At 41.8% G+C, this 144,179-nt stretch overlaps 2 protein-coding genes across 4 annotated transcripts in view; both read left to right on the top strand.

Annotated features, from left to right (window-relative positions):
* PGGT1B (protein geranylgeranyltransferase type I subunit beta) overlaps positions 1 to 47,872 on the top strand; it is a 67,003-nt gene extending 19,131 nt beyond the window's left edge. The window contains exons 3-9 of the mRNA XM_084629050.1: positions 8,026 to 8,093; positions 16,871 to 17,022; positions 25,241 to 25,373; positions 34,167 to 34,212; positions 39,390 to 39,574; positions 40,083 to 40,191; positions 47,205 to 47,872. Of these exons, the coding sequence (XP_084485176.1) occupies positions 8,026 to 8,093; positions 16,871 to 17,022; positions 25,241 to 25,373; positions 34,167 to 34,212; positions 39,390 to 39,574; positions 40,083 to 40,191; positions 47,205 to 47,386 (875 nt within the window). The 3' untranslated portion in view covers positions 47,387 to 47,872. The remainder of the gene's footprint in view (positions 1 to 8,025; positions 8,094 to 16,870; positions 17,023 to 25,240; positions 25,374 to 34,166; positions 34,213 to 39,389; positions 39,575 to 40,082; positions 40,192 to 47,204) is intronic.
* A 23,773-nt stretch (positions 47,873 to 71,645) lies between these two features.
* Positions 71,646 to 123,067, top strand: TRIM36 (tripartite motif containing 36; the record flags this gene model as incomplete). 3 transcript variants are annotated; one of them, XM_084627854.1, is made up of 11 exons in its annotated part: positions 71,646 to 72,577; positions 94,825 to 95,062; positions 100,502 to 100,531; positions 108,020 to 108,345; positions 111,341 to 111,487; positions 113,052 to 113,147; positions 115,289 to 115,542; positions 117,061 to 117,185; positions 119,106 to 119,399; positions 119,738 to 120,035; positions 121,457 to 121,811. In XM_084627854.1, the coding sequence occupies exons 1-11, from the start codon at positions 72,515 to 72,517 to the stop codon at positions 121,809 to 121,811; spliced, it is 2,226 nt and encodes a 741-aa protein (XP_084483980.1). In that variant the 5' UTR covers positions 71,646 to 72,514. The 3 variants fall into 3 exon arrangements, with proteins under 3 accessions (XP_084483980.1, XP_084483978.1, XP_084483979.1); XM_084627852.1 differs by lacking the exon at positions 100,502 to 100,531 and having other exon boundaries at positions 121,457 to 123,067; XM_084627853.1 differs by lacking the exons at positions 71,646 to 72,577; positions 100,502 to 100,531 and adding an exon at positions 93,063 to 93,334 and having other exon boundaries at positions 121,457 to 123,067.
* Positions 123,068 to 144,179: the final 21,112 nt, after the last annotated feature.

Genomic DNA, 144,179 nt, shown 5'->3' with positions numbered 1-144,179 from the left:
CTGGAATTTTGGGAAGGGTACAACTGCTTCAGACATTCACAACTGCTTCTTCTATCTTGATCTGTTTTTTCCAGGAACAAAACATTCACAACACATCCCCCTCCCCCCTCCTTCTCTCCAAAAAGTCCCTTTAACACTTTAGAGTGGCAGCCGTGTTAGCCTGTATCAGCAAAAACAACGAGGAGTCCTTGTGGCACCTTAGAGACTCACAAATTTATTTGGGCATAAGCTTTCATGGGCTAAGACCCACTTCATCAGATGCATAGAATGAAAAATACAGTAATCAGTATAAATATTACAGCACATGAAAAGATGGGAGTTGCCTTACCAAGTGAGGGGTCAGTGCTAACAAGGACAATTCAATTAAGGTGGAAGTGGCCTATTCTCAACAGTTGACAAGGTGTGAATATCAAAGGAGGAAAATTTATACCTTCAAGTCAGCAGGACTGCTCTGGGTACCCACATGGCCCCACAGTATGCCAACATTTTTTATGGCTGACTTAGAACAACACTTCCTTAGCTCTCCTCCCCTAGTGCTCTTACTTGCACTACATTGATGACTTCATCATATGGACCCAGGGGAACGAGGCCCTTGAGGAATTCCTCCAGGATTTCAACGATTTCCATCCCACCATCAACCTCAGCCTGGACCAGTCCACGCAAGAGATCTACTTCCTGGACACTACAGTGCTAATAAGCGATGGTCACATAATCACCACCCTACACGGAAAACCTACTGACCGCTATTCCTACCTACATGCCTCCAGCTTTCGTCCAGACCACATCACACGATCTATTGTCTACAGCGAAGCTCTAAGATACAACCGCATTTGCTCCGATCTCTCAGACAGAGACAAATACCTACAGGATCTCTATCAAGTGTTCTTAAAACTACAGTACCCACTTGGTGAAGTGAAGAAACAGACTGACAGATCCAGAAGGGTACCCAGAAGTCACCTACTACAGGAGAGGCCCAACGAAGAAAGTAACAGAGCGCCACTAGCTGTCACCTACAGCCCCCAACTAAAACCTCTCCAGTACATCATCAAGGATCTACAACCTATCCTGAAGGATGGTCCCTCACTCTCACAGACCTTGGGAGACAGGCCAGTCCTCGCTTACAAACAGTCCCCCAACCTGAAGCAAATACTCACTGTGACGGGTTGGGTCACAGAAACCCCCTTTGGGACTGCTACTTGATGTGTGTAGACTACCTCTGAGCCTGGTTTCCCTGCCACCATGGGATTTCAGTGCCCTGCCTGGTTTGAGCCAGACACGCTTGCCTGCTGCAAACACAGATCCAGGTCTGAACCACATCCCCCACAAGCTGCAGGCTTAACTGAAAGCAGCTTAAGATGTGCTTCTGTCTCCAGCACTCAGATACCCAACTCCCATTGGGGTCCAAAGCCCAGTAAATCCGTTTTACCCTGTGTAAGCTTTATACAGGGTAAACTCATAAATTGTTTGCCTTCTATAACACTGATAGAGAGAAATGCATAGCTGTTTGACACCCCTCCCCCCCCCCCCCGATGTTAATACATACTCTGGGTTAATAAGTAAAAAATGATTTATATTAAACACAAAAAGTAGGATTTAAGTGGTTCCAAGTAATAACAGAACAAAGTGAATTACCAAGCAAAATAAAATAAAACACGCAAGTCTAAGCCTAATACAGTAAGAAAACTGAATAGAGGCATAGGGGCACCAGTTTAATAATACTGCGTAGGGCCCCATAAATCCTAAGGACAACCCTGCAAGAGGCATTAGACATCCTTCTCATCCCTTGAAGACCTGGACTTCGCAGATCTCCCTCTCCTATCACATATCCAACACCACATACAAGAAAAAACAACTCTACTCAACTGACAGTTTCTCCTCTGCCTCGGTGGATCCTGCGCTTATTGGCGGATTTGCTCACTTCAGAGGTTCATGGCAGCCCTCAGTTTGGCCACTTTTGCTGGTGGCTCAAACCTGCCATTCGCTCAGCTAACTTCATCACTGGCCAGCATGGGGAAAAGGAGAACAATCCCTGCAGTCTCTGCTGGCCTACCTAGTGGGTTGGGGGACAGTCCAGAGACCTTCCCCTCTGGTGGGACTCCCAGTCCAGATCAACTCCTCTTATATAAAATAGGGAGTTGGGGAAGATGGGGGGAACCCGGGCCCACCCTCTACTCCGGGTTCTAGGCCAGGGCCCTGTGGATTGTAGCTGTCTACAGTGTCTTCTGTAACAACTGCGTGACAGCTACAACTCCCTGGGCTACTTCCCCATGGCCTCCCCCAAGCACCTTCTTTATCCTCACAGCAGGATCTTCCTCCTGAAGCCTGATAACACTTGTATTCCTCAGTCCTCCAGCAGCACTCACTCCCTGCTCCTTGTATACCCTCCACTAACTGATCAGAGGTCCTTTTTTAAACCAGGTGTCCTCATTAGTCTGCCTGCCATAATTGATTCTAGTATGTTCTTAATTGGCTCCAGGTGTCTGAATTAGCTTGCCTGTCTTAATTGGTTCTAGCAGGTTCCTGATTGCTCTAGCATAGCCCCTGTTCTGGTCACTCAGGGAACAGAAAACTGCTTATCCAGTGGCCAGTATGTCCACCTTCTACTACTCTGCTGTACCCAACTGGCCTAGGTCTATCACACAATGCATTCAGCCAGCAAATTAGTCTGAAAAATCAACCATAATAAGACATATATCATGACCTTTACTATTGCCTCACCATCACCAGTATGGATAGAGGATTATGTTCTCACCAATGTAGAAACATTCACATACTTGGGCAGCACCATCAGCCAGTACAGTGGAACAAGCCAGGACACCCGGAACAAAATCAGTAAAGCCAGGAACACCTTCAGGAGGTTAAATACAGTCTGGAAATCATCAACATACAAAACCGAACTCAAGATATATCAGAGCTGTGTAATTTCAACATTATTGTATAGTGCAGAATGCTGGGGAATGAGCAAGTATGACCTGTCCAAACTATCTTCGTTCCAGACAACCTTTCTCAGAAAAATCCGTATCTTTTGGCCCAGAACAATCTCAAACCAAGACCCATTGAAACAGTTCAGCCAAGAGGATCTGAGCATCATCATTTCCAGGAGGTGCTGGAGATGGATTGGCCATCTGCTTCAGATGGAAACTGATTCCATCACCAGAGTACCAACAAGATGGACACCTGAAGGCAAGCAAAAACGAGGCCACCTGAAAAGAACATAGCGAAGAGCTGTGGAAGCCGAGCTGAAAAACCTGGGGCACAGCTGTGGAGCCATTGAAAGACTTGCCAGAAACAGTCAGGAGTGGAGGAGCTTTGTCGCTGCCTAAATGCCAGAGGCATAATGGGAACACGAAGATGATGATGATGAAGAATTTCTTTAGCCATATGACCTTATGTCATTAACCATGTCCTCATTCTCCTCTTCCCTCATTGTGTTTCACACTTGTTGCATCAGGTCTAAAATTGAATTATAAAACTTGTTGGGCAGGGGACTCTTGCTATGTGCTTATACGGGGCCCAGCACAATGGGGCCTTCACTGCACCGCTGAGTAACAGAAAACTCCCTAGATCGAGTTTGAGAAACTTGCATCAGTGTAGTTACTGGTGCAAGTTTCTGCTGTAGACATGAGACGCAGATATAAAGTGGGGCATCAACTGGTAAATCACACCAGTGTAAGATGCCTCTGTATCTGTGCACAGTTCATCTGTATTAGGAGCTTACCGTGTAACTACATTGTCTAGTTAGGTTCTCTAATGTAGACAGGGGCTAGGACTTTTAGGTCAGAGCAAAGGATGTAACAGCAAAATTAAGGGCGCTTAAGAACATCTAGTTGAGGGGAATTAGAACACTAACTAGCCTGTTATCTCTAGAGGCCCTTTGAGTCAATCCAGCTATGCTAATACAGCTCAGAGAGGCATATTTGAGCTGTGTAGAGCAATGCTATTCAAAGTGGTGGTCTGCAGACCGGAGCAATCAGCTGCCGGTCCACGGCGAGTTTCCAGGAAAGAAAGAGAAAAATAATTTAAAAATCTCACTGGAATTTCACCAAGAATAATTATCAGTCGATAAAGTCGACAATATTAAATAATATTTTCAGAAGCACATATTATAATATTGATAATTATGCCATAGCGCTACAGCATGTTTTGCATGAGATGCACGAGCGCATGCTTACCCCACTCCTTCACATATAAAGACCCTGCCCCACGGAAGTTACTATCGAGTTGAACAAAGAGCATCATATGGATGTCTGCGTGCTTGTCATTTGGGACCCCGTCCGAGCCCACTGATCTGAGAATGTAAGTACTAATATTATAAATTTTAATAATTTTCTATCCTATCCCGCCGTATCCCTTACGAGGTAGATAGAGACGATTGAGCACCACACACCTATAGCCAAATAAACAGTCCTCACTTCCACTATATCCATATATCATTTCATACACTCTCTTTGTTCTTACTTATCGCCTTCCCCTCTTCTAGAATCAAACCTACATGTTTCTGCCAGGAAGTTCTCTAAATTCCTTGCTTTCTCCATATCCTTCAGACAGGTAAATCTTATTTTTGACATTCATTATTCATTCTTTCCATATGTTCAAACCATCTTAACTTTCCAATTATTACCCTGTTTGCAATTTAATTTTAAAATGTATATTATCTTCTTATCCTAATATTACTTACCCTATTAATCAATGTTCTCCCGCACATATTTCTCAGTAAAAGCATTCCCACTGCATTTATTTGGCTTTCATCCTAATATCATAAATTAAGTATATACCCAGGGTAATGGAATTTATATTCATTATTTTTATGCCTAATTTACAGATGGCGAAGCAAGGTCCAATCGACATATTTATCAAGCAGGCATCCGATTGCTGAACACGCAAGTAATTCTGAATCAGATGACGACAATGTAAATGAAACCGAAGTATTGTCAACAAAAAGAATTCATACTAGCTTTACTCGGAAATATGACTCCTCATACATTCAGTTTGGTTTTGTAGCCACGAATGATGAGGGAGTGCCAAAACCACAGCTCATTATTTGTGGCTATGCGTTGGCTAACGACACAAAGAAGCTGTCAAAACTCAAGAGGCATTTAAATACAAAACATAATGAAATTAGTTCAAAGCCGAAAGAGTTCTTTGAAAGAAAGTATGTTGATTTAAAAGGCTGTCAGAAACAGATCCTTGAAGTGTCACGCATAAATACTTGTGCTTTGCGTTGCTAAGGCTAAAAAGCCATACACAATCGGTGAAACGCTAGTGATAGGGCTGTATTAAAGATGTCTGCATGGAAATGGTGGGCGAGCCGGCAAAGAAAGTGGCTCAGGTGCAACTTTCAAATGACAGTATAGCTCAACGAATTCACAATCTGTCTCACTATATGGAAGATCAGCTCATAGGACAGATTAAATTAGCAATGTACTCTTCTTTGCAACTTGATGAAAGTACAGATGTTGCTAAAATGGCAGTTCTGATGGTGTATGTGCGTTTTGAACATGAGGGTTGTTTGAAGGAAGAGTTTTTTTGTTTTCTGCTTTACTGCCAACAAAAACAGCTAGTTCTGAAGTGCTCAAGACTGTGAGTGACTACTTTGTTAACATGTGGGTTGGATTTCAAGTTTTGTGTAGGCGTATGGTCTGATGGTGCTGCCGCAATGACAGGACGGCATTCCGGAGTGGTTACCCAGATTAAGGCACTTGCAACTGAATGCAAGTCGATGCACTGCTTCCTTCACCGAGAAAGTTTTGCAACAACAAAAATGTCAACAGAACTAAATAGTGCTCAGCGAAGTCGTAAAAATTGTGAGCCATGTAAAGGCAAATGCTTTAAATTTGAGACTATTCGTTGCATTATGTGATGATATTGGAGCTGATCATAAACAGCTCCTATTGCATGCCGATGTACGTTGGTTATCGAGGGGAAAAGTCCTGTCAAGAGTATTTGAGCTCTGAAACAAGCTTGCCGAGTTTCTTCAGGACAAAAAACCAAATTGGTCACAATTGTTCCGAGATGTGGATTCGATAGCCAAGCTCGCTTATTTGGCTGATATCTTTGCCATCTTTAATGATCTCCACACCTCCATGCAGGGAAGGATGGCTTTGTGTCTTACAATGGCAGACAAGGTGGATGGACGGACAGAAACGAAAGCTAGAAACATGGAAGAGTTGAGTGTCAAGAGATTGTTATGACATGTTTCACAAATTAGCGACAATAATCGCCGATGCAGGCGAAGACCTTAATGTTACATCTCTACAAAATGTCATCAGTGAACACTTGACGAATTGGCAGAACGTTTAGAGTTTTACTTTCTAACAGAAGAAGATCCACGGAAAGGGACTGGATGGATCCAAAATCAGTTTATTCCATTGAAAGATGACTTAACTGTTACTGTGGAGGATAAATTGTTGGAGCTGGCTGCTGACGAAGGATTGAAGATGAAGTTTTGAAACTACAACATCACTAACTTCCTTTTGGATAAAAGTAAAAGCAGAATATCCTGAGCTTACTAAAATTGCTCTGAAAACTCTTCTCCCATTTCCTTCAACATACCTCTGCGAGACTGGCTTCTCAACCATGAGTGTCATTAAGATAAAGTACAGGAATAGTATGGATATTCTCCATTGTGCGTGTCACTGTCCTCAATTGAACCACGACTGGATAAGCTGACGAAGAATCAGGCTCACCTTCCCCATTAGTAAAGGTTAAGGTTTAACATGCCTATTGTGTTAATAAAATAGCTTATCAATTTGATATTTTAGTATTGACATATTTTCAAAATTATGTCTTCAATTTAATGTTCCTTTCCATCTTATTTTTTTAACCTTTATTCATTATTTTTGATTTTATTACTTATATATAATGTTTTTTATAATATCTTTGAGACTGCTGGTTTGATTTAATATTTTTTTATTTGTATTGTAATATTTGTTTACAAAATAAACAAAATAATGTCTGCCAGCTTTTATTTTATTCATTATATTGTTTCCGATATAAATTAATATTACGAATGTTCAAATATTTGCTTGGATCATAAACTAATAGTAGTCATTTTATACCATCCACACAGATGCACAGCCTTTCAGTCAGTCTTCAGTGTATTTAAATGGGAACATCTCCACGAGTACGCTACACGTGGTATGCACACTCCCATTCCAATTAATACAGTGAAGAATGTTAGTTTTTCTGATCTGATGTGCTACATGCCTATGCGAGTGCGATAATAATATGGCACAAATATGGTACCGGTGCCTGGCACACTGGGAAAAAAATTGCCAGTCCGCCACATCAGATAGTTTGAGAAGCACTGGTGTAGAGGACCTGGGCTGTACTTGACTTTTGATGGTGTGTGGTATGCATTAGTACTGTACGTCCTAAGTACTCAGATACCATGAAGATCAACACAATATAAAACCTGTAAATAAGAGTTTCACATTTGAATAATCGCTAAGTGAGCAATTTTCCCTCTTATAAAAGCTTCTCATGCTTCTAGATTTTGGAGGAGAGAAATAAGCAATGCTGCTGTTAAATCTTGTGACCTTTCAGGCTATTTTAGTTTGTGTTAAACCACACAAGATATGATCTAACAATGAGCCTATTTACCATCTTTATTAAATGGCTAAAAAATCAGTGCCAACTTAAAACCATAGTAGTTGACTCTGTGCTTTGCAGCTGATCTTAAACAGTCTTGGTGGATGGAAATCCAGAGGAAAATAACCTGTTTATGCTATGCATTTTTCCAACTAGGCAATCTCCTCTTTCAAAACAATGGAGGAAATTTCAATTAGCACAAAATATATTTCAGCCAGGTGAAGCCTCTTTTACGCTTGGCACTAAGATCATTCTGAAAAAACTTTCTGTTCCCTGAAATAATATGCTGAGATTGCCAATGTACTGAAAAGATAAAATATTACTATAGCTTTCTTTTGAATTATGTTGAATTAACATGTCTGGATCCTCTCCAAAGAGTTATAATTTTAAATGGCTGTTTCAACAGAGTAAATGAGGTGTTTTTTCCCCTCCTAGGATCAAATTTAAATCGCTGTGGATTCCGAGGATCTTCATATTTGGGGGTGCCATTCAATCCATCCAAGGTTAGTAGGCTCTGTGTGTGTGTGTGCAAGAGAGAGAGAGAAGACCCCTGTAATAACTAGTAAATGATCTTGTGGCTTCTTCAGAGAATAACTACATGAAGTGAATATAGAACCAGGAACCCTTTAAAGAAATTAATATTTGTTTGCATTTGCATAGTTTTTTTTTTTTAAATCCCCACTGCACCCCCACACAGTACTGTTTCTCTGTTTACAAATGGTTATGGAGAAATTGATGTACAGGTTGTGGATTGCCAAAACTACACAGCAAATTGTCAGTGCTTGGTTTAGAAAATGGGAGTTCCTAATTGCAATCTACTGGGTAAAAATATTCTCTGGTCCAAGAACTACATGTGAATCCTGTCCAGAAAAAGCAGAATTCCGCATGGCAGAGGAGGTGCGCGGTGTTCTCAACATTTCTCTTTCTGTGTTCAACCTCAGGACAGCTGAATCTTTCTCAAATATGGTTGAGATCCTACTCGCATCTGTTGTGGGGGGTACGTGAATCCATGGGATTTTGAGGATCAAGGGGATGGGAAACGTGGGAAATAGCAGAGGCATTGCTTTTAATGGTGGGAAACTGGAAGTGAACAGAGGCTGCTGAAGACGATGGGGAGGATTTGGTAGGCTCCGAAGATCTGAATAGACTGGTAAGCTGGACAGGGAGAGGCAGTAGAAGGCAAGGGATCCGTGCAGCATGTGGGAGGGTGGTGAAGACAGGTCAGCTGCTGCTAATATGTGGGAAAGGGAATGTAGTTTCAGGTAGGGGACAGATTCCAGCCAAGTATTTGAATGGGGAAAGAAGGGTGGAAGTAAGATCAGAGGATTTTTATGGGGGTTTGAAACTGGGAGGAGAGGGTGGGCATCTATGCACAGGAGGATATATAAAATTGACACTGGAGCAACAACTTACCTGCTCCTTTTGCATAGCAAATCAGCCAAGGCAGCAGCGCAGTTTCCTGCTTGGGTGCACAGAGTGGCACCCTTTGTTTTCATAATTTACATCCACAGTCTTCCTTCCACATTCAGCAAGGCTAAAGAATTGTGAAGGGGAGTTAATGCATCTCTGCACTAGGCACTGCATTAGCAGCGTAATCTTTGTGCCTTGATTTGCTGTGGATCTGCCCTCTTTTTTTACACCATAGCTTGTGTCTGCATCATTTTACTCCTAACATTGCAATAATCAGATGAATTTGTCACCTGTTATGATTGGCATTCGCCTCAGTCATAATCCACTACACACTGAACTGTTATGCAGTCTCATGGAAAAAAATCTGTCTCTGTAACAGACTCTTACAGAAATAAGCATAGTCGAGGGTCTGTAATTTTTAAGAGTTCTTGTTAAAATCTTATTAACCTTTAAATATGTAAATGACAATCCAAAACCTGAATAAGGTTGTAAACATATCTTCAGTCTGGTACTGTAAGCCAGTCCTCTTCTTCAAATCACCATATAATCAGAACCTGATGTCTATCCCACAGCACTAGTGCAACAGTGAGTGAGGGGACTCCTCCACCATAGGGGTAGCTAATAAATCACTGTATCATTCATAATATTTAAATAAAACTTTAAACAATTTAATGCAGTACATTAAATCAGCACATGCGTCATTGGGAGACTCATTTATGCCCAAATCCTCTCTCCTGCACAAAGCTTGAGGAACTGGGCTTAGCAAAAAGGGGTTTGGCTGAGGTCTTGTAACGCACCTTGAAAATGAAGAGTGCGATATAATGTGCTAAATATTGTTACAGGGTGTCAGCATTTCACTGGTGCTTTTTCATTTTGACACGTCTGTTCAAACAGCACACAATTTAAGACGTGAATCTCCTCTTGTCAGGAAATGTGTTGCTGCCCTATACGCTGTCCTATGCTCTTGTAATTTAGCCTGTAGAAAGAAGCCAGGGGATAATCTGTGAAAGTCAATGTACATTCCTTTGTTTAAAAACTATTCATATATCAGCACACTTTTTTACATTCATGCATCAATGCATTGTCTACTGCCTTTGGTGAAAAGGAATTGGATCTGTCTTTGTTATAATTGATATTAAAAAAGGGCTTAAAATATTGCCAATGCTACCTTCTTTCCTTTTTCAAATAAATTAGTGGTTTACTGAAAGGAACAAAAACTATGGAAGCCTTGCCAGGATAAAGCTGGCTTTAAATGATATAGAAATGTAGGGTTGGTAGGGGACCTCAAGAGGTTTGTCTAGTCCCATTCTGCTGTGCTGAGGCAGGACTGGGCATGCAAAGTGGTAGCTCCATAAATTTGTTAGTCTCTAGGGTGCCACAAGTACTCCTTTTTCTTTTTTCCTCACTTCTGACACGGGCAATGGTAGCTCCTGTGTCCCACTGAACTAGGCCGAGGCTCCTGTTCTGGATGATGTGATCTGGTATGCTGGGTTGCCATGTGGCTCAGGTTTGGCCCCCCGGCTTGTGGTGATGGCTGAGAGGCAGCTGGGTCAAACCTGAATGGTGCTACAATCTTATGGGCCTGGCTGCAGTGCCCAGAGAGGGGATCTGGGACAGGAGGAGCTGCTGCTGCTTTAGGGTCAGTTGTAGACACAAAAAAGTTACAGACAGATGGGAGAATTACACTATCTGACTTTTTCCTGCTTTAACATACCTGTAGCCATACTTACAGTCTTCAAAATTTAAACTGTTAGACCGTAAAGTGGACTGAGGGGACCCCTAATCAATGACACTTTGGGTATGTCTACACAGCGCTTTAACGTGACTGTATAGTCGCAGCTCCAGTGCTGGGAGAGAGCTCTCCCAGCACTGTAATAAAACCACCTTGGTGAGAGGAATAGCTACCAGCGCTGCGCTGTAGCACTTTACAGCGCTGAAACTTGCATCACTTGGGGGTGTTTTTTCACATCCCTGAGCGAAGAATGTTTCAGCGCTGTAAGTGGCAGCGTAGACAAGGCCTTTGTCTTGTAAAACTTCTTGAAACAGGTCATGGTTGCTAAATGAACTTAAAAGCAAAAGGTTTCGTGTCACCACAGGCTGGGTCACCTTTCAGGCTTGCATCCGATGAAGTGAGCTGTAGCTCACGAAAGCTCATGCTCAAATAAATTGGTTAGTCTCTAAGGTGCCACAAGTACTCCTTTTCTTTCAGGCTGGGACTCCTCCCTCTTGTTCAGTTCTTTGGGAGTCATTGATGTCATGAGGAGAGAGGTGAATTGGAGGCCACTGTCTCATTCTTATACCACTCCCTTCTGAGGATTACCCAAGTGAGAGTTGAACTGTCTTTGTGATGAAATGTAAATTTCTTGTTCACACCTTCCCACTGCTGGAGAATGGCTGCTTAAGTAGGTGATAGCCCACTTAATTTTGATACTTGTCTGGGGGCTGAAAGGCCTGCTTTTCTTAACCTTGGAGCGTGTTATAACAATGATACACACAGAGTAGAATCTTATAACTTCACATACAATGTTGATACACCTATTACCAGGACAGTAATGTTCATCAGGTTATGACGTTTCAAATAATATCTCACAAGGCATCCTTTTTTTTTTTAAACAACAAAATTTATCATAGTCTTGTAAAAATGGTGAACATAATAGTACAGACAGTCTCACTATAATTCTTCCAGAACAAAACTTTACCAAACTTTTCAAAATGTACCTTTGGAAAGTCTAAAGGATAATATTTTTGAGAATTACAAATGCCTAAGAATATTAACTTACAATGAAATCTCCTTCTTAACCGTACCATTGCTACTGTGACATTAATTTCAAATGGAATTTCTATAATCTCACTTTATATTTTGTCTTGACTTATTTTATATTGTACTAAATCTGATCTGCCTGATAAGCATAATCTTTCTCTCCAGGAGAATTAAACACTGTGAAGTAAAATTTTAACATTGTTTCACTCCAACTTTTACTAATCTTCCATTTCAGATCTCCATATTTATTGGAGATTGATTTAACCCTAGTGAGATGCATGTATACACAAAACTCTGAAATGCAATCAATATTTATTGCAGACTACAGCTTTTTCAGTGTCGTTGTATATCGTTAGTGCTGGCATCTTTCCTCCTCTTCCTGGACATATGAAGTAAAACAATTTAAGATTTTGGCTATTCCTGTTTGTATAATCCCATTGCATTAAAAGCTTTGGAAATTCAATTTACTCTTCAGTGTAGATTGACCTACTTGCATGTTATATAAGCAATTGTTTCAAAGTATCATGGAACTTTTCCAAACTCTTTTCACCTTACTTTAATCTATTTGACCAAGTTAGATTGTAAAACACTCCGAAGGAAATCGGGTCACCCTCCTAGGTTACAGAGGACACTATCAGGGCAATGTTAGCTCCAAATGTAGGTTTTGTGAAAAAAAGACTTAAACAGTCATTTATGAACTGAATATTTATTGTGATGGAGCTTGATTCTATGGTCCTAGACATCAGGAATTTGTGATAACTCCCCTGGGTGCTTATATTTGGGATCAGAATTCTAAAATTCAAAAAATGTAGAAGAGCATCTTGGGCACTGGGCTACTGAGAATAAAAGTAATTGAGGGGAAGGTCTGTTGGAGGTAAGGACATAGTGTTGTAACCTTCAGAGCTGAAGTGCCTAGAATCCTTGAAACCATGTTCCAATCCCAGCAGGGGCAACTCAGTCTCGAAGTTAGATAAATAAAGTACTATATAGTTTGCTGATTGGTGGATGTGCCAGAGGAGATGGCAAAACAACATCCCGTCTACTCTGCCTGGGCTTTGGACCCCTCTTCCTTTACCAGTCGTCTGAGCCATGGGAGGAAGAGCAACATGGTCCTAGGTGTAGAATTAATGGCAGGACTGGAGACTTGTCCCTCCGCAGACTGTATCTGGGAGCAGTTGTTGACAGGAGGACATAATGTGAGGCCCACTATGACTTCCCATTCTGCACCTCTGTTATCCCTCAATGGAGGGATAACCCCAATAAGGAGGTCTCAGTAGCACCCACCTCTCCTTGTCATATGAGCTAATCGTGGAAATCACACATGTTGAGGGCAGTCTATCCACTGACCTAGAGATTAGTCACCCTGCCACCATCTACAGCTGCTGAGCAGGAGGTAAGATGTAGGTGGGTACAGACTCTAGACCTGGATTCTGTTGGTGTTATCCCCTCTGAGAGCAAGTCCATAAGGGCTCCAGGGAGCACCCCACTTCCTCCATGTACTCTGGAGGAAAAAGAGCATCATGCTGTGAGTGGAGAGTACCCAGCAGCAGAGACCTGCCCAAATCCAGGTTTTTGGTGTGACAGTAGACTCTGTATTCTGCAATTTAAGCTCTTGACATCTTTTACTCTGGTGTGCCTACCTCCCTTCCTTTCTCCTTCACAGTCTCTCCATTGCCAGTCTCATTTCCCATCTTCTGTGCCCCTCTTCATCCTTTCCTCAGTGTCCCTCCTTTTCCCTTCCTCCTTTTTAACTTTCTGCCTTCTACCATTGGCCTTCAGCCCACCTTTGCCCTCGTATTACTTCACAGAAAGTGAAGCTTTGTATATTGTATCCCTTTCCACCACTTGGATCTTTTTTCTGTTTGGCTCTGTAAATGCTCAAGAGCAAGGACTGTCTCCCTTTATGGATGCTCAGTGCCTACAGTTTGAGTAATACCATAATTTAAATTCATGGTGGTGTTTTTGTAAGAGTAGGGATTTGTCCTGCCAGAGTTTTTTCTTTTCCTCCTCTCCTCTTGTTGCACAGCATTCTCTGTGCCTATTGTGTGCTTGGCTATCATGCAGTCTCCATGTCGTCAATGAACTCTATGCCGCAGCTGTGGAATTTGGTGCAGAATTGAAGCTTTCATTTCATTTCACAAGGGTTTGGCCTTTTATGGTTGTGAAGGTAACAGCGTTTTATATTGAAGTCGTGTTTAGATTGTCTTTGAAGTCTGCAGTCCGAGAGTCTGATTTGTCCCCATTCATGAAATGCAGTGGTTATGCTGAAGTATAACAATGTAAATCTCAACATGGATTATTTCATTACTGATCATTCAGCAGAAGCTTATATCTCGGCACCTTCCTAGTGCCAAAAGCCCTAACTGTCAAAACCACTAGCTTCCCTTTTGATGCAGTTATGAATTATGAATACAAAATTTCTCTAGCACATTGAGGTAGTAAAAAAATGAATTTATAATAAATACAAATAAATGGAATATTGCACTGAAAAATGTCAGTTCTTGAGTTTAACATGAATCTGCCACAGAAACTGGGGGCCTTACAGCAGAGTTAGTCCAGCCTCTTAAAGTCTGCAGGGGACTTTGCATATACAGTGGATTCTGCTTATTAGCAGTCTGTTTCCAGCAAAAAATTGCTATTACCTGGAAATTGCCAATAACGTTGAAAGTATGTTTGCAGTGCTGCAGCCAGAGAAGGAAGCCCTGGGATGTACTTGCTCTAGCTGCAGCCCCCCAAACTTGCCTACAGGGCTGCTGTCAGAGAAGGAAGTGCTGGGATTTGCTGAGCCCGGGTCCTGCGTGCCAGGTCAGGAAGCAACGCAGAGAGCGCAAAGAGAGACACTGTGGAGCTCCATGGGTCCCCCGTGCCCTCACTCTATGTGGAAAGACCCAGCATCTGGGCTGCAGCCCTGCTGCTGCCCTGCCTGCTGCCTCCTCTCAGAGCCCACAGCACTGGGATTCTGGGGTGCGTGTGTGTGTGTGGGGGGGTGTCTCCCACTGGGCAAGGAGGCAGGTGACACAGCCTGTTACCTCCTTCTATGGACTGTGGGTTCTTGACCACAAGCAGGTTTGCTGCAGCCATGGAAGGAAGCACTGGGACAATGCCAAGCCTGTGCCCCCAGCACCGGGGTAGATCAGAGCACAGGGAGAGCTACTGTGCAGCCCCAGCGCTTTTTTGCTTGATTGCAGCCCCATAAACCTCCTCTTCCCCACCCCTCAAAGTTGTTAATAAATGGCATGCCTGTTGGCAAAGTTCAAATCCCTTTAACATTAAAGTAATTGGAGTGGCATTGTTTCACAGTAAAATGTTGGTATTAAGCAAAAGTTGTTGATACTGGGATTGCTATTAAGCAGCATCCACTGTAGCTTATAAAATGCTTGGGGGATCCATCTGAATGAAATGTATCATCATCATAATAATAATACCTAGCTTTTATGTAGTGCTTTTTGTCAGTAGATCTCACAGCACTTTATAATGGAGGTTAGACCATTATCTCCATTTTACAGACAGAGGAACAATTCATGAACTTATCTAATTCTGTTTTGAACCCAGTTACACTTTAGGCCTTCACCTCATCCCCTGGCAATGAGTTCCACAGGTTGACTGTGCGTTATGTGAAGAAGTGCATATTTACATTTGTTTTAAACCTGCTGCCTGATTGGGTGACCCTTGGTCCTTTTGTTAAGTGAAAGGATAAATAACACTTCCCTATTCACTTTTCCCATATCACTCATGATTGTATAGACCCCTATCATCCCTCCTCCCCTCCCCCGACATCACTTTTCTAAGATAATCAGTCCCAGTCTTTTTAATCTCTCCTTGTATGGAAGCTTTTCCATATCCCTAATAAATTTTATTGCCTTCTTTGTACTTTTTCCAATTCTAATACCTTTTTTCAGATGGGGTGATCAGACCTGCATGCTGTATGCCAGGCATGGGCATATCATGGATTTATGTAGTGGCATTTTGATATTATCTGTCATCTTATCTATTCGTTTCCTAGCAGTTACTAACGTTAGCTTTTTTTGACTGCCAATGTGTTCTGAGTGGATGTTTTCAGAGAACTATCCACAATGACTCCAAGATCTTTCCTGAGTGGTAACAGCTACTTTAGTCCCCATCATTTTGTGTGTATAGCTGAGATTGTTTTCCAATGTGCGTTACTTGAAATACAATTTGTAAATGTGATCTGCCATCTGTTTACCCAATTTAGTGAAATCCCTTTGTAACTCTTCGCAGTCAGCTTTGGACTTACCTATCTTGAGTAATTTTGTATTATCTGCAAACTTTGCTACCTCACCCACTTTTCCAGGTCATTTATGAATATGATGAACAGTATAGATCCATAGGGGACACCACTAATTACCTCTTTTGTGAAAATTGATCATTTCTTCCTACCCTTTGTTTCCTATCTTTTAGCCAGTTACTGATCCATGAGAGGACCTTCCCTCTTAAGCAAACTCAGCAGTCATGGGATAAGTGCCTTAGGTGAGGGACCTTGTCAAAGGCTTTGAAAGTCCAATTCACTACACTGATTGATTGCATCACTCTTGTCCACATGTTTGTTGATCCCCCTCAAAGAATTTTAATAGACTGGTGAGGAGTGCTACAAAAGCCATGCTGACGATTCCGCCAACATATCGTGATTGTCTGTGTCTGATAAGTACTGTAGTTTCAACCAGTTGCCTGGTACTGAAGTTACATTTACCAGTCTGTAATTTCCAGGATTGCCTCTAGAGCCTTTTTTAAACATGGGTGTTACATTAGCAATACTCCACTCATCTGATACAGTGGCTGATTTTAAGCAATAAGATTCATATCACAGTTGGTAGTTCTGCAATTTCATGTTTAAGTTTTTTTTGAAGTATTTGTAAACTTCTAACTCCTCAGCAAGTGTGTCAGATGAAGCTGTGCAGTTATATAGTTTCCTTCAGGCATGTCTAGTCAGATAAATTCCACTTGACCAAAATTAATGCAAAGATTAACATTATTTACCTTTAAAACATTGTCAAAGCTTTGACTACTTAATTGTAATTCATTGAATACTTAATTGTAATTCAAGAGCTTATGAAATCAAAATAAGTTAAATGTATTTTCTTTTAATTTTAGGGTCCTGGTATATCTCATCCCTATGACAGTGGTCACATAGCAATGACATACACTGGCCTATCATGCTTGGTTATTCTTGGAGATGACTTGAGTCGAGTAAATAAAGATGCCTGCTTGGCAGGACTGAGAGCTCTCCAACTGGAAGATGGAAGGTACAGGACATTCTTTATTACAGGGCACTCTGGGAAATTTTGAGGAAAACCTAACCATGGAACAAAATATACACTTCACCTGCATAACATATCTGTTGTGTCTTCTCCACCTTCCAGAAGTTTGTTTGCTGTGGCTGGTGTGAAAACTAGAAGATAGGCAAGTTACCAGGTAGTCTGTTGGAGTCTTGAAATTGATTTCTTAGCCCAGTGCACATTCGCTATTGGAAAGTTACTGGCTGGCCTGGTAACATGATGGTAGCGGTGCCTTTCAGGAGAGCTGAAGTGAACTCTGACACGCCCTCACATTCTCTGGTTGTGTAACTCTGTGGAGCACTGTCAAAGCAGCTTTCTATGCCTTCTGGGAAGAGAGATTTGCTTAGGTCTGATGACTACTTCTGGCTGACTTAAGAGCGGATGAAAAGTTAGAAGTTGAGATTCAGGGGTATAATTGGGTGGAGAAAGAGGATACTAGGGATCCCCTACCATATCTGGATTCTTTTTCTGCAGTCAATAAAGATGAACTCTACTGCATAAACTAGCATTATTGTATTCCTCAGATCCAATAATAGATACTGAGTGATTCTGCTTGTAGTCAGTGAAAGGCAATTGGTCAGGTTGGGGGGGGGGAAAACAAATCTTTATTTCTCCATACTCATTTCCTCCAAGCAGCATAAACTTTTTCAGTCTGCCTCCAACACAGTGAGCGAGTGGCATGTGGAGCATGGGTATCTCTCTGTGGTGCTGGAAACACTAGGGCTTGCTAGGAAAAAGATCGCAGAAGTGCAATATGTGCAGTACTATGCTACAGCAAAGTTTGACTTTCTGCACAGTCTCTTCAGAATACCTTATAGTCTCTAGAGATGGAATGTGTCTTCTTCAGTGGTAGCTAATTCTGAAGTCAAATGTCAAAAGATTGAAATGTCCTTAGGAAATATGCTTATCTGGGTGCTAATGCCAGTTATTCAGAGCTCTATCCGTGCTAGGCACCTTTGATCCAATTTGCAGCCTCTACTGCTGGCTTTATGCCCTGGTGTCATATCCTATTTAGAAGGATACAGATGTCATTGGGACCAAAATCTTTGTGCGTGTCTGTTTTAAAAAAATCCCCGCAGGTAGTTTTTATTTTAAAACATAAGACCGTTAAAGACCTATTCTGCTGCAGTATGTGTAACCCAAAGTTGCAGCTTAGTACAGAATTATGTGTAATCAGCTAGTTGTCCCGTCTGAATGAGGAACATCAACATGAATATAGCAGAGTAAATCAGACTTTTGTTTTTAATGAAATCAGACTTCCTTACCTAATAGCTTCCCGTCAAAATGACTCTAGTTTTAAATCAGAATGCTGTAGCTTAGTTACTATATTAAGTGTGTATATGATATAAAAAGGGTATGTGTGCATTTTTCTAAAAACACCTTTCTGATTTTTTTTAAAGCAATATTTGTTTCAGTACTAAAAACAGTGTTTCAACATCACCCATCCAGTGGGGTGGTTGTCTCAAGACTGATCTGCAAACAGTTCTTGTACTGGTTCAAAACCTGTTCAGTTAGTGTTGTGATTTTTTTTTTTTTTTTAAATAGAAATAGTTAACCAGCACAGCCCTAGTGTGGACCATTATAAGTATAAGGCACCTGGACACTGATATTTATCTTATTTCCCCTTCCTGTACAGGAATCACTACATTGATAAAACACCTCTGTAGCAATATAACTTCATCTAAGCTAAGGGGATTGTACTGCTTTAAATTACACTGATGTAATTAAAGCTGTGCAAGTTTTTGTGTGTAAACAAACCCTTAGTGAAAAGAAAAGGAGTACTTGTGGCACCTTAGAGACTAACCAATTTATTTGAACATAAGCTTTCATGAGCTACATGCTCAAATAAATTGGTTAGTCTCTAAGGTGCCACAATTACTCCTTTTCTTTTTGCGAATACAGACTAACACGGCTACTACTCTGAAACCCTTAGTGGTTGCTGTTGTTTCAGTGATATTTTCTAGCTGAGAACATAAGTCCTACACACTGCTGGACTGAAAATATTGGCTTTCCTATTAGAAAGCACTACATATCTGTGTAAAACTTGTTTTTAAAGTAAGCACTATATTTTAAACCGTTTGTCTATTTTTGAGTTAAGAATAGTTCAAGTTAAGACTGTTTGTTTGTATTTGTTCTATGTTTTGTGATTTCCAGTTGGTCTTTAGTGGGAATGTAGATTGATTCCTTCTTTGCATGGTAAATTGTTATGGTAGGTTTTTAAGTGATTGATTTTAAAGACAGTAAAAAGCATAATTAATGTGTTTTAGTGATCTCTTTTCTTTGTAATTAGACGAGAGAGGCAAGAATCATAGAATATCAGGGTTGGAAGGGACCTCAGGAGGTCATCTAGTCCAACCCCCTGCTCAAAGCAGGACCAATCCCCAATTAAATCATCCCAGCCAGGGCTTTGTCAAGCCTGACCTTAAAAATTTCTAAGGAAGGAGATTCTACCACCTCCTTAGGTAACGCATTCCAGTGTTTCACCACCCTCCTAGTGAAAAAGTTTTTCCTAATATCCAACCTAAACCTCCCCCACTGCGACTTGAGACCATTACTCCTTGTCCTGTCCTCTTCTACCACTGAGAATAGTCTAGAACCATCCTCTCTGGAACCACCTCTCAGGTAGTTGAAAGCAGCTATGAAATCCCCCCTCATTCTTCTCTTCTGCAGACTAAACAATCCCAGTTCCCTCAGCCTCTCCTCATAAGTCATGTGTTCCAGACCCCTAATCATTTTTGTTGCCCTTCGCTGGACTCTCTCCAATTTATCCACATCCTTCTTGTAGTGTGGGGCACAAAACTGGACACAGTACTCCAGATGAGGCCTCACCAATGTCGAATAGAGGGGGACGATCACATCCCTCGATCTGCTTGCTATGCCCCTACTTATACATCCCAAAATGCCATTGGCCTTCTTGGCAACAAGGGCACACTGCTGACTCATATCCAGCTTCTTGTCCACTGTCACCCCTAGATCCTTTTCCGCAGAACTGCTGCCTAGCCATTCGGTCCCTAGTCTGTAGCTGTGCATTGGGTTCTCCTGTCCTAAGTGCAAGACCCTGCACTTATCCTTATTGAACCTCATCAGATTTCTTTTGGCCCTATCCTCCAATTTGTCTAGATCCCTCTGTATCCTATCCCTGCCCTCCAGCGTATCTACCACTCCTCCCAGTTTAGTATCATCCGCAAAGAGACCCAGTGTACAAACTCAAGTTTTTCTAATAAAACTCTTCAACAGACGGAGATTTTTGAACAGTATGTGGGGCTCTCAGGCTCTTAAATTATTTATTAGGTTGTCTGGAGAACTAACCATACTTAGGCACTGTTAAGTCAACCAATCACTAGCTTTTTTTTTTTTTTCCCCTGCTTCCAGAAAAGATGGAGCAGAAAAAATTAATCCTGTTACAGAAAGCATAACCTTCAGTTTCTGTCCAGCACTCCCAAGCTGCTAAATTCTAAAAATTAATGCAAGGCATTAACTGAATTCCCTCTCTGTGGATCCAGTTGTGTTGATCCACAGTAATATATATCAGCCAAAAAGACTGTGACCCCCAGAAATACCAACTGTAAGATTGAATGAAGCCAACAATTTGTTTATGAAAACAGAACACTCTCTTCTGAGCCTTTTTTTTATGACAGGTATTTGGGAGTCCTTGACCCAACTTTTAAAGATAAAGCAAAAATCCAAGTATTGTACTACATTAGTACATGAAACTTAAGCTGTTTTCTTCTACAAACCAGAAGAACGCTTTAGATTTTTTTTCTGAAGACATCATAATGTTGGTAGGTCTTCATGAGCCTGAGTTTTTTGTCCCAGATTCAGTCAGGATAGCTTACTGAAAGCTCACATGGTGAAATAACTCTAAAATGTATTTGAAATTCAATACAGTCTTAGTTAAGTATGATACTAATTGAAGAAATGTAAGAGGTAATAGGAAAGCTCACTCTGTCTTTAAGGTAGCCCCCATTCTGCTTTAAGACTGACTTAATAATCCATGTTAATATGTTATTTAATATGTTAAACTAATTGTTTATCTAAAAAGAAAAGGAGGACTTGTGGCACCTTAGAGACTAACCAATTTATTTGAGCATAAGCTTTCGTGAGCTACAGCTCACAGTATGCATCCGATGAAGTGAGCTGTAGCTCACGAAAGCTCATGCTCAAATAAATTGGTTAGCCTCTAAGGTGCCACAAGTACTCCCCTTTCTTTTTACGAATACAGACTAACACGGCTGCTACTCTGAAACCTGTTTATCTAAAAAGGTTTTTTTTTTTTAATTTAAGCCAGAATAGAAAGGCGTGGGGGGGTGCACAAGGAAATGTTGGGTAGAAGACTATATAGAAAAAAATACAGATCTGGTTACATGTAGAGATCTGGTCTGTGATTTTTATTACATTCTGTCTGTGAATCCATCGTTAGACCTTGTAGAAATTTGTGTTTAACACTTCGCTAGAGGTCCTGCTGTCATTCTTTGAAGAGAGTATGTTCCTTCATGAATGAACTGCCCAGGCATCTTAACTGTAAAAACATCCCTTCCATTTCTGAATCCTCTGTTTGTCCATGGTTTTTGCATTAGTTACCACAGCAAACCTGACTGTAAGTAGAATCTGTTTTGACTGCAGTGTAAGGGAAGTTAGCAAATGACCTTTAAATCACTTGGCAATTGAGTGAGAATGTTTCTTATCTGATCAGTTTTGGAGGAGAGAATTGCCCCAGTTTGACAGTTGAATACTAGCCAAAGGAGCCTATCTATACTATGTTTCAGAGTATCAGCCAGTTAGTCTGTATTCGCAAAAAGAAAAGGAGTACTTGTGGCACCTTAGAGACTAACCAATTTATTTGAGCATAAGCTTTCATGAGCTACAGCTCACTTCATCGGATGCATAAAGTGGAAAATGCAGTGAGTATTTGAATATGAAGGTCACTATCTTACAACAAAAAAACTTCAAATCCAGACTCCAGCGAGAAACTACTGAATTGAAATTCATTTGCAAATTGGATACTATTAACTTAGGCTTAAATAGAGACTGGGAGTAGTCATTATGCAAGGTAGCCTATTTCCCCTTGTTTTTTCCTATTTCCCCCCCCCCCCCCCCCCGACGTTCTGGTTAAACTTGGATTTATGCTGGAAATGGCCCACCTTGATTATCATACACATTGTAAGGAGAGTGGTCACTTTGGATGGGCTATTACCAGCAGGAGAGTGGGGTGGGAGGAGGTATTGTTTCATGGTCTCTGTGTATATAATGTTTTCTGCAGTTTCCACAGTATGCATCCGATGAAGAGAGCTGTAGCTCACGAAAGCTTATGCTCAAATAAATTGGTTAGTCTCTAAGGTGCCACAAGTACTCCTTTTTAAGGGGAAATAGGTTACCTTGCATAACGACTTAGCCACTCCCAGTCTCTATTCAAGCCTAAGTTAATTGTATCCAATTTGCAAATGAATTCCAATTCAGCAATCTCTTGCCGGAGTCTGGTTTTGAAGTTTTTCTGTTGTAATATCACAACTTTCCTGTTTGTAATCGCGTGACCAGAGAGATTGAAGTGTTCTCCGACTGGTTTATGAATGTTATAATTCTTGACATCTGATTTGTGTCCATTTATTCTTTTACGTAGAGACTGTCCAATGTACATCGCAGAGGGGCATTGCTTGCACATGATGGCATATATCACATTTGTAGATGTGCAGGTGAACGAGCCTCTGATAGTGTGGCTGATGTTATTAGGCCCTGTGATGGTGTCCCCTGAATAGATATGTGGATACAGTTGGCAACGGGCTTTGTTGCAAGGATAGGTTCCTGGGTTAGTGGTTCTGTTGTGTGGTATGTGATTGCTGGTGAGTATTTGTTCAGGTTGGGGGGCTGTCTGTAGGCAAGGACTGGCCTGTCTCCCAAGATCTGTGAGAGTGATGGGTCGTCCTTCAGGATAGGTTGTAGATCCTTGATAATGTGTTGGAGAGGTTTTAGTTGGGGGCTGAAGGTGACGGCTATAAAATATAGTAAGAGGCAAATAACATATTGCCTAACTGACACTCCCGGTTCTTTGGAGCTGGAACCATTAAATATAGCAGCTCCTTAAGGGAAGTAGAGCTGGTCTAATGCAGAGGGATTAAAACTTAACATTCAGCTCAACTCCCAAATTTCTCTGTAAAATCAGCATTAGAAATGAAAACTTAACCTGAATGGTCTTTAAAAAGTGTACAATAACAAGAGAGATGCATGTAATTTGTTAGAAACTGGTAGGTTCTAACTGCTTGTGCTGTTATGATTCCCATTCATAGTATTAAAATCCAGTTTCTAAGTACTTAGTCATTTGTAAAGCCCTATCTATACTAAACTGTGTGAATAATTGCTGCTCAGCGGTGAATATTATACATCTACCCTCTCGAATTAACTGTTTTACACAATTCAACTTTGTGTGTGTGTGCATAACATGGATAGATCAGGATTATGTAAATGCTTATTGCCCATTTTAATAGTCTACGGATAAAATTCTAGTTCTTATCCCTCTCTTAGTAAGGAAATTGGATTGACAGAATAATGGGCTGTTAGCGTAAAGACATTAATTAGCCTACATTTTACTTATTAAAATAAATTGCACTGCTATTATAAATGTCTCAGATCCACACATCTGATAGACATTTGTAAAACATGGATCCCTTGACTTAGAAAAAATTAAGTTAAAAAATGTCTAGCAATTTAGGTTGGGTTTATAGCTAATGAAAAGTCCTTGTTTTAGGTCACACATTCTGTGTGGGTAGTTAAATTTTTAACAGATAACATCTTATAGCATATAATGAAGAGTAGGGTGTAATGGTGTTATTTCTGAAGGGATTATGATCCATTTAATTATTAAACTGAGACAGCAGTGCTAATTAAACTAGAAGTGTTGGCTTAATTTATTTTTAACTTACGAGTCAGGTGAGACTTGCATGGCTATCACATGATAGGGCTCTACAAAGTTAAATCATTTTCAAGAACTCAAAATTATTAGAACACAACGCTAAATTTCTTTCATAAACTGAAAATTCCAAATTTAAGGGGGTGTATGCAACAGTATGTGATATTTCCAGAATTGGACCTATTATCTAGAGCAACTGACTGATATTTAATGAACCAAATTCTCGGACGTTTGTGTCAAGAAATTGCAAGTGTGCATTTGTTAGGCACGTGAATAGCCCAGTGTGCATGCAGACGTTGATTTGCACCTCAGCTGGACACAGTCCTCTTGTAGTATGGCCCAATGCAAACAAAGCGTTGCAATAATCTTGTTTTGAGGTTTTTTGAGGTTGTGAAAGCACAAAATCCAAGGCTAGAGCCTGATCAGAGCAAGCTAACTAATAGTCTTAAAATATTCTCAGATTGTAAAAAGACTAATGAAAAATTTAATAAAAACAAGAACACTGGAACATGAATGACAACACCACCACAATATATACAGTCCTAATACCAATTAAATATGTTCATTCTTGGAATCTGTTCCATGATGTAATTAAAAAGGAGTTAAATAACCAGGGCCATGCCTTACCAAAATGAGCACCAAGATTGCTAGGGAGGAATTAAGAGGCAAAGAGAAATGGGGGGTGTAACGATGGTAACTCATCAGTAACAGTGGAATATAACAGAGCGAAGAATGCAGATACTAAAATATTAATACATATACCCTGACGCTGTCTAAATAAAATTGCCTGAGCCACTAAATGTCAATGGTTCATATCACCTTACTTCACTTGTTAACACACCACCAAAAAAGAATATTCAGTAAACTTAAATACATGGTTGACTTAGTTGCCCTTCCAAGTAGGGGCATAGTATTGTCCTTCTGAAGAGTACAGTTTGAAATATTTAAGGAACTTCCTCTTGAGAGGAGAAGTATATGATAAAGAAGCCTAGGTATGGGGTTTTTTATGTTCATAAAAAGAAAAGGAGTACTTGTGGCACCTTTAGAGATTAACCAATTTATTTGAGCATAAGCTTTCGTGAGCTACAGCTCACTTCATCGGATGCAGTGAGCTGTAGCTCACGAAGGCTTATGCTCAAATTGGTTAGTGTCTAAGGTGCCACAAGTACTCCTTTTCTTTTTGCAAATACAGACTAACACGGCTGTTACTCTGAAACCTGTCTTTATGTTCATAATGTGATAGCCCTTGCAATGCATAATGAGAGAAATCTGTATTTCTTTTAGTTTCTGTGCTGTGCTTGAAGGTAGTGAGAATGACATGAGATTTGTATACTGTGCTTCCTGTATCTGCTACATGCTGAACAACTGGTCAGGCATGGATCTGAAGAAAGCGATAGAATATATAAGAAGAAGTATGGTGAGTTTTTATAAGTGTTTTTTGAAAAAATGATATTCTTCAAATCTTAAGACTGTAGGTTTTCTGCGTGCTGCAGCATGTGGCTAAAGCAGTCACCAGCACTACTAAATTTCAGCCATAACCTTTCATATAGTCCTTTGTTTTTCCTGGTATACTGAGTTGAAAGAGGAGTGGTACAGTAGTATTATAAATGTGTAAAAAGCACAAACTTTGGAGGATCCAGTGTAGTTTCCCTGATGCAGTTAACATGTGGTTTGATCTTCCTGAATAGACTGGACAGAATAACATGTAACCATGTTTCTAGACTGCAACAGCCTTGGAGCAGGGCTGTTCCAAAGTCTAAGATCATAGTTAAAACATCATTCCATGTCTCCTGTACTGCAAGACAGACTTCAGTTCTCTGTTGCTCTCTGTTGCCATGTTGCAATCAGTAGGTCCCTCAGCATGGTAGGATTTATAGTATAGACACTGAAGATGAACGTTCCCAGCTCGTAACATTCACTCAGATGAAAAATAAGCAGTCCTCCATTTCCTATTTTCTTTTTATAAATAGTATAAAACTAGTAGCTGAAAGCCTATGCTGTCACATAGGTGTGGCCGTTGGGCCAGGTAAGCCACCGTCTGTGCATTCTACCACATTCCATCAGTGAAACTGTTGCATGCAAATTAGCTGTAGAGTAATGGTGATTGCTTGAGTTGCTTCTCTCAGAATGGTCTAGGACAGGGGTCGGCAACCTATGGCACACGTGCCAAAGACGGCATGCGAGCCAATTTTTAATGGCATGCTGCTGTCTGCCGGACCTAGGCAGACAGCAGCGTGCCACTAAAAATCCAGCCCAGCACAGCCCGCTCTTTTCCGCCCCCAGCCACTGCTCTCTCCTTGCAGGGCAGGCAAACTTTCCGCTTCCCTCTTCCCCCAGCGTTCTGGGTTCCTGCCCCTCCTTCTCTACCTCCCTGCGGCCAATCAGCTGACAGCCCTTGCTAGAGATGGGGAGAGGTAAAAGCAGAGCTGCAGCGCGCTCTCTGCTCCGGGGACCTTGGGGAAGTGGATGGAATCAGGGCATGTCCCCTCCAGCCCCCTGCCGTGAGCCACTCAGGGCAGGGGGCTGGGACCACCCCCATGACCCCAGCCACACCCTCAGCCCTCTGCCCTGACCCCTGCAACCTCCCACAACCCCAGCCCTGACTCCAGCACCCCCCGACACATACCCAGCCCCCCAAGCCACCTGCCCTGACTCTTGCACCCTCCACATCCCCACTCCCACCCTGAGCACCAAATGGGAGTTCCTGCACCCCCTTCTCACACGCCCACCTGCCTTACTTATAATACATATAAGGCTTACATATAAGCCTTACTGTAGCTATACACTGCTCAGTGTAATTTGTAAATGACTGAGAACTTAGAACCAGTACTCCAGCCTCATCCTCCTGGACTTGTCAGTTGCTTTTGTCACAGTTGTCCATACCCGTCTTGAAATCTTGTCTTCTCTGGGCTTCCGTGACTCTCCTCTCCTTGTCTTCTACTGCTGTCATTGCTTCTTCAGCATGACCTTTGGAGGATTCTCCTCGTCCCTCTCCCCCCCCACGCACACACACACCTCCTGCTTTCTGAAGAGTTTCCACAGGCCTCTGTCCTTGGTCCCGTTCCCTCTCTGCACCTAACCTCTGGATTATTTTAGTCTGCAAACTCCCGTTCAGCTATTGTCTGTATTTTCTCTTCCTCCAGACCTGTCTCCTTCCGTCCAAACTGAAATCTTGGTTGGTCTGTCTATCTCCTTGTGGATGTCTGTCAGCTCAAACTCAACATGGCTAAAACAGAGCTCTTAATCTCCTCACCACCACTACTACCCTCCCCCCACTACTCCTTTGTCAATAACTGTGGGCAACAGCACCAGCCTGCTTGTCACTTAGGCCCATAACCTGGGTGTCATCTTCAGCTTGGACCTCTTTCAAAGCCCTCACATCTGGGCTATGTCTGAATTATGTAGATTCTTTCTGCACAACATCTCTAAGATACAGCTTTTCCTATCCATCCACACAGCTACAGCTCTGATCCAGGTTCCCATCTCAATTTACTGCAGTATCCTTCTCGCTGGCTTTAACTATGCAGTCTTACCTCACTTATCCATTCAGAACGGAGCTGCAAATATGATTTTCCTAGCCTGTCGCTTTAACCATGTCATTCCTCTTTACATCCCTCCACTATCACCTCAAACATAAGCTATTTGTCTTCATTTGAAGGCCCTTCATGTTTTATCCACGTCTTGTCTTGTCATCCTCAATGAAGATATTGACTCCTGCCTCTGATCAGCCTGTGATACAAGCCTCAATTGCCCACTTGTTAAATTTTCAAATGCATAGCTTTGTGCTTTCTCCCAGGCTGCCCCTCACACTTGGGAGGAGCTCCCAGTAAACATCTGCAAAATTACGCATTCTCTTCTTTAAAACTCTCCTTTTCCCTCTATAAAAAGCTTGGCAGTGGTTAGGCCACTGGTGTGCTGAGACCACTGCCTGTCATGCTGATCAATATTGTCTCATTGTTTCCTTGTATTTCCCCCATCTGCCTGCATACGCATCTGTTGTCATTTGTCTTCGATTGTGAGCTTTTTTGGGGCAGGGACCATCTTTGTTCTGTGTTTGTAAAGCACCTTGCACAATGGGATCCTATTTGATAACTAAGGCTCCTTGGCTTTATGGTAATACAAATAATAACAAGGAGTCTGGTGGCACCTTAAAGTCTAACAGATGTATTTGGGCATAAGCTTTTGTGGGTAAAAAACCCACTTCAGATGCATGGAGTGAAAATGACAGATGCAGGCATTATTATACTGACACATGAAGAGAAGGGTGTTACCTCACAAGTGGAGAACCAGTGTTGACAGGGCCAATTCAATCAGGGTGAATGTAGTCCACTCCCAATAACTGATGAGGAAGTGTCAATTCCAGGAGCGGGAATGTTGCTTTTGTAGTGAGCCAGCCGCTCCCAGTCCCTACTCAAGCCCAAATTAATGGTGTTAAATTGGCAAATGAATTTTAGTTCTGCAGTTTCTCTTTGAAGTCTGTTTCTGAAGGTTTTTTGTTCAAGTAGGGCTACTTTTAAATCTGTTGTTAGAATGTCCAGGAAGATTTACATGTTCTCTTACTGGCTTTTGTATGTTACCATTCCTGATGTCCGATTTGTGTTTTTTACCCCCCCAGAGCTTAAGCCCAAATAAATCAGTTAGTCTTTGAGCTGCCACCAGACTCCTTGTTGTTTTTGTGGATACAGACTAACACAGCTACCTCCTGATACTTGACTATAGGAAGCTATAGGAACAGACTCTACTAGCTCTATGCTTACTGGGGACTCTTTTCTGTCAGGGGAATCCCCAGCAAGTTGCTTGCCAGCAGTGTCTGCTCCCTGGCCATCTATATTTAATTCTGGGCCAGTGTCCGAAAACCGCAGCTAGGTGGTATGACCCCAGTACAGGCCTGGTATAGGTGAGTTCAAGCGTCACTATCAGGGCTAGGCACATTTACTTACACAGTTAGGAACCTAGACTTTTTGAGTGCGCTTTTCTAACCCTAACAGTTTGCAAAATATGGAACCTGAAGAGCACGTCTTCCTGATTACACTTTTGCTTCACCCACACTTGACTTATGATCTGGTTTTAGCAGCCAGTATTTCAAGAACCAGGAGAGCTAGAAACCAATGCTTTATATCAGAAAGGAAAAATAAAATTAACCACTGCTATTATACTAGCATAAGCTTTCGTGAGCTACAGCTCACTTCATCAGATGCATACTGTGGAAAATACAGAAGATGTTCCTATACATACAAACCATGAAAAAATGGGTGTTTCCCACTACAAAAGGTTTTCTCTCTCCCCACCCCACTCTCCTGCTGGTAATAGCTTATCTAAAGTGATCACTCTCCTTACAATGTGTATGATAATCAAGGTGAGCCATTTCCAGCCCAAATCCAGGGTTTAACAAGAACGTCTGAGGAACCGGGGGTGGAGGGGTAGGGTAGGAAAAAACAAGGGGAAATAGGTTACCTTGCATAATGACTTAGTTACTCCCAGTCTCTATTCAAGCCTAAGTTAATTGTATCCAATTTGCAAATGAATTCCAATTCAACAGTGTCTCGCTGGAGTCTGGTTTTGAAGTTTTTCTGTTGTAGTATCGCAACTTTCATGTCTGTGATTGCGTGACCAGAGAGATTGAAGTGTTCTCCGACTGGTTTATGAATGTTATAATTCTTGACATCTGATTTGTGTCCATTTATTCTTTTACGTAGAGACTGTCCAGTTTGACCAGTGTACATGGCAGAGGGGCATTGCTTGCACATGATGGCATATATCACATTGGTAGATGCGCAGGTGAACGAGCCTACTGTCAGAGGCTCGTTCACCTGCGCATTTAAACCACCACCACCCCCCCCACACACACACACACACACTCGTTCCTCAGACGTTCTTGTTAAACCCTGGATTTGTGCTGGAAATGGCCCACCTTGATTATCATACACATTGTAAGGAGAGTGATTACTTTAGATAAGCTATTACCAGCAGGAGAGTGGGGTGGGGGGAGAGAAAACCTTTTGTAGTGGGAAACACCCATTTTTTCATGGTTTGTATGTATAAGAACATCTTCTGTATTTTCCACAGTATGCATCCGATGAAGTGAGTTGTAGCTCACGAAAGCTTATGCTCAAATAAATTGGTTAGTCTCTAAGGTGCCACAAGTACTCCTTTTCTTTTTGCGAATACAGACTAACACGGCTGTTACTCTGAATCCTGCTATTATACTGAGACTGCTGTGTGTGGTATTCCATTTTTTCCCCACCATATAAACAAGTCTTCCTGTATGTTTAATAAACAAATATAATAGCCACAGTTAAATCAGTCGATAATGCAGGAAGTGTAGAATCTGTGAAAGAAAATCTGCAACATTGCTATTAAATTCTGAGGATGCTGTAAATAACCTAAAATAAAAATATTTTATATTCAGATGTAGCTATGAAATTTATTTTTGAAGTTAATTTTATTTCAGTGTAATACTCTATCTAATTATAATGCAAGCTACATATATCCTTGTTTTTGTTTTTTTCCTTGCGAATGCTTAGCTCTGTTATTTTTCTACAATAGTATCTTGTTTTGATAGTCCACTAATTACAAGGCAAAATAGATGGCATCATTAGTGAACTGCTGTCATACAAAGATGTGGTTTTGTTTCACCATATCTTATGTCACCATTTGCAAGTACATGAGGCCTCTTTATATATCTGAGTGCAAGTCATAGTTTATGAATTTATTTTTTTTAGTAATGCAAATTGTGAAATGCAACTGAGGTACAAATAACTTTAAGTAGCAGCGAGATTGATTAGCTGTAATAGATATTTGTAACTGAACTCCTAAATTCTAATTCTAAAATTTCCTGTTGTGTCAGAATTGAGACACAAACTTTAACTCCAAAAATTGCTACTGCAACTTGAATTGTAGAATTAAGCACATCAGGAAAGGCAAAAGTTTTAAGATTGAACATACCTTTCAGACTAGAACTACACTTTAATATTGTAACTGTCTAAACATTGCATCTTTATAGATAATAGCTCTCTGTGTGTATTCGTTGTTGTATCTACTGCCTTTACTGATGGCAATAAGTGGGTTTTTTATTCCTGTTTGGAACCTGTTTGTTCAGCTTTCCCTCATCAGTAGAACTATCAAGTTGGGACTGCAGAATTTTTATTGATGTGTAAAGTCCATTTTGATTTTCATATTCAGGGGTGAGTTTGTGACCCTGATAGTGGGGGAAAATTTAGTGAATTGAACAGGGGTGATTTGGAATCACTGATGCAATAAAGATAAAAAATGCCATTTTTAGTCCCCCTTTAGAGTAGAGAGACAAATTAACTACTTTGATTATGATATCTCTACAGATTGACTGTGATGCAAATGGCAGGGGGCTGGAGTTAAGATTGTGCTTAATTGATTTACACATTTCCTGATTTGGATAGGATTTAATTATTCAACTTTCGTACTGCAGCAATGATGAATTCTTTTCATTATCCTTTTTAAAATAAAAAAGTAGAAAATTAAATTAATGGGGAATTTTTGTCTAACAGGATCAAATTCTCAAAAAGCAACTAGTGCCTGTGTCTGTTAAAATTTCAGGCTAATTATGCAGCTGAACATAATGCACTTCTTGGGTTGCACACTTAACTTTTCCCCAGAGCTGATTATTTTGCAGTACATAAAGCACACCACCTTATTTTACAATTATTCAGTTTATAGAGTTAACTAGCTTCACCAGCCTAGCTCTTCTTTCCTCCAGTGCTAATCAGCTTCCCATTGCTCAGCAGTTAATGGGCCTTTGATGCTTGGCAGCACATAGGGACTGCATGCTCAAAATGCACTGATAATGGCTTAAGGGAACTTTGTGCTGCCTATGCTCAGTCTTCAAATGTTCATAGCGGTTGCTTAGAATCAACTTTTCCATGCTCCTGCTTAAAGTTTGTCAGATGTGAACTTTCAGAATTCATCCTTTTTAGTCATCACCACTCCAAAAAAAGACACTGGTTAGAATATATGTCCAGTGAGGAATATTACAGTTTTTAATATGAAAGCAGAAAACCGATAATGTGTTCTCTGTGATAAAGACTATGTCACTGCTTGAAGGTGAAATCGTGTGATCTTGAAGTGCTGGGCACCTGCCATTTTCCTAGAAGTAGGAACATGGAAATCGGACCAGTGGTCTGACTTGTCAATATCCCATCTCTGATGGCGGCCACTACTAGCTGCGTCAGAGGAAGATATAAGAAACCCCTGGTCAACAATTAGGGAATAACCTGTCCATAGTTGACAGTTATAGAATAACCTAGCCAAAGGGTAGTTTGCTTCCTAATTCTGCTAGTGATTTAATTTATTCTCTGAAGTATGAGGCTCTATATATAGCCTTTATTTTTGTATGTGCGTGTGCGCACACAAACTTTGGATATTCAGTATAAATATTGACTCCTTTTTTTTGAATCCTACTTTAAGCACTTAGTATCTAATGATAGAGTTCCACAGGTGGTTTAAGCATTTCTGTGAACATTTTTCATGTTATCCATTGAAATAGTGTTGCCACTCAGTTTAATTGACTGTCTTTTTTTCTTGTAGCATGGGAAGGCTTAATAAGGTTGCTGTATCTAACTTCTCTATATTATTTATTGTTTTGTTTATACATCAGCCATGTCTCCTCTTACTGGCTTCCTCTAAACAGTCCCAGACTCTGCGGTTTCTTGACGTATGGTTGGTTTGTCAAGGTACTGCTTGCCCCCGGATCAATCCCTGCCCCCCCCAGTCCCTCTCACAACTCAAGTCTCTCATGCCCTACCCATATATTGCTTCCCCCCCATGTTGTCTCTGTTACATGCAGAATGAAGATGGAGATGTCTGGACTGTGGCTTGGGTGCAAGGGAATTCAGGACAAGAAGGGGGAGTGGGAGTGTAGGCAGGAGGAGTAAATGACTCATGTCTACACGGCAATTAAAAACCTTTTGCTGGCCTGTGTCAGCTGACTCAGGCTTGGGTTAGGGGGCTGTTTTACTGAGGTGCAAATTCAGGCTTGAGTCGGGCTCTGGGACACTGTAAGGGGGGAGAGTCCCACAGCTCAGGCTTGAGCCTAGCCCAAATGTCTCGACTACAGTTAAACAGCCCCTTATCCTGAGCTCTGTGAGCCCGAGTCAGCTGGCACAGGACAGCTGTGGATGTTTAATTGCAGTGCAGCCATACCCTTAGCTGATTTTTTCCTAGGTCTCTGGTAATGGGTTATGCTCTAGCAACCTTAATTTCGTTAACTAAATTATTTGGGGGATTATACTGAAATACTAACTGCTACTAAAATAAAACAAATTTGAGTTAAAAATCCCACAAACCAAAGAGTATTGCAGTATATACTATTGTCATTCTTTAACTTGCTTCAGTATTGTGTCACAACGGGTAAGTAACACCCACTGCACAGACATCCACTGATACAGGATCATGTGAATTGGAATTTCTAGGACAATGGAGCGAGCCCGGGATGGAACATCAGCCCTTTACTCTTTGCTTTAAAAGGCTTAAATCAGAATGAAGAAACTATTTTTTAAAGGTGATATTTTATAGAATATCAGTTTGTTCAGCAGAATGCTGATGCTTTCCCATTCTTTCGTTTCCCAACAAGTGTAGATTGTTGTTGCAGTTTAGCACATAAGGCCTTTGTCTTCACTGCAGAATGTATTGTATTTAAGCACTGTGCTGCTACATGTACTAGTGGCCTGACTGTTACATTCTTGTACACTAAATGACTCTTGATTTGGGAACAGACATAGACAAATAGGATAGACTCTTATCTTGTCTAGCGTTTTGCAGATGCTTTGGCTCCTTAAGGGGGACACAGCTCCTGCAGAATGTATTTTAAAACCTCCACAGAAGTGGCTTTTCCTTGCCACTTGACTTGGTACCGTAATACTGCATAATTCTAGAACCTTAACTTTAGCATTTTAGCATATAATCTTTTAAACAAACTTTAATTTTTTATTTTTTTAAAAGAAAATGCTTATTAAAAACTGCATGTGTTCAAACTGTGCTGCTTTGCTGACAGGTCAATGTGATGCTGATAACTTTTGATGCACAGTGTATGCCTTTGAAAAGCTATTGGCCAGTTAAAACTAATTAAAATAGATGTTGGTGTGGTTTGTGATGCAGGTCTTGCTAATAAAATGAGAAATTACATAATCAAAATACATGTATGAACAATCTATTTCTGAAATGGCTTTTTCTTTTTCAGTCCTATGATAATGGGCTGGCACAGGGAGCTGGACTTGAATCTCATGGTAAGAGCCTTAATTTTTCTCCATTCTTAAAAACCTTAGCAATTAAATGAAGCTTCTCAAAACATTGCTGGGGTTTCAGCATGCATGCCTTTCCTCCCTTGTTGGTATTTCGGGTTTTCAGAGAAGTGGGGTGAAGAGAAAGCAATGAAAAGGTTCTCCCAGAACATGTGGGCTTCTTTCCTTGCCATGACTGGCTCCATCCCCAACACTAGACCAAATGGGGGTCCTGAGAATTTTCTTACTCCAGTATTCTTACCTCAGCAACTCTCCAGTCTCCTCCCTCTCTGTTCTCATTCCTCACTATGGGACAATTAGGTTTCAGAGTAGCAGCCGTGTTAGTCTGTATTCGCAAAAAGAAAAGGAGGACTTGTGGCACCTTAGAGACTAACCAATTTATTTGAGCATAAGCTTTCGTGAGCTACAGCTCACTTCATCGGATGCATAAAGAGGAAAATGCAGTGAGGAGATTTATATACACACAGACCATGAAAAAATGGGTGTTTATCATACACATTGTAAGGAGTGTGATCACTTAAGATGAGCTGTTACCAGCAGGAGAGTGGGGTGTGGGGAGAGAACCTTTTGAAGTGATAATCAAGGTGGGCCATTTCCAGGAGTTAACAAGAACCTCTGAGGAACAGTGGCGGGGTGGGGGGATAAACAAGGGGAAATAGTTTTACTTTGTATGATAACTCAACCACTCCCAGTCTTTATTCAAGCCTAAGTTAATTGGATCCAATTTGCAAATTAATTCCAATTCAGCAGTCTCTTGTTGGAGTCTGTTTTCAAAGTTTTTTTGTTGAAGAATAGTCACTTTTAGATCAGAAATCAAGTGACCAGAGAGATTGAAGTGTTCTCCGACTGGTTTATGAACATAAAGGAATAAATGGACACAAATCAGATGTTAAGAATTATAACATTCATAAACCAGTCGGAGAACACTTCAGTCTCTTTGTTCACTCGATTGCTGATCTAAAAGTGACTATTCAACAAAAAAAACTTTGAAAACAGACTCCAACGAGAGACTGCTGAATTGGAATTAATTTGCAAATTGGATCCAATTAACTTAGGCTTGAATAGAGACTGGGAGTGGTTGAGTCATCATACAAAGTAAAACTATTTCCCCATGTTTATTCCTCCCCCCTTCCCCCCTCTTGTTCCTCAGACATTCTTGTTAACGCCTGGAAATGTGCTGGAAATGGCCCACCTTGATTATCACTTCAAAAGGTTCTGTCCCCACACCCCACTCTCCTGCTGGTAATAGCTCATCTTAAGTGATCACGCTCCTTACAATGTGTATGATAAACACCCATTTTTTCATGGTCTGTGTGTATATAAATCTCCTCACTGTATTTTCCACAGTATGCATCCGATGAAGTGAGCTGTAGCTCACGAAAGCTTATGCTCAAATAAGTTGGTTAGTCTCTAAGGTGCCACAAGTACTCCTTTTTCTTTTTGTGGGACAATTGTTGCAGCACTCCTTCCTGATACACCCCAGTTCTGCCAGCTGTGGATGTATTCTATAATCATTTCCTGTGTTGAATCACAGAGTCTGCTTGGGGCTGAATTTTAAAACTACAGTTAATTTTTATTAAAAAAGCAAATTGTGACTCAAGTCGGGAATTTTTAACTTGGTGCTTTTCTGGAGCACAAACGTTCCATTTATCCCTTTGCAGCAACAGACAGTGCTGAGGAAGGTAGGCACACCCTGGAGCAGTTGGACCATCCCTGATTTTGAGACTTTGTTATGTTTATCTGAAGCCTACTAAATGCTAGTCGGTTATAATCTTACCACGGGTTTTTACGTAATTGCATCCATGTTTTTCCATGGTATGTTGAAGTTGAAAACAAACTTATCAGAAAAAGAATCCATATTTAAATACGTTCATTTTAGTAACTTATCCATGGTCTTTTAGTATTCTATCCCATTTTGTTACTTTGGTGTCTCTTCTCCATGGGAATGGTTAGGATGAAAGTCCATGGGCCTGATTCTCACTGCACCAACTTCAAAGCGTCTTAACGCTTCCAGTGGTGTAAAGGGATCTTAGTCTAAATGAGACTCAGGCCCCATGTCTTATTGTATCTACAGCTTACTCAGGTTCTTCCTCAGGGCGCTTTTTTTTTGTGGGGGGGGGGGGGAGTATTCCAGGGGTCGGCAACCTATGGCACACGTGTCAGACAGCACGCAAGCCAATTTTTAATGGCACGCTGCTGTCTGCAGGGGACCACGGCAGCATGCCATTAAAAGTCCGGCCCAGCCCGCTCTTCTCCGCCCACCGCTCTCTCCTTGCAGAACAAGCAAGCTTCCGCCTCTTCCCCCAGCGTGCTGGGTTCCTGCCCCTTTTCCTCTCCCTCCCTGCGGCCGATCAGCTGGCGGCCCTTGCTACGGAGGGGAGGGAAAAGCGGAGCCGCAGCGCGCACTCTGCTCTGGGGACCCTGGGGAAGAGGGTGGAATCGGCACATCCCCTCCAGTCCACGGCCATGAGCCGCTCAGGGCAGGGGTCTGGGACCGCACCCACCCACGACCGCAGCCTTAACTCCAGCATCCCACACACACAAACCCAGCCCCCTGCCGTGACTCCTGCACCCCCCACACATACCCAGCCCCCCACACTCCATGCCCTAACTCTTGCGCCCCCACCTCCTCACCCCCACCCTGAGCACCAAACCGGAACTCCTGCATCTCCCCCTCCCCCAAACTCCCTCACACACTCCCACCAGCACCCCTCTCACCAAATGGGAGCTGCCCAGGTAAGCGCTCCACACCCAAACCTCCTGCCCCAACCCTGAGCCCCCTCCCTCATTCTAGCTCCTGGCCAGACCCTGCACCCCAACCCCCAGCCTGCTCCTTCACCCCCAGCCCTGTTCTCAGTGCACTCCCACCCTCATCTCAGTGCAGAGAGAGGAAGAGAGTGGCTAGAACCAGGGAGAAGGTAAGTACCTACTCTCTGTGGACAGGGCCGGGACCCCAGACCGGCAGCAGGTTGAGCGGGGCCGGCGGACGGGACCCTGGCTGAGCGGGGCCCTGCTCAGCCCACTGCTAGCCTAGGTGAATGGAACCCCAGGCCGGCAGCGGGCTGAGCAGGCCGGCAGTGTAAGATCAGCATGTTAATTTAATTTTAAATGAAGCTTCTTAAACATTTTGAAAACCTTGTTTACATACGACAATAGTTTATATATTATATAACTAGACTTATAGCGTGAGACCTTCTAAAAACGTTAAAATGTATTACTGGTACGCAAAACCTTAAATTAAGGTGAATAAATGAAGACTCGGCACACCACTTCTGAAAGGTTGCCGACCCCTGCTCTATACAGAGGCTGTGGCACAGAGTCCATATCTAATTACAAGGAATAGATGGAATTCTTGGAGGTAATTCACCACTGTTTTATCTACATGAGTGGTTCTCAAAGTTTTGTACTGGTGACCCCCCCCTTTCACACAGCAAACCTCTGAGTGCAACCCCTCCCCCCTTATAAATTAAAAACACCTTTAAAAATATATTTAACACCATTATAAATGCTGGGGGTAAAGCGGGATTTGGGGTGGAGGCTGATACCTCACAACCCGCCACGCAATAACCTCACAACCCCCTGAGGGGTCATGACCCCTGGTTTGAGAACCCCTGATCTGTGTTTCAGAAAATCTTGCCAGCTGAGTTAGTTTCTTTATGACTTCCAAGCTATCTGGGATTTCCCTTCTGGTTCCAGATTTCTCTTCAACCTCACTTTAATGTAAAAGTCACAATTTGAGTATTGTCGTGCTAGCACTTTGCTGTTATAACACGGGTCCTCAAACTTTTTCATAGTGTGGACCACATCTTAACATAGGTTTTTTCTTATTGCCACCTCCCCTCCTGTTTTCACAGAAAGTCCCCATGGCACCCACAGTAACTGCTTATATAGAAAAGTGATTTTAGGGATATATATATAGTGTGGGTATGTTTGCTCTCACTGCAGTTCAGTAAGTGGAGTGAGCAACCAGTTTCTACTGGACCACTGAAATTTAAGAACCTCTGTTACAGTGCATTTTGCAGGGGCTTCTATAATGTGTAGCAGTGTGGAAGCTGGGAATGGGAAGAGTGCAGAACTGCCAGTAGCGTGTAACTGGCTCAGTCTCTAAGCCAACAAAATACACTAAATTATCTGCAGATTATATTCTGTACTCATAGATTAGTAGCCTGATTGGGAGATGTCTAGTTTGTCCAATTCTGAGTGTCTCCATTCTAGGAAACCTAGAACTAGTATCTGCTTAATAGGCAAGTGCTGAGAGCCATTTATAACAAGCCTACCTTTACTGCTATGTTTTTAGCCCACTACAATTGTGGGGTCACTGAACTGATATGGGAGACATTTTAACAAGGACATTTATGTAATTGTGTAACTGCAGCAACTCATCTGGGTGATTCATCAGCATTGATTAGCTTCAGGGGGAGTGTCTAGCCTTGTTCTGTTAGGACTGGCAATTGGATTGTAGATGAAACGTAGGAATTTGGGATGAGGAAGGGTGGGTGAATGAGGTGGTTCAGCAGCCAGCTGTTTACGGGCCTGAAACCAATAAATCTCCAAGTTGGAGCAGCAGCAGGAAGAAAACCGCTATAGTAAATGCTCTGTAGGAATTAAAGGTTGGGAGGGGTTAAGGAACTTTCTTCCCCTCCCTCTTTGAAGGGGAGAGAAACTTCCACCATATCACTCCTAAAGTAAATCTAATCAGGCATGGGAAAATTTGGTGTATTTTGACTGAAGCCTTTTTTCTTGTACTGGAATGATGTGGCTCGCTCATTCGCTCAGCCTGCCTCTTTAAATGTGACACCACTGCTTCAGATTCCTGCTTCCCATTAGCTTGTTTGTGTAATGTTACGTATGGAAACCAGTCTGCAGCAGTGAGTAGTGGTGGTGCCATGGCGGTGGGCAAATGAGCGAGAGCATTTACATAATGAGGCAGCACTGAGGCCCACCAAATTCCATTTGTAATAGTATGTGTAATACTTTGACCTCTGTGTTGGATTAAGGATCACCTTATTTGTCTGGATTTTAGACTTCAGACCTTTCTGAACTCCTTTACACAACTCTGTTTGTTTGATATTTTGTACTACTACTTGGTATCTTGTCTTGTCTTAATCAGAAGTTTTAACTTCAATGAAAAAATGTTGCAGAAACAGAATTATTTCTTACAGGTGGCTCCACGTTCTGTGGTATTGCCTCACTGTGCTTGATGGGTAAATTGGAGGAAGTATTTTCAGAGAAAGAACTGAACAGAATAAAGAGATGGTGCATAATGAGACAACAGAATGGCTATCATGGACGTCCCAACAAACCTGTAGACACCTGCTACTCATTTTGGGTAGGAGCAACACTTAAGGTAATACATATATTGTAGCAATTATATTAACCTGTTTGACTTGGTTAACCAACCTTCATCTCCTCAAGTTACAGAGTAACAGCCGTGTTAGTCTGTATTCGCAAAAAGAAAAGGAGTACTTGTGGCACCTTAGAGACTAACCAATTTATTTGAGCATGAGCTTTCGTGAGCTACAGTTCACTTCATTGTTGCATCCGATGAAGTGAGCTGTAGCTCACGAAAGCTCATGCTCAAATAAATTGGTTAGTCTCTAAGGTGCCACAAGTACTCCTTTTCTTTCTCCTCAAGTTAGTTATAGGCAGTGCAAATAGGCTTGATCTTTGAATTACTAAACTATTTTGATCTCTGTACATTTATGTACTGGGCTACACATGTCTGCTGCTTCCTTGCAAGACGACAGGTTACTAAAACCTACCATAACTATGCCCCAATGCACCACTTATAGCTGATAAAATGGTAAAGCTTCTCTTTTAATAGGTATTTCTGTAACACTGTAACTTTTTTCCAGCTCTTGAAAATATTCCAATATACAAATTTTGAGAAAAACAGAAATTACATCTTGTCAACTCAAGATCGTCTTGTTGGTGGATTTGCCAAGTGGCCAGATAGCCACCCAGGTAAATTTATTTCTCAGAATCTTGATGTGTGTTGTGTTGCAAAATGTATTCCAGTGGTCCAAGAGGTGGCTCATTTTTAACACAAATAAAGGAATATTTTTAATTCTGCCCCCCTCAGAAATATGTGCAATAGTAAGCCATAACATATAATTGGAAAGCTATATTTTTATAATGTAAAGTATACATCTCCCTCTGCCCCTTTTCCTTGTTTTAAAATGTCACAAATGAACTGCCCATTATTGAAAGAGAAAATAGCAAACAACCTGGTCATACTATTTAGTATCTGAATAGTATTTCCATGTATTTAAAATAATTTTATCTAAAGAGCATAGATTGTGTAATGGGTATCTTTATAAGGGCCCATTTACAAATATTCCAGAGCTTGTTCTTTTTAATAAACATACTAAGAGCACATCAGACAATATTGCGAATGAAAAAGCTAATGCAAAAAGCTTAGAGGAAAGTACAAATGGTACCTAAAACTTTTCATCTATTCGTAGGCTTGCAGAATTCAGTTTTTACTTTTCATAACAATAGATTTATTTTTAAACATTTTTATTATCCATTTAAATGTACACTGTTGAAAGAAATTATGCAGTGAGTTTCAGGCAGTGGGGAAGACAATATTTAATGAGCAAGGTTGAGATTCCAAAAGTTAAAGCTTCATAACCATTCAAACACAAATTGTCAACATCACATGTCCATATAAAAAGTCAATATGCTTAATCTTCATGCAGTGTCGAGAAAAAAATTACATTGACTGTGTAATAAGGAAAGTTTTTGTATTCCAAATGCATTAGGAATCTAAGAACAATTCATCAATGTTTTAGGAGAAAAAAACTTACTCTAACTCGCAAATTGAAAAACTAGCAGGAGTCTCGTTCAGCGTGAGCCTGTGTGCAATTGCACATCAACATCAATGTGCAGTGGTTAGCACATACAAATTCACTACATTCTCCACATTGCTTGCTTAGTGAGGGAGACGTAGTTTCCAGTTACAATACAAGATGCTCACTAGATGCAAACATGTACACAACTATTAAAAATACAGGATAACAGTGCAACATGTTTGGGATATATTTGTATCCCATATACATTTTTGCTATAAAAGAAATGTTCTTCATACTAAAGTCTTTTTTCCTGACCTGTGTACATGTGACAAGATCCAAAAACAGTACAGTTGGAGGGCTACTAGTTGGTGAGCTATCACAACTCACAGGGTACACCATTATCCCAGGAATGTGGATGAGAGTTAAATAAAACTCCTTAATCAGCATTTTTCTTTCTTCGCCTACCTGTAAATTTCAGTTATTTATAGACGAAAATTTTTTTATTGATTTGTGTGTACAGTAAAATTGACATTTACTGACATCAATAAAAATTAACCCCTTTCATGCCTAATTATGTGCTTGATATATGTGTAATAGCTAGAACCCCTGTATGTGTAGTTTTTAGAGCTCATCTGAGTTTAGGAAGGAGGTAGCTCAGTTCCAGATATTAAAAATTGGTGGCATTTCAATAATGGGTAATCAGATCTTGGACATAATTTGAAAATATGGAGATGTAGCAGAATGTGAAAACAAACTTCGCACTGGTAATAACTCTTGTAGCAGCATTTAGGATAAAGGATAGAGAGGATAAACCGTCTCTAACTCACGAGAAGAAGATAAAATGTAGCCATAATAAAGGCAGCAACTGTTCAGTATCCACGTGTGACAGAAATTTCAGCCGGGCTATATTTTAGTTAGTAGAGCTAATTTATGGGCACATATGAAAGAGTGGTTCTACTCTTATAATAAGGGCATTGAGAGAGTCTGTTTATCATATCAGTGTCCAGGTCAAATGAGCTCACTTTGCACATAGAATCATAGAATATCAGGGTTAGCAGGGACCTCAGGAGGTCATCTAGTCCAACCCCCTGCTCAAAGCAGGACCAATCCCCAACTAAATCATCCTAGCCAGGGCTTTGTCAAGCCTGACCTTAAAAACCTCAAAGGAAGGAGATTCCACCACCTCCCTAGGTAACCCATTCCAGTGCTTCACCACCCTCCTACTGAAAAAGTTTTTCCTAATATCCAACCTAAACTTCCCCCACTGCAACTTGAAACCATTACTCCTTGTTCTGTCACCTGCTACCACTGAGAACAGTCTAGATCCATCCTCTTTGGAACCCCCTTTCAGCTATCAAATCCCCGCTCATTCTTCTCTTCTGCAGACTAAATAATCCCAGTTCCCTCAGCCTCTCCTCATAAGTCATTGTGCTCCAGCCTCCTAATCATTTTTTGTTGCCCTCTGCTGGATTCTTTCCAATTTTCCCACATCCTTCTTGTAGGATGGGGCCCAAAACTGGACACAGTACTCCAGATGAGGCCTCACCAATGCTGAATAGAGGGGAATGATCACATCCCTTGATCTGCTGGCAGTGCTCCTACTTATACACCCCAAAATGCTGTTAGCCTTCTTGGCAACAAGGGCACACTGCTGACTCATATCCAGCTTCTCGTCCACTCTAACCCCTAGGTTCTTTTCTGCAGAACTGCTGCCGAGCCATTCGGTCCCTAGTCTGTAGCAGTGCATGGGATTCTTTCGTCCTAAGTGCAGGACTCTGCACCTGTCCTTGTTGTACCTCATCAGATTTCTTTTGGCCCAATCCTCTAATTTGTCTAGATCCCTCTGTATCCTATCCCTGCCCTCCAGCATATCTACCACTCCTCCCAGTTTAGTGTCAACATAACTGCCAGTCCTGCAGAAACTCCTCAGGGATCAAGATGAGTTCTTTCCTTCTCGTGCATGATCCCCAGTAATAGTCTGCAGTTCAAATGAGGCCCCCAGTTATACCTGAGCCAGTCCCATTGGTTTTCATGTTCCGTGGGCTTGCACAAATGTAATTTACGGAGACCTAGGCCTTGTCTATATGCAATCTTTATACCAGTTTAACTATATATTGGGTAGGAAGGGTTGATTTTTTTTTCTTCCCCTCACCCCCTCCCCCCTGCCAAAATACTTAAATTGGTATAGTCCATGGTGTGGACACAGTTGTTATATTTGGTATAAAAGTGCTTTATGCCAGCATAGTTTATTCCCCTTCTCTACAGGAATTGCTATACTGGTATGAGCACCTTTGTACTCCTTACTGTGTCCATGCTAGGCGCTTTGTATCACTTTAACTATTCTGGTGTAATTAAAGTGGTATAATTTATGTATATAGACAAGGCCTTAGTAAAGTATTAGTCTGGGAACTGGGTCTGCAGTGCTAATAGAAATAAAAAGTCAAGTTAGAAGAAATAATTGAATACACATACAGAGCAGCTGTATCGAGTAAGATGTTACTTTTACATATGGTCCTCAGAGTAAATCTGTACTTTAAAGGCTAAAACTCATGGCCCATCATTGTTCGTGCTTGGAAAGGCAAACAGTGCTTGTGGCTTTTCAGCAATCTTTCCTTCATCCTGTAACCCTGCTAATCCTGAGGCTATCTGAACACTACTTTCAGCAAGAAGGGGTTTGGGGTTTTTTCCCAGGCTAGACAACAGCTGTAGCACCTCAATATTTTCATTAAGTCTCAGTTACCTCTTAATTTTTCTTCTCCTCCTTCCCTTCTAAATGTCATTATTCTTGTGATGTGCCCAAGCTCTTCTGGTCTAGGAAGCAAAAGATTTGACATTGTTTCTATCCCAGCCCCCATATGCAGCTTTACCAGCCAGTTGTCTAGTTTAATTATTTTAGTGACCTATAGCGTGGTATAAGAGGAGCTCCAGAGTGTTCCTGTTGCATTAAGAGCCATTTAAGCAAATCCTCTAACCAATTTTTTCCATGAAGAGCTAGGATACTTTGTGCTGAATAAGGAAGAGTTCAGATGAAACTGTACAGGAAAAAGCAGCATTCTTTGGACACTGAAGTCTTGTGAGGTGTAGCTGTATTTGCTGCTGCATCTTGTTGATCAATCCTTACCATTGTAAGGCAACTGAAATCCCACTTTTCTTTATCTACATGCACATCTTGCTTTATTAATACACCAGAAGAAAGCAGCCTGTTGAAAAGCTCAACTGTATGAAAGGTTTCTTAAACATATTTTAAACAACAAAACTGTGTGTATTAAAGATAAGACTCAAGACTGAAATTTGGATAAAAATGAACCTTCCTACTTCGGTTTTGTATTGGGCACGCATATACTCACTATGTACTTCCTGCAAAGCATGTCTGCTGTGTGCCTGTAACATTTGCTCTTTTTTGAGAGCATGCTTGTGATAAACTTAAATATTCTTCCTGACCACAAAAATGGAACAGGCAGGTTGAATGTAGAACTGCAGGGATTATGAATGTTTTATCCTGGATCACTCTGGCAGGATCTGCATCTAGGGGGAAAAAAATCACCTGATATAACTCTCTGCTAACCTTGGCAGCGTCCCGAAAGCCTGGATATCTCCTAATAACAAATTAGTATATTTTCTTTGTTTTTTTGCTGCTGCTGAATATCAACTATGTTAAGACTTCACAAAATTACAATTGCTGTGTACGTCTACTGTGATACCTTTTCCCAGCTGTTTTTTTTTCCATGTAGCTGCTGACAAGTTCATGTTCCTGCTTTTAAGAAAAGCTAGAGAGGCATAGTTGAAAAGAGACTATCCTTCTTTATTAAAATGCAGTTCTACTCCAAAGGGAGACTGACTATAGAAATGGCATAACATTCCACATTTGCGAGTCAATGGCTTCTGTATCAAATGTGCACGGTTTAAATGATTTTTTTTTTTTAAACTGTAGACAGCCCCTGCAAAATCAGCCTGGGATCTGAAAGTCAGACTATGTTCTCCTGTTGTAAAGGTTCTCCCAACCTAATTTTGTTCTCATTTACATCTGCAATTCAAAGCATGCTGTCAGTGAAATTATAGAGCCCTGTTGCTTTCATTGTAACAGAACAGAATTTGAAGATAGTGAGGACTGCATAGGTGGCCCTGCAAACTGAACTTAACAAGTCTGTTGATGTATGGGCCAGGAAAGATACAGTTCATTATCTTTGTGCTGTTTTGATCTGCAGAGCTGCAAGTTTGGATTAGTGTAACTCTTGATCCCTGGGCTGTTAAATAAGAGACCCTGTTCCCTGTGTGTGTAAAATCATTGAAAGTACACCTGTAGCTGAAACACTTCAAGTTGATTCTCAGAAATTGAGGAGAGTAATCTAGACAGATATGTGCATACAGGATTGCAGAGTACATCTTTATCGTTGTTTCAGAGCACAATAAATTAAGCCTTTCAACACCCTTGTGGCATTGTTATTCCTATTTTACAGATGGGGAAACTGAGACAATGATTTGTCCAGTGAATCAGGGTCACTGCAGATATAAAACGCAGAAACACTTGACTCATAGGCCTGTGTTCTGTTCATTAATTAATCATATACTCTCCCTAGTATTCACATACGGCAAACAAAAGCCAACTTTTTTCTTTGTTTAAAAGGCTTTCACATTGTTAGGCATTTAAGAAGATTGCCCCTGTCTCACATTAATTCTGCTGCTGCTCAGCGACAAGTATCAAGAACAATAAGAAATCTGTGTTTTTGTTTTTACAACTGTCTCATTAAAAACGAATGATTCCATTAATATCCATTTCCCCCTCACTACTTGTGTGTAGATCCCATTATGTTTAAAGCTTCAGAGGAGAATACAAAAAAACCCCTAAGATCTCGAAGCATACAGAGAGCACAGGTGAGGCAGAAGGAAAATGGGAAATAAAGAATTAGCTTGATAAAACATGGAGAGTGAATAATGTGAAAACAAACATGCAGGAAACATTAAATGTAAAGGTATTTGAGTACAACAGCCTAAATTGAGATTTGGCAAGGAAGCCATGCAAATGATACTTGCTTCATCCAGTTGCTGTGTTCCATGGTTGTCTTCTGCCTGTGTGTCTTATTCACAAAATATTTGTCTCCACAACTCCTGACCTTCAAACGCCTTGAGATTTTTATTATCACTTCAAATAGCCTGAACTGTGCACAGCTTTTTCTGTCACAGTCAGTATGTTTTGGCTGGCATTAAATTCTGCACTGTCCTGCACAACTTCAGAGCCTCTGGGTTAAATCTACCATATATGGGCAGTCGGGTGGTACTCTGTAAAGGGGTTTCAGTGAGCATGCTTGGGGAGTTTTCCCGTGGGTGAGCTGTTGCTGGCAGACACATTTTCAGTGAGGTCACCCAGAAGGAGATGTGTGTGGTGAGCATGTTTCTGTGTGCACAGCAACGATGCTTTATAAGGATGCTTTCTGGATATTTGGCTGGAGTATGTGCAGATACCTTTTTGAAAAAGATCAGTTTGGTAACTGTGAAATGACAATGAAACTGAAAAGGTTATGGAGCCTTGATATGGTTGGGAGTGCCATATAAGAGGTAGCTTTCTTCCCCAGCATTAGAGAAATCCCCATGGATGGGCTGGTAGAGGTGTTATGGTGGTACTTGAACTTTCCAGATTCTGCCTTTTCATAGCTGCTAGTACCAAAATACAGCTTGCTGTTTTAATGAACAGTCAGCTATCATCTATGCCCTCATCTACAGAGGTTGCTGCTACTGTAACAGGAGTAATTTCTCTATGCTAAAAAAAAATCCTCCTGTTTTAGAAGGAAATATTTTTAGAGTGCCTGGGAGGGAATGCTTTAAATAAGCTCCTGACTCTCTCAGGCTCTTCCACATCTCTGTCATGACCTCTCATATGTGATCAGCTAGGTGGGAGAGCTCTTTACTGAATAAAGTAGTTGTGCTTCCTAGAGTCTAGTCTTAGGACAGAAATTCCAGATCATCTCCTCATACTCAGTGTGTGGTAGGACTTGGTTAACTATTATATTTTATATTTGGAGTTAGAAAAAGCCAAACATAACTAGGAACGTCTGTTTGCCATTTATCTTTCAGTGCTTGGCTTAAAATTGGTTGGTGTTTTGGAACACAGAAACAGTTGGTTATTACTGCATGATACACCAGGAAGCATTTACATTTTAATGAACTCCCTTGCTATTTTGTTTTCAGATGCTTTGCATGCATACTTTGGGATCTGTGGCCTGTCGTTAATGGAGGAATCGGGCATTTGCAAAGTTCACCCGGCCCTGAATGTAAGCACAAGAACCTCTGAGCGCCTTCAGCACCTCCATCAGCTCTGGAAAACTAAGGACTCTAAACAGTGTTCAGATGACGTGCACATCTCTACATGACTGATTTAGACTCAAGCTTAGTTTGGTAGCATAACTGTAGCCCAGGGTTAAAAGCCATGTATAACCAATGTGCTCTTTTTAAGTGCTGGAGTCATACAATCAAATCCATGTTACTGGCGTCTCTTTTTTAGCGAATGGCCTTTAGCCAGTTGTTCACTGGGATAAAAGGAAATTTCAGTTGTGTAGAAGTTTGCCACTGCAGACTCCTGAAATGGCTCGTACTTCTAAGAAATCCCTTGAGGCAAATTTGTTTTCATTTGTATTTTATTTTTTAAAATTTGTGCATACTGTGTCAAAGTTTATAATGGGGGAAGTGTCTTCAAAATCTGTTTACATATTATCATACAGTATAGCACTGAACCTCACAAAGTTCTTAATGATCGTCATGTTTGGGTAGAGAAACCCCTATGTTAGGTCTCAGTTGAAAGTAGATGTCAGCTTCCATAACCTTTGTAAACAAAAAATAAAATTATTTTATTCAATATAGACAGGATTCCTAAAGTTGTGTGGCATTATTACATTAATTCCATAATCCCCTTGTATAGCTCAAACTAGGCAGATGCAATAACTTGATATGAAGTATTTATTACCTTAACGAGAATTTAATTAAATATTTATGGCATATTAACAATGGGATGGGAAAGTAACCAGCAGAATCCTGGGGGTATAGGTACCTTCTGGCAAGGTGCCATCACAGAGGGTTTCTGAAGTAGAGTGCCAGAAATGTTGGTAGTGTTATACCACTCAATTACATCTTGATTTCTTTCAAAATATTTCTTCCCTTCTATTTTAAAGAAAAAAGTCCTGATTCTCTTTAAAATGTCTGAATATGAAGAGCAGAAAGTTGTATTTTAAAATTACTGTTTGATGCTCTTTTTTTAAATAGTTTTATTCCAAATAAAGTCCAATAAATTGAACATTTTCAGCCGTTTGCCAATATAATCTCTAGTTGTATCAGACTTGAGAGGTGCAGTTGAGGTGCTGTTCTGAGTTCAAGCAAATCATTTTCTAGCCATTGCATTTGACACAAATCTCAATTGCTTAAATTTCACAGACATACAGCAGGAAAATGCATGATACACCTAACCTTGCTGTAACCTCACTGACCTGCATATCAAAAAGCCACAAATTCTCATTTAAAAACAGATTTTCAGCTTCACTGTTCACTGAGGAGCCACTGCTGGAGGCCAAATAAGTGACGTGCTCCTGACATCTGCCTAAAACTGATCCAAGAGGAGAAAATAAAGAAGACCTTGGCCTCTTCATGCTGATGGACGAGAGTGACCCTGGGGTTGGCCTTTCCAGCTCATTAGAAGTGAATGGGGAGGGTAGTCCTCTTCCTTCCACATAGGGAACTGGCAGTGACTATCTTTAGTTCCTCATGGTGTGGGGAAGTGCAGTGATGGGGCATTCTAAGGTTACATCAAGCTGCTGATGAAAATAGGGGGTGGATGTTGTTGGAACTAGCTTTTCTTAAAGGTGTTTCTTCCTTGTTGGAGAACCAGCTGTCAGGTTTCTCATGGCAAGAACCCACCACTTTCCCAACTATTGGTTGGAGCAGCAGACTTGAGAAGAGCAGCACTCGTAAGTTGTTCTTAGCGCTAGTGCTGAAAGTGGGTGCAAGTGATGAAATGGCACTCCTTTTATTGGCCTGGGTGGGGAGTGACATCTCCTGCACTGACTGTGCCACTGTACATTGTGGATTATACATTAGAGGGTTCTCTAATGTATGGCTGACAAGAGTCGCACCTTGTGCCTGTGATCTAGCCTTGCAGTCTTTAGGGAAAATCTTGATGAAAAACCACAAGAAATGGGACTTCGGTGAAAACAGTGAGTCATGGCCAAATCCATAACTACTTTTAAATTTTGGAAAACTGGCTCACATCTCACAGCAAATATGCCATTTGCCATTTTTTTTGCTTTGAAAACCAGCTACAGATCTAATAAACCAGCAGTAAATATTTCAAACTATGGCAGCATGCCAGTTAAACTATTTAACACCCTCTTCTTCCTTCCCTTGCTCTTCTCCTTTTCCAGCTAGACAACTTCAGTCAGATCTTTTCAGGCTGAATGTGAGCATGGTTGACAGCAGGCTTCAGTTTCTCTTGAGTTAGAATAATCAAAAAAAATTGTAAAGTCACATTTGTTCCCCATTAACTCCTTTAGCTTTGTTCTTAAGTCCCTCAACTGTTCAGGCCTTTGCCTCTCATTGAGACTAATTACTTTGATCAGTTTGAAACCTTAATCTTTTTAAATTGACAAAGATCTGTCTCTGTGCAAACAGCCAACTTGGCATGCATGACTTGTCATTCTTAATGTCCCAATCTTCTTCAAACAATGGGCACCGAACAGTCCAGTACAGCAACCGTTTTGATTCTGATTTCCAATGCTACTGAAGCTAGTAGACATAAATCTAAATTTCATATTGGTGTGAATTGCTTACTGCATTGTCTTCCTTGGTCAGCAAGTGTCTTGACTAGGGAAAATGTTTGTCCATATGAAATGCTTGAATTAATAACTGGAGAAAAACCACCTGGAAACTCTTAAGATCTAATGAAAGCAGTTATGTAACCAGGACAGCAGCTGAAAATGTAGCTTGAAAGCATGACAAACAACTCTGTCCAGCTATAATAACCCTCAACTTTTCACAGAATCTGTTTATAAACTTGTGAAGCTAAAATTCCTAAATAAGCAGTGAATGTATTCACTTTATTACACTTATCCAATAAATAGTGAGCAGACAGGTGCAATACAGGCTTGAGAGTGTAATAGCTTCTCCATTCTGATGGAAACCTGCAATAATACTTGACACTTGCAGATGGAGGAACTGAAACTGCTTTATAAGAATGCGTAGTTCTCCCCCCTTTACAGATGGGGAAACTTTGGTGTGGAGAAGTTAATTCGCCCAAGATGCCAGTTTATTAAGTACTGGGCAGTTCTGCAGACATTCTCTATGCAGAGCTACCGCAATTGAGCCAGGACCTTTCATTGTTTTTGTAATGCTGGTATTCTGCACATCCGAAGAAACGTTGATTACCTTCCTAAATACAGAACTACAGCAGCCCTGCTACTCTAACTCCTCCTCCTCACCATGATGCACTATGTACCTATATATATTAGTGTTTTATCTACTAATCTTCAGCCGCTGAAAGTTGCTGTTGCAGAGTAGTAACTTGGTAGCTGTAAGCTCTCATCTACCAGCTATTTCAGTTTACTTCTGAGCCATACGGAAAGCCACAAGTACTGATTTCACAGCCTGCTACAGAAATTGAAATTGGCTTCCTTAGACCAAGGAAGTTAATCTTTTAAAGGAGTGAAAAATTGAAAATTAAGGCTTCTATAGCAACCTTAATCTTTGAATTTGTACGTAGTTGGTGGAAGATGTCATGACATAACACTTCGGAATGTTACTATTAAATATACATGTATCCATATAATAGGATTCCAGGAATGTCACTCTGAAATGTCTTTGGGACAGTACGAAGTGGCAGAAGCAGCTACAACCATAGTTGAGAGCTTTTTGTTCTGAATATCACCAGGTTCAATCGTCACTGGGATTCACGGTCTGTTACTGTTGAGTTTTTAAGTACTCAGCCATTTTGACTTTATGAAATTACATGTCTTAATGTAGCTGTACATCACAAGGGTAGGCCATGCTAAGCGACCTAGACCATTGGGATGTCAGAGGTTGCTCAACCAACCACCACTATTATAGCTAATTTGCATGTGACACTTTCATGGTTTGAATGAGAGAGACTGCACATATGATGGATTACTTGGCCCAAATGCCACCTGCACAAATCTACCACTATAATCTCCCCAGACAAATCAACACAGCCAGCACACATCGTAACCCCAAACAGCACTCTGAATCCTAGCATGTCTGAGTCAGGATGGAGTTATGGAAACAACTACCAGTATGGTTTAGAATTTTTGTTGCTCTTGTTTAGAATTTCTCCAGGTTCAATCATCACTGGGATTTGCAGTATGTTACCATCAAGGGCATTTTCAACTTTTTATACACATGACTTGACAAATTACAACTGTGTGACAGCATGAGCTTTCAGCTAGTTCATAAACATGGCCTACCCAGCCGGAGGGTTATGAACAGGCCAAACAACAATTCTAATACATATGGCTAATAACAAATAAATTTGATATCTATTTTTTCAGGTCACTCTGGACATTTCTAACCGAGTTAGATGATAACAAAGAATACCTGTCCCATGTTCTTGGAAGCCTTGACAAACTAAAACGCAAGCCAAGAGAGCAGAAGCAAAGCATCCACACTTCTCTGCGCAAATGAGGATTGTACCCAAAACTGAAATATCTCCACCTAAGATCCTATAAACCCTTTCTTCCCCTCCCCCCCCACAACAGACTTCCATTACAGTGTGTCCTAAAGCTTCAGGTTATTTCAGATGGAAGGGTGGTGAAAATTATTTCCAAAGTCCAGGGACCCTCAAGGAGAATGCCTTTCCAAAAGCTGTTTTTTACATACCTAGGGGGCTCGCTCTGGCTTCAGTGCCCCAAATGATGTGGAATGTAGCAGTCATGCTGGGAGAGAGAGGGGACTTCCTCAGATAAGCAGCTACTTTGTGGGGTCCCCATCACTGTAACTAAAACAAAATTAATATTCAAATGTTCATGACACTATATAAATTGGGAAATGTATTCTATGAAGAAAGATAAGAACCTTGGTACATTTCTAAATGGCTACTAGGGTACTGTAATTCACACAGGAACATAATTGCTATGCTACAGTAGAACTGGTCTACTGTAGAACTAGTCAGCTTGTCTTGGAAAAGGTAGTATTGGATGCTGCAGAGAATGGTTTCATTAACCCTGTGATGGACAACAGGAAATAAGGAAGACTTCCTAAAGAGTTATTGCCTGTGCTTTTTCTTCAAATGTTGCTGTAGTTGACAGTGTTTACGAAAGAAAAATTAAAATTAATCTAGCCAACTTATTGTCACTGAGCGCCTAGACCTATTTGTGATGATGACAGCACCTCCTTTGTCCGCTAGGCAGCTCTCTAACACCACATGCTACAGGCCATTACCCTCTGATCCCACTGAGGGTTACCAAAAGAAACTACACCATCTGCTCAAGAAACTCCCTGAAAAAGCACAGGAACGAATCTGCACAGACACACCCCTAGAACCCCGACCAGGTTCTATCTGCTACCCAAGATCCATAAACCTGGAAATCCTGGGCGCCCCATCATCTCAGGCATTGGCACCCTGACAGCAGGATTGTCTGGCTATGTAGACTCCTTCCTCAGCCCCTACGCTACCAGCACTCTCAACTACCTTCGAGACACCACTGACTTCCTGAGGAAACTACAGTTGATCGGTGATCTTCCTGATAACACCATCCTGGCCACTATGGATGTAGAAGCCCTCTACACCAACATTCCACACAAAGATGGACTACAAGCCATCTGGAACAGTATGTTATGGCAAACCTGGTCGCTGAACTTTGACTTTGTCCTCACCCACAACTATTTCACATTTGCGGACAACATATACCTTCAAGTCAGCGGCACTGCTATGGGTACTCGCATGGCCCCACAGTATGCCAACATTTTTATGGCTGACTTAGGGGACAAGAGCTGAGGAAGTGTTGTTCTAACACCCCTACTCTACTTGCACTACATTGATGACATCTTCATCATCTGGACCCATGGAAAAGAAGCCCTTGAGGAATTCCACCATGATTTCAACAATTTCCATCCCACCATCAACCTCAGCCTAGACCAGTCCTCACAAGAGATCCACCTCCTGGACACTACAGTGCTAATAAGCGATGGTCACATAAACACCACCCTATACCGGAAACCTACTGACCGCTATTCCTACCTACATGCCTCCAGCTTTCATCCAGACCACACCACACGATCCATTGTCTACTGCCAAGCTCTACAATACAACCGCATTTCTCCAATCCCTCAGACAGGGACAAACACCTACAAGATCTCTTTCAAGTATTCTTAAAACTACAATACCCACCTGCTGAAGTGAAGAAACAGATTGACGGAGCCAGAAGAGTATCCAGAAGTCACCTACTACAGGACAGGCCCAACAAAGAAAGTAACAGAATGCCACTAGCCGTCACCTTCAGCCCCCAACTAAAACCTCTCCAACTCATCATCAAGAATCTACAACCTATTCTGAAGGACGACCCATCACTCTCACAGATCTTGGGAGACAGGCCAGTCCTTGCTTACGGACAGCCCCCCAACCTGAAGCAAATACTCACCAGCAACCATACACCACAGAACAAAAACACTAATCCAGGAACCTATCCTTGCAACAAAACCTGTTGCCAACTCTGTCCACATATCTATGCAGAGGACACCATCGTAGGGCCTAATCACATCAGCCACACCATCAGGGGCTCGTTCACCTGCACATCTACCAATGTGATATATGCCATCATGTGCCAGCAATGCCCCTCTGCCATGTACATTGGCCAAACCGGACAGTCTCTACGCAAAAGAATAAATGGACACAAATCAGACATCAAGAATTAGAACATTCAAAAACCAGTTGGAGAACACTTCAACCTCCCTGGACACTCAATTTCAGACCTAAAAGTCGCAATTCTTCAACAAAAAAACTTCAAAAACAGACTCCAATGAGAAACTGCAGAACTGGAATTAATTTGCAAACTGGACATCATTAAATTAGGCTTGAATAAAGACTGGGGGTGGATGAATCATTAGACAAACTAAAAACTATTTCTCCATGCTAATTTTCCCCCTACTGTTACTCACACCTTCTTGTCAACTATTTGAAATGGGCCATCCTGATTATCACTACAAAAGTTTTTTTTTTCCCCTCCTCCTGATAAAAGCCCACCTTAATTGATTACTCTCGTTAGAGTTGGTATGGCAACCCCCATTTTTTCATGTTCTCTGTGTGTGTGTGTGTGTGTGTGTGTGCGCGTGCGTGCGTATACTTCCTACTGTATTTTCCACTGCATGCATCTGATGAAGTGGGTTTAGCCCATGAAAGCTTATGCCCAAATAAATTTTAGTCTTTAAGGTGCCACAAGTACTCCTCATTGTTTTTGCTGATACAGACTAACATGGCTACCACTCTGAAACCTGAGAGCCCCAGAGTTGCTAGAAGAGCAACTGGGGGCCTTCTAGCCCTCAGAGGGCAATGGGGTATAGCTGTACTGTGGAGTGGGGATGGAGCACTAACTGCATTTGAGAGTAGTCTGCACAGGGGTTTATACCCTCCTCTCCTCTGCAACCTGAGTAGCAAGCTCCCATAGCCCTTCCCACCATTTAACACATTGGAAAACTAATTTATTGGCTTCACATGGGGAAGAAAATAATCTTAATTAGCTTTACAATTAAAAACCAGTGTAATCTGCCATTTACAGCATGATACAAAACAAGGTATTTCACCTCTTGGTCATACCTCACACATTTTGATAGGTTATGCCACATGTTGGTTTGAAGGAGTGGGAATGGGGAGCTGGTGGAGAGTGGCATGATCAGATGAATGCTGGGCAAAGACAATGCCTATCATTGCAGCACTTTGTATGGACTGGAAGAGGCAGTGTAGGTTTTAATGAGTCCATTAATGAGGGGCAGGGGGCTGGCTGTGTGTAAAAATGTGAGCGCTGGAACAAAAAAACTTAACTGGAAAGAAAGGGGGTTTTTGAGCTGTTGATGATGAAGTGGTGCTAGAACGGTGGATTTGATTTGAATGACATAAATATGCCCCAGTAACTCTGAGTGCCATGTGTTGAACTCTTTTAAGTTGTGAGGGATCCTTTTTATGGCATAAGTGCGCTGCATCTGAGTAATTCGGGCCAAGGAACATACTTACAGGGTCTCCTGTATGAGGAATAGCTAAAGGGGTATTTGAATGTGGTTTTCATATATGGAGCACGGTGATTTATTTTCAATGCAAAAATCGCTGTACAAGTCACACATTCTAAGCCTTTACCAGTGGGTAATACACAAATGTATTAGGGCTCGGGGAAAGAAGGGATAGGACAATTTCTTCCTTCTTAATGCCTCCATGTTTAATGCCTTTAAAGCCGCAGTGCTTCTCCCTCCTCCTGTGTCCCATCCCTATGGTGTTGCTGACATAGTAGTGTGCTTTGGAGCGCTGCATAATAAGATGGGGTAGCTAATTCTCCCTCCACCTGTGTAAGGAACTACATGATAGCTAACCTTAACACTACTGCTCTTTACCTTCTATCTGTATGCTGAAGGGAATCAACCTCCCGGGCCCAGGTGAGTGGCCCACACTCCTGCATTCTTGCCCTGCCTGAAGCAGTGAGGGTCTGTCTACACACCCCCTGGCAGCCAGTCTCAGAGCCTCAGTTGACATCCCCAGGCTCATGCTAGCATACTGAAAATAGCTGTATAAATGTTGTGGCTTGGGCAGCAGCTGAAGCTCTGAAGTTCCTCCCATCCCTAGGCTGCCACTCCCTGTGTAGACACCTTGAGAGGCCAGAAGGAAATCAATTGGTGGTAGAGAATGGGGCTTTCATTGCGAAGGCTGCTGGATTGGTTTGTTTAAATAAAAAAGAGGTGGGAGCAGGGAACATGCACATGGTGAAGGGAAGCCTGTGCTTGGCAATAAATTGGGGTCTCTTTCCGTGAAGATCTAATCCGCGTTGAACCCTGTAACACGGCCAAGATGAGTGAGACACAGCTAGCCCGAGTAAATGGAAACTCCCCAGTTGGTGACCCTATGTCCCGATATCTTGTTTTACAAACGTACTTTAAAATATTCTTTTCACATAGCAGTGAGGCTATATTTAAGTTTCTCTTGTAGCCCAATCCTTCTCCTTTTGCATCCATGTCCCCGCCACACAACCCCGTCCTTCCCCACAATCACAACATGCATAATATGCAGGTTTTGCAAAATGCAGCCTTTCTTCTAGGAAAGAGGATCCAGCATGTGGCTGTGTAATTTTATGGGAGATTCACAAAAGGGCACTCTGATATTTAAGTGACAAGGAAAACCAGGATCATCAGAATAAAGCCAGGATAGAACTTTAGAAGGATTTTTTTTTAATCACCTAGTCCTGAATTTAGCGAAAGCAAAAGTGAATGGTTCTTATGTCTGACGGTGGTTCCGAGACAACTAAGTAAACTGGAAAAAATTTTAAATGACAGGCTTAGTTCAGCTAATTTAAAGGTGTTCTGTTAGATACAGCCCTGTGTTTACATGGTGTGCCACAATAACCTTTATTTTAGCAAAAACCTCCCTTCAATCGTGATTTTTGTTTTACAAAAATAAAACAATTTCTTACTCTGAGGAATCCACCTCCATGTTGACTGTTACGGTATTTTAAAAAACAAAAATAAACACCCTTCAAATGTAAACTCTCATTGCAGCTGCTCATCAGTGTTTAAAGGCCATATAATCTTTGTCATTTACTTTTGGTGCTCGGTCTGTCTATTCCTACACTCGGTATTTTTAAAGCTGGTCTAACTGCTGGTGGGGGTGTTCTTCTTGTGTAAGGTTATGCACTACTGAACTAAAGAGCATCTAGGAATGAATATGTGAGTAGTATTACAAATGGGAGGGAGACAGTTTAGAAAAAAGCAGCCATCTTGAAATTACTGTGTACAGTCGGAGCGTACAGACTTGAGAGCAAGTTAATCTCCTGAGGCTCAGAGGCATGCAGGCTGTGCAGCATCCTCCCTAAATAGCCTCTCAAATATGCAGCTGCCCAGTGGGGCCAGAGACAGGCTGTGTCAAGAGCTGAATCTGTAGGAGGATTTTAAATATAGTCCCAAGGCTTTCCTTTTATACACAGAGCTACAACAGGGTGGTGGTAACATTTGGCCCAGGGTTGCCTTTCAGTTTGCTATATTGAGACATATATGGACCATGCAAACTATTAACGCTGCCAGGCTTGAAGTTCCTCTTTGCCTGCTGTTCCTCTCCAATGACTCCATGCCTTGAGGGTTTGTTTGCATTGTAGCCGCCACTAGCAAACCGCTTCTAGTCACAGAGCAAGGGAGCTAAAGTACAAGCAAAACCTGTAGGGTGATTGTGGCCTGATTTAAAACAAAACCAAAACAAAGGTGTGTACAGTTCTCTAACAACTAGGGGGGGCAGTTTGCCAGTGTACCATGCCCTCCCCCATCGCACCATTTGTGAACCCCGCATTTGAACTGATTGGGAATTTTTCTACACTGATTTGTCAAAAGCAAACCTTTGTGGGAACATGTCAGTTTTGACTGAGCTGGCTCAGGTCCAGGACGGAATTCCTTGTGCCAGAACGCAGCGACCGAAGGTAGCTAGGAGCCTAGGGGTGCGGGACCTCCCCTAGGCAGTGGAAGACCTAGGTTCAAGTCACAGAATCAGGGTGTTGAACCTACTCTTTCTACAGCCCAGGTGAGGGGCCTAATCACCAGGCTATCCTGGGGTGGCAGGGGCCTCACGGGAGCTCTCCTGGGCCCACTCCCACATACTGAGCTGGGTAGTTTGTTCCTACTAAACCGCAGAATCCAAGGGCACATTAGGGCCAGCCGTAACTCTGGCTAGAGGGTTCCTGGCTAGAGGGTGCTATCCACTTCACTCTTCTGCTATGCCTGGATGCCACTAATTCTCCATTGCCATGAAAATTCCCTAGCAATCTCCTCCTCCCTGCAACCCCTCTCCAGGTGGTGGCATGCCCTTGGGCCTACCTGTGACACCTGGTGACCCCATGCATAGGCCAAGAAGCCATAGTAGGGAGCATGCAACTGTCCATAAAAGGAGTCAGGAAGGGCAGTTAGGCAATTAATTCTTGTCTGTGGCCTGCTGGCTCTGGAGGCAGATGGGGCTGTGGAGCAGAAACCTGGGCAGGCAGTCTGACCAGCATGTGAGAGGTGTGTAGCGTGGGTCCCCAGAGAGTGCCCTGTCTAAGGGCACCGGCAAGCTGTGGAATGCTGCTGGAGCCCAACAGTTCCCAGAGTTTCCCTTCTAAAAAAGGAAACAAAATTCTACAGCAGCTGTTGAGCAGATACCAAGTCTGGCCTGGATTCCCCTCTCGCTCATTCCTTCTCGCCAGTCTGCTCTCGCTGCAGCTTGAACAGCTTTGCGAGGCGTCTGGGCTGATGCCATCCTCTGTGGCGACTTGAAGCAAATGGGCAGGTGAAGGAAGGGTTGTTTTTTTTCCACCAGAAACAAGTGGCCTGATCACACTGGCTGTGCTAAAAAGCTTCTTTGTCACATAGCACTAACAAAAATGTTTCAGACACTGCATAGGAAACTCTGCTTTAATGGCAAGAGCCTCCACTGAGATATTTAGGGAAGGTCTGCATGAGAAACTTTTGATTTATGATTTTTTGCAAAATTTCTATTCTGGAAAAAAGCCCTGGATGCAGTTACACCACCATAAAAGGGCTTTAGCCACTACAGCTTATTTCGGTAACTGAACTGGTATAAGCTATACCAGCATAATCTTCTTTTTTTCCCTTTTTTCTTCTGATATAAGCTGTCTATACTAGGAGGCTTTGCCAACACAGCTACCCTGGAAAACCTTTTCTAGCACAGACCGGGCCTGCGTAGAACACACCGCTAATATCCTGGTCCTTTAATGTTCATCTTAGTTTGCATTTGAAGCCCAGCACTTTGTCACAACTACTCAAAGAACGTACATTGTAAAAATGTTACTGACGATCAAGCAAGAGAAACGTTGTTGTTGTTTTGTCCCGTTCTTTAACCTGTTTAACGCCTTTGTTTTCATGTGATGCGATGAGAGCCCTGAAGGAACAAACCCATGCGGCGCAGTTAATTAGTCTGACCCGCACACAATCAGGCGTAACACGGCTGAGCTTAGTGGAGTTACACTAGTGTCAGCCTGAGCTAAGTCAAAGGAAAATCAGCCCCATTAAATCTGGCTCACTTGTCAGGCAAACTTTTGTACGGGCGTAGGAAAGGAAAGTTGATGGCAGAAGAAAACAAGGAAGAAAAAAAAGATCTTGGCTGCACAACGTGGTATCCTGGGCGGAACAAAAGGATTATTCAGCCATAAAGAGCGTAGCAGAGGATTGCACAGAATGGGCTACCATGGTTGCAAACCTCCAGTAATGGAGATGCCACATAAGAAGAATAGAGTCTGCCCAGTTTTATTCAATTAATATTTTTTAAAAGCCCTGCATACCTGATTTTCCCTTTATACTGTCAGACTTTACAAGCTAAAGCTGCCACATAAAATGGTTACATATTCATAGCATGCATGGTTACATGCTTCGGCTGGTTCCTTATAAATATATAATGACATATTGAAAATAATGCATAAAATATTAATAGCAGTCTACATACTTAACCCATATTTCTGAAATGAACTTGTTCCCAGGGGCGTGTGATACGGCAAGGCAATGCCACATGAGACAGTCTCAGAGGAAACCACAGACCATGCTTCAGTGAAGGAAAGAGCAGCCTTTACAGTGATTTTCCTTTTCTTTTGCATCTCTAAGGTTGGCAGCCTAGAAATGGACCAAGATCAGAGCAGCGGATCCAGATGGTCGAAACTATCTGGATCCAAGGTCCATGGCTGACCTTTATCTAGAATAGGTTGAACCAGAATTCGGGATCCTGATGCTCCAAAACTTTATGCATTTTCAATCCAGCTGTTAGTTTCGCAGCACAAGCCCATCTTTGCTTTTGAACATGTGTAAATCAGGATGGGGAGGGGAGGTGTCAGAGACTAGGTATCAGAATGTTCATGTCTAAACAGGAAACATTTCTTTCTATAATGTGCCATCAGTAATATGAGGTAGAAAGCACCACTGATGCATTATTTTATTAGCAGTACTTTAGTATCACATGAACCGGAGTCCTCATTTCCAGTGTTTAACGTTCTTGCTCTTTTTGCCGGTTCCCAACAGGGTGAAATTATGGGTCTACACTTACGCCGATGTGTAGAATACAGACACTCCACTTCCAGCTAACCTGGGTGTAAATAACCGAGTAGACAGTGAGGCATGGCTTAGGTGAGTAAAGTAGCATGTCCTACACACAAGAACCCCCATTCACCTATCTACATGCCCAAGCAGTGCCTTCTACATCTACATTGCTATTTTTAGCAGTATTGTGTCCAGCTGCCACACCCCAACACAGCCTTTCCACACTGCTGGAGCCTTTCACTGCAGCATGTAGCTACACCTGAAGTGCTGTACTCTACACGCCACGGCAAGTGTAGACCTAGCCTAAAAAATAAGCTCTTACTGCCTTCCATGGTAACTGGTGTTGAAGGTCAGTTCGAGTTTGTTTCCAGGTATCCTTCTGGTTGAAACTTGCTTCATGTCCGCACATGACATACCTTCAGAAGCTGTTTGAAGCATGTTCAACAACTGATGTCAGGTCTTGCTCATGGTCTAGGCTCAACTCTGGGTGGTGATGGGACAAGTTGGCTTTCTTCTCAATGTGGATGGGAAGTCCAACCCATGTCAACTGACTTGATTTAGCTGTATCCCCCATCTGTACTATATACCCCATGGCATGTGATCTGCAGAAACAGGAAGTATCTACTGGTATTTATTAAGTAGACACAGCATGTAGCTTATTGTCAGCATTCACTTCTCTTTGCAGCTGATCTGAACTTAACTGATGAGCCAACTGACCCAAGATCAAAAGAAATACCCTAACTGTGCTGTGAAGCAATATGATATCCACAATCAGTGAGCCTATAAGCAGATTTTAGATAAACTCCCCAAAACAGGCATTGCAAGATGTGCCAAGCACTCCTAGGAGAAGACTAAAGCATTGTAGAGTTGGTGCAAGAGATTCCCTGACACACTAATCATGACTCCAGTATAAAAAGATCTTTCTTTATGTCATTAACTGAATGTAATTTGGGGACTTAAAATACCAGCTAAGCCTTCCTGCATACTGAAGAGCTCTAAGCTCCCGACCTATTGTGGGAGTGTAGCTGGAAACTTGTAGGAGCAGGATTTTATAATTGCACTACAAGAATTAATGTACGATTTGATTTCATCTTGCTAGCCACCCTTGTTGAATAGCAAAAAGGAATAACCCTCTGGGACTATGAGATTTTGTTTTCCCATATACATTAAAAATTGGGCCCTCTTTAGTTCTTTGTTTTAAGGTTTACTTAGTAAGAGACAGGATTCTGTATTGTGTCTATGTTAAGTAGATTAGAGGAACATTGAAGGCCTGGATCTCAATGTAAATTGTCTTGGTTATTGGTTATAAAACTTAGCAAGGTTTAATTTGCAATGCCTTTTTGCTAAATATAAAATACTGTACTACTGTTTGTGTTCTCAAAGTCTCTGTAAAAGGCTGTTTGGTCTCTGTAAAAGTCTGTTTGTGTGAATGAGGAATGCATGCATCAGGAAAAGATAAGGTGCGAAGGCCGTTGTTAACCAGATGGCCAAGAAAGGAGGAGTGAAGACACTTATCGAGATTTGTTGTTGCCAAAGAACCATCAATGCGCATCCATGATTGAGGAAGGGCAGATTGAGGACCCTGAGGTGGAAGCTGGCACCCTAAAGACAATTGATTAAATCGAAACCAGGACAGGATGACTCAGAGGTGTTTGAGCGCCTTCCATGTAAAATCAAAGTGCCCAATGGACTTCCTTTACTCCATTTTTGGGGTAAAATCTCTGCTTGGAGTGGGGTTCTTGCTTTGGATTTTTTAGATTTTTAACTAATTTCCTTTTTTGGAGGAGTGTGGTGGGAGGGGCTTGGGTCGAAGGGGAGTGCCAGTGTTGGGGGTGCCATTTTTATGGTGGAAAGGTCTTTTCGAAGAGATGAATCTTTAGGAATTGATGTGTGAAAAGCACAGTAAGATCCTTACATGAAAATCACAAGTGTTAAATATTGTACATATCCCCAACTGATCCCTGCTCCAGTAAGAAAGGTATTTGGGGGGAGGGAGAAGACGTAGACGCAAAAGTAAACAAATGGCTACTCTTAGCTTCCTGACAGAAGATAATGTATGTGCATTGATTGTTTGCTGAGAGTCTCAAGTTAATTGTATTGCTTCCCCCTTCCCCCCCTCTCAGAAGCATGGATGAGATAGAAAAAAATAAAATCTGTCTATGGCATTTAGAAGAGATCAGTATAGAGCAACTGCCAAGGGACTGCACTGCTGGTGGAGTTTTAGGCTTGCCCACCTGAGCAGTGAGCTTTTGATGGAGAATTTGGGCAAATAGCACATCCTGTATTTGTAAAACTTCTCCTGAGTGTAATGGGGGCTCTTTATGTGCCATTGACTCTTGTTTCAGCTGCTGGCAGTTTCCATCTACTCGACTCCCTGTGGAAGGGAAGAGCTTATGTAAAATTCATAAACCATTTACCTCATTCTCTTTAGTTTTGCTTGATTTGGGCACTTCTCTGAATGTAGCTAGGAGAATAAAAGCAAGTTCTGTTTCTCACCAGAGGGATTGGCTCTTGACTGTGCATAGCTCTTTTTCGATGGTTTCTAGTGTTTGTTGGTCTAACAGTACAGTGTAATGCTGAGGTTGTTCCCATTGTACATTAAAATATTGTTCTACCATCCACAATCTGATCTTTCTTGTTGTATCTCTTTTCCTGGTGTTTGAACCATTAACAGCGTTTTCTTGCTGTGAGATGAAGAGCTAGTACCTCATTGTCATGTCTGTATCCATCTTTCAGTCTCATTCTCAATTCCTTCCGCCCCTTTTCCGAAACCATATAACTGGTTCCCATCTTTCCTTAAATTCCTTTCCATGACAGTGGATTGTGTATATTATGTTGCTCTTGCATCACTGGTTCCAGCCACTCTCCTAAAGGCTCCTCTTCCCCTCTCCTCCCTCATGTAAGGACTGCCAACGACATGAAGCCCTTTGTGCAGATTTATATGGGAAGACCCGTAAACGAGAAATGAGACCTATATAATGGGTATGTGCACAGCTGGATTCACAATCTAATGAAAAAGGGCAAATACCTAAGAATCCTAGGAGACCAAAAAAGTATCAAGCTTCACTGCCCAGATTTAGTTCAACAGCAGAAACTCAAGCAATGGAGAGACCACCAGTAATCCAGAGCTGTCCTTGGAAAGGGAACATATTTTACAGGTCAGGAAATACACATTCCCCTTATACATTAACTTCCGCATTGATGCACTGGGACACATTACTATTTTATGCTACACTCGTAAGATTATGATAAGGAGGCAGAGCTTCAGATGAGGTAAATCGGTTTATCGCAGCTGAGGATCCGGCTCATGGTATTTATTTGTATGCATGCCATTTCAAGGTCTAAATGACACCACGTAAAGTGAAGCAGTTCACTGTTGATTTGTAACATAAATTTATGTGTGTCAAGTGCTAATGAAAGGTGCTGGATTATCCCCCACAAAGCTTTTGAAGAAAATTAGGATGGCAGTTCCGCAGACGGGAAGAGTTCCTGGGGACGAAGCAAAAGAATGAAAAAGCTGAAAGACAAATTCTTACTGGTCTCACAAGTCAGTTTCTATGGAATTAGGTTGGGGTTCTGACTCCTCAACCATTTGCATAAGGTGGCCCTGCCCCACATCTGATTGGCTCATGGACACCTCCCCTCCCACCGAGGAATAAACAACAGCTAGAGCAGGTGATATTAGGAAATCACAGTATTTTTAGCAGCTGGAAATGAGATGATCCAGCACTACGTGAGCACCATTGAAAAAGCCTTCAGAGACCTCCAGCTCCAGTAGAGAGCCATGGAGCTAAATCCTGCTGTTTGCTGTGCTGGGTATACTGAGGATGATGTTGTGCAAGAGGCCAGAAGGTGTTTTTTCCATCCCAGCAAGCAGCAGGTTCTAAACACCTGATCTGAGTGTTCTTAACACGTAATAAGCATGATAGAGTAACTGCAATATCTGAGTGATGTTTCCATTGTGCAGAAGCACGCAAGTGGGTATTTGACTGCACAGATTTGCTTACATCATCCTAGTCTCACTTGAATATGAATAGGTGTGCATGGGAGATTTTTGGTCTCTTTCAGTATTCTACTGTATGAGTCTATTTGTGTCAATGTAGTGCTTGTGAAAGGGGTTGAACTGAAAACCTAAGACACTGACAGTCTCTGTTTAATCAGCACCAGATATATCCTTGCCATCTGGCCAGGACCTGCCCTGACAATATAACTCAGCCTGGATCTGGGTCTCCCACCTCTCAGGTGAGTGCTCTAATCTCTCTGGCCAATGATTTTTTCATTATTTATTCACAGCAGAACAGCTTCAACAGGAGAGACTGAGGCAGCCCCACATCAGACTATCCCATAGCTCAGTGGTTAGGACACTCGCCTGAGAGATCATAGAGCCCTGTTCAAATCCCTTCTCCCCCTTACAAAGAGGAGGGATTTGAACAGGGGTTTTCCTCACCCCACATGAGTACCCTAACCACTGGGTGAAAAGTTATAAGGGAGGGCTGTCTCTCCCTCCCGACCTCCATTTTGCGTAAGCTCACCTACAGGGGCCCAATCAGTAGCTCTGAGCATGCTTACAGGACAGGCTCTACAAATGACTTAGGCAGAGGAACATCTATCTTCCCCAGGTTTGTGCATTGCTGTGGGGCTTAGGCATGTGGACACTTGGCATGGGGCTGCAATGTGCACAGGTAGAAACATTGGCACCTAGGGAAATTTTACTGCAAATGTTTAGGTGTCGAGCAAGTTTAGGTACCTACAGAGATTAGGGCAAGCGAGTGGGAGTTTGGCAACTCCCAGCGGGACCTGATTTGGGATTTAGGCACCTAATGTGGCAGGTGCCTAAGTCCTTTTGTGAATCCAGCCCTAGGAGACTGACTTACTGCAGACAGTTGGCTCCCTTGAATCAGTGCTGAAAATGGTTTGTACTTGTGCAGAGAGAGTTCTTGAATCTAGTCAATCTCCCCATATAGATAGGACTCACAGGCGATTTCCTACATGGGTAAGGCTTAAATGGCAGTTATGGTGGTAGTTTTTAAAGGGTAGATACTTCTTGCCTGGGAACAAAGTCTTTTCAGACAGCTGATAGAAACTTTCAGTCATTACCAACCTGGGCCAGGTTTGAACCAGCAACTTAGAAATGAAAGCCTCTCTAGCCCATTAACGATCCTTTGATTTAACCGGTTCCCTGATTCCCTTAACCAACCAGGCCTTTTGTTTTCATTGTATTGATATTTTGACTTATTTCCTGGGACTTTTTTCAATGTCATTCAATTGTGGAAATCAAGTTGAATAAATATTGCAGCTCAATTGAAAAATGTTCAAGGTAAGAAGTAGGTATTTTGTTGTAGAAAACAACTGGTAAGAGGAGATTGTAAACTATTGTCTTCAGTATTCTGAAGTGGAAACAGCTGTAAATTCCTTGGCTTTTCCCAGTGCTTATCATTAATAAATGGATCAAAGGTGCATTTTGTTGCCTGTGTCTGATTATCATACTGGACACAGCCACGACACGTTATAATCTTCCACAGCCCCGCATTTATTCAGTGCTTGCCTCAGGACGAAATTAGTATCCTAAAGCTTGATTTACCTGGAAAACCTTACGTCAACATAGCTACAGCCCTCAGGGATGTGGAAAATCCACACACCCCCTGAGCACTGTAGCGATACCAACCTAACCCCCAGTGTAGATGCAACTAGGCCAATGGAAGAATGCTTCTGTCAACCTAGCTACTGTCACTCAGGGAAGTGGGGTTCCTACAGTGATGGACATGCCTCTTCTGTTTAGGTCTACGCTAGGGGGCTATGCCGGCAGAGCTACAGTGCTGTAGCTATGCTGCTATAATCCCCATAGCATAGACATGGCAGGAGTCAGAATGATGGTTGTATTACCAGTCAGGTGTCCTTTTGAACAACTTGCTGTCCTGGGAGGAACTTACTCAGTTTTTAACTCCATGTAATGCTTAGGAAAAGGAACTATAACAGAAGGTGGAAGTTTGCCATGGAGACGGTTTTTACTACTACTTACTGAATTGCAGGGACAGGGAGTTGTGTGTGGAGGGAGGAGGTGCGTGGCAGCCACCCACCCTCCCCCGGTAGGTGACTCCAAGTTGACTCCGGGGGGCTTATCCTGGCTGGACCTCCTGAGCAGCAGCCTGGGGGGGCTTACGCAAGTGTTGGGCTGGGGAGGGCCCCTCCTCCCCCAGAGCTCACTGCTGCCAGTGGGGAGAGGGCTGGGGGAAGTCCTCCTCTCTGGCCCCCCACCCCAGCGCAGCCTGCCTGCTGCACCCCGAACTCCTCATCCCTGGCCCAGCCCCATGCCTCACACCCCCTCATACACCCCAACCCTCTGTCCCAGCCCAGTGCCCGCACCCAGAACCCAACCCCCCTCCCGCACCCAGCACCCCACACCCCCTCCTGCACCCTAACCCCCGTCCCAGCCCAGAGCCCACACCCAGCACCCAAACTCTGTCACAGAGCCTACACCCCTCCCGCACCCAAACTTCCTCCCAGAGTCTGCACCCCAAACCCCCTTCCGCACCCAAATTCCCTCCTGGAGCCTTAGGTGGGTGGGGGGCAGGACTTGGACCCATTTTGGGCACCACCAAAAATTATACAAACCTGCTGCCCCTGTTGAGTTGTAAAGAAGGTACTTGCTACTTAGTTAGATCAAAGAAACAAAATACCTAGCATCATGTTAAATTATGTATCAAATGCTTTTCAGCTGTATTGACTGATGACAGCTCTTTCCTCCCTTTCCCCCATGTTGTTCCTTCCTAAACCACAGTCACAAAACAAATACATCAGGTGCTGAAAGTTTCTGCCTATATTCAAATAACAAGCTATTTGCTTCATGAGTCATCTGATACACACTATCTGGTAACAGACATACCTGATATTTATCCACGTGGCCTGGTTCCTGAGAAAGAAAGGGTATATTGTTTCCGTGAGTAACCTGTAGAAAGCAGCTGGGATCATGTTACTACAGGATCAGAAAACACGGAAAATACAGCCTCTGAACAGATACATTCTAAAGGGTATCTGATAACAGTGCAGTGTTTGCACCGCAGAGGGGCTGGATGGGCTCGGTGGTATACAAGGGCCAAAGAGCTCCTTTTGGTGTGGAAGGGAGCAAAGGTGAGCGAATAGGCCCTTAAACCAGTCAAGAGAAGGAAGTGTTGGCTACTTATTATGCCCTCCTCCCTGTGATCTTGGGGGGTTGGAGGCGGGAGGGATATACGATTGGAGAGGAAGGAAATGTGGAGCCAACTGCTCTCTGCAGTGTGCTCCTCTCAAAAAAATATCAGATTTACTAGCATTAAATCGCCACTGGCTCCTGCTTACCTTAGTAGAGGGGGAGAAGATGGCAACATAATTGCTGGCTGACTACATGAATACTCCAAATGCTGTGGGCTTTGGGAGCTGATTCCCAAAAGCCCCTGGGGCTCTGCACCTTGCCTGTGCAGACATATTCCCTGAAGGAGATTCTGTTGGGTTTTCTGCAGCTTTGTAATAGCAAAGTTTTCCAATCACTCTTTCCCCTTCTATAAGGGCAAAATATAGGCCTATCTGTGGTATCATTGGGATATCTGGGTTGTGAGCAACCTCATTATTTCTATGCCTTGGGGCCAAGACAGTTGTAGCAATCCAAATCTTGATGGAAGGGGAGATTGACATTACATTACTCTTTGACAGGTTTCAGAGTAGCAGCCGTGTTAGTCTGTATTCGCAAAAAGAAAAGGAGGACTTGTGGCACCTTAGAGACTAACAAATGTATTTGAGCATAAGCTTTCGTGAGCTACAGCTCTCATGAAAGCTTATGCTCAAATACATTTGTTAGTCTCTACGGTGCCACAAGTCCTCCTTTTCTTTTTGCCATTACTCTTTGGTATCCCCTAGCAACTGATTGTTCACTCTCCTAACTATGGAATGGGTACAGGGATTGTTCATTGCCTTCAGGTGGGAGGAGTTATGCAGAGAATTAGATTGGAGCAGTGGGTGAAAATGCTACAGACTCTTCTCCGCTCTTGAACCTTGACTATCACCTTTTGACAAACAGAAAATGTGTAGCCAGGTTCCATATAACTGACAGCTGGGTTGTTGCTGAAATTCCTGGCTGTGTTGGCCCAACTATAATTACAATGCGGTGGGCTTGTGCACATTATATTATTGAGAAAATGAACATTTGGACATCAAATTATTTATCTTGGGCCACATCCTCAGCTGGTGTAAATCAACATAGCGCCATTGGAATCAAATTGGAGCTACAGCAATCTACATTAGCTGAGGATCTGGCCCCCATGTTTAATCACATATGAGACTGCTCCATCATTTATCATAGTAAAATAAACCGAGTGACGCGAAGTTTTATGGAGAGCTCCCCCACGTCTCTTTTTGGTGTGTCCTGGACCCTGTCTGGGTCTGTGGGTAAAGAGAAAAAAGAAGCCAAATTTCCAGACCTTCCAGACAGCCTACCCAGCTGCTGCACAAGAAGAAAGGAGTGACCAATCCAGCTCATTTCCCATTCCCCTCCAAATGAGAGGGAGAGAGAAAGGAACCATTGCTAATCTAACTCAAAAATCACCTTGAAGTTCTGAGAGACCAAGCTGATGGCATGTTGATGTATGCACAGATATTAATCAGTTAAATGTGCACTTGGTTTTTCCACAGTATGCATCCAATGAAGTGAGCTGTAGCTCACAAAAGCTTATGCTCAAATAAATTTGTTAGTCTCTAAGGTGCCACAAGTACTCCTTTTCTTTTTGTAAATACAGACTAACATGGCTGTTACTCTGAAACCTGTCACTTGGTTACAGTTACTGAGGCTGTGCAGCAATCTGAACACATTAGCAGCCAAGACAACACTAGGTTGCTGGGAAATAGCCCATGTAGCCACAGAGGATGCTTCTGAAAACATGGCACGCATGCACCTTACCTGTTTTAGACAGGAATGCTGTCTTTCCAGGTATCAGAGGGGTAGCCGTGTTAGTCTTATGCTCAAATAAATCTGTTAGTCTTTAAGGTGTCACCGGACTCCTCATTGTCTTTCCAGGACATTGCAATTACCTCTGGCTCTGATTCAGCAGAAAATATCCAAGGCTTTCTGACTTTTGCAGACCTCAGAACACAACAGCTGCTGGCTTCCAACACAGCTAAATTACCCAGGAGAAAAATCAGTCTTGGGATGAAGAATTGACCCCGCCCCCCAACTCTTGCAGGCCAGTACTGAGGAGTTCTAGAGTTCTGCTTATAGGAGAACAGCTCATAAATCTCCATTTCCCAAGCTCTGTGACTACCTATACTAGGATCAGTCCCCACCTCATCATTGGAGTGGCACAGACTGGAGGAATTCCTATAATACTAGAGCAGAAATAATTCCTCTACTTTGAGGGGACTAGCACTCTGAGCTTTCATGTGAGGAGAATATAGGGAGATCTTTCTGCCCCATCATAGTTCTGCTGCTGGTTAGAGTTCTGCCTCTAGCAGTGGGAGGGTGAAGTGGGGCTTCCCCCATCAGAGGTACTGCAGCTCCTGTGACAGTTTGAGTTATGGAAGGTCACCCTTCTGGCTTCCTGCTCCCTGGATCATGAGTTTTACAAGGTGGAGGAGATCTTTAAGGCCGTTTCAAGCCATGTATCTCCTTTCCTTTTATTTCTTTGCTAATGTACTGACATTCAGTCAGCCAGGGAAGAAAACCCCTATGTTCTGATATTCTCAGTGAGACACCCAATGCAATTCTAATGAGCCGGATTACCATATGTGAACATTTCAGCAGACCTTGCAGAATCCGTCTCAAGCAACTTCAAAACACCCCCTGCTCCCCAGGTGCCACAAATACAACATGGTGGGATCTCAGTTACAACAGGAGCTGCTTTTCCATCTCAGTAATGGACAGGAGTGCAGCATCCCGCTGGGCTTCCTCCACGGTGACAGAAATATGAAAATTGTGCAACCATCAGCTGAATTTTGGGACACAGCAGGGAGGATCATGGGAGTCTTACACCTCCACCCACAGTTCCTCCAGCCTCCTGGACCTATCCCATAAACTGGCATGAAAATTGCCCAAAATGACACGAGTCTGGGATCTGTGCCCAAATTGTAGTATGCTGCAATTAGTTCAGCAGAGCCCTGTGTGGGCCTATGGCTCAAATACAATAGTTTACACCAGTACAAGTGTGGTCATGCACACAGTTAGAATAAATTACATCCATATATGCTATACCAATTCAGTTTTGGGTATAATCAAGTCCTCCCCTGCCTCATTCCCTCCTTTCCCCCAAAGGCATAGATTTTGGAAAACAAGGTAGAATTGTGGGAGAGCTGCTGTTATTTTGTACCCCCACATACTGACCCACTTTAAACCTAGTGTCAAGTTACTCCCTTTGAAAAGAGGCATATAAACATCAGGAATATATACTATGTCTTCGTAAGTCACACCTGGATCCATTTTACAAACTAGGAAAGAACATCAGTAATTTCTCAGGCGAAGAAAGACAGGTGAGATTATAAACTGTCACTATCAGATATGTCACTATCAGATATTTTTTAAAAGTCACAAATATTTGTTCTTGGAGGCAAAAATGTTTTGCAAAACTTATCAATAGAAAAAATTATGTTAACTACTTTTTAACTTAACTGAAATATTTTTGTTTAGATTTAAACATTACAGAGTTTGCAGCTTCCACATTGCAACAGGGTCCTACAATGCAAAAGAACCAGAAAGAAAAGCTGATTGTCCTTCAGGAGTTGTCTACATGGGGAAATTGATCCTCCCAGAATAGTCCCCCATGTGCATACTCTATTCCAGACTAAAAATCACTTTATTCCCAAAGAATTAGTGGGCTTTATGAGTGCACTAACTAATCTGGAATAAAATTACTTTTATTATGGAATGAGTGTCCACATAGAAACACCCAAGGAGTTACTGTGGAATAGCTATTACAGAATAGTTTATTCCACAGTAATCATTCTTGTCAATTTCCTCTGTGTAAACAACCTATTAGGCCTTGATTCTGTAATCAGGTTGATGCAGGTGATCCCCTGTGCTTGTGTGTAGTTCACCAGGGAGCAAGGTTCATTCTGGTAGATCTAATTGCAGCAGTGGGGCCAAAGGGTTTTCAAAGCTGCCTCACACTTTAATATCTAAACACAGCTTAAGGTATGCTTTAGGCCCTGATCCTGCAAGAACTTATTCACATACTTAAATTTATGCACTCTGAGAAGTCCTGTGACTTTGGTGAGACTGCTTAGAGTGTGTAAAGTTAAACAGGTGCATGTCTTTGAAAGCTGAGGGCGTTAGTTTATTTTCCTTGTCCAAGGTGAATTAAATGCTAAAAGTAGAGAAACAGTATTAATGTAAAAAATAAATCCCCTTTAAAAACCCTCAGTTCTAATTACCCAATGTAATACAGGTAATTAATTGATTTTTAACCTGACAGTGCCATTTAAAAATAAACAGTTCAGGAATATCTTTGAAATCTTCAGTCTGCTCTTGCATGTAACTTCACTTGAGTTTATAAAATCCCATAGTCTATTACGTTTTTTAAAAATTAACCTCTCCCAGTTTTCCCAGCAATACTACACTTGATGTAAACGATGAATACAAACCTAGCTTCATTCATTATACAGGCCTAATAGGCTGATTTCCAGCGATGTCCTCGTATTTGCTGGACCTACTTTCCGGATGCCCTGGCCTGCTTCATTTGCTTTGCTGTGTATCGTTCCTTTCTTTTGTTTGTTAACCTAAACATAGGCTGATTGTTCTCGGGGACAAGGCTTGGAAGACGTTCGGAAAGTTCCAAACGAATCAAAAGGCTGCTTGAATAAACCAGATCTGAAGACGAGATTAGACACATTTATTCAAGTTACCCTCTGGAAATTGACGGGCTTGGAGTTTTGTTGTTCCCAGCTGATGAGAAATACCCCGTGGGGCGGAGGGAAAGGCGGGAGAGAAAACAGTCAGTCTCTGTAGGCGGAGCTTGCATGTCCCGAGATAGAGTTCATCTAATGACATTTTCACATCAGGCAGCCTCTCACGTTTTCCCCGTTAGCTCATCTTCTCCTGGACCGCAGCGCAAATAGAATCAATGAAGAGAGCGCAGCTCCCTCCTTTCTTTATTCCTTGATAGCGCGCAGGGCGGGTTCTCTCTTTGGCAAAACTCCGGCCAAGACCAGCGGCGAAGGTCAATGCTGTCGAAACCCGTTTGCCTTTAGGAGTTTGCGTCCTCGTTTTTATCTGTTTGCATGCATTACTAAGCATGTGTGAGTCAGATGCAGGGAGTGAGTTTGCCTACATAATGAAGTTGATAGAGAAAGGCAAGGTAAGGAAAATGGGCCTCGGCCACGACCCCTCGGAAGACTATCTTAGTTAATTCCCCTGCTGTGAGACCCTGGGAAGGCACAGCGTGTGGGGGAGGCGGCTGATTCCCCATTACAGCTCCACTGGGGATGGCGAATAGATTTGAAGGTGCAAAGTCCGGACCTGTCGGCAGGGCTGGGTTTAGACTCATCAGCCGTAGGTTTGCCTTCGCCCGCTGAGCATGCAAAGCACAAGGTGCGGGGTAGGATTATTTGCGTTCAAAACGCTTCACCGGCTGAGTTGCTGCAAAAGCCTGGATTAGATCAAACTCGAGCGAGTGATTTACTGGGGGGGGGGGGGTTCAGTGGAACGAACGAGCTGTCCGAGCACAACCAGATCGCGACTCAAGCGTGAAACTGAGGGGATGAAACGCAGTCCCTCGGGCAATGGGTCCGAGTTCTCCGCAAAGCCCGTGGACAATGTGAAACCCTCTTAATGGGCAGTCACAACAGGCAACAAGGCTTACGCTCACTAAGAGCTCACGCGATCGGGGTGCCTTTTTTTCTTCCCCACGCTTTCTGTGGGCGCTGCATGGTGGCGCCTTACTGGGGGGCGAGGGAGGAGAAAAGACCCCTCCAGGGCTGCCGTCCAAACTTGACTCCGGAATTGCTTACACCTATCGAGCAGCTCAGTGGCATGAGCCAGGCGGTTGCCGCGGACGATGAAATGCAGCCGTGCCATTGCTTTGTGCGGGTGAGCGCCTGGCGCCGCCCGGCCAGCTGCTGCCTGGGGCAGGGTCCGCCCCAGCCGCGCTTTCCGTCTGCTCCGCCGCTCCCGCTCCGAGCTCGGCCGCTCGCCCTTGGAATCCAGAACCGGGCTGAGAGCGCCGGGGTGTGAACAGGCCTGCGGCCGCTGCGAGCAAACTCCGCGAACGAGGGCTTCCCCGCCCGCTCAGCAGCTCTCCCTAGCGGGAGGGTGGGCGCTAGTGCCCCCGGGCTGAGCCAGGTGAGGGGGGATCCCCGGGCTGACTTTCTTTTGGAACCGAGGCCGCGCTGTTGAAACTGCGGTTGATCCGCCCCGACTCCCCCAGGACTGGGAGGTCTGCGAGCCACGCGTCGGGAGCAGGGGGAGGAGCTAGTCCCCGGGAGCTAAATGGGAATTACAGTAGCTGTCACAGTGGCAGAGAGATGCCGGCCAGCCCACCGCCTTGAGGGCGCAGGAGGCAGGAGGACACTTGATTTCACAGGAGATCAGTGTCACGCATTCCGGATCTTTCAAACCCCAGCAAGCTCAAAAGGCTGATCTATGCTGTCGCCTCATTACTGATTTATTCTACTGATGATGCAGTAGGACTGAAAAGATGTACATACATCCTTAACTTTTGAAACATGTGACTAGTCCCATTGAACTCAATGGCCATGTCTACACTAGGGGGAAAGGTCTGTTTTTAATGTTCTAATTCTAGTGTGGACCAGGCAAGCTGTCCTTTTAATAGGCTGGCTGGGTGTGGGTAAACCCTCGGCTCTGCACTAGTGTGCACCTCACCTAGCTAATGTGTGAAAACTGCAACTTGCCTTGTCTATGCTAAGCGTTTAGCGTGCCTTAAAAACACACTTTCCCCCTCATGTAGACATGGCCTGTGAGGGCACTCACATGCTTACAGTTAAACGTGGATAAGCCTTTTCAAGATTGGGGCCTAGGTCATTAGTAACACACTAAATTATTTGGTCTCTGAGATCTGATTGACCCAGCTACATGCTCAGGGGTGTGAAAAATCCACACTGCTGGGCAGATTGTTAAACCAACCTAAATCCCCATGTAAACAGCAACAGGTTGAATTCTTCCATTGACCTAGCTTCTGCCTCTCAGGGAAGTGGAATACTTGTGCCAATGGCACAGCCCCTCCCCTGGGCATAGGAAGTGTCTGCCCTGAAGCACTAGAGTGGCAGAGCTGCAATGTTTTAAGTGTACACAGAGCCTTAGGCTTTTATATGGACTAGTCAAAATTCTGACATTAGCTTGCTGCTGCATCGTTCCCTTACTGCAGTGTGTGCAGTGTGTAATCCTTGACAGAATAAAAAATGAATGTGGAATTGTCAGGGATGTTCTCATTTCAACCCCTTGGGGGAAGGGGCACTAAAATTGGTGAATTCTTCTCTGAAGCAAAAGGTTGTTAAAGATCTCTGGAAGAAAAGTCTGTGTAATGATTATAGCGGGGGGCAGGGGGCTGGGAGTTGGACTTCTTGAATTCTATCTGCCTGTGCCAAATTGTGGCTGTGTGTGAGATAATGTAGATGCTGACAGTGGCAATGCTTTTTTTAAATGGGGATTTTTTTTTTTTTTTAAGGCCACAATTGGTGTGGTAATGCTGTAGTGGAAAGATAGCCATGCAGCAGGAAATGATTCAGGACTTGCAGATATGGCTTGGGGGAAATGGCAGTGTCTGCATCTTCTAAAATTTTACGAAACAAAAATACAAACCCCTCCTTGTATGTGATTGACTGAGCGATCCTTGCATTATCATCACGTCTGACTTGCTTTCAGATTTTGCTATGCCATATTTTGTGATAGTTTATCTAAAGTACTGGGTGCGTTTCAATCTCTGGAGGGGATGATTTTGGGCACTCTTCCTCTTTCTATTCTTAAGGAGTGATCGACTCTTTGTACATACTCAAGTGGTTTTGTTTCAGTTATCTTCATGGCATTATTTTTTTTTCTCCACTTCTCTTTATAAGCAACTGTAATTTGAAAATGATAGCTGTAATTATAAATGTTTGGGGTGAGGGAAATTTCCTTGCCTCTGGTACAGTTTTCTGTTTCTCTGGCCAGTACTATAAGCCCAGCTAAGGGGGATTTGTGCCTGGTGCTCTATGGCTCAAAAAGATAATTCTGAAGACAAATGTTTGCCTGTCATGGATCAGATTGCTCTAAATGATGTGCATAATAATTGTTTCCAAGGGAAGGAATCACCTCCTACCCTTGAACTGTCCTGTAAGCAGTGGTTTCCCCAGGAATTGAAATTGGGGGTGGGAGGGGCGTCAGCGCTGATGAGGGGTGAGACTGAGGGTGAAGGTGGGCTGTATGGCACCATAGTAAACACTGAAAAATGTTTCATGACCATTTTATTAGATTTAACTCCTGTTTTAAAATCATCACACAAATTAAAGTTGGCTACTCAAGCCTTCTATGAAGCACTACATCTACATCCTTCTTGGTTTCTTGTTGTATTTTTGCACAACTCTTTTAATGAACTTCTTGAATGCAATGGGTTCATCTTCAGTGGCTTCTTGTGTGTCCGGTACTTCCATTCCTTCAATTGATATGCTCATTAGTTCACTCACATGATCAGGCAGAAGGTGACTTCTTACACACAATTCTATTCAATGATGAAAAAGAATGCTCAACTGTAGCTGTTGTGACTGGGAGTAGCAACAGATGAATTCCTACTTCTTTCATCCCAGGAAACATAGCACAAAGATCAGGTCAAGCCACTAGTAATGATGATAAAGAAGAAGTTGAAGTCAAATCTTCATTCATTCGTCGTATGATATTCCACTCTGTGTTCAAATTCTCTAGTCTGTCCTGAGCACATGGCAGCCCCATTGCTGGTAGTGCCTCACTCCACTCAACTGTCGGCGTTTTATAGGACGGGTATTTGTAAAAGCTACGTAGAGGTGGAGTAGGATCTAGAAGTCGCTGTTGCAGATTTTTAAGAATCAAGTCTGTGTACTTCTTCAGTTGTCTTAACAAACACTTCTTGTCCTTTTCACTTAAGGATTCAATATAAATGCCTTCATTAGTCAACTTCTGGACTTAAGTCTTTGCTTCTTCCAGTACTTTTTCAACGGATAGCTCTCTGACCTAAATGTCACTTCTATTGCTGGACAAAGATCTACTACTGTTTTAGCAGATGCCCGGATGGCATTGTTTAATGACCCAAGTGGTTTCAAGAGTAGACTTACGAGAGTGAGAATGGCAATAGTCTTCTCTGAATGTAGTAGCAAAAGTAATCCACCAGCCTCAATACTTAGATCCATCCCATCTTGGTAGATACTTTCCAAAGCCAGTAATAACAGCTGAGGTAATTTTAAGACCACAGCCAAGAATCGCTCATAAGAAAGCCAGAGGTTTTTCCAGCTTGGACTAATACGAACTTCAGTCCCAGTGTATCTTCTATATTTTCCAAGATAGTCAGTCTTTTTGGACTCTTGCTGAAAAAAAGAATATAATGAAGACATTAAATTTATAGCTTTTTAAATGTCTTTTGAAGATTCTGCAGCTCATACTAGTGCTAATTGGAGTAGATGGCCTCTGCAGCGTGATTAGGAGAGACTAGGGTTACACTTTTCTCTGAGCAAAGCTTGTACTCCACCATGTCTTCCAGAGAAGTTTGCAGCTCCATCAAATGCACAAGCAGCCAACTATTTGGGGTCCAACTGACAAACATTTAACTCTTCTAAGATGTGGGTTGTCACAGATGCAGCCAATGTGTCTTCTATAACTTGAACATCTAGAAATGCATCTACTGTCCTACCACTGACATCAAGATAATGTACACAATGATGCCTATTTGCATCGGTGCATTCAAGTCATCAGCCATATATGCAGATTTTTTTGAATGTGGTGAGAGAGTTCTTCACTTTTTCAACTGTTGAGTTTTTCCACTGTTTCACCGCATGCTTCTAGCCAGTCAGTTGAGTTTCTTGCAGAAAGATAGTGAGCATTTGCTGGTCTTGTTCGGAACCAGTGTTCAACTACAGGATGAACAAGTGACAATGCACTTAACATTGGCCTCCAGTTTGCAGTGTGTGGTATCTCTTGCTTAACTAGAAAGTATGATGCCACAGCCATGTCTGTTCGCGTGAACTGTGTTGTGTTTCCAACATTCTTAACAGCATCATTAAGTACTTCTAAAATGGCCTTTGAAAGTGGGCTTATAAGACTTTCTGCATGTTGATGCACTCCAGAGGCCTGGTGTTTTGCTGCCTTTTCATGTAGCTTGTCAGCATTGGCTTTGCTGATCGGTCTGACAAACCAAGCTCCTCCACTTTTACCAGTTATAGCATTGGGAAGCTTTCCTTCTTCGTAAGCTTTTTTGCAAGAGGTGCACCAGGAGCCATCTTTTGTAACTTCAATGAATGGGAACACTTTGACCGACAAACATCGGGAACTGCCTTTAGGTTTTGGAGTCACTGTTTCTTCAGTAGGTAGATGTATTTGTGCTTCGGGCTGGTCGGATGTAGATACGCCACTTGAACCTTCAGATGACATGTTGCTATATTCTTGGTTCATGATGTGTTCTTCACCTTGGTTAGTTTATGAGGCCTTTGAGTGGAACAATTGTTGTATTGTTTTTTGTCTTTTCATTTTCACTTTGACCTGCAACATTTTAAAGAGATATGAATAAATTAAATGTTTTGTTAGGATAATGAAAATTTAACATAAGGATAATATAAAATACACCAAAACACATAACAGGTCTAGATTTCTAAAAAAATATACATTTAAAAAAATGTATTTAATTTAAATTGACTTTTGAAAAGTAAGCCATCATGGGATAAGAAGTAAGTCCTCTCATGGATCAGTAACTGGTTAAAAGATGGGAAACAAAGGGTAGGAATAAATTATCAGTTTTCAGAATAGAGAGAGATAAATAGTGGTATCCCTGAGGGGTCGATACTGGGACCATTACTGTTCAACATATTCATAAATGATCTAGAAAAAGGGGTAAAGAGTGAGGTGGCAAAATTTGCAGATTATACAATACTATTCAAGATAGTTAAGTCCAAAGCAGACTGTGAAGGGCTACAAAAGGATGTCCCAAAACTGGGTGACTGGGCAACAAAATGGCCGATGAAATTCAATGTTAAATTCAATGATAAATGCAAAGTTATGCACATTGGAAAACAGAATCTCAACTATACATACAAAATGATGAGTCTTAATTAACTGTTAACACTCAAGAAAGAGATGTTGGAGTCATTGTGGATGGTTCTCTGACAATATCCACTCAATGTGCAGTGGCAATCAACCAAGCAAACAGAATGTTGGGAATCATTAAGAAAGGGTTAGATAATAAGACAGAAAATATCAGAGCCTCTATATAAATCCATGGTACATGCACACCTTGAATACTGTATGCAGATCTGGTGATCCTATCACAAAAAATATATATATATTAATTGAAAAAGGTACAGAGATGGGCAACTAAAATGATTGGGGTATGAAACAGGAGGAGAGATTAAAATGACAGGGAATTTTCAACTTAGAAAAGAGACGACTAAGGGGGGATATGATAGAGGTCTATAAAATCTTGACTGGTGTGAAGAAAGTGAATAAGGAAATGTTATTTAATCCTTCACATAACACAAGAACTAGCAGTCACCCAATGAAATTAATAGGCAGCAGGCTTTAAAAAAACAAAAGGAAGTACTTCACACAACATAAAGTCAACCCGTAGAACTCTTTGCCAGGGGATGTTATAAAGACCAAAACTACAACAGGATTAAAAAAAATAACTAGATAAATATCTGGAAAATAGGTCCATCAGTGGCTATGAGCCAGGATGGGGAGGGATGCAACACCATGCTCTGAGTGTCCCTAGCCTGTTTGCCAGAAGCTGGGAATGGGCAACAGGGGATGGATCACTTGATGATTACCTGTTCTGTTCATTCCCTCTGAAGCACCTGGCCTTGACCACTGTTAGAAGACAGAATACTGAGCTATATGGACCATTGGTCTGACCCAGTATGACCATTCTTATGTAAAAATTAATTATAATAATAAAAAAAACGTTTAGTTCAGAAATTCTCCAACATAATGACATCTCGAGATAGCAACAATGTGAGATAACAACCTTGGCAAATAATGCATTTTAAAAACCTTGGCCTACTAGGAAACCTATTTATATAAAGTTTCCATTCCCAGTCACAAATCTAGCATTCTGGAGCAAAGTCACTAAAATTTAGTCCAACAAACAAATATTTATTTAACATGCCCCTCACTTTTCCCTCCACCACACCCCACTCACCGGTGTTGTCTTTGGTCAGTGGAGACTCAGAATTCAGAGGTGCTTTCATGTGAGTACACCTCCCAGGTTGGGGGCAAGAAGGCACCTTGCTCGTTCCTCCAGCTGCTCACTGTTCGTTCTGGCCACTGTTGTTCGTTGTGGCACTGTTCACTCCATTGCTCTGTTGCCAATGGTCCTGCGCAGTCACCTTCTGCTGCCACTTGCCACTGTGACCTCTGCAAGTTGGTCTCTTGAGGTTCCACCCAGCTCTCAGTGATTTCAGCTGAGCTCTCAGTGGGGGAACCTCACTGCCAGTGCAGTCTGGGTCATCTCTTCCACAGAAACACTGTCCCACAGCAGGTCTAAGCACTTAGATCTGATTATCAGTGATTTCAGCTGTAGTGGTCACTTAACAAAACAAAAGATTATCTATGGAGCCTAATCAGCTCTGTCTTTAAACAGTGGAGAGGGGCAGGTCAAATAGTACTTGTGACTCAGGTAGACCATCAAGCAAAACACCTGTCCCCACCCTCTCTTGATGCCCTCAATCAACACAGGCTAAGTACAGTTCTTCTGCCCTTTACTCATACAATAAGAATAACAAAATTTCATTACCTCCCTGCATTCAAGTGATTTGTAACCCAAGCCCAGACAAAATCTATCACTTTGGCAACACAGCTCTGTTTGCTGGATACCTAGGTAAATTAGGTGTGAATGTAAATACAATCTGGTCCTGAAGCCTTTTCCCCCCAGCTCATCACTAGCTGTCAGGGAGAGCTCATTTAGACTTTGCTTACAAATCATAATTTGAAATTATTAGGTTGGCCAACATCACTGAAATGAATGCATTGACATTGTCATAAAAAACAACAGCTGTATAAGGAAGCTAGTCTATGTTCATACTTTTCAAATCTAATACACTTTTTCATATACACTTTTTCATATACATATATTTTATCAGACACTGTATATGCTTTTAAAATGTGTATTAATGCTTCAATTTCAATTCAAATTTCCAATCAGTCATTAAATTGGCATGTAAGTAGTTCACAAAACTGGGGTGAGGGGGGGCGGGGAGTGGGGAAATCACTGCCTGTAAGGATTTCATTTCTATCCCCTCCTCCACAAATTATTGTTCTGTGCTGGTAACTGGTGCCAAATTGTCCCATTACATCTATGCAACATGTACTTCAGTGGGTAGCATAGGGTTGAGTGTCAACATAGAATTTGATGGCTAATTTCACAAAAAGTCATTCTGCATTCCTTATACACCCCAACTCCCACTTGACTTACATGGGGAGTTGGGATTCATGAAGAATGTAAGATTGGTACCTTTTCCTGCATCCTCTGACCTCTTGATTTACAGGCTTTTCTATGGTAATCATCACAATCTCTGGGTACCTCACGATATGTCTGTAAGGTTGGGAGGCTAAGCAGTCTCCTCATTTTACAGCAGAACTGTGGCAGAGGGGAAATGGTTGATCTTCCTCCAGATCTCTTGAGTCCCGGCTCAATGTCTTAACCACAACACCATCCTTCCTCGCTGTCACCTGTCTCATCTTCAGTAAACGTAATATGCTAATGATATATCAAATCTCCTTTTTGTTACTGTCCATTATATGAAATACCACTTAGCAACAGCGGTATGTGAAAATATTTAATAAAAACAAATCTCCTCCTCTGCCCATTCACAAAATTGTCTCCCATTTTATAGATCAGGTTTTTTGTTCTTATTTGGAACGGCTCTTGGAGTTCACATGGTGCTGGTTCTCTCACGGCAGCGACGTAAATGTTTAACACTGAGTAATGTAAAAAATATATTTGTGTAATGGCATAACTAACATCTGTGCAGCTCTGGAAATAGTGTTTAGCGCTGACCCTGTTCCAGTTAATGTTTTCTTGCCTGGTTCTATAAGAGGAGACTGTAAATCAATGAAAAATGTGATATTTTAGCTTATCCATGACTATTTTTAACTGTAGATTTTTGTTGTTAATATAAGGGGCACAACATATATAACACTTTTTGGTCAATTCCCCAAGTTCTTTTCTTCACTCCTTTTACTCCACTTTTTTTCTTTCTTATATCTGGCTCTCCAGAGAGCCTGTGATTCATAACAAGCAGCTTTAAAAATATTGGTTCTAGATAAAACACTGTACAATAAAGAATACTTTAAAAAAACAACCAAAAACCTTATTAGAACATGATCACTTTTAAACAGTATTTTAAAAGGCATTTGGACATCAGGAAACTCATAATTCAGGCTCTTCAAATAACCTAAACTCTGCCTCTGTAGTCCTGTCTATGATCCATTCCTGAATAGTGTCTGTATGTACATTGATAACTATTTTATGGTGCAGTTCCTGCTTAATTTTAAGAGAAGATATAGTTATGGCTCTGTACAGTGGTACAAAAATTGAGCTGTGTGAGGAATTGACAAGAGGACGTATAATAGGGTTTATTAGCAGCCATATAGCCCAAGCTTCAGGCGGAGTCACAACTTCAAAGCGCTCTCTTAAACAGCTATTTTTAGAGTGTAGTCCAGCCCTGCTAGCCCAAGTTTGTTGACTCAGTCTGGGAGGCTTGCTCCAAAATCCTGTGTAAACATATTGACTTACTTGAATTCAACAGGAGTTACTGTTTGTGTGTGTGTGTGTGTGTGTATATATGTATTATCAGACTTCAGAAGTTTCTTGCTATCAGTGGGTGAGTGTTTGAGTTGGTGGCCTGTATGTGATGAGGGTTGGTGCTTTATTTTAGAAGAAGTTATATTATTTTTAAACAGCACCCGAAGGTGCATTAGTCACTTCCCAGATGGATTTTTGTCCTGTTCTGAAGAGTTTACAGGAGCTAAGGACATGATGTGACAAGGGAAGACAAAACAAGGATGAGGTAGTGGGAATAGAAAAGCACTGATAATCCAATCAGTGGGTATCTGTTGTTTGGTGATTTATGCAGGTTTTATGTCTGGTTTTATGAGGTCAGGATTAAAGTTGCTTGTTAAACCTTAGTTATGAATTTCCCAGACTTCAAAATGCTTTTAAAATAACTACAATGATATAAGTGTCATTACTTCTTGGGAGATCGAATTCTGCCTTAATGAAGTGTATTTTGGTTTGGATGTTTTCTTAAAATTAAAAGTGGCTGCGTTTTCACAATATCTCTTACATTTGTTTGGCAAGTGAGCACATCAAGCTCCAGGTGATGTGTAGAGAAGCAGCAGCCACAGCAGATCTGAAGCTCTTGTCCATCGGACCTGTTGTATTCTACTGCTCCCTGGATCACTTGGCACAGCAAAGCGGGGCAGCTGCTGCTGTTCCCTGGGTTGCCCTTGATGTGAAGCAGGATGCTACAGGTTTGGAGCAGAAAAGATGTGCTGAACTTCTCTTTACTCTTCAGAGTAGTAGAACCATAGGAGCCAGTGATTAATTTGTAATGAAAGAGATGCCTGGGCTCAAACAATTAAGTGCTGGGGTTCAAGCAATTTTTTTACATTCATAACGGATGCAGCAAACCCAGAGGTGCTGGGGCTATGAACTGCCAAGCCTAAAGATGCTGGCTCTCATCCCTGGCACAAATTAACCAGCTGCATTCCTTTCCCCACAGTTAAAGAGGATCATAACATCCTGGGACTTTAGGAAGTAGAGTCCTTAGCAACTGTGCTGGTTCCCTGGTGCTGTATCTGCACCAGTTAAGAATGTAACCTTGAACCTGTGCAGTTCAGCTGAGAAAATTTATAAACTGGCCTAGCAGAGTTTGTAAGACCAAATAGGGTTCAGGTCCTGTAGCACATCTCTGCTCCTAGAGATTGAGTGGCCAGACCCAAGGAGAGTTTAGAGCCTATAAATGGTTTAGTACACTGAGAGAGCCATAGAAATTAAAACCTTTCCCGGCCATGTCTACAGTATGGTGCCAAAACTATGACAGCATAACTCCCAGCATAATCTCCTAGTGTAGATGAAACCTACAATGATGAAAGCGGTTTTTTCATTGCTGTAGGAACACCACGTCCCCAAGCAATGGAAGTATTTTTCCACCGGCTTACCTGCATCTACACCAGGGGTTAAGTTGGCCTAACTACACCATGCGGGCATGTGGATTTTTCACACTCCTGAGTAGTGTAGCTATGTTTATCTAAGTTTTATGTGCAGTCCAGACCTCTCATTCTGTAGATCTCACATTTTCCCACCTTTTTCCACCTTGTATTTCAGAAGGTGGCAATTGTGAGTAAAGGATGAAACTGATGGTTTTGGTGGTTGGCTGCATGTATTAATCAGAAATTCATTGTTGCCTTTAAATTTATTTTAATTTTGCAGTGCCTCATAAAAACAAGATCCCTGTCCTGAAGAGCATGTAAACTGAATTCAGCATGATACAACTAGTGAGGGTCATAAAGTGAGAAAGAGGAGGATGACTCCACAACACTTGAGCCGTTTTGATGGTTAATTTTTTAAGATTGTCTGTTCTCCATCTCATTAGCCATAGTCTCCATCACATTGAATGTAGTCGGTGAGGTGGCTTGGCAAATGGACTTTGGGCGTGTTCTAAGTGTTAGGGACAGCATGGAAACAACTTTGAAGGGAGAAGCTGCCCAATGTAGGGGCTTGGCAGCAAGGACAAGTATTTGACTCTCATGGTGCATTGCTGTGGGAGGCAATGAAGTAACTCAAAGGTAGGTGGATGAGAAGGTCGAAGTAAGGAGCAAAAGAAATGACTTTGTTAGCCACAATTGGGATGGAATGAAGTGGGGAAATGTTAATATAAAAAACTATCTAGGATTATGTTTAGTTTGGTTCGGTTGTTTCTACAAAACATAGCTATTGTGAAGGCCCTCTGAACTTTGGCTGGGTGTTTTAGACTCTGATAAACTAGAAATAAAGACCTAAGCACTGCACCTGTGCTTTGTGGGTGCCGCTATTCCTTGTGGAGTTCATAAAGTCACCTGGAAAGAGCTTGGAAATTAAAATATATATTAATCAATTCTAAATTAAGAATACCATCTATAACAATTTGCAGGCACAATGGCTCTATTTTGAAGAAAAAAATTAGAGAAGATGAAAGAAATTGCATGGTTAAACTTTGAGTTATTATGGGAAGCTAGTTACAGCCTTCATGTGACAATGGCTGTGTATGTATAATAATAGACTAAGCAAACATTCTCTAGAACAGTGATTCCCTTTCCTCTTAACAACCAAATAATGATATTTATCTAAATATATTTGTGTGTGTATGTTATAGCAAAACCTTATTCATTCTTCTGTCCTTATTTTACAAAGCACTTGTCCACTCTTCAGAGTAACACGACCGAAGGATAAATACCTAGAATACTAGCTCATACTCCCCAAACCAGTTATATCTCCCAGACTAAAAATAGCACCTTTAGCAAAGCCACTCTAAATAACCTTCCTTGCTAGGTTAACTTGCATCCTGAAACCCCTACATTTAGGAAAAGTCCAGGAAAACAAATGAGCCTTGCTGTATATTCTGAAGCTCAACTTTTTTGGACCTACGGATGTAATCAGCAGAATTGACAATTTGCAGAGAACACTTTGCCACTAGCCTCCTTGTTTTTAACCCAGCGAACTCTGAGCTCAAACTCTATCACATCCATCCTGATTGCAAATGCCATAGTATTGCACAGAGGGAGAGGTGTGTCTCTAGTAGCCAAGTCACGAACTGTTCTAAGCTCTCTGGGGCAGGGACCATCTTTGTGTTGCGTGTAAAGTGCCTAGTCATGGACTGAGGTCTTTAGGCATTATCACAATACAAATGAAAAACAACGTAGCTAAATACTTTAGTTTACTTAAAACTAGTACCTTATATCTTACCTGAAAGCCAGTGCAGACCAATGCCTGGGAGACCTATTGTGAATTAGTGAACAAGTTAACAAATACAGATTAAGGACATGGGAGGGAAGAGTGAGGATAATGGATCATAAAATGTATTTCAGTTTAATTGTTCTGCCAGTCAAGCATCATGGGAATACAAGGCACTCTGGCTATACCTCCTGTGCTGAGGGGCCAGTGTAGCTAACTCTATCCTGCATAGAGACTCCCAAGCCCCAGGGACTCCCATTAGGATAGCTTTCCAGTTTTTGGTTGGCCTTTCTGCAGAGACAACTAATGAAGCCACCTACTCTGACTAATTTATTTAATGGCCTGGCCCTTCCCTTCCCTTGCCCCTTCCTTTTCCTTCTCAGTGATGCAGCAATATGAACAAAAATGGTGCAGTGGAAACTGCCCTGATAATGCAGTAGTTCTGGAGTCAAGGGATGTCAAAAAGATAGTAAATTAGGTGTCTGGAGGGGTTAAAGGGAGAACATGTGCTTCTCCTTTCCAGATCTACTAATTGGAGCCCAGGCCTCTCCGACCTTTCATCCATGCAGTGTCTTAATAGGCTGGGGAGAACCGGCTAATTAAAATCCTGCTCTCAAAGTACTCTGAAGTCAAAGTAAACAAGCACACAAACAAGTTAATACCTTAATGATGTATTATAGGATTGAACAAATAGTCACTCACAAAATCGTGACAATAACAATCGTTGGCACTACAATGCAATCAGGAGGTAGGGGTATAGCCTTATCTACGCAAGCCAAATTAACCGTTGTTGGTAACAGGTGTTGGCAAGGGGCACCTGTGAACTAGAATGGACCATGTTGTAAGTGCAAGTGTTGCCAAGGCCAAACCCTGTTCAGTCCTATTTCAGAGAGGATGGCAGTGCTGAACAGGTTTTGTTGTTGGCTGCAGCTGATAGTTGAACCGGTTTCAGCAACAATTCAGCCGTGTCTGTTGTTAGCAATAGGTACTCGTGCTAGTGTAGACAGAACTGGGTGATGCTTTCAAAGACTAATTCTTTCAAAGCTCTGATGGAGCAAGCCTATAGAGTCAAGGAATTCTTAAATTGAAAGGATAATGCAGTTATTCGTAAATTTCCAGATTAAGTCTTAATTCATGGTTTATTAGCCTCTTGGAAGCTTGACAATAAAACATTTCCTCACTAACCTGTTTTTCCTTCCTTGTCTGTGCTACAGGGCTACATGAGATTTGGCCAACTGACATTTTCCAGTTAAAAAAGCATATAAAAATTAGTGACCGTGTTAATGTCAGTAGCTTTAAGAACAACATTCTGAATTTTGTTAGGAGGGTGGCTTACAAAGTGAACTTGAAATAAAATGGCTGTATTGGTCTTTTAAATAAATAAACCATTTCCCTCTGTTTTGAATGTAAACATTGCTTTGCAACGCTGAAAATGCAAAAAGAGCAACACCGCTGTGTTCACCATTTCCAGCAAATGCTGGAATTTACCAGTCAAATTTCACTGCTTAAGCTCCGTAAAGTAAAAAATGATGAAAAGCAAATTACTCTTTAAATTTTTTTGGTATTAATGAATCATCTCAAGTGGCATTAGTTACATCATTAAAGAATTTTTGGGAAAAAACATACCCGACTATCTTGATTACATTCTTTTAAACTCACTTTACTTTGTGTGTTTGTGTGTATGTAACATGTAGGTCAAATGTAGGGCTTATCAAACTTGACAGCCTTTTACCATTGAAACTCAGGCCATAACTCAATCTATTTAATTAGCTAAACCTCTTTCCATTGTGTGAATTAAGGACATTGTATGTCTTAACTTTGAATTTCCTAGCTAATGCGTTTTTTTTTTCCACAAGCTTAACTGTACATGACCACAGATGGTATTGTTTCTGTCCCTCCCCCAATATCTAAAGATGCTAATCCATATTATGTAGGGATTTAATTTTTTTTTTGTCCTGGATATGGGTGGAGAGGATGCATATTTTCAAATGGAAGCACGTTGGAAAAGGAGAAGGTGAGACACATGCAAACCTCTGGGTTTTTCAGCTATTTATCTGAAAGGCTCTTAAGCAAAATAAGCTGTCATGGGATAAGAGGGAAGGTCCTCTCATGGAGTGGTAACTGGTTAAAAGGTAGGAAACAAAGGGTAGGAATAAATGGTCAGTTTTCAGAATGGAGAGAGGTAAATAGTGGTGTCCTTCAGGGGTCTGTACTGGGACCTGTCCTATTCAACGTATTCATAAAAGATTTGGAAAAAGGGGTAAACAGTGAGGTGGTAAAATTTGCAGATGATCCAAAACTACTCAAGATAGTTAAGTCCAAAGCAGACTGTGAAGAGCTACAAAAGGATGTCACAAAACTGGGTGACTGGGCAACAATATGGCAGATGAAATTCAGCGTTGATAAATGCAAAGTAATGCACATTGGAAAACATAATCCCAACTATATGTATAAAATCCCAACTATAAATATAAATTAGCTGTTCCCACTCGAGAGAGATCTTGGAGTCATTGTGGATAGTTCTCTGAAATCATCCACTCAATGTGCAGCGGCAGTCAAAAGAGCGAACAGCATGTTGGGAATCCTTAAGAAAGGGATAGATAATAAGACCGAAAATGTATTGCTGCTATATAAATTCCTGGTACGCCCACACCTTGACTACTGCGTGCAGATGTGGTCGCCTCATCTCAAAAAAGATCTATTGGAATTGGAAAAGGTTCAGAAAAAGGCAACAAAAATGATTAGGGGTATGGAACAGCTGCCATGTGAGGAGAGATTAATAAGACTGGGACTTTTCAGCTTGGAAAAAGAGACGACTAAGTGGGGATATGATCGAGATCTATAAAATCATGACTGGTGTGGAGAAAGTAAATTAGGAAGTGTTATTTACTCCTTCTCATAACACAAGAACTAGGAGTCACCACATGAAATTAATAGGTGGCAGGCTTAAAACAAACAAAAGGAAGTATCTTTTCACACAACGCATAGTCAACCTGTGGAACTCTTTGTCAGAGGATGTTGTGAAGGCCAAGACTATAACAGGGTTAAAAAAGAACTACATAAATTCATGGAGGATAGCTCCATCAATGGCTATTAGCCAGGATGAACTGGGATGGTGTCCCTAGCCTCTCTGTCTGACAGAAGCTAGGAATGAGTGACAGGGGATGGATCATTTGTTGATTACCTGTTCTGTTCATTTCCTCTGGGGCACCTGGCATTGGTCACTGTCGGAAGACAAGATACTGGGCTAGATGGATCTTTGGTGTGACCCAGTATAGCCATTCTTATATTTTTATCCATCCAACTGCCATTAAAGAAGAGAGAACTCCTGGCCTGTTCCTCCCCGCTTTTCTAAAATTACACTCCACATTTTTTTCCAATGCCTTGGATGACATACATTTGATGCTCTTTGGGGCAAGGAGCATGTCCTTTTTTGGTGACTGGAAAACACCCAGTACATTTTTAACACAGAGTGCACCTTAATATTTGTACAGCACTTTGAAGATCTATGTTTTAAACACCCTGTGGTTTTGTCTGCACTAAACTTTTTGGGGGAAATCTCCCACCAGTGGTAGCAACAGCAAGCATAGGTGAAAACAGGACACAGGTTTCTTTACCACTGTTGTCCAGGCCTATTCTAAGTAAGATGAGCTGGCCTGGCATAGAGCGCACCCTCTGTTTTTTCCTAATCTATCCTAATGCAGCAATGGTGGGAAACTTCCTAAAATAGTCTAGCATGGGCACAACCTACGAGGTAGATAATCTTATCCCCTTATCCAGATAAGAATTAGGATCTTGCCTATACCAGAAAAATGACCTAGTTTTTTTTTTTTAAATCAGTTTAGTTAAACTAGTGCAAATCCATAATGCAGATCACATAAACCAGGTTCAATCCCACCTTATATTAATTAAACTACTGATTTAAGATAAATTGATACAAACAAGGGTCAAATTGGATTACGTGTCTCTACTTTAGAGTTTAGCACTGGTTTAAGTAGCTCAGTGTAAAAATTAATTTAGTTTAAACCGATGCACTTTTCTAGTATACAGAAGGCTGAAAACACAGCAGTTAAATGCTTTTCCCGTTGTCACAGAGGGAGTTAGTAGCAGAGGTGGGATTAGGTGGGAATTCTTGTTTTCTTCTAGTTTTGGACACAATCAGTTTAATGTATTTGTTCCTTTTTTCCCTCTCCCCTCCCCCCGACCCCCCGTTCATTCCACTCCCTTTTTGTTTGCCCCTCTTCCCTTTTGGGACAATGTTGAATTCCAGTCTCTCGCTCCAGGATACCAGCTGAGAAGAGGTACCTCGCAGTGCTCTTTCAGATGACTATACAATGACATCTAGTGCTTTTCTCCTCACAAACTTCTGAGTTCGTGCCAAGCTATTCTTTCAGCACAATACTCAGACTCAGTCTTGAACTTCCACTAGACCACAAAAGGCCCATCCTGCTGTAAAGAAGAATCATTCCTTTATTGTTAGCTGTTCCTTAGCTACAATGATAGGTGCAAGATGGTGCTTCTGTATTGATGTTAGTCGGATGAAACTGAGAATTCTATCACTATAGGCATCACTGTTCTGTGATTGGTTCACAACAAGGACATACATTGATCATAGAACAGTGATGCCTATGCTGGTAGAATTTTCAGTTTCATCCTAGGCAGTCTTATTTAAATGTTTTTGAGATGTATGATGGCCACTAGAAAGTGTACCTGTGTCTCTCTTCCTCCATAATATAGTATACCATTTTCTTGGAGAGAAAATGATCTTTATTTGTCTCTGTTGCTGATAGAGCCTCAATTCTATCAACATAAGGGGTTTTTTTTGTTTGTTTTTTCTGCACCCCATTCCTGCAGTATCTGAGCACTTTGCTATTGTCACTCTAACTGACACAAAGTCTCTGAACTCATAGAGTGGCTGCTCTCCCTTTTGGTGTTTTTGAAGTCTGCTTGGAGTGGGGTTCTATTTTTTTTTTTTTTTAATGGGGGAAGAATGGGGAAGGAGAGAGAAAAGTAGGTGAGAATGGTTGTTGAGAATGTGGTTTTGGTCATGGTGGAAAAATGTGATCAAAGAGAGAGGTAACTGCAGTTACCTCAAGATGGTCAGACTCTAAAGTCACCTAGTCTCCTAATTTTTACTCCACAGCTGGATACCTTCGGTAAAGGCCCTGTTTACACTAAGGAATTTTACTTTATTGAGTTGGGTTTGGTATGTTAAAGGATCAAGCTGCACTAGTGTAAGCACTGCTTTACACCAATGCACCATGTTTATGGTGCAAGCCCGTAATGGTATAACTGCATCAATATCACTAGACTGGTGCAAATTTATTTAATATAGACAGGGCTTATGGGCTAGTTTACATGGGAATGAATTGGACAAATGAACTGTAGCTCTACAGTTTCTCTTTGAAGTCTGTTTTTGAATTTTTGTTGTTGAAGGATGGCTACTTTTAAATGTTACTGAGTGTCCAGGGAGATTGAAGTGTTCTCCTACTGGCTTTTGTATGTTACCATTCCTGATGTCTGATTTGTGTTCATTTATTCTTTTGCGTAGAGACTGTCCGGTTTGGCCAATGTACATGGCAGAGGGGCATTGCTGGCACATGATGGCATATATCACATTAGTAGATGTGCAGGTGAATGAGCCCCTGTTGGTATGGATCATGTGATTCAATCTTCTGATGGTGTCGCTAGAGTAGATATGGGAATAGAATAGGCAACGGAGTTTGTTACAGGGATTGGCTCTTGAGTTAGTGTTTCTGTAGTGTGGTGTGTAGTTGCTGGTGAGTATTTGCTTCAGGTTGGGGGGGCTGTCTGTAAGCGAGGATTGGCCTGCCTCCCAAGGCCTGTGAGAGTAGGGGATCATTTTCCAGGATAGGTTGTAGATCGTTGATGATGTGCTGGAGAGGTTTTAGCTGGGGGCTGTACGTGATGGCCAGTGCTGGTGTTGTTTTCCTTGTTGGGTCTGTCCTGTAGTAGGTGACTTCTGGGTACCTGTCTCGCTCTGTCAATCTGTTTCCTCACTTTCCCAGGTAGGTATTGTATTTTTAAGAATGCTTCAAATAGAAACTGCAGAGCTACAATTCATTTGCAAATTTAATACCATTAATTTGGGCTTGAATAGGGACTGGGAGTGGCTGGCTCACTACAAAAGCAATTTTCCCTCTCTTGGTATTGACACCTCCTCATCAATTATTGGGAGTGGAACACATCCACCCTGACTGAATTGGCCTTGTTAACACTGGTTCTCCACTTGTAAGATAACTCCTGTCTCTTCATGTTTCAGTATATTTATGCCTGCACCTGTAATTTTCACTCCATGCATCTGAAGAAGTGGGGTTTTTTTACCCACGAAAGTTTATGACCAAATAAATCTGCCACTGGACTCCTCATTGTTTTTATCTATTCCAGAATAGCTCTCTGTGTGTGGACATTCTTACACTGGAATAAGTGTGTCCACATGGGGAGCTAACCCGGTCAATTTCCCATGTAGACAAGTTCTATTTACCTTGTCTCCAACACTCACATGTATTTCCCCTCAGTTTTATGATCTGCATTGCCCCAGAGAAGTGCTGTTGTCTTGATGGTTCATAAATAGAGATGTTGAGTAAAACTTTTGGAAGTGCATAAATCCCATTTTCAAGAGTGAGATTGATATTTAGATTCCTAAAGCTAGATTTCAAAAGTGATTTAGGCACTTTTGATAGTGTTACCTGTGTACTCTAATAATGCAGCTGGAATCTGATCCATTCCTGGCTCTAAAGATTATGATCAAAGCCTTGAACAGGCAAGGGTGGTGCAGTAGGAGGGAGGTACTGGAGTGCAGGCTGGATGTGCTCCTGGCAGCATAAACTATACAAGTACTAGGCAGCTGCATTTTTGCACCAGCTGGAGCTTTTGCAACCTTGGCAAATCTGCAAGCCTGCTACCACCACCTGGACCATTTGGCACTGAAACACAAAGTGTTTTAAAATGTAGATGGGAGATGTTGTTTACTTTTCCTCCTGGCATAAGGTAGTATTAAGGGTTTTCTAACTGTGTGCACAGTCACAGATTTAGGTACTTTATTGTAGTGTACACAAGGAGTATGTTAATATCTAAATAGTTGATACTGCCATTAACTAACATTTAAAGTTTGTATTGTTATATCTGAAAAATACTTAACCCTTCCCCCACCTCCACTGAAAACAAATACTCCAGAGTAAACAGAGAGGTTGGGATATTCAGGTGTGACTGTCCCATTCTGTGCCTAGGGTGACCAGATGTCCCGATTTTATAGGGACAGTCCCGATTTATGGGCCTTTTTCTTATATAGGCTCCTATTACCAGCTCGGCTGGATTTTTCACATTTGCTGTCTGGTCGCCCGATCTGTACCACCCCTTCCAGTGTGACTTGTCATTCTTTTTAACAACCCGTTGATCACCTCTAACTTCTTCCCTTGTTGCTAGAGTTTAAGTCCACTGCCAAGTCTCTCATTTACAGGGGGAGGAAGGGGAAAATCCGTCACCCAGGATGGATTTTAAGGGAAGCCAGTCTAGGCTCAGTCTCCTGCAGGGGGGGTGTGTGTGTGTCGGAGGCAGGGTGAAGCAGAGATTCTCCTGCCCTCCGCCTGCCTTGCGGGGCGCGGCACTGGGGCCGGTCCCTGCCGCCCCGCCCCCGCAGCCCAGGCTCCCCGGCCCGCCGCGCTGCCCCTTGCCCTCCTCTCGGCTGGGGGCGGCTTGGGTGAGGCGAGGGCCGCGCTTCCTCCTCCCGGACAAAGGTGCCAGGTGTCGCCCCGCCCCTCATTGTGCGGTGGGCGCCGTTGCCAGGCCGCCCCGCCCCGGCCAGCGGGCAGCTGCTGCACTGTCTGGGAGCCCGCAGCAGCCGCCGCCTCCTGCGGCCCCGCTCTCCGCCCTCGCCCGCAGGACAGCCCTCGCCCAGGCGGCTCCAGGATGGAGGGCGATCGGCTGGAGCCCGCTGTGAGTGCGGGGCGTCTGGCGGCCCTGGCTGCCGGCTCGGGGTGGGGCTCGGGGCCGGGGCGGACGGTGGGTGCCCGGGCGCGGTGAAGGCGGGAGATTCCCGCAGCCCGCGGGGCTCGTGGACGCCCCAAACTTTCTGCCTTTAACACCGCTCAGCCCCCCCCCCCCCACTCCAGTGTGCCTGGAACTGCAGCGGCTGCCCCGCCGCACCCAGCCCGAGAGCTGCAGGCGGCGGCGCTGCTCCCCGGAAACCTGGGCGCGTGGATTGCGGGCTTTCTGCACACTCATCCTGCTGCAGTTCTCCGCCGGGACCCTGCCCCCGGGAGGAGCTGTCAGGGCCGCCGGGCCTCGCTCCCGTCTGACAGCCCTGCCTGGAGAGCGCCCTCCAGAAATCCCCCGTGGGGGTGTGGCAGGGGAAGCCTTTGTTTTGGGGGAGCGAAGAAAGGTGGCCCATTACTCACTGATTCTTTAGCAGCCAAGCTCTCTCCTTTCCCCCACCCCACCCAGTTCACAAAGCGCTCTTCCTAGGGCGTTGCAGAGCGTTTCTCCTAATTCAGTCAACCAGGCTATAATTTACTTTGACTGGACGGTAATTGGGACAGGAATCTTCTCGCTCCCCCGCCGCCGCCTTAGAAACAATGTGCTTTCGTGTGTTCTTCGTGATTGTCAGGGACTTGGAAGAAGAGTAAACCCCAACTATTGAATGCACGCTAGAGAAAAGCAAGCTTAAGTAGATGTGAGAGGAACAGTTTATCCAGAGCTACTTATTGAGAACTTGGATCTTTCTCAGGGAAGAAGTTTTTGTAACCAAATATTCTGAAATGAACTGAATAATGCAATTGATTAACCATTATTTATAGTAAAGTGATACTTTCAGGTAGTTAAAGCATAAATACATGGCTTTTACTTTTTTTTAAAAAAAAAGCCCCATGCAAAACCTCATGTTTTCAGGATTGTTAAATTTTTCATTTTTTAAAAAATGTCATTTACAGCTCTTATGCAGATTATTGTGTAAAGCAGGAGAAGTAGAACTAAAAAGAGTTGAAATTGACTCTAGACAGTTTCACTTTTGCTTACTATATTTACTCTTTGCACTCCCTTTGGATAATAAACACAGTACATGTGGTGAAAGAAATTAGTTTCAAGCCTTTAAATTTTAATTTGTGGTGTTAGCAATGTAGATGGGGAATCTGGTATTACAGACTTTTTGGCCCTTTTAGAAGATGAACTTCAAAGCCAACAGACGGGAACTTCATGATTAATTTAAAAAAACCAACTCTGCTTTGTTTTTACAGTAGACTTCTCATTTTTACTGGAGGGCCTGAGATGCAAGCCTTAGCTTTGTTGTGCTTATATTTTTGAAGCCACGTTCTTTTTCTGATGTAAGATGTAAAGGTAGTTTTGAATGTTTGTATATAATGTGAGCCTTACTGGCTCAGCTTCTGATCTTGTCTTAATTTTGTTTTCCTCCTCACCTCTCTCTTTTCAAGGTTACCATTAAGAATATTGAACGAGAGCTCATCTGCCCATCATGCAAGGAGTTATTTACCCATCCACTGATCCTCCCTTGTCAGCACAGTATCTGTCACAAATGTGTAAAAGAAATTCTCTTCTTCACACTTGAAGACTCTTTCACTGATCTAGGCTCTGAGTCCTCCAATCAAAGTAGCCCTCGTATTCGAATCCATTCTCCTAGTTTGGATAGAATTGACAGGCTTAATAGATCAGGTATGTGCTAGAATATTGTGTGTGCTCTGGGAATTTCATGTAGAAGACTGATTTAATATGAATGGTCTTTGCCTGAGTAAAGGTTTTCATCTTGATACTTTTAATGTTGAATGTTGTCACGTGAATAACTTCAGAATGGTTTAGTTTTTGATCTTTGTTTACAGCACGCACCAAAAAATATTTGACATGGGAATGTCCTATTGTAAAGTTGTTACTCTAGTGAACATATATAAAATTGTTTTTTAAAAACAGTATCCTGTAAATTGGTTCATAGCTATTATTTTTCTGATGCTAAGTTACCCTAGTCACTATGGCTGTTTAATGTGACATAATCTCAGGCATCTTTAGAAAACGCCTTTTTTTTTTTTGTTTGTTTGGGTTGGTCTCCAGGCTTTATGCTGCTCGCAGTCTGGTGGCTTAGGTTTCGTTTGGAGTCTTTGGTGCAGCCTTTCTAAACTATATATCTCCTTCAAAAATAATAATAAAAGGAAGTTCTTCTTCACCTAGAGCACAGTCAACCTGTGGAACTCCTTGCCTGAGGAGGTTGTGAAGGCTAGGACTATAACAGGGTTTAAAAGAGAACTGGATAAATTCCTGGAGGTTAAGTCCATTAATGGCTATTAGCCAGGATGGGTAAGGAATGTTTGTCAGAGGGTGGATGGAGATGGATGGCAGGAGAGAGATCACTTGATCATTACCTGTTAGGTTCACTCCCTCTGGGGCACCTAGCATTGGCCGCTTTCAGTAGATAGGATACTGGGCTGGATGGACCTTTGGTCTGACCCGGTATGGCCATTCTTATGTATGTTTGCTTCATTCATTTCACTAAGGCATATTAGTAGGTTACTTTCCATATGTGATATCAGAACTCTTCAAGCAGACAGCTTTGCAAGAAGATTGAACCAGAGTTCTCTGTGTAAAGTATCAAGGAATGCTTAATTTCGGGTTTCTCTGTTATTTCATGTCTGACTTTATCTTGAAGATACTTACCTTAACCTTATTGTTCAATTAATTAAATATTGATAGATATTAAGTGAAAGAAATACCTTATTAAATGTAAATTTAAATAAGTGTAAAGCTACTCTATGTAACACTTAACAAAAAAGGCTCAAGGCTTGGCTACACTTCAGCTATTCTGGAATAGCTATCGCTTTGGAATAACTCTGTGTGTGGACACTCTTATTTTGGAATCGGAGTGTGTTTTCTTGAGTTAGCTTAATCCCCTTCCAAAGTGGATTCCCTTTAAATTCAAGCCCTACCTTATTATTGAATAACTTTCATGTGTAGATAAATCCTGAAACTTGCATCTCAGGTTTTAGCAATGTTAATTTCTTGTCTTTCATTTCTCAAGAGCAGAAACTTACATCACCATCATCTTTTAAAGAACACTTAAATTGGGACTATGGCTAGTTATACCTCTTTGTGTCCTCTTTCCTGCCCCACCCCCAAAAAGGGTGGAGTTTGAGCAATATGATGCACACCTGGATTCGCTAATTAAAAAAATCCTAGTCTGAGATTACCCTCTAATATTTTATGTTTTGGCTTGCTGTCGCCCGGGAAGTGTCTAAGATATTTAGTCTCAGAGATGTTCCTTGGTGCTTGTTTTGCAGGGACATGTGAATTATAGTACCTCATTGTGTTCACTGTAGATTTGTTGAAAATTGCCTTCAGTGAGACATTGCTAGCCACTGAAGTGCAGTATAATCCTGTTTTGTTATAGCAATACAGTAAATTACCATCTTCACATTTTGTGTACTATTTCATCCACACCAAACACAAACAAAAACAAACTTGTTAAAAGAACACTTGGGTTGCAAAATCAAGCATGTGGAAGATAAGAAATGGCAGAATGCAGTGTTGACCATACAACCTTCATTGGGCCCCCTTGTGCACATGTACTATGATACTGTCTGTAATTACATGACCACATACTATTTTATCCATAAGATGCCTGCCTTGTTCAATGTGCAGGATGAACAGTGTTCATTGAATGGGTAGTTTATTCAGTATATAACCCCATGCACTATTTGCCACATGCTATCCAAACTCTGCACTGAACACAGAATTATTAATTTCTTCTGGAACATTTTCTGTGGTACTCTCATCATAGTACCTTAGTTCTTTAAAAACATTTTAGTTATTTACAAATATTAATTAATCTTTACAACACTTCTGAAGTGAGATGGTATTTTCATTCCCATTTTACATATGAAAGATTGGAAATACAGAGATTGTAGTTTTGTAAAAAGTGTAAAAAAGTGACAAGTAATTTAGGGTGCCCAATATGAGATGCCTAGAACTGATTTTTCAGAGTACTTGGTACAAAATGCTAATTTATATGCAAAACTCCCATTGACTTCGTAATGCTCCGAACGGTGGTCCAAGAGCATGAGAACCAAGCTCAGGGCAGACTTGAAAAAACAGGACACAAACCCTAAATTGGTTGTGAGTTCTAAATTTAGATTTCCCCAACCAACTGTACCATGTGCAAACTCTTCAGGCACATTAACAGCCTTAAACAGATTCACAGAGAGTCCCCCGGATACTGCAGTCTGTTTTGTCACCCTGGTGAGTGAGTGTATTTCCATGATGGATGGTCTTTAAGACCAAGAATCACAGCAACATTAATTCCTGGTCCCAGGTTAATTGAGCCTTGGATCTCACACCAAGGACAACACTTGTAGCCAGTCCTATAATAACCTATATGAAGATTTATTAACTTACCAATAAATTTCATCATGCATATACAAAGCAACAAAAAAACATTTTCATGAGCAATAATAGAAATTGAAAGATAAGCAAAGTAAGAAAAATACTGCCTGAGAACTTACTAGAGTTTGACATAAGGCTATTTGTATATTTTGACATATGATGTTGATAATGTTGTGAGTTAAAGCTTTAAATTTTAACTTTTTTAAATCTCAGCATCTACTGTCACTAAATAATTGTCTGACCCTCCCCCATAATTTCCTGCAACTGTGAAAATTTAAATAAATAAAAATAAGAAAATGCTCAAAAATAACATAAACATAAGAACGGCCATACTGGGTCAGACCAAAGGTCTGTCCAGCCCAGTATCCTGTCTACTGAAAGTGGCCAATGCCAGGTGCCCCAGACTGAGTGAACTGAACAGGTAATGATCAAGTGATCTCTCTCTTGCCATCCATCTCCATCCACCCTCTGACAAACAGAGGCTAGGGACACCATTCCTTACCCATCCTGGCTAATAGCCATTAATGGACTTAACCTCCAGGAATTTATCCAGTTCTCTTTTAAACCCTGTTATAGTCCTAGCCTTCACAACCTCCTCAGGCAAGGAGTTCCACAGGTTGACTGTGCGCTGAGTGAAGAAGAACTTCCTTTTATTGGTTTTAAACCTGCTGTCCATTAATTTCATTTGGTGGCCCCTAGTTCTTATATTATGGGAACAAGTAAATAACTTTTCCTTATTCACTTTCTCCACACCACTCATGATTTTATATACCTCTCTCATATTCCCCCTTAGTCTCCTCTTTTCCAAGCTGAAAATTCCTAGCCTCTTTAATTTCTCCTCTCACGGGACCCATTCCAAACCCCTAATCATTTTAGCTGCCCTTCTCTGAATCTTTTCTAAGGCCAGCATATCTTTTTTGAGATGAGGAGACCACATCTGTATGCAGTATTCAAGATGTGGGCGTACCATGGATTTATATAAGGGCAATAAGATATTCTCCATCTTATTCTCTATCCCTCTTTTAATGATTCCTAACATCCTGTTTGCTTTTTGACTGCCGCTGCACGCTGCGTGGACGTCTTCAGAGAACTATTCACGATGACTCGGAGATCTCTTTCCTGATTAGTTATAGCTAAATTAGCCCCCACCACATTGTATGTATAGTTGGGGTTATTTTTTTCCAGTGTGCATTACTTTACATTTATTCACCTTAAATTTCATTTGCCATTTTGTTGCCCAATCACTTAGTTTTATGAGATCTTTTTGAAGTTCTTCAGAATCTGCTTTGGTCTTAACTATCTTGAGCAGTTTAATATCATCTGCAAACTTTGCCACCTCACTGTTTACCCCTTTCTCCAGATCATTTAGGAATAGGTTGAATAGGATTGGTCCTAAGACTGACCCTTGGGGAACACCACTGGTTACCCTTCTCCATTCTATAAAAAAACAAATTCTGCCAAGCCTATATATATGGCTGTGACAGGGTCAGGCTAGATGGCTATAGGAGAGTAATAGAAATCAGATATATTAGCCTCAGGCTAAGTAGGTCCCTTTTCCCTGGGTAAAGTAACAGGGAAGGTTCCAGAACAATCAGGAACCTTCTGGAGACAATTAAGATAAGCTGATTAGAACACCTTCAGCCAATCCAGAAGCTGCTAGAATCAATTAAGGCAGGCTAATCCGGGCAGCTGGGTTTTAAAAAGGAGCTCACTTCAGTTTGTGGTGTGTGTGTGAGGAGCTGGGAGCAAGAGGCACTAGGAGCTGAGAACGCAGACTGTTGGAGGATTGAGGTGTACAAGCATTATCACACACCAGGAGGAAGGTCCTATGGTGAGGATAAAGAAGGTATTGGGAGGAGGCTATGGGGAAGTAGCCCAGGGAGTTGTAGCTGTCACACAGCTGTTCCAGGAGGCACTCTAGACAGCTGCAGTCCACAGGGCCCTGGGCTGGAACCCGGAGTAGAGGGCTGGCCCGGGTTCCCCCCAAATCCTCCCAACTGCTGGTCAGACACGGGAGGAGTCGACCTGGACTGTGGGTTCAGAAAAACGGCCAAGCTGAGGGCTGCTGTGAAGCTCCAAGGCAAGCAAATCCGCTAATAAGCGCAAGACCCACCAAGGTAGAGCAGGAACTTTGTCACAATGGCATAGTCATAATTAATAGATAATTAAATTAATATGAAGTAGTAAAAACTAGTTGCTGTCTTGACCTTCTAACTCTTTAAGTACCAAAAGCAAATTGATCTGTTATGGAGCTATTATCTGCACAACTTGCTTTTTAGAAATGCTGTTTGCTGTAATAATGCCAAAAATGACTGAAATTGGTAAATGGTTTATCCTCTAACTTAAACTGTACACAAATGCTTACTTTAAAAAAATCTGGCCTTAATTTTATGGATTGGAGAATTTATGATGATTTAATGACTATAGGCTGTCTTATAATTTAAGTGTAATGCCATTATATTACAAAAATCCTATAAAGTGTTTAAAGTTCCAGTGCTGTGTAAATGATGATGAATGATTCTGAAATACAGTAAAAGAGAGCTTGATTTTTGCTTTTCTTCCCATTTATGCATATTAGGAAATTAAACATTTTTTAATTTCACCTGGCAACCTGGGCATCTGGCAACTACAGTGCAGAAGAAAAGATATTTGCTGCTTTATCTTTTGTAAACCAATGTTGACTTTATTTTTTGTTTCTAAAAACAGCTTTCTGTTCATTGTTCACAGCCACACAGCGGAGGTCTTTTGGGTGGAGAGGTAGAAATGCTTCACTTCTTGTATGGCTGTAGATAGTGTAGTATTTAGATCTTAATTTAAATAGAATTGGTTAGCATATAGTTTTTAAATATCAGTGTCCATCGGCTAAACTTTTGTGGACTTGACCAAAGTTATGGAAAATTTCTGTCTGAAAAACTTTTAATTCTGTTCTGCAATTAATCTAAAGGTCAACTGGACTAAAACCTGTAGAATATTTTTTTTGTCAGTGTTGCTCTTAATTTCTGTAGTTATACCATCCAAAAATTTCTGTCTATTGTTTTTGTTTTCCTAAGGAATCATTTCCCCAGAGGCTACAAAACCAGGTTCCAGTAAAACTGATAGGTATTACTGGAAGTAAAAATACTACTTAATGTATTGATCTTCTATCTACTATAAATTATGGTCAGTTATAATCCTTTCTTTAAAGGGAAGATAATGGCAATATAAATTTGTAATCCATCACAAAGAAGAGTGAATAACTAAACAGTTTTTTAAAGGTTTCTTATATATAGGGTTTCCACCTTCTAATGGCTGGTAACTGGACTCCCGAGGTCCCGCCCCCTGCTCCACTACTTCCCCTTCCAGCTGGGCTCTCTCTGCTACTGGGCTTGGATGAGAGCTGCTGTAGCCTGACAAGGAATCATAGAATATCAGGGTTGGAAGGAACCCCTGAAGGTCATCTAGTCCAACCCCCTGCTCGAAGCAGGACCAATTCCCAGTTAAATCATCCCAGCCAGGGCTTTGTCAAGCCTGACCTTAAAAACCTCTAAGGACGGAGATTCTACCACCTCCCTAGGTAACGCATTCCAGTGTTTCACCACCCTCTTAGTGAAAAAGTTTTTCCTAATATCCAATCTAAACCTCCCCCACTGCAACTTGAGACCATTACTCCTCGTTCTGTCATCTGCTACCATTGAGAACAGTCTAGAGCCATCCTCTTTGGAACCCCCTTTCAGGTAGTTGAAAGCAGCTATCAAATCTCCCCTCATTCTTCTCTTCTGCAGGCTAAACAATCCCAGCTCCCTCAGCCTCTCCTCATAAGTCATGTGTTCTAGACCCCTAATCATTTTTGTTGCCCTTCGCTGGACTCTCTCCAATTTATCCACATCCTTCTTGTAGTGTGGGGCCCAAAACTGGACACAGTACTCCAGATGAGGCCTCACCAATGTCGAATAGAGGGGAACGATCACGACCCTCGATCTGCTCGCTATGCCCCTACTTATACATCCCAAAATGCCATTGGCCTTCTTGGCAACAAGGGCACACTGCTGACTCATAACCAGCTTCTCGTCCACTGTCACCCCTAGGTCCTTTTCCGCAGAACTGCTGCCTAGCCATTCGGTCCCTAGTCTGTAGCGGTGCATTGGATTCTTCCATCCTAAGTGCAGGACCCTGCACTTATCCTTATTGAACCTCATCAGATTTCTTTTGGCCCAATCCTCCAATTTGTCTAGGTCCTTCTGTATCCTATCCCTCCCCTCCAGCGTATCTACCACTCCTCCCAGTTTAGTATCATCCGCAAATTTGCTGAGAGTGCAATCCACACCATCCTCCAGATCATTTATGAAGATATTGAACAAAACCGGCCCCAGGACCGACCCTTGGGGCACTCCACTTGATACCGGCTGCCAACTAGACATGGAGCCATTGATCACTACCCGTTGAGCCCAACAATCTAGCCAGCTTTCTACCCACCTTATAGTGGAGCCTGGCTGCAGGTAGAAAGTAGCCCTGGCTGAGCAGGGGCTGGCATGGGTTAATGACCGTGCTCCTCCCCCCGGCCCTGTGGTAACTGGACTTTTGGTGTCCGGTCAGCACATCTGACCAGACACTGCCAGGTCCCCTTTCTGACCAGACTTTCCGGTAGAAAACCGGGCACCTGGCAACCCACAGTAGCACCGGGACACAGAAGCCAAAAACCAAACTGTCATGGGTGGCAACCCTACTTAAATGTAATACACAACTACTAAAGAAGAAGCTGCCATCTTGCCAGTCTGATAAGGTAGTTTTGGGACCCAGGAAATGAATCTCGGCCGAGGAAAATAGGAGACTTCAAAATGATATACCAATATCCGGTGGTGTATGTCCTTTTTTTTTTTTTGTTTGTTTGTTTGTTTGTTTGTAGTTTTTTGTTTTAGAAGGGCTTTGGTTATACAACTTCTTCAGACATTCAAATACTGAGATGACTATTCCTGTCACTTCCAAAATGTTGAGTGGAATTAATGCTGGGAAGTAATAGTAGCTTTTCTTGTGATATACCAACACTCATCACAGGGCCACTGAAACATTGACAAGTACTCATTATAATTATGAAAATTCACTTGTAGCTTTCTTAAAGATACTACATGTAAGTGATAATTGTAAATTGCTGTTTGTAACAGTACATTGTTATTTAGGAATTCAAGTTTTTAGATAGTTTCCTTATCAAGCTCTGCTTTAGTTTCTCTATATACCAAAAAACCCCCAAACAACGTATTATTTTATAAATGTTCAGAGTGTTTAAAGGAACACAGTGAACCCCAGGTATAACCAATTTACAAAAAATATATAGTTTGTTACTAAACCTGCTCCCTAGTTTCCCTGCCAATTTTTGTGGTTTTACAATTGCACTTTCCTGTCTTGCTAAATAATCCTTTTTGTTGCTGTGTGACAGACCCACACAAACAGGGGAAGCACTGAAACTCACTTATTTAAATATTGTCAAATGCACAAAGTAAACACAAAAATGGAGAAATAATTTGTTGTTCTTGCAAATTATAGTACACCTTTTGTAAGAGATTAAATTGGGTATGTACTGTTGAAAGAGAGAAAATGAATGGATTTCACGAAATTATGAATTGAATCCAAATGTCCCATTAAACATACACATCTAAAAATCAAACTGGAGGAAAACATAATATAACTTATTTCACTCAAATGTTTAGAAATATGATATGGAATAAATGATGAAGGATCTATCAAAACAGAGATCACCATCAATTTGCAGACAGTTCAAGTCTGCAAAAAAAAAGCAGCATTGTCAAAAATCATAACTGAAAGATTTTAAATTTATGCAGTACCTAATATGAGTGAAGTTATGTTTTCTAAAAAGAAAGGAAAGTCAATATTTATGACTTTTTTCTAAGAATCTTACAAAAATGCTAACTGGGCGGGAGGTAGAAATATCAATTCATTTAAGAAGTTTGTAGCTGAATCCAGTTGACCTTTAAAGTATCCTTTAATCTTTTTAACCCCTCCACAAATTCAGTCTTCATATCCACCATAATCACAGAATGCTGGTGATATCATATTGTATTTGAAAAACACAAACAAGCAATTTATATTTTTAAGGTGCATTATCCCTTTTTTGGTTTAAGTGCCATATATTATGCTATTCCACATTGTGGAATAGCACACTCTTAGAGGAAAACATTATTTTTAAAAAAGATTTAGATAAAATGTGTGCAATTTTAATGCCTTGACTTACTACTCATGTTACTAAACATAAGCATGTGCTTAATTGTTGGCAGGATTGGGGCCTAAACTGCTTGCCAAGAGAACCATATTTTTATCTTTTTAATGAGTTAGAGAATCTGTAGAAGTTAAACTCTAGCCATGGGACATGTGAATTGGTAGGATATTGTCTACTTACAAGTAAGGCTATTTATTAGTAGTGCAGGGTTCTGTTTGTATAGGATCCTGAAAATGTAGAGTTAGAAAATAATAATCTTGATAGTGTATAAATATTAGTAGGAGATATCTGTAGAATTGATGGGTAGAAGCTGGATTTGTAACATGTAAGAGATGGCATAGAGCATTCTGGCTTGCTTTAAAAGAAGTAACCACAAAAGTTGAAGTGTTTTTATGAAATTATTCTAGGCATATTCTTCCTTTTGTATATCTGCAAAATTTAACCTTTTGCTTTTGTGAATGAGGGTGGAAGAAGAACAGAACCCATCTCATTAACTATAATATATTTATCTGCCTGGTTATTCACTACACATTGCTGTTTCAAAGATGGAGTAAATTGATCAGAATCTTCCCTTTTAACAACTATATTGACTTAAAAAAAAAAATGGAGAGAGCAGCCATTAGTAGTGATGAGGCTAATTCTTCATGTATCTAAAACTATTTAGCATATGGTGCTATTTTAACTAGCAAAAATTCTCTTATTCCCCTCTTGAGAGGGCTTAAATGCCATGTAGTCATGAGTCTGAGAAAAATCAAATTATTGGAGTAAATTTAACAAAAAGGGATGAAACATCTTTTTAAGATCTTTTGGATTTCCTGGCCACTGAATGTGGTGTTCTAGGCATGGTGTCGCCAGTATATGTGTAAAGCATGTAGTCATTACCATGGTCTGATTTTGTGTTTTAGGTGACAGAATGAAAGGCCACAGTTGGTTGGCAACTAACTCACTTTTGGGTTAAACAAATATTAACCCCACTTCTGTGTGTCACTTGGTCCAGACTTCAAAAGCATGCTATTGGATAAGAGTTTGATTGTTCTGATTTTAAACTTGACCACTGCACCATGTTTCTTTCACCTGCTATTTTGCTTTTTGTCATTGCACATTTAGCTGGCATGTTAAACTGCTCATGTGCTGTGTTTGTACAAGCTACCATTATTTTTCATTATTTATTTGCTTTATTAGTGAACATAAGTATTATCTTACTTTTAGTGGCTGCTCTTCACTGCATGGTTTGAATGCCAAATAATCCTTCTCAGGCCTTTCAGGTTCTCTTTGAAATGTCTGGAGAAAGTGTATTATTTAAACCTATGTGTGTATGTCTGGGCATACATTTAAATAAGGCTTTTAAATCAGTACTGTTTTCATTCATTACATGTGTGTGTTGCTCAACTGTGCCAAGTTACAGGTGTTGCTGGGCATCCGGCTTGGGTTATTAAATTTACTTCAAGTAAGTACCCAAACACTTTGGATTCCTTTTTAGCCAGAAATCTGTACGTTTGCCTTAACTACATTAATCAGTTTAGTTGTATTTATTCGTAAATCTGAGCTGGCCATCTGTCTGTAGACTCTCTAGACAGAAATACAGAACCTACTGAATTGGAGATCACTGTCTGCTTGTGCACACTTGCTCACTCTATGTGGGCCGTTCACTTCCTGAAGCATATACATACCTGCCATACCGAACATGTTTTGAAAAACAGTTCCTTCACCCTAAAGCAACGGTTATAAAAAGTTCCTGGTGTGAATATCTTTAAAGAAAGATAACAGAATGCTAGAAGTTGTGAAGAAAATTCTGACTTGGTTGGTATGGTAGGGGCAGCTAGAGATCAGCACCGCTAGATAGCTTTGCATGTAATGGAATCTTGATACTCAAGGAAAACTTTCAAAATTCTGTGAAACTATATAATTTTTTCTGAATTAAGGCAGCTGACAAAATACAGATATTATCTAATTTCCTTTTAGAAAATAGTTATTCTTGAAAAGAATTAAATGCTTTAAAAGAACTTAATAAATGACAAGACACGGAGCAAGTCTACTCTACTGCGCTACATCAGCACAGCTGCACGTCTGGTGAAGAAGTACTATGCCGTCGGGAGAACGCTATCCCATTAGCATCATTACTCCACCTCTGCAAGAGGAGGAAGCTATGTTGGTGGGAGACACTCTCCCTTAGAATTTGATTGTACGGCATCCAACATATGCATAAGAAGAAAAGAGGAAATTGCCTTAATTTACAGTTGCATGAGCCATAGCAACACAATTCTCAGAATTTGAAAACATTTTTGAGAAAAGGGTGGTAATGCCATGCTCTAGTTACAGAAGCATCACTTTCAAGCTTACTGGCAGGAGGAGGAAAGGATATGCACCATGCCTAAATGCCAGTTTAGTCAATTTTGAATTTATTTAAATTGCCTCCTTTTGACTGATGCTCCTATTTCTTTCTTCAAGAATGAAATCAATTAATTACTTCCGGTCTGAGGTTTTGTTGGAGTGTTGAGCTATCTCCAGGTTTTGCAGACTCAAAATGGAAACCGGCTTTGTGTGTGTGTGTCTGTGTTTGGTGAAGTTAGCCACTTTATCCCAGTCTTTGAACAAGGGAAGACTAATAGATATTGAGAGAAGGAGCTGGGAATTCTTGGGTTTTGTGTACAGTTATTTGATGCCATACATTATATTCCCCGACTAAAAGTAGAGCAAAATTCCTTTAAGCCTAAGTAAGCTGATATTTTCTTTAATACAGACTAGGTGAAACTATATTAAACCTGCCAAAAACCAGATACCTCTTCTTGGTGCTGGGGTTCCCCTTGACTGGTAACTGAAGCCATGAAAATATCCAATTGATTGGCTATATTGAAACTTCTATCATTATAGGAGAGAACATTACTTCTTGCCAGTAAGAACTCCTTTTAGCTCTCTCGCTCTCTCTTTCCACCCCAGGACTTGGAGCTGTTGTTTCATTTAACCTTACTGGAAGTAGTCTTCCTTTCACAGAGATGGTTCTGACACCCTTGTTTAAAAGTGTTATATTCTGAGCGATTCAGCTGGGAAAAGCCAAATCAGTCTGTGCATGTTGTGATTGACTGACTGGGATTTCCTAGTGTTCTAAATTCCCAGCTTGTCTTGTTTTGTATTTTTGTCTCCACTTGGGATATGTTGCAGCCATAACAAAACTTGTAAAAGCTCAAATTCAACTATATACATCTGGGAACAATGCTATGTTTAATCTCAAAAAGTGAGAATAAAATCTCCACTTCGAACATTTTACAAAAAAATCCCACATCTGTATTTGGACAGAGTCACCTGAACACTAATGTGGATTCCAGAAAGCGTCGGCGAATCTAATCCTGTGGTATCCAAAACTAGATTTATTATCGTAACTCTTGGTCTGTTAGTGATTGGGTTTCAGCTTGTCACATTCATGTAATTACCATGTAAATTTGTCAATCTTAATAGGGTAGATATGCCCTTCCCATGTAAAATCAGACCAGTTTAAGTAACTGGATGGAGTGCATTTGTGTCAGTGACTTGCCACCAGGAATGAATACAGACCTATTAGGCCATTTTCCCCCTCGTGCATAGCTGAGATTAATCACTGAATTTAACTGGTATTGTCTTTCAAAATGACTGGAGCATACAGTGCCTACTTTGAAGAAAAAGGCATGAGTATAGCACTATTGACATATTTTACTGTAGCAAGAGACAAAATTGCAACATTGCAGCTCTGGAGTCAGAATTGTTAAATATTTTTACCACAATTTCATTTGGAATTAATTTTTTACTTACTATGTCTTCTGAATCCAACCAGGGCCGTGCCTTGTTTGATATTAATTTTAAAAAGAAAATTGTCTTTGGCTTGGCAGAATTCACCTGAATTTGTATTATGACACTCTCAATGACACGTGTGCTAAAGTAGCTCAGAATTTCCTCAGAATTTAGGCTCGTGGATTTCTGTGTTAGGTGCTGTCTTTTCCCCCTTTCCAGTCCTAATTGTTCTTCCTATTATGTTGTAACTAAACTAGGACTTGCCATCTATACAGGCTGGAAACGCAATTCACTGACTCCTAGGACAACCATTTTTCCTTGTCCTGGCTGCCGGCATGATGTGGATCTGGGAGAACGTGGCATCAATGGCTTATTTCGAAATTTCACCCTGGAAACTATTGTGGAAAGATACAGGCAGGCAGCCAGGGCAGCCACTGCTATTATGTGTGATGTCTGCAAACCTCCACCTCAAGAATCTACAAAGAGTTGCATGGACTGCAGTGCAAGCTATTGCAATGAATGCTTCAAAATATATCATCCTTGGGGAACTGTAAAAGCCCAGCATGAGTATGTAGGACCAACCACTAACTTCAGGCCCAAGGTAAGTGGTTTTTAATCTGGCATACCTTGCAGATCTTTTCATTTCTTGTATCTGACCTGATGCTGCAGAGCAAATGTTGCCCATAAAAAGTAATTATCTATTGGATAATCTTACATTTGATTTCCATCACAATCATCTATTAAATGAGTTGTAAGATTTTGCATTAAAGTTATTAATCTGGTGCCAAAGAGGTAGGTGTTGACAAATGCAGGGGGAACATATTGGAAGTGGACCATAGACTTTGACTGCATCAAATTAAATGTGTTGGGTGTGGGTCTATCAGATGAAGGTGTGGGGCTTTTTAAGAACAAGGTGTTAATAATTTTAGTCTGTTCGTGGTCTTAAATAATGTGTTCTTTTTTAAAAAAAAATCATTGCAGTGGGTCTATTCTAGAAAAGTAGCACAATAATAATAGTTTTGTAACAATAGTTCTTTCTTTCTCTCTCCTCCTCCTCTGCTGCTTTCTTCCTGCACTCTTAGTGGTAGCAAAAGTGAGTCCCTGGCACAATTATGTGGTAGGTGTGTGGTGGAATGTGTGGTTCCCATGTTGAACTTAAAACCTAAACTGTGTAAATGTCCCCATTTGATGACTTTGGTCACAACTGCCGTCCTTCCAACATAAGACAGCTGGAGAGCACGTAACAATCATCTTTGTAGCTTATTAGGTCCCTACAAACACCAAAAATATTGCTGAATTTGTGTAGCTCTTGTGTCTGTGTACCCAAGATAATGTAGTACTGCTTTCTTAAAATATTAATCTTCTAGTTCAGATATTAATCTTCTTTAATTTGGTTCACTATAGGCTGAAAGGCATGACTAATTTGGTCCAAATATGTACGCGTTAAGTAACTGACCTAGAGAAAATGTAAAGTACTTATAAAATCAGGGAGGCAAATAGACTTACAGGTTTGGATTTTCTTTTTATGTAAAGATTTGCGTCATCTGGAAGTTTTATGCTAACAGCTACATATTTTCTATTAGCAGCTCTTTTAAAAATATATGTTTAAGCTTAAGCAGGACTCTAAGGTTAAAATCTAGTCATGGTTCTATGTTCTAGAAAGTCAAGGCTTAGCAGCGAAGCTGAGTTATAGTTCTGCAGAAGTTTTGTGTAATTTGAAACCAATTAATGTTCTTTCACATTCTCTTGCTATCCAGACTACTCTAGCTGCTTCTACTTTGTTATAGTTATTTAATCTTTCTCCTTTAGAGAAGCAGACTGATCCAAGTTTAGTGCAGATGGAAAGCCTGAAATTATTAAAAATTCTGTTTTTAGTATTGTACGGTTAATTAACTTAATATGATTTTTTTTAACAAAATAGTCTCCAAGATTAATTTACATGAAAAAATTAATAGTATTCCTGCAATCTGACAGAAAATCCAACAGAACAAAACTATATAATCCAAATAATAATGTAAAATAGGTAATTGAATGAAACAAAACTTTGTTTGCATGTTTCTTACTATCCTTTTTTTTTTTTTTTACTTGTAAAGACTTTGTGTATGTTGGGAAGAAAATCTCACTCTCTTTAAAGCCCAAGTGGTGGTTTTTTGTTGTGGTGTTGGGTTTTTTTGAGAGAGGCATTTTACTGATGATAAAAACATTTTTACTTGTGATGTCCATTTTAAAAAAAAATAATCTTTGGCTCTCTAGACTTAGTAGTCTGATCAATAATCAACAAATGTTATTTAACTCTCCTCTAATACAGGATATCATTGCAGCAAATCCTTGTCATTTATCTAAGTTCAATAGATGTTCTAAATTCTTAAAAAAAAAAAAAAAAAAAAAAAAAAGACTTCTAGTGACTGACGTCTTTCTGAATTCTTCCATATGTTCTGATGAGTATAACGATTTACAAATATTAAGTTTTGTTTTTTAAAGGATTTAAAGCTTAAACCAAATCTCTCTTTTGCAGGCAGAGGTAGTAAAGGGGAAGAGAGAATGATTTTGGTATGTTGTGTGCGCATATGGTTGTGACATAGAAGAAGAAGCTTTGACAATGAAGATAGACGTTCTTGAAATGTGTTGTGTTTTTTTTTTTTAATACAGTTTAATGACTATGGCTTAAACACGTCAAATTATTCAGGCATCACTCTCAGAACAGACCAACATAGCTACATTAAAGCTTTTGTGATGGCCTTATTGAGGGATGCCAGCACTTTTATGTAAGATTAAATGTGCACTTGCATCACATGCTTTGTTAGGCCATAACTTAATGTGTGAAGTATTAGTCCTCTAAACAACGTTCCCAGTCATCTATTTGATTAATTTAAAAGCAGACTTGATAGCACTTGGTGATGTGTGTGTGTGGTGGGGATGAGAGAAGCATATACTATGATTGTTCCTGAATTGAGAGAAGGACAAGATAATCTTCTAGGTTTTTTCCATCTGCACCTTGTTAGAGGGCTGTAACTTTCATTTGACTGTAGTATGAGACAAGATGAGGAGTAGAAATGTGGTCTGTTATGAAGGCTGGGCATTCCTGTAGAAAAATGGCTTGTCTTCCAAACAGTGGCTGCTAATGTCCTTATGAATTCAATCCTCATATTTTGAGGTTTCTTTAAAGGAATGTTATTAGGGCTTCCCTTCTTTTTGCCAGCCCAATAGTCTGTAACCATAGAATCCTGAATATTCATACTTCTAGCCTAATGAAATTGTCTCAGAAGCACCTTGGTAAACAGGTTGCCCTCTTCAGTGAAAAGGCTAAAGAAGATCAAAGTTGATACTTGGAATTCAAAAGTAAAAGTTTGCTTCATTTGAGGACTGCACCCCTTGCTCATTTCACCTCTGTTCTTCTATTCACAGATCACTGGGTAATATTTCTTTTCCTCCTCCTGATATCACTTGCAATGGATTATAAATAAGATGAATGTAAATTACTTGAGTTTGCACTAAAGTCCATGAACTATGGGATTGGTTTACTGTTATACTGTATCTTAATGAGCTGTTAAATGTTTTTTTCTGAAATACAGTTGCATTCTTATTATTTTTGGCAGATCTTGATGTGTCCAGAACACGAAATGGAGAGGGTAAACATGTACTGTGAAATTTGCAGAAGGCCAGTGTGTCATCTTTGTAAATTGGGTGGGTCTCATGCAAATCATAGAGTAACAACCATGAGCACTGCCTACAAAACTCTAAAGGTAAGACTAAATGTCATTTCAGTTTGTCCTAAGAAAGCAGTGTAAGGTATTGCATGTTATAAACACTCCCAGGCTTCTGCATTTAGAGAATGTCGTAGTTAATGCCTTAACCATGTGGCTGTTGCACAACAGAACATGATGATGTAACTAGTTTCTTCAATCATATGAGTGGGTGTTAATGTCTATCTAAAACAATAAACTACATACTCTGGCTCATTTAAAATTATAATATAAAATGTTTCCGTTAATGCTTCTTTTAGCTCACTGTAAAGTACAGACTTCAAAAAAGTTAAGAACATGGCACTACTGACCAGTTTAGCTCAGCCCACTCTAGCTATTCCGGTAAAACAGTCTCTTGTCTTATGACTTGGGGAGGAACTGACCTAAAAAAAACAAAGGTGCAAATGGAATTTCAAATGATGAAATTGTTTCTTAAATAGTGAAAAGCAAATGTGTCTGACAGCTGAAGCAGGTTCTAGAAGCCTAAAAGAACCACAAGTTAAATTAAATCAAAATTGAACTACTCTGCATATATGTAGAACTGTAGAGCAAACTTGAAATATTTTTTTTCCTTTTTTGTGGGGTAGGGAAGTGGGAGTGTTATTTATCTGAGCTACGTGGTCTAGGATAGGGTTCTTTTTTCATTCAGTGTCCAGCACTGGCTATTTATGCCACACTATCCTTGCAGTATTTCCAACTTTCTGGTTCTGGTGAAAAATAATGAGGTACAGAAGCAAAATATTCAGAAACTCCAAACAGCTCAATCTTAATTAGTCTTGGAAGATTTTTATTGGTAACTTTTGGTTAAAGTAAAATTCACCGTGTACACAAATCAATGCACAAATTTCCATTGATGATGATCACAATTTACATGTAGGCAAAGAATGAAAAATGCTCCTTGGAAACTTACTAGAGTTTAATTTAAGGACAGTTTGTATTTTACAGTTAAAAATTTAACTTTTTGAATCTTAGTGTTTACTGAAATTAAATTATTATATGACACTCCCTCCACCCCAGGAATATCCTGCAACTGTGAACATTTAAATAGATAAAAATAGAAATGCTTAAAACTAAATGTTGATAGTTACTAAATAACATAAAAAAGTCAAATTCTTCGAGCCCTAATCATAATTACTTTAGTGTTTTTAAGATCTTATTTATATAAATGAAATATAAATTTATTAGTAATTATCACAAGACCTTAAATCTCACTCTTCAGGGTATGAGAAAATTGATTTCTAAGGTTGGGAAGAAATGTCCTTCGATGGTGTATGGTACAGTATAGCATGAACTTAGGTGCATTATAGAGATTTTTCACCTTCTTTGGAAACATCTGACACTGACTACAGATCACCAGGTAGAATTGATCAATGACCTGTCGTTCCTGTAATCTGTTGCTTATATATAATCCATGGCTGGCTGTTGGGTTTCTGTAAATAGGTAAATTTAACTGAACAACCCAAATTGAGTATTGGATGTCTGTCTTGTAGATGACTTACGTGCACAAACTGCCAATACAGGTATATTATCCTGTTTTCTCTAACTTACTATTCTATTTCTACAGGAAAAACTTTCAAAGGACATAGAATACCTCATTAGTAAGGAGAGCCAGGTGAAAGGTCAAATTTCTGAACTGGGTCTTCTAATGAAAGAAACAGAGGTAGGAATAACTTATTGGTCAGATTTTGTTGTTAGACATTCATTCTCATTCTCTTTCTCTCTCTCAAAAAAAAAGGTTGTGCTCTTATGTGTTTTCTCTAGACTGTCACATTCTATCTACATTGTAAATACAAATTGTATATGTTCTGCAAATTGGGATGATGCTTCAAAGTAGAACGTTACAGTGTGAGTGACATTGTACAAAATAATCAAAAGTTGCTTGGCTGGAGTTAAAGTACTAAATTAATATCTGATCACATCCAGTGATGAGTTGCCAAAATCTTAACAACGAGGGGGTCGTTGCCCACCCCTGCCCCCCCGGGACGACTGCCCCCAGAACCAGGCAGGAGTGTCTCGTGGGCCACCGTAGTGGATGCCCATCCCGCCCCTAAGAGCCAGAGGGACCTGCCAGGGGGCAAGGTGGGGAGTCCCGGAGGTGCTTACCTGGGGCAGCTCCTAGGAAGCATCCGGCAGGTCCCTCTGGCTCCTAGGGGCAGGGGAGCGTAGCTAGGGGTTCCCCTGCATGCCCCGCCCCTCCGGGTTACCTGCGGGTGGTGTGGGTGGCCCTCCTCGTGCCCCCCCCCCGCCCCAGCTCACCTCCGCCTCCTGGGCCTGAGTGCGAAGCTGCCGCCTGCTTCTCAGCCCACCCTGATTCGCGGGAAGCCTAGGGGGGCGGAGAAGCAGAGCGGGGTGGTACGTTCAGGGGAGGAGGCAGAGTGGAGGTGAGCTGGGGCCAGGGGTGGGGCAGGGAGCTGCCAGTGGCTGCTCTGCACCCACCAAATTTTCCCCTTGGGTGCTCCAGGGCTGGAGCACCCATGGAGTCAGCGCCTAAGGCGCCGCTTCTGGCCGGTTAAATTTAGAAGCCCTTTTAGAACCAGTTGTCCCTCGCGGAACAACTGGTTCTAAAAGGGCTTCTAAATTTAGCAACCGGTTCTAGCAAACCGGTGTGAACTGGCTCCCACTCACCACTGATAACATCCCCTTATGCTATATATTTTTCAGGACAGGGAATGTGTTCCAATCTGCATTGGGTCCCCATTGAGCTAGAAATTTATAGGTGCTATGTTCTACAGCTAAATAGAAATAATATTCAGTGACTGTCCTGCAGAGAAGGAACTTGATCTAATAGGTCTCTTCCATCTTAAATTTTAGTTAGACTATAATACAGTCAAAATCAAATTTAAGGAAGTAACAGAATGAGAAAGTAGGAAGTTCAGGCTGGGAAAAAAGCTTACACATGAGACATAAGGGGCTGAGAAGAAGCTGGTATTACATAAGCAGAGAGAGTTTTCAGAGAGAATGGAAAATATAATAGGTCCAGGAGTTTTCACTTACCATATTTTAGGAAATCCAGCTTTAGTGTCTGTCTTGGGGAAATATATAAGCTTAAAGAGCCGCTGACACCAGGAAATTTTTAAAAAATCATGTTTCTACTCTCATATAATAGAAATAACTCTCCATTCACATGGGGAATATATGTGAATATTAGCTCTAAGGAAACTTCTTAGTGTTCTCCAGGGCTTAAATTATTCCATTCTCAAGTGCATTTGTTGAGCTGCCATCACAAAAGTTGTTCACAAATCAGTTTAAATCGTTGTGGGATGATGTAGGTGGAGAAATGCCTTGCATTGGTTCAAGGGTTTGCAATGGATGAGCAGAGAAGCATTTTCCTGTCTACTCATCGAACTACATTAGAGTTGTGAAATTGCCATGACAATTTCCCAACTCAGGCACAAAATCTACTCTGTTGCTCTTTAGGTTGATGATGAAAGTACTGGTTTCAGAGTAACAGCCGTGTTAGTCTGTATTCGCAAAAAGAAAAGGAGTACTTGTGGCACCTTAGAGACTAACCAATTTATTTGCGCATAAGCATGTGCATCCAATGAAGTAAGCCGTAGCTCACGAAAGCTTATGCGCAAATAAATTGGTTAGTCTCTAAGGTGCCACAAGTACTCCTTTTCTTTTTGATGAAAATACTGACGTCTGTTTTGCCTATCAAAAATTATTTGCCGTGAATGAGTAGAACTTTGCAATGCTGTTCTGAAAATTTTTCATAAAACATCCTATTGCTTCCCATAAGATTTCACAGTACTACAGAATGAGTTCTTTTGTTTTTTAAATGCACTTTGTATTTTGTAATAGTGCAATGGTGAAAGAGCTAAAGAAGAAGCATCTAATAACTTTGACACGCTGTTTGATGTTTTGGAAGAGAGGAGATCAGCTGCTCTGAGGGCAATTGAGACGTCCAAGAATTTAAGACTAGAGAAACTCCAAACCCAAATAGAAGAATATCAAGGACTTCTGGAAAACAATGGTCTTGTGGGATATGCTCAAGAAGTACTTAAAGAAACAGACCAATCTTGCTTTGTTCAAACAGCAAAACAGCTCCATGTTAGGTATTTAATTATCTTACGTTATAAAGAGTGTTTTAAAAGTTTTGTCTTATTTCTATCATATTTTTCACGTGTATTAAGATAGTGCTGTTTGTTAAATAAAATTTTGGATGTAGCTGATGCTCATTGTATAGAGGTTAATTTAATGAGCTCAGTCTTACTGAGGTGGCAATTCTTAAGTTGCATCGTAATATAGGAAACAATTTATGGAGATGAAAAGTCAGAAATTCATCCCTTGCAAAGCGACAAAGAGGAACACTGTTGGATGAATGTATATCCCGCTGTTGGCGGGGAGACTATATCATGAATTTGCAAAGGGATAGACTTGATGATCTAATAAGTATCTTCTGCCTCTAACCTCTTTGATCCTAAAAGCTGATCTCCATTAGTGGTAATGAATATTCATCTTGTTCTTTAAGCTGCTTTTGTGGAGGCATATTTACACAAACTGAAATGTGTAAACAGAAATATCATCAGTTTTAATCTGTTACCTTTTTAGATTTCTCTGTCACGGTGTACAGTGTTTGAAGTTTTTGGGTGAAATCCTGGCTCCACTGAAGTCAATGGGAGTTTTGACTAGGACAGCAGGACTTCACGCTTTGTATTTTAATACTATTTTTGATACACTCCGGGTCAGATTCACGAGAGAGATGAAGGTGCTTTAAAGAAAAGTTAGGTGCCTAAGACCAACATTTTGACACCACTAGCATTCACAAAACCCCTCTTCTGTAGGTGCCTAAGTTCCCATTGTGTCTAAGTTTCTGCTGGTGGGTATAATGCAAAGCCACCTAAATCTTGACAGTACCGAAAAATTCGGTACCTAGCTCACACTTAAGTCCCGGTGTTCCTCTGCCTATCCCTTCTTGAAAGGCCCAGTCTGGTAAACATGCTGCATCTGGCCTGGAGTTAGGCATCTAACTCCCTTTTGTGGGGCAGGGCTTAGACCTTTCTCCTTAGCATTTGCTGTCAGCTAGCTTAGGTGGCTGCCTGCTTAGCATGCTGGCTTCTCTGAATCCCTTCTTAGGCACCTAACTGTCCCCATATATTGTATAGGGAGTCTGGGTTAGTGAATTCCTCTAGGTGCCTATTAGGAAGCCTAAAAGTTAGGTTATGCTGTGCTCGGAGCCTAAGAGTATGTCTACACTGCAAAACCAAAGAAGACCTGTAACAGTGAGTCCCAGAGTATGGGTCTACAGACTTGGACTCCTGCCCATAGGGCTAAAAATAGCAGTGTGGGCATTCCTACTCGGGCTGGGATCCAGGCTCTGAAACCCAGTGAGAGGGAAGGGTCTCCAAGCCCACCTCCAGCCTAAGCAGGAAAGTCTGTGCTGCTATTTTTTTGCCCCATAGCATGAACCTGTTGACCCAAGTTCTCAGACTCTTTGCCACAGGACCTTTTTGGCTGTGTAGACATACCCAAAGTCTCATTTTCCGCCCCCGCCCCTTGTAAATGTAGCCCTACTTTGCTAAATTATATATCTATGTATCTTTTCTCTCCCTTCTCCCTCCCTGCCATTTCAGAATTCAAAAAGCTACTGAATCTCTGAAGAGTTTCAGGCCAGCAGCTCAAACTTCTTTTGAAGACTATGTTGTGGATATAACAAAGCAAGAAGAGGTTCTTGGAGATTTGTCCTTTTACTCCAGTGGTAAGTTCAATAAAGGGGGTTGTTTTTATTACCTCTCTCCTGAGTTGTGACCCTGGTGGTGGGCTAGCTCTGACGGGAGGCTAGGTTTAGGTAGGATTCCCAAGCTCTTCAGACCATGGCTGCAGAGTTCCTTGAGGCGCCTCCCAAAAGCTGTTTTCCAGCAGAAAAAAGCTTTTTACGAAGACAGATTTCTGCACTCCCAACAATATGTTCTGAAACGTCAAGCTTCTCAGTCTCGTAGCTCCATGTTTACGAAGGGTGTGACTGCCATAGCAGCACGCCTGTGGTGCTGCAGCTGTGCCACCATAGTGTAGATGCTTCCTAGACCAATGGAAGGGGTTTTTGCATCCATGTAGTTAAACTACCTCCTTTGCGAAGCAGTTCCTATGTCACGGAAGAATCCTCCTATTGACCTAGCTGCGTCTACACCAGGAATTTAGGCCCTCCTAACGCTGATTAAGGCTGTGATTTAGTCAAGGAGGTCATGGACTCTGTGACTTCTTCCACTTCAGCTATCAGCAGCTGAAGTCAGAGCTGGCGGCAGGACTGTGTGGCCCCACCCTGCAACTGGGGCTGGATGGCTGGAACCAGTACCCTGTAGCCCCTGCCCCGTGGCTTTGGGGGGAGCTGCAGGCAGGCTGTGAGCCCTGTTTAGGAGATGCAGCCAGCTCCATAGCAGGAGCTGTGTGGTCCCCATGGCTGCGCTCCACCCCAGTCCCCCGGCTGCATCCTAGTCCCGTGGCTTCTGTCACGGGCTGCAGCGGGGACCATGCACCCCCCCTCACATGTTCCAGGGCTGTCTCACATAGTGTCTCTCCTCTTCTCCTCCCCTCCACCCCACCCGGGGCTTGGTAGGGGCTGCAGGTGTGGCCGTGCACCCCTGTTCCACAGCTGTGGCCAACTCTGGAGCGGGGACTGTGCAACCTCTGCTGCGTCTCAGCCCTGCAGCTGCCGCAGGGGCTATGTATCCTTCCCATGGCTGCCTCCAGAGCTTGGCGGGGGCTGCAGCCAGGGCTATGCACTCCTGTCCTGCAGCTGCGGCCAGATTTGGGGCAGGGGCTGTGCGTCACCTGCTGCAGCCACTGGAGCCGGGGCTGTGCCCCCTGTTGGTTCTCCCCACCACCCTCACCTCCCTGATTCCATTCCTCCCCCCTTTAGCCCTGCTCCAGTTATTTTTTAGTAAGGTCAGGGACAGGGTCACGGGCTCCATGAATTTTTGTTTATTGCCCGTGACTTGTCCGTGACTTTTACTAAAAATAACCGTAACAAAATCTTAGCCTTAACTATGATGCCCTGGGTGCAAAATTTTTCACAGTCCTGACTGACATAGCTTGGGTCTAATTTTTAAGCATAGACTAGGCCTGAGAGCATGAGTGGAACTCACTGCATGTTAAGACTTAGAATCGTCATAACACAGAAAATGGAAAAGTATTATTAGAGAGTGTGCATAGCAAACTTCAGTTTTGGGTAAAAATGAGATACATAGAAACGTAATGTAACCTGGCACATAGAACTACTTTACAAGTAACCACAATAATTGACATTTGTGTTTAGAGGTATTGATACCAAAAACTATTTCAGTAGCTGTTTGCTAATGCACTTATACCAGGATTGTTCTTTGATGGTTAGAAATATCTTTTAGACTGGCAATAATACTTGGTCTAACTAGAAGTTTTTGTGCCTTGCACAACATACATAGATTTTTTTTTTAAACTTTCTGTAGTTTCTTGACATTTTAAATATATGGAAAAGGAATACTGGAAACTTTCAAAATGAGTACAGAGAACATGTCTTTCACCATGGGAGGAAGAACTTTCCATTACTTCATAAGCCATTTGTACACCAGTGATATGTAAAACTAATACTAATTGCTGTTTACGTACAGAATTTTTTTTTTCTTGTATCTTATGGCTATTTCAGGTCTAGATGTACCAGAGATCAATGAGGAGAGGAGCAGAATGTATAATAAAGCTTTGATCTGTTGGGAACATCTAGTGAAGGAAGATTCAGCTGATACCTATATCCTTGAATACCGTAAACTTAATAGAGAAGAGGAGAATGCAACATGGCAAGAGATTGAAGCCTGCAGCAAGAGTAAAGTCATCTCTGACCTTGAAAATAACAGCAGCTATGCCTTTAGAGTCAGAGGATATAAAGGATCTATCTGTAGCCCCTGGAGCAGGGAAGTTATTTTACACACACCTCCAGCTCCAGGTATACCAAGTTTCAGTTAATCCATAGACAACTGAATCAATATACAATGCCTCCAGTTTCTCTTTAACCTATGCCCATTTTCAAGTAAATTTTAAATTTACAACCTGCTGTCATCCTTGTGGTGCATGTGAATGAATAAATAAGTATTGCATTTATTCATGAATTAAGGTTGAGACTAGTTGGCAGTCAGCTATAAGAGTTTTACTCTGTCTTGTATTGCACTACCAGTAGTTTATCTCTTATGTTAGCGCATCTTAGAAAAATTGTAAGATAAGTACAAAAAAACTCATGGTAAAATATTGACCTAGTGTGAATTTTTTGTGTTTTGTTTTTTTTAGTCTTTAGCTTTCTTTTTGATGATAAATGTGGCTACAACAGTGAACGTCTCATGCTGAATCCAAGGAGAACCTCTGTGGAAAGTAGGGCTGGATTTCCTTTGCTGCTAGGGGCTGAACGTATCCAAGTGGGGTGTTACACAACTCTGGACTACGTCATTGGAGACACTGGAATCACAAAAGGGAAGCACTTTTGGGCTTTTCATGTGGAATCTTATTCATACTTGGTGAAAGTGGGAGTTGCATCTAACACTAAACTACAAGAATGGCTCCATAATCCCCGTGATGTAACCAGCCCAAGGTAAATGTGGTAGATCTTTGTATAAAATTTTTTTAAAATGAGTGAATCTTTTTAAATAAATTAAAGGGACATCTTTCCATTTGGTAGAATTAAGAGTTGACCTTACCTCTAATTGGTTCCAATTAGGTTAGCTTCAGCAATTGTGTGTGGGGGTGGAGGGGTGAAAGAAGAGATGGGGAAACAATCTAGGGAACCTCTGATTTAAAAAAAAAAAAAATTACTGTACGTTTTCAGCAGTTGATTGACTTCCTGAGAAGCTAGCAATTAATATTGGTGTCTAAATTATCCAAAACCCTAGTTTGTCCCCTGGAGACAATTGAAGTATATAGGTGTCTCACCTTACATAGCTTTCCATGACTTTTCAGATATTGCAAGTGTCCAGGATATCATAGGCTGTGGTAAGAAGGCTTCCCCAGAGTTCAGTGGGCCTGTTAGGTCGTGGAATAGACACTGTAATAATGCCCGTGACTTTTTTTTTTTTAATAGTCTACTTTAGTGGACCTCACCATCCCACTGATTGCAGGCATAGCACTGCACTGGAGTAAGATTTTCTGGCTTGGTAGCAGTCAAGGGGCAAAGTACAAATGAAGGACTTCCAAATATATTCAGTCACAACTGTAATAATCATGGATGCATCTACCGTGAGATGGAGAATCCATGTGAAGAAGTGTTATACATTCAGGGCACTCTGGTCCCTCCAGGAATCAAAACTTCACAGATAATGCTGTACGAACCAGAGCACTGCAGGAGGTTTGTGCAATATATCTTGCAACCATGCTACCTGGACAGATTTCCAAATGGTCTTGTGGACAAGGAAAGGATTGGGAATCAGGAGCTCTGGATCTAACTTCTGGCTCTGCAACAGATTGTCTGCAACCTTGATCAATTCATGACACTGGTACCAGTTTCTTTTGCTGCGCCAAAAGGATAGTACTACTTTACCTCACAAAGTTCTTGTGAAACTAAATTCACTAACATTCAGGTGAGGTCAGAGACTATATACTGATGAGCTCTATGTGGAACTCTTTAAAATAGAATGCCTAATTTCGATAAGATGCACCAGTTCTGAGTTGTCAACTCTGGCAAGACCCCTTCAGCCCGATGAGACTTGCTCCATCAATCTTCTATAAAAGCCAAAAATCAGAAAACCCCTAACCAATCTCTGAGTCAGTGAAGGACTAGCAGAATTGTTTGGTATGAATGCTGAGCAGTGTGCACCATGTGAGGAAGTTCAAATTCAAAAGTTTTCCTCCCAATGCTCATAAAACAGTTTGAGATTGGACATCCATTTTATGAGCATCTGTTGCAGAGCCAGAAGTTAAATACAGCATTATCTGCTTATAAAATACTTCAGTTTAAAATAACTGAAAGCATTCTGACTTTGATTTGTTCATTGAGAAAATTGTGCTCTTTGATTCTAGATATGAACAAGACAGCGGTCATGACAGTGGGAGTGAAGATACCTGCTTTGACTCATCACAGCCTTTCACATTGATTACTTTAGGCATGAATAAATTCTTTATTCCCAAGGCACCTACTGCTCCCAAAGATTCTGCAAATAGAATTCTTCCAATGCCATCTTGTATAGGAATCTGCCTTGACTGTGACAGAGGCAAAGTTGGATTCTATGATGCAGATCACATGAAATGCCTCTATGAGCGCCAGGTAGACTGCTCTAGTACAATGTATCCAGCCTTTGCATTAATGGGGAGTGCAGGAATTCATCTTGAGGAAGCCATCACAGCAAAGTATTTGGAATACCAAGATGATATATAGTGCAAATATCTACTGGTACTGTTTTTGAGATGAAAAATGTGAGCAGAAGGATCTGCCTTAGCATTAAGTCTTGATTAATTACATCATATCTCCTAAGTGCTTTTGCTGCACTCATGCTTTTGGGTCATTTTTTAATCATAGAAACAAAAATTGTTGGCCAACCTCTTCCGCCTTTTTACCAACTTATATTGGCCATAAGGACATTCTTCCAGTCGCCCTCCTGCCTTTCTTTGATTGTGTGGTGAAACTTGCTCCTCAGAGTTTGATTAGCAACCTAATTGTCTTTCACGAGCTGGAAACCTGTTGGTTATATAATTTATATCCTTACTTAGCTGGCTCTGCTGGTTTCACTTTTGTTTTTTTTAATGGAGTCAGGGCCCACATAATAGTGCATTTATTGTGATTATCTTTTATGCGTCCTTTTATTTTAAAAGAAGCTTGTCTGAATGAATTTGAGTGGTCAAGCATTTTTGTAACTGACTCATGAGCACCAGTGCGGTGGATTTTTCTGTGCTAAATAATGTTAGCACCAATAGAAAATGCAAAGCAGTAGGAAATCAAAACTGCACTAAATAGGTTATATTTGGTGTGGGTGTGTGTGTGGGGGTAATTATTGTATCTGATATACATTTAGATTGACTATAAGCTAAAATTATGACTTCCAGAAACTGGTGGATAACTGTACAAGTGGTAAATAATGAGGTTCTTAAATATCCCTTACTATCCCAGGTTTTTAGTATGGACTGTATAAAGTATATTTTTAAAAGTGCAATTTGTCTTGAAACATTGGTCTTCAATGTCTATGAAGCTCAGTTATCTGCATGTAAAATAATGGCTCCTGGTCTTTTGCTGGGAAAAAAACGAACTGGCACAAATGATAAAATACATAAACAACTTTTTAATTAAAAAATCAGGTCTTTCTGTTAATACATGTTTTGTAAGTTAATGTTGTCTTCAATAAAGGATTGTTTTTGGTAAGAATGTGTTAGAAAAATGCACTGATCACATTTGAGACATTTATTCTTTGCCTTAATGTGTCTGTTTAGCTCAAACATTTGCTTGTTGTTGTATTAAAATTTTTTAACGTTGCAGTGTTTGTATGTTTGAAAGCAGTTTGTGCAAAAATGGTGTAAATATCTGCACTGTTACCATAGCTCATAAGAAACATGCATCTCTAAAATTGAAAATATTCCTGAAATATAAGATATTTAATAACTCACTGTTCTTGTTTGGTTGTGATTGTCTGTCTTGATGGATGTAAAGAGTAAATATGTGAAGTACATTTATTAAGTATATAGTATTTAAGTAAATACTTAAATGGAACCTGAAAATCAGTGTTTTTATTTTTATCCAAGATTGAGGGTATTAATCATTCTGGATCATAAACCTAAATGAATGCAAGGTAATGTTAGTTTTATTTGAGATTTGCCACATATGCCAGAACTTACTTATTAGATAGTGACTAATAAATAGACTACTATAAAAGACCAATATGCCTGTCAACTGAACTATGATCCAGCTTCTGACATTGCTATTATATGCATCTCCTCATTATTTGAATTAAAAATTGTTTTGCACTGGGAATTACTTGAATACTTTGGACACTTTAATACAGTAATAAATGGTGCTTGCTCCTTCAATGTATTAAACAGAAAACATACTACCTTGACTGTACAGAGGCAAACCGTTTTCCATTTTTCACAATAATTGAAAAAGTGTCATCTTCTAAAAACACAGTTCAGTGACACTTGCCTATCCAAATATTTTGAAACTAATTTCTTGCTACAAAATAGCACTTTACAATGTAGACAAAGCTAAGAATTGTGTGGTATGTTTGGATCATTATGCAATATAGCTGCTAAACAAACAAAACTGTTGGTGACTACTGTGGTCTGCAAAGTTCTATACAGTATAGGCGTAAATCATGGAAGATGCTTTTCTTAAACATCTAAAGCTTTAACCAGAATATATTTGAACAAGACCTTCTTGTTCTTAAGTGTAAATGTAACTTCACTTTGGTTTTGCTTTTTTAAAATAAAAACTGAAAAGTAATGTAGTTGGGTGATTCACATTATTACATTCTAGTTCTTAAGCATTTTGCTGTTAAGATGTGGTAATTTCTTAGGGTATGTCTACACTACGAAATTAGGTCGAATTTATAGAAGTCGGTTTTTTAGAAATCGGTTTTATATATTCGAGTGTGTGTGTCCCCACAGAAAATGCTCTAAGTGCATTAAGTGCATTAACTCGGCGGAGCGCTTCCACAGTACCGAGGCAAGCGTCGACTTCCGGAGCGTTGCACTGTGGGTAGCTATCCCACAGTTCCCGCAGTCTCCGCTGCCCATTGGAATTCTGGGTTGAGATCCCAATGCCTGATGGGGCTAAAACATTGTTGCGGGTGGTTCTGGGTACATATCGTCAGGCCCCCGTTCCCTCCCTCCCCCCGTGAAAGCAAGGGCAGACAATCATTTCGCGCCTTTTTTCCTGAGTTACCTGTGCAGACGCCATACCACGGCAAGCATGGAGCCCGCTCAGGTAACCGTCACCCTATGTCTCCTGGGTGCTGGCAGACGCGGTACGGCATTGCTACACAGTAGCAGCAACCCCTTGCCTTGTGGCAGCAGACAGTACAGTACGACTGGTAGCCGTCATCGTCATGTCTGAGGTGCTCCTGGTCGCCTCTGTGAGGTCGATCAGGAGCGCCTGGGCAGACATGGGCGCAGGGACTAAATTTGGAGTGACTTGAGCAGGTCATTCTCTTTAGTCCTGCAGTCAGTCCTATTGAACCGTCTTATGGTGAGCGGGCAGGCGATACGGACTGCTAGCAGTCGTACTGTACCATCTTCTGCCGAGCAGCCATGAGATGTGGATGGCATGCAGTCCTTCTGCACCGTCTGCTGCCAGCCAAAGATGTAAAAGATAGATGGAGTGAATCAAAAGAAGAAATAGACCAGATTTGTTTTGTACTCATTTGCTTCCCCCCTCCCCTGTCTAGGGGACTCATTCTTCTAGATCACACTGCAGTCACTTACAGAGAAGGTGCAGCGAGGTAAATCTAGCCATGTATCAATCAGAGGCCAGGCTAACCTTTTTGTTCCAATAAGGACAATAACTTAGGTGCACCATTTCTTATTGGAACCCTCCGTGAAGTCCTGCCTGAAATACTCCTTGATGTAAAGCCACCCCCTTTGTTGATTTTAGCTCCCTGAAGCCACGCTGGCCAAACAGGAAATGAGATTCAAAAGTTCGCGGTTCTTTTCCTGTCTACCTGGCCAGTGCATCAGAGTTGAGAGCGCTGTCCAGAGCGGTCAGAATGGAGTACTCTGGGATAGCTCCCGGAGGCCAATACCATCGAATTGTGTCCACAGTACCCCAAATTCGAGCCGGCAACGTCGATTAAGCGCTAATCCACTTGTCAGGGGTGGAGTAAGGAAATCGATTTTAAGAGCCCTTTAAGTCAAAATAAAGGGCTTCATTGTGTGGACGGGTGCAGGTTTAAATCGATTTAACGCTGCTAAATTCGACCTAAAGTCCTAGTGTAGACCAGGGCTTACAGTAGCTGAATGTTGGTTTTTAGATGGGGAAAAATTCATGTTCTTAGTGTAAGAAAAGTCTATTCAGTTATGCACAGATATTTTGAAGTGTGATATATAACCCACACACCTTCTGGGTGTGGTGTCCTGTCCCATCTCGTGGCACTGAGACCACTTAGAGAGAGAGAGTCTGCTTTACAGCCTTAGCTAACAGCTGGTTAGCTTTTAGCTCATGCAGTAGAGGTTCATGCACTAAGCTCCAGAGGTCCCTGGTGCAATCCTGCCCGCAGACAATTGGAATCTGTTGGTGTTACACATATAAAATGAGATAAATGCTTATGGCATTCTTCTCCTTGGTTCTCAGAGTAGATTAATCTATTTTAGAGTTAATGCCACTTTATCTGGAACGGCTGTGATTTAACGGTTTCTGATAATTATTGACTTCACCTATGCTGCACCATGAAAATGAAGTTATATGAAACTTCTTAAAACATGGAATTTGTTGCTTTCACAACTCCCAAGATTCTCCTATTTTGTGGCCGTGGGTTTTCTGCATTGGTCACTACTTTTTTTTTTGCATACTGAGAGCTATGGTTAAGTTTACGATATAACAAATTAGTGAACTGTGAACAAATAAATGTCAATATGGCTCAGCTGGATTCTCACTTCTGAGGCAGAAGGGCTTGGTTCATGTTTCATCCACAGAGTTGGGTTCATACGCAGTGCTGACTTTTATGAGTTGCTTGGCCTTTAGCGTTGCTCTCTACAGAGACTAAAGAACAGTCTGTCTTCCCAACCTTTCATCTGTGCAAGTAAATGATCCCATATACCTTTTCAAAGAGGTAAGGGGGCAGTCCAGATTTAGCCAACCCAAGTTCAAAACACTGTATTCTGTTAAAGGCGGAAATGGTGCTCTTGTTTGTATAGTGACTGCACTAATACATTATAACTTTTTGTGTAAAGTGCCTTGAGTGATGCACCTTGAATATGAGAAATGCTATTTAAAATAAATGATGGTGGTGCGGGGGAGAGCAACTGTGAGACAAGTAAGCATTCTCTGAGAGTCACTTGAGTTGAGGTAGATCTTGCAGATACTTCCTGGAAGCACATAATTTGAGGGGCATAGTTAAAGACTTTGTGGTCTCTGACTGGAGCTGGATTTTTAATTAAATCTTACTTTTAAGATTTAGGAAAACACTACTATAAATGTTTATCTGTATGAGAAAACTCAATGTGAGACTTCAGTGCAAATTGAGAGAAGTGGCTTTGGCGTGGCCTGAGGAACATTTCTAGTTCCTTGGCACTGCAATAAGGCTTTTTTGTGTCTTTTTATTACCAACCATAAACATTGCACTAGGCAAGTCCAACTGAGTATGAAGGGATTCGTTTGTTTTCGCTGGCCTATCTAGTTTGACAGACTGTCCTTATAGAATTCTTAACCCCTTCCTCCCTCCCTTTTCTATGCTGCTAGATAGAATCCTTAAGACAGAAGTGTGAGAATCTAAGGGCTTGTCTACACTGGTACTTTACAGCGCTGCAACTTTCTCGCTCAGGGGTGTGCAAGAACATCCCACTGAGTGCTGCAAGTTTCAGCGCGGTAACGTGACCATATGGACAGTGCACCAGCGCTGGGAGCTGTACCCTTATGGGGGTGGGTTTTTTTTTTAAGAGTGCTGTGATGCAACTACACTGCTGTGGCAGTGCTTTAACGTTGCCAGTGTAGACAAGCCCTAATTCAGTGCTTCTCAAACTTTTGTACTGATGACCTCTTTCACAGAGCGAGCCTCTGAGTAAAACCCCCTGTTAAATATATTTTAAAAAGTGGTTTTAATTTGCCACCAGTATTTATAATGTTATAAAGTGGGGTTTGGGGTGGAGGCTGACAGCTCGTGACCCCCCACATAATAACCTGATGATCCCCTGAGGGTCTCAACCTCCAGTCTGAGAACCCCTACCCATATGCAATATCTCTTCCTACTCCAGTTTAAAAACAGTGCTTTTGTCTCTGCCTCTGCACTTGAGAGGAAACTGTTTGGTCCGTATTTGTTTGCATCCCTTGATTTAAGAAGGTGTCAGTCGCCCAGTGAGCGATGAGGCCCTCTCAAAGTTGTCCATACAAAACCAGATCTCTCTCCCTCACGCCTCAGTGAGAGAGAATGGGGGTATATCTTTGAGCGTAACATATAGTAATGTCATTTAAAAAGGTTGTAAGGGAGTAAAACTAAATCTTAATCTATTTATTTGTGCATAAGCATCCGATGAAGTGAGCTGTAGCTCACAAAAGCTTATGCTCACATAAATTGGTTAGTCTCTAAGGTGCCACGAGTACTCCTTTTCTTTTTGCGGATACAGACTAACACGGCTGCTACTCTGGAATAAATCTTAATAATTTTACTCTACAAAAAAGTGATGGAATGAAAGAGAGTCCTACTAAAAAAATACACAGGCGTCATCAGTGCTTTCTAAATAAAGTTTTTCAATAAATGAAGATAAGAACCACTTGTGCAAGACCAGCTCAAGAAATAAGCATGAGCTCTTAACGTGCCTAGATATATTTATCCAAATAACCAAACGAAGCAGTGAATTATGGAGTGTGAAGCGCCACTGCTGTTCCATCCTATATATAAATATATTTAGCCTCTTTCTCACTATGGAGAAAACTGGGCTGATAAGGTAGAGCACAAGCCTGAGTCAGCTAATTCATGCTGGCACTTGTTCCAAGAGCCCTCCCTTAGTACTCGTGCTTTGAATACCAGTGGCAAAGGGGTAACATCCTTATTTAGGACTTTGCATATTACTGAATTGGATGCACCTGTAGGTGCTCTTTAGTGGCATGATAAATCAAGTTACTTGCAATATATCCTTTTCCAGAGTATAGTCCCTCTTCAGATGCACACTATTCAGTGTTAATGGGAGATGCCTGCGTGAGGCATATACAAAGGACAATCCACATTTGGTTTTGTTCAATCTTCCATTAAACACCATTACATCATGTTACATTACTCCACCTAGAATGAGGCAACACTGTGCAACTTCTCAATTATAAGCCCTATTTGAGGATTTGCTTTCCACCTTTCCTCTGTTTCCTTTGTTGGTTAAGCCAAGAAATTACACACACCAGGGTGTGGTACCTGATCTTGTTGGTAGTGGTAAACTCCTAGCAGGGTCATTTGTCCCCTTTTAAGGGACAGCAGGGCTGAGGCTTAGCTTGGGGAATTATTTAATCAGGTAGCTACTGCCTTTAAACAATAAAACCCAGCTGTTAGGTAACTGCCTGGAGAGGAGAATTATAGAGGAGCATACAGTCAGGACAGAGGCTGTCTGGGATGGGAACAAGAACAGAGCAGAAGTTGGAGGGCTGGGGAAGCCTGTTTGAGTCACCGCACAGCCCCAGGAAGGAAGGCTGTGGAATCCTTTAACCAAGAGGAGTGAGTCTAAGAAACATGCTGTGGGAAAGATTCCAGAGAGGCCGGGGCTGGCAAGACTCTCTGTTCCAGAGGGAACTGGCAACCTGAAACCTTGGACCAAGGGTAAAGTGGAACTGAAGCTACTTGTTGCTCAGCTAAAGCTCCTTCTCTTCCACCCAAGCCTTCTCTACCCCTCCCATGTGAGTCCTCCCTGCCATTTTACCTCCCCCACACTACCACCATAGTTCACCAGTGCTCCAGCCAGAAGATGTGTGTTAGTGTCTCAGACCCTAAGTCCTTTTGTGGATCTGGGCCTTCCTCGCTACCTTGGAAAGGCATCAGACCTTAGGGATCAGTTTAAATACCCAAAACTTCTGTTGAAGTCAGCCCCAAGGAAGAGAATTGTCAACAGTTTACAGTAGGTCTAAAAGGTAAGTAGCAAACTCTTCCTTTTTCTCCATTACTCCACACCTGTCAATATGGTAGATTAGTACAACCTCTCTCTCTTTCCTCCTCCTTTTTGTGGTGACTTACCTTCCCCCACCCCATTTAACCTGGGAGCCTCACTTAGGATGTGATCTAACTGCCATTGATATCAATAGACGGATCCCATTGACTTTTCTGAGAGTTGGATTAGGCTTGCAGCAATCCCAGTTGCTACAAACTGCTTGCAGAGGTTGTTTTCCACAACAGCTTCATGTAGGGTCTTACTCTACTGAAGTCTTTTTCCTCTACCTAAGCTTTCTTTTTGCTCTGAGTCTTTTCTCACTTTTCCTTGCAAATGGAGGAAGTCACATGCCCCACCCTGGCCACCTTTAACCTCCACCTCTCTCAAGTCCTCTGACCCAGTACACGACTGATTTCCTCTCTTTTTCTCCCTCACAGAAGCTCAGCACCTCCAGTGGCTCTGCAATAGTAGCTAATGCTCAGCTAAGGCTATAGAATGAGCCCCATGCAAAACCCTAGCAGATAACCCTAGTATTAGGCCTCCTTTCCATATATAGGTCCCTGTGTATCAAGGTCATCTATATGTCCTTTTATTTTGAGACACCTTCTTCTATTCCGACTCCCTAGAGGATTCAAGCTTTGGTTGGACTTACCTAAGGGAGCTCCCCTTTCTTGACCTATCTAGGAAGAGAGGGAATTTAACTCAAGCATTCCCTTGTGACCTCAGTATACCTGTATAGACATGCCTACCTTCTCAGGGCTAAATGTCTTTCTCCCTTTATTTGTAGACATGCCTCCTTCCATTGAGTCCTATCCCTAGCATGGTTTTCCTAGGGTCTGTGAAAGGAACGGGCCAGCCCTAAATTATTAATTACAGCTCCATAACTTGGTATGGCACTTTACAAAAAGACAACATTGTTCTGGCCCCAAAGTGCTTGAAGTCTAAATTAGACACATACATGTTATTAAAACAGAAAGGGCCAGGTAGGAAAAGGGGCAGGGGTGAGGGTGAGGGTGGGAGGGAAACATTAAGAGAAAATCCAGGAAACCATCATGGATGCCCCTTTTAGTTTCATTTCAGAGTAAAATGATAATTTATTACATCAGATCTAGATTGTTGACATTTTGAAGACACTTTGTAGCTAACAAGATTCTGTTTTGCTTTCACACACTTGTGAAATTTGTATGCTGGCATGTGGACAGCCAGCAGAAAGCAATGCTGTGTGTCACTGAACTATTTAGACATTCAGTCTCCTGAGCTAATTAAGTGTCTGGAAGAAAAAGAAAGCTTTTAAAGTAATTAAGCTCCCCCGGAATATCCCATTCTGTTGCCGTGAATGTTGTGGGAAAGATAAACATAGCTTGGACTGAACTGGCAACACTCCCTGGTGAGCTTTGCTGTGCCTGATGGTAGGGCAGTACCTGCCCGTGAAATGCAAGATTTGCCTAGGGGATACTAGTTTCTCCAGTCCTACTCCCTCCTCGCCTCACCTGAGGTGTCTCCCTCTTCCCATGATGCTTTTCACTGCTTTCATCCCTTCCATGCTCTTCCTTTTTTAAAAAGGACACGTGTCATAAATATAAAGGGAAGGGTAAACCCCTTTGAAATCCTTCCTGGCTAGGGGAAAGCTCCTCTCACCTGTCAAGGGTTAAGAAGCTAAAGGTAACGTCGCTGGCACCTGACCAAAATGACCAATGAGGAGACAAGATACTTTCAAAAGCTGGGAGGAGGGAGAGAAACAAAGGGTCTGTGTGTCTGTCTATATGCTGGTCTTTGCCGGGGATAGACCAGGAATGGAGTCTTAGAACTTTTAGTAAGTAATCTAGCTAGGTATGTGTTAGATTATGATTTCTTTAAATGGCTGAGAAAAGAATTGTGCTGAATAGAATAACTATTTCTGTCTGTGTCTCTTTTTTGTAACTTAAGGTTTTGCCTAGAGGGGTTCTCTATGTTTTTGAATCTAATTACCCTGTAAGATATCTACCATCCTGATTTTACAGGGGGGATTTCTTTATTTCTATTTACTTCTATTTTTATTAAAAGTCTTCTTGTAAGAAAACTGAATGCTTTTTCATTGTTCTCAGATCCAAGGGTTTGGGTCTGTGGTCACCTATGCAAATTGGTGAGGCTTTTTATCCAACATTTCCCAGGAAAGGGGGGGGTGCAAGTGTTGGGAGGATTGTTCATTGTTCTTAAGATCCAAGGGTCTGGGTCTGTAGTCACCTAGGCAAATTGGTGAGGCTTTTTACCAAACCTTGTCCAGGAAGTGGGGTGCAAGGTTTTGGGAAGTATTTTGGGGGGAAAGACACGTCCAAACAGCTCTTCCCCAGTAACCAGTATTAGTTTGGTGGTGGTAGCGGCCAGTCCAAGGACAATGGGTGGAATATTTTGTACCTTGGGGAAGTTTTGACCTAAGCTGGTAAAGATAAGCTTAGGAGGTTTTTAATGCAGGTCCCCACATCTGTACCCTAGAGTTCAGAGTGGGGGAGGAACCTTGACAACACGCTATCAGTTAAGTGCTGCTGATCCAGCATTTTGCCCAGTTGACACAGTTCTAGGAGCTGCTTGGCTGAGGGGAAGGAAAGCTAATCTCCCAGGTAAAGCTCCCTCCTTGCCGGACCTAGCTGCTCTCTGCTTTGCAGTGAGGCAAAGTGCTGGGAGCATGGACTAAGCAGGAAGCTGGCTGAGACCAGACTAAGCTGCCTTTGATTCCCTCCTAGTCGGCAGGTCAGAGCAGAGGAGACCATTAAAAGGTTTAAAGAAAGTAGCTGGGTGCAGCTGAGACTGTAGATCTGAAAATTGGGGATGACAAAGAAGAAAAGTATTGAAGACAATGAGACTTGTGTATGTTTTTACACAACTTTATACAATTGAAACCTAAGGTTTGCAGGATCAAGGCCTAAGGACCTGAGCCTGTGCCATTAAAGTCAATGGGTGCTTTGCCACTGACATCAGTGAGGGTAGGATCATGCTGTGAGACTGTAAACTCTGCCAGGCAGGTGCTGTCTCTTATTAGGCTTGATCCAACTTCACTAAAGTCAGTAGGAGCTGGATGAAGTCCATTATATGTAAGTACAGTACCTAACACAGTAGGGCCCTAATCTTCATTAGGTAATGCTGTAGTAAAAATGTGATGTCATAAATCATGCAAACTTTGGGTGTGAACATGTGCAACAATATTTTTAACACAAGATTATCCTAGCCAATTTTTTTTAAAGCTGAGTCTCTCTCTAGCATTGTACAGGAATAGAGTAGCTACAGGAATGTAAACAGGTGGCATGGGGTGGGCTGTCCCTTTAGGGAATATTTACACTGCAGCTAGGAGCAAGTCTCCCGGCCTGGGTAGACCAACTTATGTCAGCAGTGTGTGTGGGTTCTCTGTGCAGGCTTCCTCATCTTCCTTCACCTGTTCTGCTAGGTTCAGGTCCTTCTCCCTCCATGATGTGTGGGGAACAGGCTTTGCCCTTATGCAAATGGACAAATTTAAACTGTGTAACAGGGCTTTGAAGCTATTCAGAATGTGCATATAAAAGAGAGAAACATATGGGTGTGTACTGACACAGAGGGAGAATTAAAAATGGAAGTGGGTAGAAGAGAGCAGAGTATGTAGTGTCAGAGCAGCCAGTAGCAGCATCCCAGTATTGGGAAACATGGTATGTCTGCTCTGTGAAGCCCAAGTAGAGTAAGGGTGTGTGTCTAATTTTATACAATCCAGCAGTTTCACAAGTACTTATTTAGTTTTGAGTGGAGAAGCACAAGATTTAAGATTGCTCGAGGTGTTGTTTGACATGGAGACAACCCTCTCTTTAATCTAGTTTCAGTGCTGCTGGTAGCATTGTTAATCACTATAGGATATACATGAGTGCAAAGCCACACTGAATGATTGCTTTGAAGTAAAGCTGGGAAATGTTTCTTCTCCTTTGAAATGCAAACCGAATAGTATTGCCATTGCTCTTGTGGCTGCCCATTTCTTTGCCACTCCCTACCATTCATCAGCATTGTGAATGCCATGTCAATCAAAAGGATTTGGAGATGCAGGGGACCAAAATGACCCATTCTTATTTTCCACTTTTTTATGCTAGTTGTAAAGACGCTTTCCTAAGCTATGCATATCTGTCCAGGGCAGTGCTGCTTGTTGGACACAAATCAGTCAAATGTTTGTGCACTGATGGTTTAATGACCCACTCTGAGTATCAGAAAACTTTCATCATGCATGTTAGTTTTTCTCTTATTTTAAATGACTCAAGTGTGTTGGAAAAGAGATGAGGCTTTGCTAAATTCTATCTGGAAGTGTTGAGAATTCTACTGGACTTTAACCATAAGACTTTAACCTAATAATAACTTACCTTGTCAAAAAAGTCACTTCTTGGATTTTCTTGCTGCTGTGCTGTTGAGAATAATGAGGGTAATGAATAGGTAATTAATCAAGTAGTTAAAAATGAAGACAAATAATCAGTTCTTCTAAAGCCAGCTAACTTCAGAAGGGATTGCAAATGCTTTCCTGTGAAGATCAGGAGAGCTTGATTAGTTACTAAAAATGATCCAGCTTCCTACATTTTGTCATTGATTTATAAAAGGTTCCTTAAAAGGTTTAACCCTCACCCAGACATGTCCGGGAGTAAGAAGAAGAAGAATACATAAATGACTCTTTGTATTTTGGATGAGGTGGAACTTCCATAAACTGCTCTTGAAACTGCTCTGTGAGAAGTTTTGTGCATACAGCAAAACTGGCAAATTTCACTTTTTGGTTGATTTTTACCAAAATGGTGTAAAACCACTTTTTTTTTTTTCTGGTGCCTTTTTCATAACAAGCAAATGGAAATTTTAAATCTCCAAAACCATTTTTTCTTTTTTCAAAAGAATGTTGAAATTCCTCAGCTGACCTCAAAATGAACACTAAAGTCCCATCTATGCTGCAACTAGCACTGAATTAAGAGACTAGTTACTAAAGGTTTCCCCCAATTCTGTTACAACAAATATATCATTTTTAGTGAGGATAAGGCCATAACCATGTTCTAACATGGTTTTTTAACCCAGTGACAGAGTTTGGTTAGGTTTCATCCGCACTATAGATTTTAATTGTGTTTGTAAATGGGTCAGAGGACAACCATGTTGTAACCAGGGCCCCCAACTTGGTTATAATTACGTGGCCATATCCACTGGGCCTATTCCAAGGTCCAGTGAACTCAGTGGGCTCAGCCTAATTGACATCAGTAGACTGTGGCCTAAAGTCACTAAATGGTTGAGCTACAGGGAGGAGGGAAGAAATGGGAAATTTTCACAGGAAACATTTGAATAAATGTCATGGCCTTTGTAAAAGAGAAACTTGCCTTTTTTTCTCCTGGCTTTATTTACACCAGAATTGTTAGCTGTACCATGATACCCACACCCCATTGCTGTTATTATTTTAGGAGGCATAAATGTCTGCAGACACACAGGCAATATTTGTTTGAAAGTCTGGGTCTTCTCTCCCAGCCAGGATGCGAAGGAGACACAGTGTTACAACTTAAAGCCTGACAGCCACCAGGATACTGGCTGAATAGAAAGGAGGAAAGCTCTATTTTTTACATGGGCACTAATCTGCTGTAAGTTGGTTCTCCTGTAGCTAACACATGATGCAATAAACATTAACAACCTTTTGCTTTCCTCAAAATTGTTCTGTGTGAGTTACACAATTGGTCATTATGTTATATCATATTAAAGAAGTTCTGTATTAAAATCACAAATGAGTTTGATTCCCCATAGTTTAAATTCCAGAGTATTACTAATTAAGAGGTCTCTCCGTCTCCTTCTCTGTGTGAAACTTGCAAGCTGCTAATTGTGTTAGTACATCCTAAGACAAAGTCTGTTCTCAAAGCAGTATTTTGTAACAACAACTACTCACACAGAGAGAGACTCAAAGCAATACTTTGTAACAACAGAAACAGCACACAGAGATTCCCCCCCTCCCCGCCCTTTTGTTGTATTCATCTCGCTTTGTTAACAATTGTGGTTGCTGAGCTCTGTAACTTTATCCTCACACACAATTCTTTCAAATTTAGTGACCATATATACCTCCAGACCAGTGGCACCGCTATGGGCACCTGCATGACCCCCAATATTCCAATATTTTTATGGCTGACCTGGAACAACACTTCCTCAGCTCTTGTCCACTCTTGCCCCTTCTCTTCCTATGTTACACTGATGACATCTTCATCATCTGGACCCATGGGAAGGAAACCCTGGAAGAATTCCACCACGATTTCAACAGCTTCCACCCACTATCAAACTCAGCCTGGACCAATCTACGCTGGAGGTCCACTTCCTAGACATCACGGTGCAAATAAGTGACGGTCACATTAACACCACCCTGTACCGAAAACCTACCGACTGCTATGCCTACCTTCATGCCTCCAGCTTCCACCCTGGACACACCACATGATCCATTGTCTACAGCCAAGCGCTGAGGTACAACCGCATTTGCTCCAACCCCTCAGACAGAGACCAACACCTACAAGATCTTCACCAAGCATTCTCAAAACTACGATACCCACATGAGGAAATAAGGAAACAGATCAACAAAGCCAGACGTGTACCCAGAAGCCTCCTCCTGCAAGACAAGCCCAAGAAAGAAACCAACGGAACTCCACTGGCCATCACATACAGTCCTCAGCTAAAACCTCTCCAACGCATCATCACTGATCTACAATCCATCCTGGACAACTATCCCTCACTTTCACAGGCCTTGGGAGGCAGGCCAGTCCTCGCCCACAGACAACCTGCCAACCTGAAGCATATTCTCACCAGCAACTACACACCACACCAACTCTAACTCAGGAACCAATCCATGCAACAAACCTAGATGCCAACTCTGCCTACATATCTACACCAGAGACACCATCACAGGACCTAACGAGATCAGCCACACCATCACCGGTTCATTCACCTGCACGTCCACCAATGTAATATACACCATCATGTGCCAGCAATGCCCCTCTGCTATGTACATCGGCCAAACTGGACAGTCCCTACGTAAAAGGATAAATGGACACAAATCAGGTATTAGGAATGGCAATATACAAAAATCTGTAGGAGAACACTTCAATCTCACTGGACGCACAAAAGCAGATTTAAAGGTAGCCATCCTGCAGCAAAAAAACTTCAGGACCAGACTTCAAAGAGAAACTGCTGAGCTTCAGTTCATTTGCAAATTTGACACTATCAGCTCAGGATTAAACAAAGACTGTGAATGGCTCACCAACTACAAAAGCAGTTTCTCCTCCCTTGGTGTTCACACCTCAACTGCTAGAAGAGGGCCTCATCCTCCCTGATTGAACTAACCTCGTTATCCCCAACCTGATTCTTGCTTGCATATTTATACCTGCTTCTGGAAATTTCCACTACACCCATCTGATGAAGTGGGTATTCACCCATGAAAGCTCATGCTCCAATATGTCTGTTAGTCTATAAGGTGCCACAGGACTCTTTGCCGCTTTTACAGATCCAGACTAACATGGCTACCCCTCTGAAGAATTGTGATTAAAATAGAGATAGAGGATGTAAGTGGATGGATGCTTGGTGTGGATAATAACTGAATGATCAGGGAGGTGCCAGCCTAAGAATCCAGTGTCCATTGGCCAAAGAAGGCGTCAAGTGGAAACAACCAGAGGATCCCGGAGGGCAGAATGGAATCCACCCTACAGCCTCAAGGATGGGAGAACCAAAGAACAAGATAACATCTGGCAGCACGGAGCCGTCAGGAATGTGCCATCTGCTGATTGATTCAGCAACAGCATGATGAAGCAATTCCCATAGACTGGCATAAGAATAAATTCCTATGAAAATGGACTCTAGAAACTGAGAACTTTGGGGTCTGATTCTGCAAACCAACTTCCAGGAGCATCAGATGAGCATCTGACAAGGCCCTGCTCCCTCCTCATGTCCAGGCCACCTGGCCAGTGGCTTGGCATGAGCAACTCTAAGGATGGTAACTATGATGATAACCTAGCAGAACCTGTGTGTGTGTTTGTATGAATGAATGTGTGAATAAATATGAAATTGAATGGAATGTTATAGCTATAACTAACTGATTACTATGATTCTTTCTGTATTCACAATAAATGTGGCATTTTGCCTTTTCCCCTTTAATAAGATCCTGCTGCTTTTTATTTTATTGGTATAACACTTAGAGGCTGCTTCCACGATGCAGAAGATAGTATTGCTTTAACACCATATTCAAAACATCACCGTAGGGTTAAACCGACACCATTAAAGGGATAAATGCTTCTGTGGAGATTTGTAACTAAAGTCTAATATATCCCACTATATCATCTAAACAAGATAATTCAGCTGAATATTCTATGTCCAGAACCTGGAGACATTAGAAATACTGTGATTGCTACCCTTTAATGCACAAAAAATAAGAACCACATCCTAAAAGAAAAGGAGTACTTGTGGCACCTTAGAGACTAACCAGTTTATTTGAGCATGAGCTTTTGTGAGCTACAGCTCACTTCAGCTCATGCTCAAATAAACTGGTTAGTCTCTAAGGTGCCACAAGTACTCCTTTTCTTTTTGCGAATACAGACTAACACGGCTGATACTCTGAAACACATCCTAAATGTTGCACGTTTGGTGCCAAAGACAATACTATCCTTTAAAAGCAGGGAGAAAAGAGAGTATGTTTTGAGTCTGAATGATATTTCAGATCACCTATCTCATTTGGAAGCATCCAGCACACCATATTTCTAGCTCCACTTTCCTACACCTCAGATTAAAAAGAGAAAAGTTAAAGCTTATTGTCATGCCATCCTCCCTTATGGTTGAGCAATTAGGGATTGCTGAAACTTGATAGGTGAATAACTTATCAGGCACCTATTCACTTCTTGTCACTGACTTGAATCGCTGGTATTGATTAACTTTGATTTGTATTATTTGCCATCCTCCATACAAAAGCTTTCTGGGAGAGATCCAAACAAATAGGACAAGGCAAAGTTTGAGAAAGTTATTTAAATTCATACTCTGCGTTAGGTTCCAGCCCTTTCTGAGCAGGGCTTTCACTGAAGTCAATGGGAGTTGTGTGTGTTTCATAAATGCAGGATCAGACCCTTGAAAGAGGCCAAAAATAATATGTTCCCACCAAGTCTACATAAAGTTCAGGAGTTCTCCACATGGGAGCAGGTGTCCGCCCAAATGGATATTTTTGAAGAATCCAGGTCTGTCTCCTCATGACAATAAATGCCTTCCTATACTGTAGCACCTGTGGTCCATAGCATAGTTAAAACAAAATCCTAAACCCTTGAAAAGAAACCTCCATAGCCGCCTTCATATTCTGCAAACCTTTCTTTTTTTTTCTTTTGAAGGAAAGGGGTTATGCAGTAAGTACTCGTGATACTTCGTGTGTTTTCCTTTTCACAATCTGTGGTGGGGTTCTGTCCTACCCCAGTCTGGAGGGGGTTAATGAGTTCATCCAGGCACATGCAGCTCCAACCCAGTGCACCTGTGAGGCCCGCTGCACCTGGAGAAGAGCAGCTCCTTAAAAGGGAGAATCCAAGCACTGTGAAGAATTACACTCTAAAAGAAGTAGAGCTAGAGCTCACCAAATACTCAGGGTGAGGACTGCTGGTGAGGAGGGCTGCTGCAGCAAACTCTCTGCTGCCTGGACCTTCTGGGTGAGTAGAGAAATATTTACCTTATTTTTTCTTCTTTTTCTTTTCCTTAGAGCCTAGGAAGCTCAGCCTGGGCCCCTCAGACTGATGGGCAGTTAGAAACCTAGCTCTAGCTTGGAGACTGCTCACCTAGTTGCCTTGCAAAGAGTGGGGTGAACCCAGACTGTGTGTAGGCTGTAGGACTGTTCAGTTTTGCCTTTTTGGTTTAGACTACTGTTAACCCCTAGCAGGGGGTGTAGCTGGAGGGATATAGCCCCTCCTCAGATCAACTCTACAGCAAGCCCTGCTGTAAGAGAAAGCACTGGGGGACAATGGAAGTACCCATATGCTGCCCCAAGGGGATGCTCTGGCGGCAAAGCTTATGACACAATCATATTGTGGAACCACAGTCCCTATCAAGTCAAACTCACTAGCTTTAGGAATACTGAGTGGGGGCTCTTGATACTTCAGTCGCTGTTTTGAAACCCTGTTGCTGAGGTCTCCAGTTGTTCTTTCTATCAAAGCACTCAGAGTTATCAGACTTGTTCCTCTGACTTCCCTACCTCTTCTGTTGATACCTTACTTCTCCTTCCATGTGGTGGCTCTTGTGCCAAACCAATTTTTAAGCCTGTTGCTGAATTTTGATCTACCAGGGTATTGCTTGTTGCAGTTAATATAGTCTGGTTTTGTTTTGTTTTTGTTTTTTGGGGGGGAGGGAGATTATGTGAAATTGCTGGTGATTTCCATAAGAGACTCTTTTTTTTTTTTGGTCAGTTTTGGGTAAAGTAATCTTTAGTTGAAAAGTCACGCCTCCTAGCATTTTGCTGATGGCCTACTGCCCACATAGCAGCCCAAACATGAAAATTGGCTAGTAGTGGCCTGCAACTGGGATGGTGAGAAGAAACTCTCTGGCTTTTAATATCAATAAGTTTTATACTTAGTTTTACTAGGCTGCAGTCATTAAATATTACTGCTGGAAACCCAGAAGTTCTATTATTAACAGATCTAGGTGAGATTTAGTTAGAGCCTCAAAACATAGCTTGTGAGATTATTGGAAAAATGATTAATAATAAAAGCAGATTTTTTTGTATGAATGACTTCTACCCAGAAGCACCCAGCCACTCATTCTATGAAGTTATTCTTTCAGTATAGATGACTTAATCTCCTAGTAAAATACTGTAAAGCTGGAAATAGCTGCTGCAAGTTAATTTTCACTGCATTTGCTTATTTGAAAAATCACCAACAAATAATTTACAGCAACTCTTTCTTGGAAAAAGAGAGCCCCCGTGTTTGCCAGCAGACAGCAGCTAGGAGTGTGAGACTAATGTAGGCTACAAGCCACAGCCCAGCTCCTGGGCCAAGTAGCTGTATACAGAGTGGGCAGACAGGTGGGGCTGGACATGGGAATAGTTCATCAGGAAGGGTGAGGGAATGAAAGGATCATCCTAAATGCAGATTCCCCAGCTATGACCCTCCCAGGGCTTGTCCATGTCCTGGCCTTGGGGACTACTGCACAGATAGGTCATGTGGCACAGGGCTCTGCTATATGGGGTCATGCACTGGGGTGCAGCTGCCCCATCGTACTGAGCCCTCCCCCTAGCACAGCAGAACCATACCCATTCCACTGCCTAAGAAGTCTCCATGGCCAGAGGTTGGGGTTGGATTTGCTTCTTATTGTGAACCTGTAGCCAGTGTCTCTGGTGTAAAACCAAGCACTGCCTGTGGACTGCTGTACAGCATAGTGTCTCTTTATGTTAATGAAAAATGGTAACTTTTATAAAGTTTTGTAAAGTTGAATACTGGTTATAGACCAGAATGCCCATAAGCAAATCTGGTTAGATGACAGGTCATACAAAACCATGTAACAAAATAAAAATTCTTATGTTCCTTTGCAATATGCCATGATCTCAGATAACCACAATTAGGAGAGATGGGCCTTCATTTTTCTTGTCCCAAGTAGGACACAAATTTAAAATATGCAGCTATAATCAATTTAATGAACCATTAAAAGTCACTTTCTAAGGTACTTCTGGTTGCAGATGTATATTATGTATGTATATGTAAAGGAAACACTTTCTGGAACAACATAACTTCTAGACAAGATTATATCAATTATCTACTGTAAAGGAAGACTGTTTAGAACCTCCAGTGAGAAAGAAAAATGTAACATACTTTGAAGACTAAAGGCAACAAATATCTGCACTCTTTAAAACTGAGGGATCTAAAGAACTGTTTTCTGCTTCAGATTCATGATAGATGACATCTTAAAGTCCCCAAACCTTTTGACCTCATCAAGTAAATAAAAGGCCCAATCCCCAGCTTGAAGTTGGGGGTCCGCACTTGAGACACTTGGGGTATGTCTTACAGGAATACCAAGCACCCGCAGTTTCCAGTGACCCCAAGTGAAATACTGGGAACGTGGTTAGGGTTGCCAGGCATCCGGTTTTCAACCAGAACGCCCAGTTGAAAAGAGACCCTGGTGGCTCTGGTTGGCACTGCCCACCGGGCTGTTAAAAGTCCATTTGATGGTGTGGCGGGGGCTCAGGGATAAGGCAGGGTCCCTGCCTGCCCTAGCTCCATGTGGCTCCCGGGAAACGGCTGCCATGTCCCAGAAACCCTATGACACATTGGCAGCCAGGAAGGTTCTGTGCACTGCCCATTCCCCACAGGTTGGCTACGCAGCTCCCATTGGCATGGAATTGCAACCAATGGGAGCTACGGGAGCAGTGCCTGCCAGCACAAGGGCAGCAATGCAGAGCCTCCCTGGCTGCCCATGTGTCTAGGGACTGCAGGGACCTGGCGGCTGCTTCCCAGGAGCCGCGGTAAGCGCCGCTGGGACCCCGCACTCCGAACCCTCTCCTGCATCTCTGCCCCAGCCTGGCCTCCCCTTCTGCACCCAAACTCCCTCCCAGAGCCCGCACCCACCCCAACACCCTGCCCCATCCCCCTCCTGCACCTGAAACTCCTCATCCCTGGCCCCAGCTCAGAGCCCTCTCCTGAACCCCTCATTTCTGGCCCCACCAGGAGCCCTAGCCCATACCACCCCATCCCAGCCTGGAGCCCTCTCCTGCACCCCAATCCCCTCATCCCCGGTCCTACTCCATAGCCTGCAACCCCAGACAGAGCCTGCACCCCAACCTCCTGCCCCAAGTGAGTGACGGTGGGGGAGAGGGAGGGATGGAGTGAGTGAGGTGGGACCTCAGGGAAGTGGCAGGGCAGGGGTGTTCGGTTTTGTGTGATTAAAAAGTTGACAACCCTAAACATGGTACTTCTAAAAAGCAGGCCCAAAGGGTTTAAAGTGGATGCCCAAAAATGAAAGCACCCGCAATCAGAGGCCACTTTTGAAAATTCTGGCCTGTCTTTTCAAAGCACTGTAATTAGCATCCAGTCTCCTGACACCTGCCTCTGTGTTCTAACCACAAGTTGCCTCTCACTTCAGGTTTCTTGCATCTGCTCAGGACAGGTTGGGAAACAGAGGGATTATGCATTTCCATAAAGACTTTTTTTTAAAAATGTGTGTCAGAAGTATGTCATTGAAATGAGCAATAGTTTCTCAGAACTCCAGAGAAGGTGGAACACTGACCACAGTCCTGGTAATACCCTCTCCAGCTGGGGCTGCCCCAGTAATTCAAAACCCACTCTTTCCTATGAAAAATGGCCAAATGATCAAAGTTAATTCCCAGAATAGTTTAAAAAAGCTCTTAAACCCTACAACTAGGGGCGGCCCCTTCTGAAGCCCTTAGAGATTTTTAAGCTGAAACTTGTTTTGCACAGTTTGAGATATTTCTCAATGATTAAGATTCCCTTTGAAGTTTTCTATCTTTCATAGTCCTTTGTTTGCGATCCTGGCAGGAAGATGCACAATGAGGTGTGTGTGGGTTTGTTGTTGTTGCCAGTCTGGATGTGGCTCTGTCCATTGAACCTTCAAGTCTCTTGTATGGTTTCAGCTGAGCCCTCTGAAAATTGGAAATGTGTTTTTGCTTATAGACTAAGCACAGTAAAGTGCACTCGAATGCTATCAGTACAATTTTTCTACTCAATATGTTGTTCGGCTGCACCAGTGATGGGATGTAGAATTGTGGCATCCATACAGTCTAGTGGTGTGTGGTTGTGTGGTTTTTTTTTTTTAAATACTTGATATATAAACCCATTATCTAGAGCTTTTTTTAAAAAAAAAAAAAGTTAAAGTTGTTCCTCCAGTGTCAATGATCTGGGGGAGGGGAGGGTGAGTGGGGTAGCAACAGATTAATCGGCTTTCTCACTAGCTCCCCTTGAATTCATGGTCTGTTCCAGCCATGACTTTAGGATAATTTCTTCTTTTTAGGGGGTATATCTGTGCATTCCAGAATGAGAATCAGCCCTCCCACTTCTTCAGCCCCTTGCTGTTGGTTTGGGTTCTGATAATGCCACATTGGAAGCTATTTACAGTTTGAGTCACACTGCCGACGGGGGATGGATCACTTGAGGATTACCTGTTCTGTTCATTTCCCTCTGGGGCACCTGGCATTGGCCACTGTCAGAAGACTGGATACTGAGCTAGATGGACCTTTGGTCTGACCCAGTATGGCCGTTCTTATGTTATCACAGTACATTCTGCTTCTAAATATCTTCCCTTGGAATATATGCTGTGTGCCAAGATAGTTGCCAAGAACCACCATCATTTGTACAAGTTATAGGAAAACTTACACAATTCCCTTCCTCTCCTCTGTGTGTCAACAAATTTGCAGTGTTCTATTGGCAGGAATTTTGAACTACTACTTCATATCCTCTTCACTGAATTTGTCCCATTTAAAAGGTGTAGTTAGGTTACAGGCCACTTGCTAGTTGTTTTCCTCCTCCTCCTTTGAATTTAGTCTCTGATATTGTTTGTGTGTGTTTGTTTTTGGGGACTTTTTTTTTAAAACAGCAATTTGCTTTGTCCTAGCACCTGCCGCCAGCAGGATTCTACTGTGAATGTTTCCCTTCCACTCTTCCTTGATACTACCAGTAGATGGCAATCATGAACTGGACAATAAGCAGTGAAGAGCACATCTATGTCCTTCGCTCTCTTTCAGCATGTGGTGCGGTGCAGTGCAGGTTTCCTTGAGTGAGAGAGAAACATGACTAAACCCTTCAAGACAACACACAAATAAAATGTAAAACCCAGACAAGCAGCCTCCAGAGGATAACTGGGCACTTAGTCCTTGATAGAAATAGTAAATAGCCCCTATTAAGGCTTTTGTCCACAGAGAACACACCACCACCACACAAGGGCAGAGTGATAGAATGTGTGCATTTTTGGGGGGGGAAGTATAAATACTGTCATTTTCCTAACTACTTGGTAAATGAGTGATTAGATACCTGTTTGCTAAAGA

The sequence above is a fragment of the Lepidochelys olivacea genome (assembly GCF_965140295.1).
Source record: "Lepidochelys olivacea isolate rLepOli2 genome assembly, chromosome: 5".
Classification (NCBI taxonomy): domain Eukaryota; kingdom Metazoa; phylum Chordata; order Testudines; family Cheloniidae; genus Lepidochelys; species Lepidochelys olivacea.
Note: the sequence above shows the minus strand (reverse complement) of the source record. Positions and strands in the feature narration are given on the sequence as shown.